The sequence below is a fragment of the Cheilinus undulatus genome, linkage group 5 (genome assembly GCF_018320785.1).
Source record: "Cheilinus undulatus linkage group 5, ASM1832078v1, whole genome shotgun sequence".
Taxonomy (NCBI): domain Eukaryota; kingdom Metazoa; phylum Chordata; class Actinopteri; order Labriformes; family Labridae; genus Cheilinus; species Cheilinus undulatus.
In genome coordinates this window covers 51,702,285-51,833,365 of record NC_054869.1, presented here as the reverse complement: position 1 = coordinate 51,833,365, position 131,081 = coordinate 51,702,285, and the positions used below count along the sequence as shown (strand labels likewise).

General features: G+C 39.0%; 2 protein-coding genes across 2 annotated transcripts in view; one reads left to right on the top strand and one right to left on the bottom strand.

Annotated features, from left to right (window-relative positions):
• Positions 1-4,768, bottom strand: part of LOC121509790 (formin-like protein 7) — a 21,655-nt gene extending 16,887 nt beyond the window's left edge. The window contains exon 1 of the mRNA XM_041787452.1: positions 4,691-4,768. Within this exon, the coding sequence (XP_041643386.1) occupies positions 4,691-4,768 (78 nt within the window). The remainder of the gene's footprint in view (positions 1-4,690) is intronic.
• Positions 4,769-32,974: 28,206 nt separating this feature from the next.
• On the top strand, positions 32,975-91,614 carry olfml2a (olfactomedin-like 2A). Its single transcript, XM_041787608.1, has 8 exons — positions 32,975-33,242; positions 66,287-66,550; positions 70,640-70,747; positions 70,858-71,034; positions 73,445-73,691; positions 80,734-81,024; positions 81,700-81,885; positions 86,394-91,614. Exons 1-8 carry the CDS (start codon positions 33,174-33,176, stop codon positions 86,996-86,998), a joined length of 1,947 nt encoding a protein of 648 aa, XP_041643542.1. The 5' UTR covers positions 32,975-33,173; the 3' UTR covers positions 86,999-91,614.
• The last annotated feature ends 39,467 nt before the right edge of the window (positions 91,615-131,081 follow it).

Genomic DNA, 131,081 nt, shown 5'->3' with positions numbered 1-131,081 from the left:
AAGGAGGCCTGAAAATTGAAATGCCAGGATTTAAAGAACACACGTGATCAGTTTGAAATTCAATGGCATCAGCAGCACAAGAAAATTGACCACGTAAAATTCCTTACAGACAGGAAATAATAGATGTTGCTAAATAGAATTTGGCATCCATTCAAGAGAAGCACGATGCCTCTTTGGCCATGAGAGAGGAGGCTGAATGGGCAAAGAAACAGGCTGAACAGAGGGCAGTAGAGGCAGTGTAACAAAAAGAAGAGGAGAAGAGGAAGGCTCAACTGATGAATTGTTGTTTTGCCAACAGGGAGTCAAAGATAGTCAGAAGAGAGCAGGAGATAAAGGCAGAGAAGGAGAGCGATCTGGCCTGGAAAATACACAGTTTATATGGAATGAAAATATATAGTTCTTTTAGGAAGAAAATATGAAGTTCTTATGGAATGAAAACACCCAATTCTGATGGGACGAAAATATATAGTTTTTATGGGATGAAAATATAAAGTTCTTATTGGACGAAAATCGGAATTTGTGCCGGTAGCCGTGCTGTTGTGTGTGTGTCTCTGTGGTGGGGGAGGGTTCACTCGGACTGCTCAGAGCAGATTCCATTCCTCCACCGTCCACCATCCACCGTGGATGAACTCATTCGTGATGATGGCTCAGTGTATTTAAGTATTGTTTATTAGGCTGTAAAATAGCAACAGATTTATACGATGAATATGCAGTTCTTATGGGACGAAAATCCACAGTTCTTATGATACAAAAGTATACTGTTCTTTTGGGGTCAAAAACACACACTTCTACAGTTCTTGTGGGACGAAGATATGACATTTGTATGAGATGCAAATACACATACTTATGGGACAAAAATATACAGATCTTATGGGACAAAAAAACACAGTTCTTATGGGACGAAAATATACAGTTTTTATTAGACGAAAATATACAGTTCCTATGGGACGAAAAAATACAGTTCATATTAAGGGAAAATATACAGTTCTTTTGGTACGAAAATACACATTTCTGATGAGGCGACAATATACGGTTCTTAGGGGACGCAATATACAGTTGTTATGGGACAAAAAAATATACTGTTCTTACGGGATGAAAATATATGGTTCTTATGGGACAAAAATATACAGCTCTTATGGGACAAAAATATACTCTTCTTATGGGACAAAAATGTACAATTCTTATGGGATGAAAATATACATTTCTTATGGGATGAAAATACACAGTTCTTTTGGTACGAAAATATACAGTTCTTATGGGACGAAAACATAAAATTCTTATGGGAAGAAACTCAGGATTTGTGCCGGTAGCTGTGCTGTCGTGTTTGTGTCTGTGGTGAAGGAGGGGGAGGGTTCACTCAGACTACTCAGAGGAGATTCCAGTCTTCTTTGGATAAGCCCATGGCAAAAGAATTTCTACATCATCCACCATAGATGGCTCAGTATATTTAAGTTCTTTTATTTAGACTGTAAAATAGCAACAGATTTATATGATAAATACACAGTTCTGATGGGACGAAAATACAGTTTTATGGGAAGAAAATACAGTTCTTATGGTACGAAAATACCCACTTCTAATGGGATGAAAATACAAAGTTCTTATGGGACGAAAATCGGAATTTGCGCTGTTAGCCGTGCTGCTGTGTGTGTGTCTCCACCGTGGATGAACTTATTCGTGATGATGGCTCAGTGTATTTAAGTATTGTTTATTAGGCTGTAAAATAGCAACAGATTTATACAATGAATATGCAGTTCTTATGGGACGAAAATCTACAGTTCTTATGATACAAAAATATACTGTTCTTTTTAGGACAAAAATGCACACTTCTACAGATCTTGTGGGACGAAGATATGACATTTTTTTAGGATGCAAATACACATACTTATGGGACGAAAATATACAGTTCTTATGGGATGAAAATATACAATTCTTATGGGACAAAAATATACACTTAATATAGGACACAAGTGTACAGTTCTTTTGAAATGAAAACACAGTTCTACAGTTCTTCTGGGACGAAAATATGACATTCCTATGGGATGCAGATAAACATTTCTAATTTGGACGAAAATATGCAGTTTTTATGGGTTGGGACGTTGCGTGTGTAGTATTGGTGGGTGACTCAAAAATAGGTGTGAATGATTTGAGAAAATCATATAGTTGTGATTTTCTTTCCCCAATATTGTCATTGTGATTTTATATGCTGTTACTCCTTAAGTTCCTCATCTTATGTATTTTCCAACAAACAAAAGCAATAAATCGTTATACTATTAACACAATATTACATTAACCAAAGACCAGACCATTTTGAAAAAAACATCTAATGAGATCATTTTGGCTCATATTGGAAATTGGATTGGAATTATTATTTTATTGAAGGGAATGATAATATTTTAAAATTTCAATTTAATCAGAAAAATGTACAAAAATAAAAAAAGGATTTTTTTTACTGCTGTCAAGTGATTAAAAAAAATAATCAAGTTAATCACAGCACTATGCTGTGATTAATATATGTGAAAAGCCCTTTTTTTTCTCAAAAATTATCCCCCTGCAGAAATAGCCCTCTGGTAGTGGAACAGTGCTAGTCTGTCACACAGTTGCCTCTGGGGGACACCAAAAGTGAGACAGGGCCCTGGGTAAGACCTACAGTGCTTAACAAATTTATTAGACCACCTGTCATATTTGTCTCAGAGACCATCCAGCATCATGAAGTGCTTTGGAAAAAAACAAGCTGCAATTAACTTATACAGAACACAAGGACTGTCTGCAGCGACCGCGTCCTCCACCCATTAGCACCAAACAAACACCTGAAGGTGCTGTTTGTCCCCCTTCTGAGATGGATTTAATGCAGACTCTTTCATTTTCAGTGAGTTCTCCATGTTTTACCATTTTGAACAGGAATGAGGGATTTCAAACTGGATTCACCTTTTAATACCCAAATTTGAGGATTCACTGGGACTGCTCAGTGCAGATTCCAGTGCTCTTTGGATAAGCCCATGGCAAAAGAATTTCCAAATCATCCACCGTAGATGAACTTACACGATGATGGCTCAGTATATGCAAGTTTTGTTGATTAGGCTGTAAAATACAACAAATTTATACGATGAATTTGCAGCTCTTATGGGACGAAAATACAGTTTTTTGGGGGGAAAAAATATACAGTTCTTATGGTATGAAAATATACAGTTTTTATGGTACGAAAATATACTATTCTTTTTGGGACGAAAACACACTTCTACAGTTCTTCTGGGATGAAAATATGACATTTTTAAGGAATGCAAATAAACATTTCTTACGGGAATAAAATATACAGTTTTTATGGGTTGAAAATATACAGTTCTTACGGGACGAAAATATACAGTGCAGATTCCAGTGCTCTTTGGATAAGCCCATGGCCAAAAAATTTCCAAATCATCCCCGTAGATGAACTTATACGTGATGCTGGCTCAGCACATTTAAGTTTTATTAGGCTGTAAAATAGCAACAGATACATACAATGAATTTGCAGTTCTTTTGGGATGAATATATAGAGCTCTTCTGGTACGAAAATATACTGTTCTTTTTGGGACAAAAATATACAGTTCTTTATAAACGAAAATATACATTTTTTATGTGACGAAAATATACAGTTCTTATGCGAGGAACATATACAGTTCTTAATAGACGAAAATATACAGTTCTTATGGGCTGAAAATGTAAAGTTCTTATGGCATGAAGATCAGGATTTGTGCCTGTAGCTGTGCTGTTGTGTGTGCGTCTCTGTGGTGAAAGAGAGCAGCAAAATTCTCACCTCCAGAAGCAGCAAGTCCTCAAGTATGTTAAAGCTAATGAAGATAGAGTGAAGGACAATAAAGAGAAGAGACTGAAAGAGATGCAGGCTGGAAAACAAGAGGGAGCCAAAATAAAACATCTTGATGATATTCATGCTCAGGAGCAAAAACACCAGGCCCTGAGAGCAGCACAGTTCCAGAGACCTAATCATAAAAACAGGCTGGATGATATCTCTGAGCAAAACCTGCACAGGGAAAAGGAAGACCAAAAATTGAAATGCCAGGATGTAAAAACCACACGCGATCAGGTTGAAATTCAATGGTATCAGCAGCAGAAGAAAACTGACCACGTAAAAAAACTTAAAGACAGGAAATAAAAGATGCTGCTACAGAAAATTTGGCATCCATTCAAGAGAAGCAGGCCACCTCTTTGGCCATGAGAGAGGAGGCTGACCGGGCTAAGAAACAGGCCGAACAGAGGGCAGTAGAGGCAGTAAAACAAAAAGAAGAGGAGCAGAGGAAGGCTCAACTGATGAAGTTTTGTTTTGCCAACAGGGAGACAAAGATAGTCAGAAAAAAGCAGGAGAAAAAGGCTTAGAAGGAGAGCGATCTGGCCTGGATTCAGGCCCAGCAAAGGGCAGATAAGAAGTTTCATGAGGAGGAGAAACAAAGGGCTCAGATAATTAGGGAAAAAAACATTAGGTATACAGATGAGAATACTAAATTAATAGCTGGGAGACAGGCCCTTCGAGAAAGACAGAGAAAGGAGGAACAGAAAGCTGATTGGAAGATTGCAAAACGTTTAGCTGAGCAGGACAGAGAATATGAGAATTATGTCCAGTTTGAACTTGATAAAGCTGCAGGCACTCAGAGGTTTGCGCTGCTAAATGCCAAACATGCTCAGTCTGACCTGCGCCCACCCTGCCTCCTACGTATTTCCAGTCTGCAGCCACCTGTAGCAAATCTTCGTCCTCTTCCGCGAGCAGAGTGTTCCCCATACTGCTCCACAGATGTTAGGAGCCCTCTGCTGAGATGTTCCACCAAGAAAACCGGCGCCACAAAACAACATTTGGAACAAAACAAGCTGCAATTAACTTATACAGAACACAAGGACTGTCTGCAACGACCTCCTCTTCCGACCATCAGCACCAAACAAACACCTGCGGGTGCTGTTTGTCCCCCTTTTCGGATGGTGGGCTCTTCGTTCTGCAGCAAAGACAAACTGGAGCGTTCGTCTTTGTAACATAACAAGCCAGCATTGACTGTTATAAAAGACGGTCATGTTGAGCTGCAGAAGACCTCTTTTTCATCCATTAGCACCAAACAAACACCTGCAGGTGCAGTTTGTCCCCCTTCTTGGGTGGCTGGCTCTTCGTTCTGCAGCAAAGACAAATGGGAGGGTTCGCCTTTGTTACAGAACAAGCTTGTTCCACTTATTGCTAAAAGAAACACACCTGTAGGAACCTCGGACACGGAAGGCCAGAAGAAGCCCTGCCTTCCTCCCTCAGGCCTTAAGAAAACACCTGAACGTAGACGCTCCTACCTGTAGGTGTGGATGACCACTCCAGGCTCTGACACAGCAAGTGACAGCTGTGTTAGAGCCTGGAGGGCCAATCCATTTAGGGGTTTTCTCCTGGTGCTCAGGTTTATACCTGTATCAAAGATAATAAAAAATAAACATAAATAACACAAAAATCCCATAGTGTGTTGTGTTCATCTTCCATCTAGATCTAAATTGCAATTTCAGCTGAAATTGCGTGGGGATGCTGAGAGCTGACTTGTGGAAGAACTGCTGAAAATAGCCAAAAAGCACAGAAATAGCTAAAAATAGCATAAAATGGCATTTAGTAGTTGAAAAGGATAAAAAAAAGTAGCTGAAAGTAGCCTTAAAATAGCAGATGAAAAAAAGAGTACATTTCTCTTCTTATGGGTCAATAGTTATCAACGTTTTTAGTTACTTCCTCTTATTTACGACAACACCATCCTCAGAGACCCCAGAAAGTCAGCCCAGTTACGGGCTCACTAGAAAATGTTCTGTTGGAGCTACAAATGAATGGAGGACATAATCAGAAAGGCACAACGGAGAGCTTTCAGATTAAAAAAAAAAACAATTGTCTACAATTTACAGTTCAAACGTTACCAAGTGGTTTATAAAGGGTTGTGCTTGCTTGTAGTGTGACATCATAGATCACCAGCTGTGATGATGTCATCAGTTTACAGCAGCTGCAGGAAATGTGATTGGCTCGTGGCATTCAGGGCTGGGACTTCAGGATTACTCAGAGCAGACTCCAGAGGCCTGTACTACAAAGCTAGATTTTCTCTTATCGAGATAACATCAGGATTAACCCTGGATCTTCTGTACGATGAAACTGGCTCACTTCTTACTGGGATAAATCACCGCGGTAACTTACACTGAACAGCTAACCTGCTCCGGAGCAGGTTATGTTCTAGATAAGAGGGTGAGTGATGATTCAAAACAGTGTCCACTGCTTCCTCCTCACTTGCTCACCCTCATCGGACCCCTCCTCCCTCTCTCCCTGAAACATCACTTAAAACACCAAAGTTTGCCCATTTATTATGTGGATATAAACCATGGAAATATAACTGATAGATGGGTGATAGGTAATTCAGATCAGCGCCCGTTGCTTTCTCTCTCGCTCACTTACCCCTGTCCAACTCCTCCCTCTCTCCCACTCCCGAAACCTCACTTAAAACCCCGTAGTTTGCAGGTGTGTCATGGATATCAGCTATGGAAATATAACAGATAAAGGCAAAGGCTACATTTGTAGCCTACTCACAGCTCATAACAGAGGTTGAATTAAAAGTTGCCTTCCATCTATCCAACTTGTCTCAGCACTATGACGAATGAATGGGTGCTGAATGAAGCTCTGTGTCAGGATGGATCCAGCTGGATTTTAAAGGAGTGACAGAGACGCAGACTCGCAGTACGAAACTGTTTACCACCTTTTACGGATTTTTGCAGTGAAGGCAAATAAAAACGTATCAGACCCAGTGTGTAAAGACCTTTACTGCTTATATGACGGAGACAGTGTTGCTTCTGGCCTGGATGATTGATTTAAATTCCTCATATTTTTTTAAGAATGGTTGTCTGTTCCTCCATTGAGAAATGCAGGGTTTCTCCACGTTTGCAATTGGTCAGACGCTGCATACACCACCCCTTTTATGTGAGCGTGCACTGATCCAGATTGGAAAACCCTGGCTGCATTTATCGAGTTGATAACCAGCTTCGTTGTACTGCTGATCCTGATTGTGAATGTCTTGATATATCAATCCAGCTAACGTAGAGATATCCTGCACTTGTTAAGCCAGCTTTGTCGTACAGGCCTCAGTTCTCTTTGGATAAACCCATGGCAAAAGAATTTCTAAAGCAGGAAGTTGAGCAGGCATCCAAAGTCTTCAAAAAGGAAGACTGAACTGGACGATGCCAATGAGCAGAGCATGGAGACCAGGCAAGAACTTAAGAAGCAAGAAAGAGAGGACTTTTAAAACAAGCTTGCTGCAATGAAGATGAACAGAAGAAAATTGATGCCAACCAGGTCCTTGATACAGCCAGTTATTAGATTCATCTGTCCAGAGATCGTGTCGGAAAATTCAACTCTGATTTGATCTCCACTTACGTGAGCCAGGAAAATGAGGCTTAAGAGAGAGTGACAGAGAAATGCAGAGGACAAGGAAAAACAGCTTGGGGTGAATATTACGGTGGCCCTGAAGGCCAATACGAAATAAATATTTCAAAAGCGCAAAATATATTTCAGAAAACACAAAAACATTTCACAATACACAAAAACATTTCACAAAACACAAAAACATTTCACCGATCGCAAAATACATTTCACATAACACAAAAACATTTCACGAAACCGGAAAGGGTAGGACCATGGTACTTGTTTGTGATTGGCTAAACCCAAGTCTGTCCGGCATCAGTCATTTATCATTTCCTGTTTACACTTCTTACCGCAATAGCCGAGCGAGCACGGAATTTCAAGTGTCTACCGGCATGGAAGAGGAACTTGAGTTGATAGCGGAATACTTCAACAAGGAAAATACATATAGTGTGATTCTTGATATGCTCTCCTCGTATCATGACATACACATTTCAATTGGAACCCTAAAATCGCGCTTAAAGTGTCGTGCCAAAGAAGTACCCCCGGTAGGATTTGGGTCTGGGTCCACGCTGCTGTACATGAGTAACAGACCCAGATTTGATGACCAACACGCCGCCAAAATACAATGACAGGACGCAGGAGGAAAAAGATGCGTTCTCAGTTCAGCGTAATGAGTGTGCACCAAGCTGCAGTATCAAAACGTTTACTTAAAAGATCTTATTTTAAAAGATATTACCGACAAAAACACGATAATGATGAATAAAACAGATGATCAAAACTAATCTTCTGCTTTATACATTCTTTTATTGTCATTTTTATTCACTGAGGCGAAATCTACGCCTGATAGTCGATAGTCAGCTCCGTCGGCAAAGGCGGCAGGGGGATACAAATTGAAAATACAAAATGTATTTTGCGATCGGTGAAATGTTTTTGTGTTTTGTGAAATGTTTTTGTGTATTGTGAAATGTTTTTGTGTTTTGTAAAATGTTTGTGTATTGTGAAATGTTTTTGTGTTTTGTGAAATGTATTTGTGTATTGTGAAATGTTTTTGTGTTTTGTGAAATGTATTTGTGTATTATGAAATGTTTTTGTGTTTTGTGAAATGTTTTTGTGTTTTGTGAAATGTATTTTGCGATCGGTGAAATGTTTTTGTGTATTGTGAAATGTTTTCGTGTTTTGTGAAATGTTTTCGTGTATTGTGAAATGTTTTTGTGTATTGTGAAATGTTTTTGTGTTTTGTGAAATGTTTTTGTGTTTTCTGAAATATATTTTGCGCTTTTGAAATATTTATTTCGTATTGGCCTTCAGGGCCACCGTAGAATATGAAGCTAGAGGCAGAAGAGTCTCTGAGAAAAGAGCAGCAAAAATCTCACCTCCAGAAACAGCAAGTCCTCAAGCATGTTAAAGCTAATGAAGAGAGAATGGAGGACAAGAAACAGAAGAAATTGAAAGCGATGCAGGCTGAAAAAGAAGAGGGAGCCAGACTAAAACGTCTTGAATATATTTATGCTCAGGAGCAAAAGCAACAGGCTGTGAAAGCAGCACAGTTACAGAGATGTAATCATAAACACAGGCTGGATGATATCACTGAGAAAAACAAAAATTGAAATGCCAGGATTTAAAAACCACACGTGATCAGGTTGAAATTCAATGGTATCAGCAGCAGAAGAAAATTGACTACGTAAAATTACTTAGAGACAGGAAATAATAGACGTTGCTAAAGAAAATTTGGCATCCATTCAAGAGAAGCAGGCCACCTCTATGGCCATGAGAGAGGAGGCTGACTGGGCTAAGAAACAGGCTGAACAGCGCCTGTTGCTTTATTTTCTCTCATTCACTCAGTCCTGCCAATCCCCTCCCTCTCTCGCACCGAAACTTCACTTATCCATTAAATATATGGAAGTAAATCAGTGCCATCTGAGTTTGAATTTGAATTTCTAAAACTGTTTTTTTTTCATCAAAATTGGATTTTGAATTTGACAAATCCATCAATTTAGCACTGAATTTTTTTTTGCCACTGAATTTTTTTCAAATGCGAAAACAAATTCAGTGTAAAAAATTTTAATGTCTCAAAAAAATCAGTTTTTAAAAATTCAACATCTAAAAAAATTCAGTTTTTAAAAATTCAACATCTCAAAAAAAATTTGGTGTCAAAAAATGCAACAGCAAAAAATTCAACTTCAGCATCAAAAGAGACGGAGTAAACCAGGGAAAAGTAATCGATCCATGTCTCAATTGATCTAACGTCAAGCCAATCAGGTTACGCTCCCTCGGTCATGTGACAGAGACCCTCAAAGCTTCATCAGCAATGTCAGCCAACGGAGGAGACTGTGCCTCGGTAAGTGTGTCTACTTTCTTGAGAGGGGTCCAGATGCAGACCTCCACTCTCATTCGTCTTTACGGCTCCTCCAACATGAAGTGGGAGCCACCTCCATCGTAGGACAGAAGTGAGGTTAATCTAATCCTCCTTTGCGGTCTGAGCTGTCTGATAGGCTCCTCCACCTCCAGCTCCATCTCCTCTATTGTAGTACGGAAGTGGCGTGCATATTGTGCATTTAAGTTTTTGCCGGGCAGCTGTCCCTGTCTTCAAATCTTCAGTGCTCCATTTCTCCATGGTGCCTGCTCTGATCTGTGCCCCGTTAGTGGCCATTATTAGCTGGACCATTACGGACTATGTTTTAGTGCACCTGGTTACAGCGCAACACCGCAACTTAACTTTTATGTCCAAATAACGGCCACCATGACACCTGTGGAGACCGCTATTACCTGCCCGTGGATCTCCTGTGTTTTCCTTGGGTCATATTGTTTCCCTTTCATGTCCACCCTCAGATTCAGTCCCCTCTGTTATTCTGACCACAGTGAATGTGTTTGATCCTTCCTGCTGTAACATCAGCTGGCTTTAAATTCCGTTCTCTGACGCTGCAGACGCCATGTTAATACACGTGAATAGCCACGCTATTAATATCCTGCAGCGTCAATTTGTACTTTCTCTCCAAACTAACTTATTAGCCCCACACTGCTGTGTTGCGCTCTGACAGCATGGGATCATCTGATTATGCCCTCTGATCGCTGTTTTTGGGGACAATTGCAGAGTTTGAATGGTTTAAAGATTTGCTACTGTTAGCCTAACAGCAGCAGTCCGCTAGCGGCGCCTGTCACGTTTTTGCCCATGTGCTTCTGATTCTCACTATATGGCCACACTCCCCCAGATCCTTGGTTTAGTTAGCTGGATGTGGGTGTTATCTTACTAATGAGCCGTTCTGATCAATCTGCTTTGTCTTTGATTCTTTATTAGATGAGATCGTGTGGGCTCCCTATTAACCCCTTTTTTTGTTGCCACATGCTAACTCTTCATCAACGTGTGCTCCCATTGGCTACGGCACTATTTTTATGATAAGAGAATGCATAAAACATTAACTCAAATTGCACATGATAAAATATGTCTGCCTAAGGTAAATTGTCTTGAATGTTTAGATATCGTAGCATAAGACAATAAGCTTTGGACTGTTGGAATCACTTTAATCACCATCATATAAAAAATAACTAGCACTCAAAATTGTTATCATGAAACTGACTTGGCAATGCTCTCGATTTTATTTTGTTTTTTTTTTTTTACTTCATATCCTGATGTCACTTCCTTCTGACGGTGGAGGGGATCTCAGAGTGGAGCCAAATGAGAGTGGAGGTCTGCATCTGGACCCCTCTCAAGAAAGTAGACACACTTACCGAGGCACAATCTCCTCCATTGGCTGACATTGCTGATGAAGCTTCAAGGGTCTCTGCCACATGACCGAGGGAGCGTAACCTGATTGGCTGGACGATAGATCAATTGAGACATGGATCGATTGCTTCTCCCTGGTTTACTCAGTCTCTTTTGATGCTGAAGTTGAATTTTTTGCTGTTGCATTTTTTTGAGACGTTTAATTTTTTAACACTGAATTTTTTTAGATTTAATTTTTAACACTGAATTTCTTTTTAGATTCAATTGTTTTACACTGATTTTTTTTCAGATTGATTTTCTTAACACTGAATTTTGTTTGAGATTGAATTTTTTTACACTGAATTTTTTTTTAGATTGATTTTTTTTAATACTGAATTTTTTTTAGTGGATTTTTTTTAACACTGGACTGGCACTGATTTACTTCCATACTGATGAACAACAACAGAAGGATAACAAGAGGAAAAAAGATTTCAGATAAAAAGACTTCAGCACTGTGGACAGTGCAGTGTGCTGACAGGCAGACAGTGACAGCTGACTGACAGGTGCTGAACAGGTGAACAGGCCAGGTGTGCTGTCCGGTCAGCACCACAGCTATCTCACATAGAATAATATAAAGACGCCAAACTTGTCTTTAAAAACAAAATAGACACGGTGGTCTGTAAGAAATATTTATGTAAATTCAGCCTAGGTCTAAAACAGCGCAGGCAGTGTTACAGATACAGGCTAACATGTTTGAAACATGTAATCATGAAACTGACATTCTGAGCAGCGTTTTGAAATCGAAGATAGAAAGGAAGATATAAAACAAAGGTATAATAAAGGGTAATTATGGTTCACTCATGAGTCGTTGTCCCCGCTCAGTCTGCTGTGTTTACTGTAGTCCACGTGTGTCCACGATCCTCCACTGAACTTAATAATCCAAGCTAGTTAACTAACTTTGAACTTGTACATGTCCCGGTTCATCCTCCTCTCCATCATGATGGCTAAGCTGCTAACCTCTTAGTCCCTGTCAGTGTTTATGCCCCTCACTAGACACAACACAGCGAGGTGTGACAGTCTGACCTCTTCCATGCACAAACACCAACAGCTCTTAATTAGCCTCAGACAAAGGAAACTGTTCAGCTGACGGGGGAGGCGGGTATCGCTGCAGCCTGGAGCTCTCGTCTCAAGCCCTCTCGTCTCATGCACTCTCGTCTTATGCATGGGCTTGTACAACAGCAAGTTGACGGGGTCAAAAACACGAATTCACAATTTTTTTAAAAATGGATTTGTGGGTAAGTTCACGAGTTTTTGTTATAATCCACTCTAAAACTTTTTGCTATACATTGAAGAAATCTCTCACTGAACATTGAACAATAAATATTTCATTTAATTGTGTCTTTTAAGACTCATTTTACATATATACTCTATATTCTTCTTACACTTCACAGGAATAATTGCTCCATCTGCAATTGCTTATCTTGTGGGGTGTGTGTGTGTGTGTATGTGCACTATCACTTATACACAAGATAAGCCACAGTGCATTCTCAGAGCCTGCGAGCTGAGGCACAATAATTACAGAGTAATGCTCAGAGAGATAAAACATTATTCTTCTTCTTCTCTCGGGTTTAATGGCAGTTGGCATCCAAAGTGTTGCGTTACTGCCATCTATTGTATCATGAAAACTCTGATAGCTATAAACAATGTCCACTGATACAACAGTCTGTAACAACAGTGGACAGAAATACTCCGAGCAGGATTCGATTCAATACAATGTTTAAAGCAACTTTTCGCCCAGGATTTCTGTAATATGATGAAAAAAATATAATAATGAATACAGCATGGATTTTCAGTCTGTCTATATTCTGTATTTATCTCGAATATTGTAAATATTTTACTCATGAGCTTGTCAAAAACACACAAGACATTCAAGCTTATATTTTGAAACAATGGAAGCTCAGAGTTGTACCAGGTGAGAAGGCACAAGGCGAGAGTGTATGAGATGAGAGGCTCCAAGCTGCAGCCATACAGTCTTGGAGGATGGGGGTAATTGGTGGACAGGAATCCTCCACCTCATCACTTCTCATAGATGGGTCTCCCAGGTGCTGGTGGTAGAATTCCTCCTCCCTTGGTGTGCCTTTCTCGGCTTCATAGCTGCTAAACTCACCGTTAGCCACAGTCAGTGCTAGCAGTAATTTAGAACAGTTACCGTTGTCTTCACCCGTTTTTATCCTTACTGTTGTTTGAGGATGAGCTACATGAGCAGTAAGATGTATGAGGAGCACATGGCGCTTTTTAATGTTTCCTGCTCTCTTGCTTCTTAGGTTTTAAAGCCCAATGCGTATTTTCTCTCCATTTTTGCACAAACAGGATCAACAGGAAGCTGACCACGGCACATCACATAGTGACCATTCATTCACTTAAAAGTATATAAACGTTTTTTTTTTTTTTCCCAAAATGCAAAAATTCCTCATTGATTTTTGTTGTTCGTGGGGTTTTTGTTCAGAACATTACGATTTATGTTGATGGTGGTCATTTTTGTTCCATTTATGTTTGACACCATGAGTGAGAAGGCTGTTGTTACAATTCATATCATCTTAAACTAGGTTCATCCAGGTTCTGCACCTGTAACATGAAATCCATGCAAGGGCATAAAAAACCAAGAAGAGGACTTTTGTAACTCGCTTGCTGCTAAGGAGATGGAACAGAAGTATACTGATGCCAACCAGCTCCTTGACAAAGCCAGGTATCAGTTTCATCTGTCCAGAGACCTTGTCAGAAAATTCAACTCTGTCTTAATCGTCACTGATGTGGCTGAGGAGGATGAGGCACTGATTAAACTGAAGCGAGAGCGACAGAGGAGTGCAGAGGACAAGGACAGATAGCTTGGGGAGAATATCAAGCTGGAGGTAGAAGAGGCTCTGAGAAAAGAGCAGCAAAAATCTCCCCTCCAGAAACAGCAAGTCCTCAAGTATGTTAAAGCTAACAAAGAGAGAATGCAGGACAAGAAACAGAAGAGATTGAAAGAGATGCAGGCTGAAGAAGAAGAGGGAGCCACAGCCAGGGAGACCTGGACAGGAGTTAACCTTTCAAATCCAACCAATGTCTTTAAGTTTTCAAGATTGAGATGTGCAACACAAAATGTGAAAATGGTCTTCAGCAGCAAAGACCATCACTCGTGGAGATGTGCAACTCTAGTATGAAAATGGACTTTAGCAGCAAAGATTATCACTCATGGAGATGCGCAACTCAAGATGTCAATATGATCTCCAGCAGCAAAGATTGTCGATCGTAGCGATGTTCTACTCTAGTATGAAAATGGTCTTCAGCAGCAAAGATTATCACTCATGGGGTTGTGCAACTCTCGAATGAAAATGGTCTTCAGCAGCAAAGATTATCACTCATGGAGATGTGCAAGTGAAGATGTGAAAATGTCTCCAGCAGCAAAAATTGTTGATGGTGGAGAAGTTCTACTCAAGTATGAACATGGTCTTTAGCAGCAAAGACCATCACTCGTGGAGATGTGCAACTCTAGTATGAAAATGGACTTCAGCAGCAAAGATGATCACTCATGGAGATGTACAACTCTAGTATGAAAATGGTCTCCAGCAGCAAAGATTGTGGATCATAGAGATGTTCCTTCCAGATTTGAAATCTCAGAGAAAGTGCAGTTACATTGAGCCTGTGTGTTAGCTCAGTTGGACAGGTAACTGCTCTGGAGTCATGAGGTTGTTGGTTCAAATCTTCTGTGGACTTTTAAAGCTGCTGGTGTAAATCGCTGACTCAGGAGTAAAGAGGACTGTCATGGACTGGGAAGGTTGTGGGTTTTATTCTTGGTGCATTTTTAAGTCCAGTCCCCAAAAGCAGAGATCAGATCCTCTGAAAAACACAAACAGGTGTGTGTCTTAGTGGATTAATGGAAAAGCCAACTGACTGTATATCAGGAGTTCAGAGGTTCACCTCTTACCATGGGTTCATCTATTTTCTAAGTCCAAATATAGACTTCAGGAGACCTGGACAGGAGCTGGCCTTTCAAATCTAACCAATGTCTTAAAGTTTTCAAGATTGAGATGTGCAACACAAAATGTGAAAATGGTCTCCAGCAGCAAAGATTGTCAATCGTAGAGATGTGCAACTCAAGATGTGAAAATGGTCTTCAGCAGCAAAGAATGTGGATTGAGATGTTCTACTCCAGATGTGAAGTCTCAGAGAAACTGTGGCTAGGTTCAGCCTGTGTGTTAGCTCAGTTGGACAGTTAACTGCTCTGGAGTCATGAGGTTGTTGGTTCAAATCTTCTGTGGACTTTTAAAGCTGCTGGTGTAAATCGCTGACTCAGGAGTAAAGAGGACTGCCATAGTGTTGAAAGGTTGTGGGTTTGATTCTTGGTGCATTTTTAAGTCCAGTCCCCAAAAGCAGAGATCAGATCCTCTGAGAAACATGAACAGGTGTGTGTCTTAGTGGATTAGTGGAAAAGCCAACTGCCTGTGAATCAGGAGTTTACAGGTTCAATTCTTACCATGGGTTTCTCTATTTTCTAAGTCCAAGTCTAGAGTTCAGGAGACCTGGACAGGAGTTGGCCTTTCAAATATAACCAGTGTCTTTAAATTTTCAAGATCTGAGTCCAAATAAAGAAGGAAAAGCTCCTCTGAGGCTCTGCTGCATGTCTGGCTCTGTAGCCTAAAGAGATAGTGGACTGACTCAGAGTCTGGAGGTTCCAGGTTCAAATCCCTTCTTGGTCTCAGTGAATTTTAAAGCCACATCCTGAACAAAGAGGATAAATGCGCCAGGAGAAGAGATGGTAGTGTGAAAGGTATGGCGGCGGTGGCACAGAGGACTGGACTAGACCAGTTCTGCAGGGAATGCTGGGGTTCAAACCCCACTGTGGCCGGTACCTGGATCAAGGCATGCCTGATGGAGAAGGGGGGACGCGGTGCGGTGTCCCCCTGGGGATCCATCAGAGATGCAAGTAGGGGGTTATGCAACAAAAACACAGACACAGCTGGAGTTTTGCAGGATGGAGTCTTTATTTGCATGCATGGATGATCACTGAGCCCCTCATGGGGACTTCATCTCCTCCACTGTACAAACAGGAAATACTTACCGTGGCCTCCTTCAGGGTCAGGGTACCAAAGTATCATTTATTTTGAAAGGGCATTTGAACGTACGGAAATCAAGAAAACGGACTACTTCGCTTGTTTTTCCATTCTGGACACAAATTGAAAAACGAGTGAAGTTGTCCGTTTTCTTGATTTCCGTATTTTCAAATGCCTTGTCAAAATAAATGATACTTTGGTACCCTGACTCTCCAGGTCCTCAGGTCCTCTCTGGTCTGCTCCCTCTGCTCATTCAGCAGCCTGCAGACAAAAACCACATGAACTCACATTCCACATAAATAAACGTACGGATGAGTCCTTTACTCACATGAGTTTCTGCAGCTTAGCGTCCTTCTCCTGCTCTTCAGTCTTCAGTGTGTCCTGGTCTGACATCAGCCTCTCCAGCTCCAGCAGCAGACCCTGGTTCAGACTGAGAGGAGACGCTAGCTAAGCTCTGATTGGGTGTCTTTTAACGGCAGAGTAAATGGATGAAATGTCAACAAACCACATCAACATAGATTCATTTTGTTCATCTGGTTTCTGAAAATTTCTCCAAACAGTTATTTGGCTTCAAAAATGGTAGAAGGCAGAACATTTCTGAAATGATAGACCTTTACATCAGTGGGTCCTAACCTTTTTTCTTTAGGGGTCCCTCTACTCTAAACACTCTAAAGCCCCCCAGGACAATCTCTGAAAAATTAAACATTTTTTATTGTTTTATTGACTAAATCCCAGCATAACAGGCCTGCATAAATGAGTTCTTCATAAATATCTGCATATAAACTATCCATTATTACAACGGCATTAAGAGCCACCATAAGAATACCAAAATGAGAAGGTTCAGTCAATTTTTAAGTAAAATCTCTAACATTTCTAATTTAACAAGTCATAAATTTACCAGAAAAAGAAAACTGGAAATTTATGTCAACTAAAAGGTAGAATTTTTTGTCATTTTAAAATCCAAAAGAGCCGTGGAAAAAGAAAATTACAACAGAGGAAGCTGTTTTCCTGCCATAAGTCCTACAGTTGATCTAATCAGGAGATTTTTCTTAGTAGGATTGATCAGTGAGGAAATGATCCAAGAATGATCACATTATCATTATTCCCCAGACTCTGAAGAGACATTTCTATTCACTGTTTTCAGTTTGGATCCTTGTAAATTCACTAGTTTAGAATGTTAAATTCTGACATTTTAAAGTGCATGATGAAATAATTTAGGACTTTTGAACTAGAAAATTCTGAGTTCAGGTTCTTGAAAAAAATACGGATTTATCATCTCAACAGTGTACTTTTAAATGTCACCTTTTTCCAAGAAATGTACAGATCCTCTTTATTTTATTGGACCTTTTAGCGGGCTCTAATACTTTCTCTTACATCATAATTTTAATCATGACTCTATAAATTAAAGTTCATTATAGCCCCTCCCCCCCCCCACCCCCCCACCAGGGGTGCCCGGACCCCAGGTAGGGAACCTTCACATGACAACAATATAACAGGTGTGTGTAGACTTTTAGAGCCAGTGTAAAGCCAGACTACAGTCTTATGCAGCTAAAAGTTCCTGGCTCAGTAAAGAGGAGTGGTACGAGGATTTTACATCCTTCCTCATGAGGATCACACACAGTAGACAGTCGTAATGACTGTCACTACTTTGGTTTGAAAAAAACAATAAAAACAAACTTTAGGATCATTTAAACCAGCTTAAAGTGGTTCAGTGAGAACCAATCAAATCTGTGGAAATATCCGAGATCTAAAAAACCTCAAACATGAATAGGTTTGTTGATTTTTCTACTGCTTCATTCGTCTCTGTGGACTTGAAGTCAAAATTCTAGGCCTGGTTTAGACAGTTTTAGACTAAATTCCTGATCCAGTTCAAGTCTTGTCACAAACAGTTATTAGTCTAAATGAGTAAAACTCAGCGTGTGGCTTCATTGGGATGGTCTTTTATGTCTTCATTTCAAATATTTTTCCCCAGGGAACGTTAAAAAACTTTCACCTCAGGAATTATCCATATCACGTCACATTAACCAGTTTGTATCCACTCTTATACAGGAGGCTTTAATTGTCAACCTTTATTTTTTCTTTTAGTTTTTTTATTACCCTTATTTCTAATTATTCTCCTTTTTTTCCTTTTGTTGACACTTTTAAACCATTTTTGCTGCTTTAAGCCCATTTGTGCCACTTCTTCTTGCCAGTTTTGTAGTTTTTGCCACTTTCATCCTGCTTTTTGCTATTTGCAATTCTTTCCCCTTTTTGGCAATTTTTTTGGTCATTTTTCACCCAATTTAAGCTGCTTTTTGACATTAAATGACACTTTTTATGTTTTTTTTCACTCTTTGCAGCAGTTTTGTCGCTTTTTACAATATAAGTCACTCTTCACATCATTTTTTAGTCCATTTTGCCACTTTTTGCCCCTTTCAGTCACTTTTCACCATTATTTTACCACATTTTTGCCACTTTCTGACCATTTTTGTCATCTGTTACTCCTGTTTAATGTCGCTTCTCACCCATTGTTGCTACTGTTCACATAGTTTTTGCCATTTAATGCCTATTTTTTGCCTATTCACCAATTTTCTGCTGCTTTTAGCCGTTTTAGTCACTTTTCCTTCATTTTTGCATCTTTTTGCCCATTTTAGTCCCTTTTCACTATTTTTATCACATTTTTGCAGCTTTTTGACCAATTTACTTACTTTTATCTATTTTTTAACCACGTGTTTGCTGCTTTCTGACCATTTTTGTCATCTGTAACTCCTTTTTTATGTCGCTTCTCACCCATTTTTTGCCATTTTATTCCAATTTTGCACCTTCTCACCAATATTTTTGCTGCTTTTTACCTTTTTAGTCACTTCTCACTATTTTTTACCACATTTTTGCTGCTTTTTGACCATTTCAATCTCTTTTTATTAATTTTTACTACATTTTTGCTACTTTCTGACCATTTTTAACATCTGTAACTCCTTTTTTAATGTCAATTTACGCCATTTTATTCCAATTTTGCACCTTTTCACAATTTTTGCTGCTTTTGGTTGTTTTAATCACTATTCATTCATTTTTATCATATGTCTGCATATTTTTTTCATCTTGTTGTCATTTTGGTCATTTTTCACTATTTTATACCACATTTTTGCAGCTTTTTGACCGTTTTAGTCACTTTTCATTAATTTTTACCAAATTTTTTGCTGGTTTTTGCCTGTTTTAGTCACTTGTTACCTTTTTTTTTTTTACTACATTTTTGCAGCTTCTGCCTATTTTTATCATCTATAACTCCTTTTTTATATCACTTTTTCCCTATTTTTGCTACTTGTCACCTAGTTATTGCCTTCAATGCCTATTTTTTTTGCCTTTGCACTAATTCTGTTTCTGCTGTTGCATTTTTATTTTTATTTTTTTTGCATTTTAGTCACTTTTCACAATTTGTAGCACATTTTTTGCTGCTTTCTGACCATTTTTGTTATCTGTAACTCCTTTTTTGACACTTTTCACCCAGTTTTTGCCATTTTATTCCAATTTTGAACTTTTATACCATTATTTTTCTGCTTTTTGACCATTTATGTCTCTTTTAATCCATTTATGCCACTTTTAACCACTTTAATTGTGGCTATTGCAAAGGAATTTTTCAACGATTTGGCTCTTTTGTTGAGCAGTTTTCAGTAACACTGGTCTAAATACTTAGTATACTTATTTTACTGCAGACTTTGATTTAAATATCTTGTGCCTTGTGTTTCTTCTTATGTCTGTGCGCTCTGAAGTCTTTAAAAATGTAGTTGGATTTAAAACAGTCAGACTTACTCTGTGAGCTCGTCCAGCATCCTCTGCTCGTCTTGATCTGGTCTCTCAGTGGGCTAAGCTGTTTGTGGTGAGCCTCTCTGTGGTTCTCCAGCTGCTCCTCCAGAGTTTTCTGTGCCACACAGACACAAAAACATTCAGCTATTTCACATTTCTGTAACAGAGATTCTCAGTGACGTGTTTCCTCCACACCTTTATGTCCCCGTCCCTATCGTGTCTGCCGATGTCCTCCTTCTCCTTCTCCTCTCCTGACATCTCGTGTCTTTTCTCTGATGAAAAACAAAGAGGAAAAATCCATCAAGTTAACCTGTTTTTACTTGAGCTAAGATGTTTTAATGGTTAACATAAATGTGAGAACCATGAGCCTGCAGCTTAGCGAGCTCCTCGGTCAGAGGGTCCTGGCTGTCCTCCAGCTGTCTCTTCTGCTGCTCCATGTTCTGCATGTAGTCCTTCAGAGACTTGATCTTGGCCTGGTGCTGCACAGACCACACAAAAATGTGCTGTTTGTTTGAGCTGCTCACTTCCTGCCAATGTTTATGTTCCCATTTTTTAAATATGTATTTATTTTGTGGTTGACTGTCACTAGGAAGCAACCCGACTTCATCTGTCCACACAAACATTTGTGTGTCAGCCATGTTTGTCTGTTGACACCACCAGGAGGAAGGAAAGGTGTGCATGCATGTGTTTCATTGTCAGTCACACTGCCAACTACCGGCCTGGCATGCATACTACAGCAGTTTCAGGCACATTAGTGGATCTGACTGACATTTAAACACTTAATCTAAAAAAGAGGATAGTTTTTGTTTAAAAATGGCTGTAGTGATAATTATGCTAAATGTGCTGTTTCTTTACCACAAAAATAAAAATGACAGACTTCCTGTTTGTTTTACGGCATGTGTCCGAAGGCATTTTTGTAGAACTTAAAATGATGTATAAGCTCAAGAATTTTCAAAATCCTCAGATAATCCTGCTGGAGGGGCTGAATTTTCAAATTACTGTAGGAGGCATTACTGAGCCAAAAAGCCATGTCTTACAACCGTTTGAAAAATCTACTTCCTGTTTCATGGCAAGCCAAAAATCTCCATGGCCACGCCTTTTAACATAGACATTTGACCATTGTATATATGTAAGGCCAACTCCTTGTGAACAGCCTGAGTGAATTTCAGAATGATTTGTCCAACCATGTAGGTACTGCGATGTGAAATTCAGGAGTTGTGATTTTCTGTTGCCAGAGGGTGGCACTACATAATTTTTTTAAAATTTCAAATATGGATGTGTTCTGGCCTGGACTGCTATCAAGCACATGAAATCTGTCTCAGATATGACCATGTATACTAGAGTTATGACTGTTTAAAAATTTTTGGCGAGACAAAATGGCGACTCTTGACTTTGTCACCCCGCCAAGTTCACGTCCTCTGACAAAAAGTCAATTTTATTTTTCACAAAGCTAAATCCACTTCTTTAGTTCTTCCTGACACAAATTTGAAGTGGATATCTTGGATATTTTTTAAACTGTAGCTTGCACCATAAACCATGACATTTCCTGTCACCACTAGGTGGCGCTTTGATCTGTAAAAAAATTGACCATATGAATGGATGCAGGCCATGATGGTCAATATTCCTGAGCAATATGAGTCTAATCGGACAATGCACAGCTGAGTTATAAACTGCTTCCTGTTTACCAAAGAAATATGCAAATTTGAGGGCTTGCCATGGCCACACCTTTTGACTAATGAGAAAACCCTGAATAACTTTTTATCATCCATGTCTCATGTAGCTCTGTGCTGAGATACAAGTCGATCAGATGAAATCCCTCAGCGAGTTAATCCAGATAGGACCCCTGGAAAAGGCCAAAAACAGCCCCTTTTTTGCATATTTATTCAAAATGGCAGATTTCCTGTTGGAGATAGAGTGTAGGCCCAAGAGGCTTTTTTGTAGATCCCCAATCCGCAACTGCAAACAAAATTTGATGAATCTACGACAAAGTCAAAGGAGGGGGCTTTAACTTTGAAAACTGTTAGGGGGCGCTATTTTTGCAATTTTGAATTTTCATGTTGGAGACCTAAAACATATCAAAATTTTCACTAGACCAGATGTACATACAAAGTTCATAAATGTTTATGGCCTCAAAAGTCCACGCAATGATGGCAAATGCGTAAGTAAAATAATCCTAGCAACTACAATTAGGTCCTCGCACCACTCGGTGCTTGGGCCCTAATTAATGATCCCCATCCCTACCTGTTACACATCTGATGCTTTAAAATTGTTGGTGTGGCAGCTATAAAGGAACTGAGCACAGATAACCCTCCCTCACCTGTTTGAAACAGAGTTGACCCCCACCTTGACCTTCAGCACACACGCGCGCGTGCTCACTGGAGTCGCTTGCTACCTGCAGACTTCAAATAAATCAACTCTGAAATTAATCTGCTACAGAGAAATATGTATGTGCAGTCAAAATTAGCATAGTGTTTAATTGGTGCTTAAATACACGCAGATTCTCACAGACTGATTGCAGTGACAATATTCTTTACTTCCTTATTCTCCACTCTGCTCCTCGCTGTGTCAACTCTCCTCAGTTTTTCTCACCACCTCTGTGTCACACATATCAGCTGTTGGCTGTTTATCAAATCAATCAGAAACTTGGCTTGAGTAACATAACTGCCCATTTTTACCAAGCGGCAACCTCTGTTCCTAAATCATGATGACAATGCAGTAGTGCCAAAAATTGCAATACTGCAAGTGTCCACTTGAGGGTGTCTTCAGAAACACCAGAAGTCCCGTCTGAACACCTGTTAAAAAGCCGTTTTGGAAACTAGAATTAAACTGGTTTACAGCCTGGTTCAAAAAACCAAACATGTCTCATTAGCTAATGCAGTGATACCCAACCTGCACCTTTTGAGCTGCATGTGGCTCTTAAGTGACCAGTTGCAGCTCTTTTAAGGTTTACTTGAAAAAAACAAAACAAAACAAAACTTAAAGACCCTGTAAAGTAAAATAAATCTGTATTTAGGCTTGTTGTATGAAAGATCACTGTGTTATTTATTTATTTATTTAACCTTTATTTAACCAGATAAAAAACCCATTGAGACCGAAATCTCTTTCACAAGGGTGACCTGGCCAAGAGGTCAGCAGCACACGTCATAAGTTATGAACCCCCAGGTCACATTTCAGTCACATAGAGCATCTTGAAGTTTATAAAATGAAGCTTCAAATCATGAAAAATCATCATGACATCGTGAGCCCACATATTGGCCCCTCCCACATGAAACCAAGCCAGGAAAGAGATGAAATGGCCTAAATCCAGAATTCAGTCACATGTAGATCTCAGAGTTTTCACATGTTTACAGCAACCATATTCCAACATTTCTAGAGTGTTAAGACAAAAACTTTGGATTCCACTTTACAGGGTCTTTAAAACCTTTATGAAGGTAAACACTGTCGTCAGTAAAGATTCATGGTTGGTCACATCAATAAATCTGTTACCCACACGAAGACAGGCTTAAACTCCACCCTTGAGTAATAGCATAACCTGTCGGCCCTGGAATCAAACTTCTGGCAGCAGGAACATAGTGAGTAGTCTCTGCATTTGAAGCTGACCAGACTTTTTGTAGCTCACGCTGTTGTAGAGTCCATGAAGTCTACTCCACTCTCAGTGCAAAAGTCAGAAGAGGCAAAAGAGGAGGCAGAATGTTCTGATTCCACCATGAAGTCAATATTAGACTCTCCCTGCGAGGATGAGGATGTTTCAGTGTCCTGGTTCTCACTTGGAGTTACAGGCCGAAAGATTTTGTCCAGACCCTTTTCTGTAGTCAAGTGCCTCTTCATCTTGCTTGTTGGTGTAGAAGGAGTGAAATGACCAGATAGCCAAGCCACACACAGTTTCTGATAGGAATCCAAGCAGGTGCATAAACTCACTAAGCATTGTTTTGGTTTTCTCCTAAGTAAACTCTTTGAAGTGCAAGTGTGACCTGGTTAAGTCTGAGGTCAAGCTGTCAATCTGTCTAATTCAAAGACACATGAAAGGGCACACACATACACACGTGCACACACACATGTACTCACACAGACATACGTGCACACATACAAACACTATCTAAAATTAGCCTAATAAGCTCAATAACACAAGCACTAATGAAATGACAGGATTTTCATGCTTAGGCTTATAATGGGGAAATGGCTGATTTTAGTGATGAACATTAAAAATGACAAATTTTACTATTTTCCTCAATAATGAAACCATAACATTACAGAATGCATGTTTATATCATGCAATGGCAAGGAGATCAAAAAATGTGGTTTGAATGGGAGTCAATGGGACGTTTTTGTCCAACAGCTACTCGAAAGGGTCAAAAATTTTAAATCAGATGCTACACAAAAACTAATGATGCATCAAAGTCAATATTTTGGCTATTGTTGGACATACACAGGACTGATTTAAAAAACACCCTCCCAACATTAGTTTTCTGGAAAATAATAAATGTTTTGTGGGTTTTTTAGAAAAAATATTACCATCCTGTAATCAACCTGCCATTTAAAGGGTTAAAATCCTGAAAATTATTCAATAACTGATTGTTTTGATCAGAACTGAAGTTGATTAAAAGATTTGACCCAAAAAAGCAGAAAAAAATATTAATGTATACTATTTTTATTGCCATTTTTGGAAGTGGAAGTTTTTGTCCTTAATGGCTTTAAACGGTCGTAAATTTTAAATCGGATGCTAAAACTTATAATGCAACAAAATCAATATTTTGGATAATCATTTACATGTCCACGCTGGATTTAGAAATAATGCCCCAGCCCTCCCACATTTGGTTTGAGGAAGATATCACACTTTTTCACTTTTTTCATAAAAAGACACATTGACTTTATGTAATCAAACTGGCATTTAAAGGGTTAAAATCCTCAAAATGATCGAATGTTTGGTAGTTCTGAGCACAGCTTAAGTTGTTTAAGAGATTAATCCAAAAAATCAGAAAAAAAAACATTAATCTGTTAAGTTTTTATAGCAGTTTTTTTTGGAAGTGGACATTTTGTCCTTAATGACTTTAAAGGGTCATAAATTAAAGTGATGCCTGAGGGTTAAGTGTACCTGGATCACAGAGCAGGTATTCTGTCCTTCTACAGCATATCTGAAACCAGGACTCTCCTCCACAGAGTCCACACCGCATTCACTCAGCCTCTACATGCAGGACTTTTGGTTTGCTCCACTGCTGAGCTGTGTAAGCTGAAGTAGACAGAAGTCATTTAAAGGAAAAGTGGGTTAACTTCTGTGTTTGAATCCTTCAGCTTGATTTTTCTTCATGTTTGTTGCTGAGAGCTGATTGGACCTCATTCACCAACCAAACAGATTTAGAAAATAACACATCTTTGATGGCTCTCATGGAATTTTGCAGAGGATAACATCAGACACTTCACACAGAATCTGCTGCATGAATCTGACACAGTAGGTCATCAATTATTAATAATAAAACTTCAGAAATATGGAATAAGAGGAGTAGCACTCACTTGGCTGGTTGCTTACTTAGACCATAATTCAATATGTTCATGTCAATCAAGTTCATTCAGAACTACTACAGGATCAGTGCTGGGGCCATTGTGCTTCATTTTGTAAATTAATATATGTGAATGATATATTTGAATGTTCTTTATACTGACAGTGTTTCTATTTGTTTATGATACAGATTTACTTTATTACAGTGACAAAATGATAAAAACCTTTTGATATCATTGGAGATGAATTCAAGAAACTCAAGAGTTGGCTTATTCAAATAAACTATCACTGAACCTATGCAAGAATCAATTTATGATTTAGGGGAACCAATCAACAAGAAACATTTGACTTTTTGTATTTTAAAAAGTTATTGTAACTATTTTTGCTTGATTGTCATTTTGTATATTTCAAATTTCTTCAAAATGTTTAAAATAAATAAATCTAAATGTGACAATCCTACTGGTTGCCTGTTTACTGTCTCTGCTGTGTTTTTTTGTTTTCAGGAAACAGTGGGTGTGGTCTGGTGGGCAATTGGGGATCGGAATGCAGATTGAGAACACCTGGGCCTCAGTGACTCTGGTGGGAGCTAGGAGTGAGAGGCTGTCCTCATTGACCCCCCGATCCCCACATTAGTTGTACTTTGTTGGTTATACTTTTTGTTAGGTTTCTGTCACTGGTGTTAATGTCACTGGTGTAACTGTCACTGGTGTTACCGTCACTGGTGTAACTGTCACTGGTGTTACCGTTATTGGTGTAACTGTAACTGGTGTTACCCTCACTGGTTAACCGTCACTGGTGTTACTGTTAGTGGTGTAACTGTCACTGGTGTTACCGTCACTGGTGTAACTGTCACTGGTGTTACCGTTATTGGTGTAACTGTAACTGGTGTTACCCTCACTGGTTAACCGTCACTGGTGTCTCTGTCACTGGTGTCATTGTCACTGATGTTACTGTCACTGGTGTCATTGTCACTGATGTTACTGTCACTGTTGTTATTGTCACTTAGATATGTCAGAAAGACTAGAACCAATTAACCAGTGGTATTTCAGCTCAGGTCTGATCATAATGTGATGAATCATTAATTTGATTTGTGAGTCTGTCTTAGTTCTTCAGCTGCATTTCTCATCTCCACACCCTCATTACCAGTGGGGTTCAAAATAGGCCTCATAAATATCCAGCAGATGGCAGCAAAAGCCCATCATATTGTGTCTGCTGTCCTCGAGAAGGGTGTCTGCTCATTATTACCATTTTGAAACTATTGTCTTAGATCTCATCTCAGTGTAGAGTGTGCTGTGTTACTGGAGGTCAAAAGTTTAAGATAACTTGTGTAAATGAAAGATCAGTGACTTATTTTCAAATTGAAAGCTCAATTTTCAGTTTTGTCTCAAAAAGCCTGAGGGGTTTAAATGCATGTCTGTCATGGAGAAGAAGAGTCACATGGGATCAGTAATTCACAGAACGAGGGAGGAATATCAATTCTCCCATGTAGACCGAGGATTTTAAACAGTTTTAAATAACTGAATGCAAAAAAGTTAAAACAAAAAACAGGCTCCTTTTTCGTCCTTAGTTTATCACGATAAAAGTGCATACAGCTATTTAGTTGATTGTAAATGTGATGATATATATTCAACAGTTGGCTAAGAATAAATACATTGATCTGTCTAAGTCTATATCTCTCTTTAAACTTACTGCTTGAAGTGATAAGAATCGAATGAGGGTTATTGAGTTCAAGTGAACAAGTTGTAACTCAAGTTAACTTCATGCAACTTCAGTTGAATAGACTTTATTTAATGCTTTTTGCCACTTGAAGAAATGTTTTAACTAGGTACACAGTTTTCTTAGTGGGGCTGCTACTTCACATTTAGAAGGTTCTTGGTTGAGTTTCTGGTCATACGGGGCCATTCTGTGAAGTTTGCATCTTCCTGTGCATGTGTGGGTTTTATCTGTGCGTCAGCTCTGCGCCTGACTGGTGACCAGTCCAGCATGTTGATCAATGACAGCCACCTGCAACTCCAAACAGGATGGGAAGAGTAGATGATGGATGCATGGTTTTCTTTTTAAATGCAAAGTCTGTTTTGTGTACAAAATCATTAAATGACTGAAGAAAACCAAAGTCAAATTAGACCATATTTGGCAAATTAATATAATTATAATTAATGAAATGTTAAAATTCCAGTGAGATTGACTACCCTAGAAATACATAACCTGCCAACATAAGTAGACACCTCATGTTTAACCCTCCATAGAAATATGAACACAGTAGGCCAGATGGTGGCGCTGTAACTAAGGAAAGAAAATACAATATTTGAAAGGCCATGCCCCTCATAGCTGGAGTTAGATTGTCTTGAATTTCATTGAACAAGTCTATCTTAGTATACCCTTTAAAATCCTCTTGGACCATCAACCATTTCTAATTTTTGACGATCACATTTTTGTCTCCTCCATCTTAAACTGTAGGTTGGATTGATACCAAATGTGCTGTGGATACTCTTAAAACAAAGCTCATCCTGGAGCAGTAGTCATGGGTGTAGCACAGGGGGGAAAAGGGTTCTGATTCCCTGGGCCCACAGCAGGGAGGAGCCCTTCAGATGCCTGTATGGAAGCCCAACTGAGTCAAATGAAAAAGAAAAAAAAAAAGTGAAAGTACCGCAATTCTTGAAAAAAAGTTGAAGTCATGATTGTGAAATAAAAGTCAGAATCATGATATAAAAAGCCAGAATTAAGAGTAAAAAACTCATAATTCTGACTTAAAAAGTCAGAATTATGAGTTAGTCATAATGATGAGTTTAATAGTCATAATTATGACATAAAAGGTCTTAATTACAAGATAAAAAAGTCATGATTATGAGATAAATAGTCATAATTTTGATATAAAATGTCATAAATATGAGTTTAAAAGTCAGAATTGTGAGTTAAAAAGTCAGAATTATGATATAAAATATCATAAATATGAGCTGAAAAGTCAGAATTGCGAGTTTAAAAGTCAGAATTGTGAGTTTAAAAGTCAGAATTATGAGTTGAAAGTCAGAATTATGAGTTAAAATGTCAGAATTATGAGTTTAAAAGTCAAAATTGTGAGTTTAAAAGTCAGAATTATGAGTTAAAAAGTCAGAACTGTGAGTTAAAATGCCAGAATTATGAGTTTAAAAGTCAGAATTGTGAGTTTAAAAGTCAGAATTATGAGTTTAAAAGTCAGAATTGCAAGTTTATAAGTCAGAATTGTGAGTTTAAAAGTCAGAATTATGAGTTAAAAGTCAGAATTATGAGTTAAAAGTCAGAATTATGAGTTTAAAAGTCAGAATTGCAAGTTTAAAAGTCAGAATTGTGAGTTTAAAAGTCAGAATTATGAGTTAAAAGTCAGAATTATGAGTTAAAAGTCAGAATTATGAGTTAAAATGTCAGAATTATGAGTTTAAAAGTCAAAATTGTGAATTTAAAAGTCAGAATTGTGAGTTTAAAAATCAGAATTATGATATAAAATGTCAGAAATATGAGTTTAAATGTCAGAATTATGAGTTGAAAGTCAGAATTATGAGTTAAAAGTCAGAATTGTGTGTTTAAAAGTCAGAATTATGATATAAAATGTCAGAATATGAGTTTAAATGTCAGAATTATGAGTTGAAAGTCAGAATTATGAGTTAAAAAGTCAGAACTGTGAGTTAAAATGCAAGAATTATGAGTTTTAAAGTCAGAATTGTGAGTTTAAAAGTCAGAATTAGGAGTTCAAAAGTCAGAATTATGAGTTAAAATGCCAAAATTATGAGTTTAAAAGTCAGAATTATGAGTTAAAATGCCGGAATTATGAGTTTAAAAGTCAAAATTGTGAGTTTAAAAGTCAGAATTATGAGTTAAAAAGTCAGAACTGTGAGTTAGAATGCCAGAATTATGAGTTTAAAATCAGAATTATGAGTTAAAATGCCAAAATTATGAGTTTAAAAGTCAGAATTATGAGTTAAAATGCCGGAATTATGAGTTTAAAAGTCCGAATTGCGAGTTTAAAAGTCAGAATTGTGAGTTTAAAAGTCAGAATTATGAGTTAAAATGCCGGAATTATGAGTTTAAAAGTCAGAATTATGAGTTAAAAGTCAGAATTATGATTTTAAAAGTCAAAATTGTGAGTTTAAAAGTCAGAATTATGAGTTAAAAAGTCAGAATTATGAGTTTAAAGTCAGAATTATGAGTTAAAAAGTCAAAATTGTGAGTTTAAAAGTCAGAATTATGAGTTTTAAAGTCAGAATTGTGAGTTTAAAAGTCAGAATTATGAGTTTAAAAGTCAGAATAATGAGTTAAAAGTCAGAATTATGAGTTTAAAGTCAGAATTATGAGTTAAAAAGTCAAAATTGTGAGTTTAAAAGTCAGAATTATGAGTTTTAAAGTCAGAATTGTGAGTTTAAAAGTCAGAATTATGAGTTTAAAAGTCAGAATAATGAGTTAAAAGTCAGAATTATGAGTTTAAAGTCAGAATTATGAGTTAAAAAGTCAAAATTGTGAGTTTAAAAGTCAAAATTGTGAGTTTAAAAGTCAGAATTATGAATTGAAAGTCAGAATTATGAGTTTAAAAGTCAGAATTATGAGTTTTAAAAGTCAGAATTGTGAGTTTTAAAGTCAGAATTGTGAGTTTAAAAGTCAGAATTGTGAGTTTAAAAGTCAGAATTACGAATTGAAAGTCAGAATTATGAGTTTAAAAGTCAGAACTGTGAGTTTAAAAGTCAGAATTATGAGTTTAAAAGTCAGAATTGTGAGTTTAAAAGTCAGAATTACGAATTGAAAGTCAGAATTATGAGTTTAAAAGTCAGAACTGTGAGTTTGAAAGTCAGAATTATGAGTTTTAAGGTCAGAATTGTGAGTTTAAAAGTCAGAATTATGAATTGAAAGTCAGAATTATGAGTTTAAAAGTCAGAACTGTGAGTTTAAAAGTCAGAATTATGAGTTTAAAAGTCAGAATTGTGAGTTTAAAAGTCAGAATTATGAGTTAAAATGCCGGAATTATGAGTTTAAAAGTCAAAATTGTGAGTTTAAAAGTCAGAATTATGAGTTAAAAAGTCAGAACTGTGAGTTAGAATGCCAGAATTATGAGTTTAAAATCAGAATTATGAGTTAAAATGCCAAAATTATGAGTTTAAAAGTCAGAATTATGAGTTAAAATGCCGGAATTATGAGTTTAAAAGTCCGAATTGCGAGTTTAAAAGTCAGAATTGTGAGTTTAAAAGTCAGAATTATGAGTTAAAATGCCGGAATTATGAGTTTAAAAGTCAGAATTATGAGTTAAAAGTCAGAATTATGATTTTAAAAGTCAAAATTGTGAGTTTAAAAGTCAGAATTATGAGTTAAAAAGTCAGAATTATGAGTTTAAAGTCAGAATTATGAGTTAAAAAGTCAAAATTGTGAGTTTAAAAGTCAGAATTATGAGTTTTAAAGTCAGAATTGTGAGTTTAAAAGTCAGAATTATGAGTTTAAAAGTCAGAATAATGAGTTAAAAGTCAGAATTATGAGTTTAAAGTCAGAATTATGAGTTAAAAAGTCAAAATTGTGAGTTTAAAAGTCAGAATTATGAGTTTTAAAGTCAGAATTGTGAGTTTAAAAGTCAGAATTATGAGTTTAAAAGTCAGAATAATGAGTTAAAAGTCAGAATTATGAGTTTAAAGTCAGAATTATGAGTTAAAAAGTCAAAATTGTGAGTTTAAAAGTCAAAATTGTGAGTTTAAAAGTCAGAATTATGAATTGAAAGTCAGAATTATGAGTTTAAAAGTCAGAATTATGAGTTTTAAAAGTCAGAATTGTGAGTTTTAAAGTCAGAATTGTGAGTTTAAAAGTCAGAATTGTGAGTTTAAAAGTCAGAATTACGAATTGAAAGTCAGAATTATGAGTTTAAAAGTCAGAACTGTGAGTTTAAAAGTCAGAATTATGAGTTTAAAAGTCAGAATTGTGAGTTTAAAAGTCAGAATTACGAATTGAAAGTCAGAATTATGAGTTTAAAAGTCAGAACTGTGAGTTTGAAAGTCAGAATTATGAGTTTTAAGGTCAGAATTGTGAGTTTAAAAGTCAGAATTATGAATTGAAAGTCAGAATTATGAGTTTAAAAGTCAGAACTGTGAGTTTAAAAGTCAGAATTATGAGTTTAAAAGTCAGAATTGTGAGTTTAAAAGTCAGAATTACGAATTGAAAGTCAGAATTATGAGTTTAAAAGTCAGAACTGTGAGTTTGAAAGTCAGAATTATGAGTTTTAAGGTCAGAATTGTGAGTTTAAAAGTCAGAATTATGAATTGAAAGTCAGAATTATGAGTTTAAAAGTCAGAATTATGAGTTTTAAAAGTCAGAATTGTTAGTTTAAAAGTCAGAATTATGACATAAAAGGTCTTAATTAAAAGATAAAGAAGTCATGATTGTGAGATAAAAAGTCAGAATTAGAGGAAAAAAGTCATAATAATGAAATCCAAAGTCAAGATTATGAATTAAAAAGTCAAAATTATTAGATAAAAATTATAATTGACTAAATGACTTTTTATCTCATAATTTCGACTTTATACCTTTTAATTGTGATTTTTTTTAATCTCATAATTCTACATTTTAATCTTATAATTATGACTTTGGATTTATTATTTTTTTTTATTTCCTTTCTTCCACATTTTTTTTTTTTTTTTTAAGTGGCGGAAATGGGCTTCCATATGCCTGCATTGAAAAGTCTGTTTTTATTTAACTTTTCTTAATAATTAGTGTCGTTATTGAATCAATAGTGACTAAATGAATCTTTCAACAGGCTGGAATTTTTATCAAAAATGTCCAAATCGTGTGGTCCAGCACTACAAAATAATGCAAATAAATTTAATGTAGCCATAGTAAAAAGAAAAAATAAATGCTCATAAATTGGGAAATTATGGTTAAAAATGCATCAAAATGCATGTATTTGTAAAATTGATGCATCATTTGTTGCTTGGCTAGCCAGTTTAGGGGAGCCATGTATAATAGTCTTATTAGGGGCCCTAAACCCCTAGCTACGCCCCTGGCAGCACAACTCTTGTTCATATTCAAGTGGATTTATTAACCAATAAGCTTTGAGTGCTGAGGTGCTTCATAATAAACAGCCAAAATTCGAACAAATTGTTTCCGGTCATTAAAGATCTTTCTTCTGATCACCCATAGGGGCTCTAAAAATACCTGCTATGTGTACTTTATACTGGGAAATGATTCATTAAAATCTGAAGTAGCATCTTGATTGGTGAAAGTGGGCGCAGACGATCACATCAGTCAAGACGCCTTTGATGAATACTGATGACACTAAAGAGATCCTAAACCATCTAAACATGCAAACCAGATTTGGTCTGATGGAGGGCATGATTACAAGAATGTTTGTCCTATTATTATCATCGTTATCAGGCAGTGGTATCGTGTGTAATTCACGCACACCCAGGCTGGCTCCGTGTCCGTAGTTAAACCCCTCCCATCAGTGGAGGACAGCGGATGACAGATGATGCGCGCTGAGCGTGCACCGGGCTGAAGACAGAGCGCGCGGTGAAGGAAGGGCGCACACATCGGCAGCGCACTGACATCCACACACAGAGAGAGACTGACTGACATATAACGGAACCCTCCTCTTTACGTAGGAAGATAATGGGGCTGAAATAATCGGACTAATTTTACCTCATGGACCAAACCCTGTGACTGCCTTCTTGGATTTCTTTGAACTTTACGCGCAGCCACTCAAGAGAGAAAATGTGGAGATACACGAACTTGTTCGCCTGTCTGCTGGTTTTGTTCCAGGATGTGTCTTCACAGAGCAAGGTAAGCGCGTGCAAACAAGTCCTTTTACTTTATTTCGCCATGCACTGAGTCGTTGCGCTGCGCTGAAACAAGGGTTGGTCACACTCATTAATGATAGATGTACATCACAGCCTGGTGACCTCCGCTCCTGCTGTGCCCAACCTGCTGCACGAGCTGTGCTATGGTGCCTGTGCCTCAGACAAATTGGTGACCTGACCAATACCCACCATTTTCCCCCTGCCACACCTGGGCATTTTCTGTCTAACGCCAGCAGACGGTTCAGGTTACGTGTCATTTTTGATACTTTGAGGTAATCTTCCCAATGAGGGCTTTTGTGTGACACCAGTAACAATAGGTTCATGTAATGATAGCTCCAGCGAGTGCAGGCTTGATGCCAGCAGAGTGTGGGAGAGATGGCACTCACTGTAATATCTGGCTGCTCTTGTTTGTACAGCTGCTGGACTCCAGTAACCCCTCACTCTCCCTCAGCCTAATCCTGCTCTACAATCACTCACACAGGCACACTCTAAGGCGCACACACACCAGAAGACTAAACACATGTACAGTATGCATTATGTATGAGGACCAGAGGCTCTGTCGTACACGTATGACCAAGTATGGTGTTTGATTGTGGAAGGTTCTGGAAACAATCAGGGGTGAAATAAGGAACAATGAGCAGGTATCTCATAGTTGACCCAGACGTGATAGTAGGTGGTATTTATGGCAGTGTCTGTGGTACAACTGTTAAAGAATCAGCACATGGTTAGTGACCATAAAAGATCTTTGTAGTAGCCTTTAATGTGAGCTCACACTGACTGTTTGAATGATGGGAAACCTTACTGCCAGAGACATTCTGGACTCAAGTGCCAAGAAAACTGTGTTTGTTTGTTTGTTTGTTTCAACACGGCCATGCTACAGTGAACAAAGCTTGTTACAGGAATGATTTTAGCTAATGAGAACTTGACCGACACAACCTCATCCAAAGCCTTGGGGATAAACTGCATCCAGACTGTATCACAAACATTGTGTTTGACCTCATTAATGCTTCTGTGTCTGAAAGGGAGCAAGTCTCCACAGCCAGTCTCCAAGTTTCAGTGGGATGTCTGGAACAAGCAGAGGCTGGTTTTGTTTCTGTAGTTGGGATGGTAAAGCTTAATGCTGGTAATTGACTTTTAAAAATAATGTTTATCACATAAATCTGCTGTAATTAATCATGATTCATCATGCATTTAAAATATACCCTTTACTTGCATTACAAGTATGGTAAACTATAGTTTTCAAATTTTAATAAAAATCTCAGCTTTGTTGCTCTGGTGTGTAAATCTCTAAATTCTCAGAGCGATAATATCCAGAAACTTCAAACTTAATAAGCAGACAAACACATCAAGCACAAAACCTCTGCTGTAATGGGAATGTAAACTTCTGCCTGAAGCCCCTCATCTTAAGGCTTTGCAGTCTTTGGAGACCCATTTAGCGATTGCATTAGTTTGCTAAGTTGTTTTGTTGACAAATGTGAGTCTGCTGCACTCCACTAGAGCTTTGGTTCCCAACCTGGGGTCTGAGACCCCCTTGGGTGTCATGCTAAAACACATAGATGGTTCATATGAGTCTTTAATAGGTAAAAGTTTGGTAATAGCACTTGTGTTTTTGTTTGTTTGGCTTTAAATGATGAAAACAATTCAAATTGTTGTGTATATTTAACAGCAATATATCACTTTTTTAAAGTCCATTACTTTTTTAAATCATCATTAAGAGCATGCTTTATCATCCCTTTCAGCACACTTTGGTTAAGCCCCTGCAGCATCTCCTTGCAGCCACAGCGATGTAAAATAAGTCCACCACTGTTCTTAGTGTCTCATTTCACTTTAAAAAATTCAGACACAGCTTAGTGGACAAGTACCATGCTCCATGTGTTATCAAACATTTATCTTGCTTTGTTCCTTATTTCCTTTTCAATCCATAATGAGCTCCTTTTTCTGTGGTTAAAGACCTTGTTAAAATCTTTGGTCTACCTATGAAAGCAGGTCTGTATCCAAACAGGAAGTCAATTACCCTTAGTCTAAAATAGAAAATTCCAAAATGATACAAAAAAAAAAAAAAATTAAATGCAGAAAAAGTGAAAATATTAAAATTTCATTGAAATGATGTGATTAATCACAATAAAACAAAGAAATTCAGATGTTAATTGCAATTAGGAATTGTAATGATTTGGCAGCCCTGTTTTTATCCTTCTCTAAACATTGCTATATTCATTAACTACTAGTAATCCAGTAATGCTTCAAGTTTGATGACTGTCACTTCAAGAGCCGAACCATAACGGAAAAGAAACTTGCATTGTGATATCCTTTCTTTCCACCATAAATACAGCAATATGAAAAAAACCAATAAAAACAGGAAGTCAGTCAAATAGATAGTGAGGCTATGTTGGCTTAAATATGGACATTTTTACCATAATTTTTACCATATCATCATGATTTAACTAGGAGCATGAAAGTTCACAGAGGTCACGGTTTAGTTCATACCTCGGTTTTGGGGTCAATTCAACTTTATTTTACTTTATGGCATTTTACATATGTAAAACATGCAGTATTGCATGTGTGCATACGTCATGTGTTATGTAGTTATGTTTTGTTATGTTATGTTATGTTATGTTATGTTGTGTAATGCTATGTTGTGTTTTGTTAAATTATGTTGTGTTTTGTTCAGGGCTGGGACTTTATCACATTAATTAAGAATAATTGATTACAGAAAAAAACGCCACAAAAGAAATAACGCATTTAATCACAATTGATTTTTGCACTCCAAACAACGTTTCTCATTGCTCGAGTTCCCCGTATACCCCGAATACTGATGCACAGGACACAACAGGAGAAACACCACGGAAACCAATGAGAAGTCGTTGCTGGTGGGCGGAAAATTAAGTTTTAAAAAACTACAGGATGGACACCTAGATAAAAGCACAGTTGTGTGCAAGTTGTGCAAGAAAGAATTTGCCTATCACCAGAGCTCTTCTAGTCTCCGCTACCACCTCAGTGCCAAACATGCTGCAGCTAGACCAAGACAGCGTTCCTAGTTCGAGCAGGCAGTGTCGCCAATCCACACTCGACAAGATGACTGGGTTCAGAGCCAAAATAAGTAAGTCCACGACTGACAAATTAACAAACTCACTGGCGAAATGGATTGCAGTGAACTGTCGACCACTCTCCATGGTAGAAAATAAGGGGCTACAAGCGGTGCTACAGATAGCTTCATCTGACCCAAATTATGAACTGCCATGCAGAAAGAACATTTCAAACAATGCAATCATAATATTCCTTATTCATATTGCACTTTATGTTAACACTCAGTGATGAAAGTAAACACCATTTTTTTGTTTAAGCTCATTAATGTGTCTATTAATTGATTCAGTCATATACCAAAATCCATTTCGATTGAAAAATGCTGCTTCTATGTTCTGTTGTGTTGTGTAATGTTAGTTTTGTTGTGTAATGTTACATTGGGTCATGTAACGTCATGTTATGTTATGTAATGCTAGTTTTGGTATGTTGTTATGTTTTGTTCTGTTGTGCTCCTTCATGTAATGTTATGTTGTGTAATGTTACGTTGTGTCATGTAATGTTCTGTTCTGTGATGCTGTGTAATTTTACATTGTGTCATGTAATGTTATGTTGTGTTGTGTCATATAATGTTATGTTATGTTTTGCTAGTTTTGTCATGTTGTAAAGTTGTGTTCTCTTGTGTACCATGGTGTAATGTTATTCCAGTTTTGTGAAGTTGTGATGTTATGTTATGTTCTGTTGTGTAATGTTATGTTATGCTAGTTTTGTTATGTTGTTATGTTATGTTGTGTTCTGTTGTGCAATGTTTTATTATGCTAGTGTTAGGTTATGCTATGTTATCTTGTGTTGTGTAATGTTATGTTTTGCTGCCATGTAACAGGGCCTCACTGATTAGACTAAAATACTTCCCAAATGTTATACTGGTTTTGTTATATTATGTTATGTTATGTTATGTCATGTTGTGTAATGTTACATTGTGTCATGTTATGTTATGTTGTCATGTTGTGTAATGTTACTTTGTATCATGTTATGTTTTGTTATGTTTTGCTAGTTTTGTTATGTTGTTATGTTATGCAATTTTTGTTATGTTGTAATGTTCTGTTGTGTAATGTTATGTTATATTATGCTAGTTGTGTTATGTTGTTATGTTATGTTGTGTTCTGCTGTGTTATGTTAAGTTATGATAGTTGGTTTATGTTGTTATGTTGTATTGTGTTCTGTTGTGTGATGTTATGTTATGCTAGTTGTGTGATGTTATGTTTTGTGTCGTGTTATGTTATGTTATGTTATGTTATGTTGTGTCGTGTTATGTTATGTTATGTTATGTTATGTTATGTAATGTAATGTAATGTTATGTGCTGCTGCCATGTAACCGGGCCTCACTGATTCGACTAAAATACTTCCCAAAAGTCCCGCAGACCAACTGTTCCCAGCCTTTCCTCCTGATTCCCAGCCCTACTGTTTCTAGGAAGAGCTTAGCCCTCCATGGACCCCCGACCAGAAAGGTCATACACCACTGCCAAAAATACATTTGGATTGTTTTGATTAGAGCCTGAATTAGAGTGTAGCTGACTAAGATGAATGGTATTTCTAAGTGTGTGTGTGTTTGTAGTTTTTTCTTCAGACTTTTTATCATTCTTTTAGTCAAAAATATTTTGTCATAGATGCTTTAGATGAGAGCAAAAGAAGCAAATCACAAACAAAGGCAACAAATATTAAAAAGGGGAAACATTATTCATTATTTAACATCATTTCACCTTACACTGAGTTGAACAGAAGTTTTTTGAAAGTATTATTGTAGATTTCTCCTGAGAGAGTTCCAGAGGGTTCCATGATGGTGCAGTGGAGTTTGCATGTTCTCCCTGTGCATACATGACTGCTTGTTTGTCTCTGTATGTAAGCTCTGTGACTGACTGTCAACCAGTCAAGGGTGTACCCCACCTCTGCCCAGTGACCCTGAATGAGATAAATGGTAGAGATAATGGAGGGACGGAGGTCTAGAGGCCAGGGGCCACCACACTGAAGGCCCTGCCCCCTGACAAGTCCACAGGTTCATGTGAGGAGGAGTGGAAAGCAGATTAATGTAGGGGTGTTGGGGATCTGAGAGGAAGTGAGGGCAGAGGCTGTGTTGTGATTTTCTAAGAATGAGTGCAAATCTGATTTTGACAACCTGAGAGTAGACAGCCTCATGCTTTCTAGAGGGGGCCTGGACCTCATGTTAAAAAAATATATACTACCAAGTCTAGTTCACAGTTTTGTAAACTTGTTCCCCTCAAAAATTAGTAAGAGATTCTTTTTAAGAAGGGCTGTTAGGAGTAATTGCATTAATCACAATTAATTAGGTCCACAACCAGTGTACAATTTTTTTAATCACAATTAATTGCATGATTTATTGTTCTTTTCAACAGACCTTGGCTAATCCACATCGGCATCTCCCTGCAGCCTAAGTCCACTTCAGCTCCTTAATGTCTCATTTTACTTTGAAAACTCAGAGTTATCAATTATTTATCATCAATTATTTCCTTAAAAACAATAACAAGTTTCTTTTTTCCTGGTTCAGTTCATGTTAAAATCTTTTGCTGTTTCTCAAAACTGAGGAAGGATCCTAGAACAGCTGTTTTTTAAGGATACATCATAGAAGGCCATCAGAGGGCTGCTCAAAAAGGCAAAATCCTCAAAATTCTTCCGAGGACTGATTCATTCAAACAGAGAATTTTCAAGCATGCACATATCCTCTGCCTGCAGGAATTACCCATGATTCTATGTGCACAGTTTTCATTCTCTTTAAATAAAACAGAGACTCACTACACTTGAGTGTAAATACAGGCTGTTTGCAATTATGTGATCCATAATGAAATTCTGAAAAAAAAAAAAAAAAGAAATTGGGGTTCAGATAGTGGGGGGTAGCCATAAGGAAGGAATAGGAATTAAGGAAAGTCAGCATTTTACAGCTCTAAATGGACCTGAGTGCTGCAATTATCATCAGAACATTTCCATATATATTGAGTGTGATCCCTACACTTTACAAAAAAGGGATTTTTACCACAGTTTAACTGATTTACCTGATGTGGAGGCATTTAATATCAGAAATTATCAGTCCTGCAGACCTCCTAGTGTCTAGTGTCGTCTGTCCAAGTCTTGAAGTGTGTAGCACTGAGCTAAGAGGCTAGCTGAGTCCCTTTAACATATAAAAAACAACAAATTTTCCACATATATGCTTTAAATTAAAACAGTGACATACTTCAACATAAAAACCTTGTGGGTTGAGCAATCCAATAATGATGTGCCGCTCATGAACAAGCCTATGCTACTAAACGTCTTTTTAACGTGAACCGCGGTAGCTAGCTTCCGTCTGAGTTCCAGTTTCCTTTCCTCTATCCTTTGTCATAACTTAATCCACATTTAAAAAGTCAAATTGGTACCAAATTTAAAGCCATTTACGAGCCAAGCCAGCTCCAGTGAGCTGAGCCAAACAATCTGGATCTCTAAAAAGAGACAGATTTCCCATTACAGCGAGTGAGGCTGGAGTCTGGTGAGACAAGGATCTGAGTTTACTGAGCTAAACTTTGACCAAACTGTACTTCAGATGGAGGCTTTCTGTACTTTCCTGCCTGCTGACATTTCTTTGTGCCTTTTTTAAACCTTTTTTAAATTTTTACCTTAATATTTCAATACTTTTGGGAAACAAAAGTAGCTCAAGAATAAAGAATGTTTTTATTCTCACACTTCGAATGCTTTTCATAGTCATAAACAGCTCAAAACACAGCCTTTTTGGTCACATTTCTCCATGCAGAAATCACTTCTTGCCCTCTGCTGCTGTGTGATGTCATCTGCAAAGAACCTAATATCCTGTAAATGTGTTATCATGATGATTTTATGATATCAAAGTTAAGCTGAGCAGGCCAAAGCAGCGCCAACAAATAAAAATACAACATCATTATATATTAATGAATATAAATGGGATTACGCTATTAAATATTGTGTATGATACTATTATATTTTAGCATGTTAGCGTTGGGTAAAGGTTGTACATTGCTGTTAATAGTACGGTCTCCATATATGGGCGTGACTATTCCAATAATGTAAACACATACACTTGCTTACCTGTTATAAATGTGAGTGAAAATGAAGACAGGGAGATCTCACCTCCTGTCCGGACTTTGAGAAACAGCCTCTGATCTACCTGAAGTTCCTTATTTACCTTCAAAATAAAAGCAGGTCTGAATCCAAACAGCAAGTTAGTAGATAGTAGAAAAGTACAAAGTGAAGCCAAAACAGTTTTGAATGCAAAATGTGATTTAAAAAAAATGGATTTGGATAATTCTGATTAACTACAGAAATTCGGAGATTATTCATGATTAAAAATTCTGACTAATGACAGCCCTGATTCTAAATAAATGGAACTTATCTGAGCTTTAACATCAAAACAAAGATGGTTTTATTACTTTTTTGGGACATTTACTCTTTAAAGTTAAAAATAATTAGAAATAGATGTGATTGTGACAGTAAAGTCTAAAGCACGCTGGGTTTTTATGTTGGATTGATCATGTTTGGTCCGTAACGCTGTAAATTTCACCCGTCATTTGTTTCCGTTCAAGTCATTTAAATGGTTCATCCGCTATTCAGAGCTGTGGTTGATTCTCTCTTTATCTTTTTCCCTCACCCTTGCTCTAAAACTTTATTTTAAACACCATGCTTTGCCCATATGTGGATATCAACCAGAAGACATCATTGTTAAACAAACTGCCTTTATTGATGAGACATGCTTATCAAGATTTTTCCCATTATCAACAGGACTTTTACTTGCATGCATCAGGGAAATTGCAAAAAGCTGGCAGGTGAATAAAAGTTGGCTGAATATCAAGGAGTTAAAATGTGATTGTACAACATGGATTAAAACAGGAAACATCCATAATTTATGTACAAGACTCCACAAAAATACATATACAAATGCACATTGCAGATTGCATAAAACACACTCATACTGTACAAATAAAAAGAGTAAATGAGGTACTCTTATTCTGTAAGTAAATACTTAATGCTGTTTATTCACTCATTCGGAGTGATGGGGTGTTTAATGGGGCGGTGAGCTGCCACTCCAAATGAATGGAAGGGAAGCACAGAGTTTGTTGAATGCTTTCAATTCTGCACTGTTTGCAGCTGTAAACCCAAATGAATATTTGAAACCAGTTCAATGATTTACTTAAATATCAAGCTTCCAGAGCGTCTGCCTTTGCTTTGGAAACAGTAACCAAAACTGTATAAAATGACCCGATCCATCATGTCCTGCACACTGGCAGAAAAATACATTTCAAAATTCTCTGAGAAAAGATGACTTCAAATCAGAAGCTAGTCCCAATGAAGTACATAAACATCCCTGCATAAACACTTAAATAGAACTTATCTGCAACTCCATAAAAAATCGATTCATATTAGAATCACATATATTAATATCTACAGTTCTGAATCTATTCAAAATGTCCAAGTATGGATATTCTCAAACATGCTTTACTACATCCTGAGTGTTTTTTCAACCACAGACCAGCTGCAAGTATTTTTCTCTCATTAGAGGTGGCTTGTTAGCTACGCTGTTAGCATTAGCAGCACTAGCTCTTAGTATCTGTAATGTTGCTGTGTTGTAGCCTGGCACACTTACACACTGCCTACACCGGCTATGGAGACCTTAGTTACTCAGTCAGTCCTGTTTAACAAAAAGAGAAAAATTTTAGGACTTAGCCTACTTCAGATTCTAAAATCCCAGCTATGAGAAAGTCTGACCCAACGTATCCGCTCACTGTGCTAAACTAAAGAAATGTAGCCCTCGTCTGGACTGGTTCATTCATGAATATCAGCCAACAACTGCTGACAGGCACAAACAAAAAAAATAAGTGTATCTATTGTCTACTCTCATGCCAAGGACCAGTGTTAAGGTTTAACAAGTGACCGGTGACTATACGAATGCATCTGAATTAATAAAGCACAAGGAAAGGTTAAGAAGCCTCTTTGTTTAGTTTTAATAAATTCATTAGAATATAAACATAAGAGAAAAGTCAAGTGTTTAAAAAATGTTGTTACTAGAACTTCTGACACTATAAGCTGAGAAGTCATCAGTTAACACAGCTACATGTTAAAACATAACACCTGCTCTCCTATGGCATGATCAAAGGCTTGAGATTTTCAAAATTGTATTTTTTCCCCCCTGACGAATTTCTGATAAATACCTTTCCTGCTTAAGCTCACCACTTTTATTCATATTGAAATATTTCACAGTTTAAGCACAAATTACTATTTTCTTTGCTATAAGTGGAATAATGTGATTACAAAAATGCTACAAATATGCTTACAATTTATTAAGATTTTAAATGCAAAATAGTAACATACTGTCCCCTAATGCACAACAGACTGGAGCAGATGCTTAAATGATCACCTCTTTATAAGAAATAAGGAATGTGTTGTGAATGGGGAATTGGTTTGAATTGAAAATCAGTCTGAATTGAATGTTGAATCGATTGTTTTTAGGATGTCCAACTTCTTGTGCATACTTGTGAACATGATATCTTAAACACAATTTTAGGGATCGTCCACTTTGACTCAAATGAACTGATAACATTTCAGAGGACTAGGTCTAAAACCACCCCAGCCCTTCTTGACCAACCGATGTGTTTCTGTCCATTGTAACCTCGTGGAGGCATATAACCACCACACAGTATTTCTGAGTCTGTTTGCAGAGGTGATCGAGCACAGTTCATGTTTTTCTTGCATGGTATCTTGAGGATGTGAACATTACTGTGCCAGAGTACTGTGAACTTGCTAGCAAGTAAACAAAACCATTTCATCCTCTGAGCTGGATGGTATATGTGGAAGTAGGAATAGGGTCATTGCCAGAATTTCTAAAAATGCTTAAAACATCCATAGTATCCTGCAGGATGCCCTCCATTGTCTGCACAGAGCATCAGCAAAGTTCGACCTGAGTGGTTGCCATGGCTGCCTCTTCTTCTTTCTTCTTCTTCTTGGCAGATTTGCAAAACCAGCTACATGCAAACTGCTGCCTATTGTGTCAGACTGTTGACATATGTATGTGAACTCAGGCATGGAACAATTTTATTAATGTGAAAGCAGACTAAGAGGGGGAGGAGCAATCGCACTCTGGCACAGCACAAAACAATTGTTCCTGATGTGAAAACCTCCTGAGTTTAAATCATTATGTCCTTAAGTTTGTAATTCTGGCCTTTTAAGAGTTCAGTCTTTGTAGAGTTAACTTCCCTGTAAGTAAATCCTGTTTTTGAAACATCCATGTGTGTTACACACCTCTTCTGTAACCCCACTGCACATCCCTCGGCTGCCTCCCAGCTCCAGCCTCATGGCGACTGGAGACACCCAGTCATAGTCTCTGTAGCCAGACTGGTTGCACTGGCATTGATGGGAGACAAAGAAAGCTTGGAGAGAGGGCATGGAGGGCACCAGAGGGTGGCGTGGGAACCAGCATGTGCACCTGCTTCATGTTTTGGTTGTAAACAAACCAGAGGACAATCAGCACAAGGTCAACTGGGGGCTAGGGAGAAGCAGACTGCAGACTGGGATGCTTAGGACAACAGCCAACAGTTGAGAGAAGGGGCTCCATGATAAATAGTCACTTAGAGCTCTGAATTGTGCTTTGTATGCATGGATGAATGCCGCAATGAGCATGAAATAACATTTTTCTATGCTGTGTTATGCCAACATGACTTCATTTAATTAGGGAGGTTTGATGAGTGTGTAAACATTATCAGACTGCAGACAGTCAGATCTCCCTGTTTATGGTTAAAACAAAGCTGCTAGCTGTTAGAAATGAGAGCGACCAACACCTCATTTAAAGTGAGGCACTAACGGCCGTGAAAATAAAAGATTTTGAAGGGAATGGGTTAACGTTTGCTGTCTGACCTAGATGCAAAGCCTGCACATGACCAGGGTTTTACAAAGTCTGACATTGTTTGGCATGCATTTAAAATGCATGCATGGGATGCATTTTGTATTTTTAGCTTTTAGCTCAAGTTATATTTGGTGGTGTGCTGACGTCAGGTCATCCCTAGTTTAGATACGATTAAAACCTCCTGAAAGTCTTGAATGTCAGCATCTAAATTGGCTTTAAGTCTGGACTTTGGCTTGGCAACTCCATAACCCAAGAGCGCTTGAGCTTGAGGTCATGAACTGATGGCCGGACGTTGGCCTTCAGGATTTTCTGGTAGACAGCATAATTCATTGATTCCATCAATCACAGCAAGTGGTCCAGGTCCTGAAGCAGCAAAGCAGCCCCAGATCATCACACTGCCACCACCATGTTTGACTGTTGGCATGATGTTCTTTTTATCAAATGCTGTGTTATTTTTACTCCAGATGTAACAGGCCGCACACCTTCCAGAAAGTTCAACTGTTGTCTCGCCAGTCCACAGAATATTTCTCCAAATGTCTTGGGGATCATCAGGATGTTTGTTGGCAAATGTCAGACGAGCCTTTGTGTTCTGGTTTTGGCCTTGGGACTCTCCCATGATGTCATTTTTGCCCAGTGTCTTTCTTATGGTTGAGTCATGAACTCCGACCTTAGCTGAGGCCAGTGAGGCCTCAGGTCTTTGGATGTGGTTCTGGGTTCTTCTGTGACCTCCTAGATGAGTCGTTGTTGCACTCTTGGAGTCATTTTGGTTGGCCGGCCACTCCTGGGAAGGGTCACCACTGTTCCCATTTTTCTCCATTTGTGGATAATGGCTCTGACCGTGGTTCATTGGAGTCCAAAGCCTTGGAAACGGCTCTGTAAACAAAATAAAGACAGAAAGGAGGCAAATACCTTTTCACGGCACTGTATCATTGCATCGAATGTCATAAATCACATTAGCCTCACAAATGGATGAAAATATCTAGTGTCTCTTCCAGTTATCCAAACATCTGTATATCAGGAGAACAGATAAACATATCAAATTCCTTTTTCATGTGTGCATCTTCAGTGATGGTCTGAAATTATTTGTGATGTTGGCTCTGATCCCTGGAGGAAACAAAAATAGCAGAGCTGTTCAATACGAGACATTTTTTTAGGCTTGGAGATAAACACTGCTGTGAATTTGTTGCATAAAAGGACAAAAGATGATGTTACACTCTAAACTGTGCCCTGGCTGGAAATAGCTCTCCACTGCTGGGAACTTGTCACAGTCAAAGTTGTGTAATATACAGTGCTTAAAAAATTTAGTAGACCACCTGTCATATTTGTCTCAGAGACCATCCAGCATCATGAAGTGCTTTAATGCGGACTCTGTCATTTTCAGTGAGCTCTCCACGTTTTACCATTTTGAACACGAATGAGGAATTTCAAACTAAATGGGTTAAAGAGCTTCTACATATTGGTGTATTAACCATTGCAGAAACATAGATAATGATTTTGGTAATTACCACTGCTGTTAATTTAGGGCAGCTGTGGCATAAACCTTACTTTGGGTGGTGGTCCCATAAATTTGTTAAGCACTGTACCTTTAAGACATACTGTGTTGCTAAGTTCCTAGAGGACACTTTGCGGTTCCTTGAAGTCAGTTTGAGTACCACTTCTTAGTGTTGTAGTACTTGAGGCCAGTCTCAAGACCACATTTTGAATGTCTTGGTCTTGTCTCGGTATCAAACTGGACGGACTCTGGATTTTCCATCATGAGCGGACTAGACCAGCACTGATCTGCTATTCTTTGAATTCATTAATGTGATAATAAGGAGAAGCATTTGCTAAAACAACAAATAGCTACGCCTGCAAAAAACTAAGACATTAGTCCATGTTAATTCTAGTCAGAAATACCTCTGAACAGTTACTTTAGGCCTCCTTCACCTGACAGATCTAGATAAACATCTCATTTTCAGATATTTAAAATAACTCCAGACTTGTCAGTGGCTTTATAATACATACAAGGATTTATTTTTTACAAGAAGTTAGTTGAACAAATTTGTTAAGATTTGAGATTTTTGCATGCTGTACTTTGAAAGAGTTGCAGACTCCTTGTTTTTATCTGTCAAATTTATTAAAGAGAAAACTAAAATTAAAGAGAGAATGCTCTTTAACTGTTCAACCTTGTCATGTTTTTTTTTAATGAATTTTTTATGGTCTTGGTCTTGTCTACATTTTGGTGCACTCTGGTCTTGGGCAAGTCTTGGTCTCGGATAGTGTGGTCTTGAGTACAACACTACCACTCCTGTCATGACTACTGTTGCTGCCTGTGAGTGAGCACTTGTTCCTTTTTAACTCTCAAGAGTAACCTCAGGGTGTATGTGGCTACTGTTGGCTTTATGTAAGATAAACTGTTGGTTATAGAACCAGGACCTGGACAAGTGTAGCAGTGGATTTCTGACTAACTTCACAGCCTCAAAATGCCATTAACCAAGAGACACTACCCAAACTCTTACTTACTCTGCATTAGTCTGCAGTAATTGATTCTTTCTGTGATCAAGTATTCTGACATGCCACCAGTTATAGTAGTAAGATAATAATTTACCGTATTATCCAACATGCACGCTCAGAAGGGAAAGAGAGACAGAGACGGACAGAAAGCATCAAAACAGGACCTAATTGTTTTTAATCTGAAAGCTCTCCGTTGTGCCTTTCTGATTATGTCCTCCATGCATTCTTTCAGAACATTTTCTAGTGAGCCCTGAACTTGACTGACTTTCTGGGGCCTCTGAGGACGGTATTGTTGTAAATAACAAGAACTGACCAGTTTATAAAACCATTAATAGCTTTTGAACCATGAGTCATAGACACTCTTTCTTCCTCTGAAAGCTGACCTTCTTGTTGTTCGTTTGCTACCCTCGATGCCATTCTAGTGAGCCCGGAACTTCAGTGACTTTTTGAGGTCTTTACAGATTGAATTCACATTGTTAAATCTGATAATAAGCATCTTTTTATCCATTTTTAATTCATTTTCCATCACTTACTTCAGCTTTTTGCCCAAGGCAATGCTATGTTGTTTACCACAATGCATTGTGGGAAGGGCAGTCGACCAGTTACGTCTCTGCTTTGAGGAATGGCACAAATGAATCTCACTGTAAAAAAGCGCATGGACTTTTTCTTTGTTTATATGTAGATATTTTGTAAACTGTTAGTCACAAAATTAAAAAAAATCTCTGAGTTTCAATATCTGATTTGTTTATTTCTTTTGTCTTTAGAGTCCTATAACTTTTTCAAAATTCAAGTGACATTACTAGATATATTCTTAAAGCTCAGGTTGTCCTAAAAAAAAGGATATATAGAGATTGACTGTGCACCACAGGGTTGATGTTTTAGAAGCTTTTTAGGACAAAAAGTCCAGACGAGACATGATGGTGAAAGCATAGCCGTGAGCTCTAAGGGTTAACAACCCCAACACTGGTAACAGATTTCATTCAGATGAAATCTGTTTCTCACAAAAAAAATTGGTTTTATCTTGATCCATCTTTTATGGTATTTTGGTGATGTTACATCTGACTCACCTGAGATTAGGAGGATGTGAAGAAGACATGCACAGTGCATTCAGAAAATATTCAGACCCCCTTCACTTTTTCAGTTTTGTTGATTTGGCAATTTTAAGCTAAAGTTAAATAATACATCTATTTTTTCTCATTAATCTACACTCGGTACCTTTCATGTGGAGTTTCCTGCTAACTGTAAGCAGCTTTCATGTGTTTTACACTCAGGAGAAGCTTCCATCTATCCACTCTGCCATAAAGCCCAGATCAGTGGAGGGCTGCAGTGATGTTTGTCCTTCTGGAACTCTGTCCCATCTCCACACATCTCTGGAGCTCAGTCAGAGTGACCATTTGGTCCCTGGTCTCCTTTCTTACTGAGACCCTTCTCCCCCGATTGCTCAGTTTGGCTGACCAGGTCTTGGAGGAGCCCTGGTTGTGCCAAACTTCTTCCATTTGAGAATTCTGGAGGCCACTGTGTTCTTGAGAACCTTCAGTGCAGCAGAAACATGTGTAGCCTTCCCCAAATCTGTGCCTGTCAACAATCCTGTCTCTGAGCTCTGCAGCAGCTCCTTTGACCTGAGAGGTGCGTGCCTTTCCCAAATTATTTCCAATCAGTTTAATTTAGCACAGGTGGGCTCCAGTCAAGGTGTAGAAACATCTCAGCAAAGATTCAGAGAAATGGGAAAAACCTGAGAAAAATGTACAGAGTGTATGCAAAGGGTCTGAATACTCAAGTCAATGTTTTTCTTATTTTTTATTCAGTTTGCAAAAATGTTTGTCATGATGGTGTATGGAGTGTAGATTAATGATAATAAAAATCCTAATTTTTAATTTAGCTTAAAGTTGCAGCATAACAAAATAGAAAAAATTGAAGGGGGCCTGAATACTTTCTGAACGTCCTGTATGCTCAAACAATTAGCCGTTTTTAAAAATCTTTTTAGGTTAAAATTTGTAAAAGTTTAATTAATGATAATATTTTACTACATAAAAGTGTAGGAGGTTAAAAAAAGAAGAAGAATTTAATAGCGATTAGAAAAATAAACATGAATTTATTCATTATCTATAACACTCATCCTAAAAATCTACATCAAGTAGGGAAATGAGGTAGATCAGCATTTGTTCACTTTCCTGCTGTGACTAAACAGAGACGACTGACGGCACGCTCTTGTTTACACAGTTAATATGAACCGTCTGCCAGTAGATTAACATTAACAGTGAAAACAAAAGAAACAGCTAGAACAACAAAAACACAGAGCACAAACAAAAGTCTGTGGTTAAAGAGGGGTTATGAGCTGGAACATGTCTCGTCCTAGCAGAGAAACCAGCACAACAACTACAGAATGCCATTTCCATATTCATGTTTAGTTCATGATAAAAGATCAGGACATAATGATTTAGACTGAATTAGAGCTGTCAGCATTCATGTGTTCTTAGCCATGCAATTTAGGTCCAAAATCAATGCTTTTATTTTAAAAATGAGAATGGATCATGGGCTATTATTCCCTTTTGGTGACCTTTATTTGAGATTTTTTAGTGAGACAGCATCTGTAGACTCATGGTGGACTAATATTGTTTTCTTTGGGGGGCTAAAATCAGTACCCATTATTAGTAACCCATGGGATTGATAGCAGTTACCTAATCAATATGCATTTGTTATGACAAACAAAAAGTCTAACTGCAAGTTATGAAAAGTTTAAAGAAAGTAATCAATTTATCCTGAGCCACTATCTATAGCTAGTTCTTATTTTTTCATGGCTAAGCTGATGCTGGTACTTTCAATCTTCCACACGATCAATGTTCACTTTCAAAATAAAAAAATGATTTTCATTCATATAGCAAGTGTACTCCTAGCTTAAGGCAGTGCAGATTTCAAAGTAAAGGCAAAACAGTTGGGAGAAAGCGATCAAACATGACTATCAAAAAAGTGCCACTTCAAGCAGCCATCATTGGAGTCATTTTGCACATGCGCTCCTGCAGATTTCTGGTGGTCAAACAGTGTCTCTGACAGAAAAAGTACTTTAAAACTGTCATATTTCAGGCCACACTGGTGTAACACTGTGAGAAACATGGCTCCCAAGCCATTTATGTTAGCATATTTCTCCCACTGTAACATGCTAGCTTTGCTAACCCTACTATGTGATTTAAACAACACAACAGTGACTCCACATGAAAACCAAAAGCTACCGGCGCTAATCTTACCATGAGAAGGTGGTATGCAGGCTAGCTACCATCATCCTAATATAACCTTATTGGCCAACACAAAAACATACATGTTTTCAGATACAACCCCATTTCCAAAAGAAGTTGGGACGCTGTGTAAAATGTTAATAAAAATAGAATGCATTATTTGCAAATCTCATAAATAGAACATAAACAACATCCAATGTTGAGCTGAGACATTTTACCATTTCATGAAAATATTAGCTCATTTTGAAGTTGTTTGCAGATAGAAATCTCAAAAAAGTAGGGATGGGACAGCAAAAGGCTGGAAAAGTAAGTGGTAATTCAAAACGAGCAAAGATTTTTCATGAAATGCTAAACTGTCTCATCATCTGACATGTTGTTTATGTTCTATTGTGAATACAGTAGGGGTTCATGGGAATTTTAGATCATTGCATTCTGTTTTATTAGCATTTACAAAATGCCCCAACTTTTTTGGAAATGTGGTTGTAGATTGACGGACGGATTTTGTGGTTTCATGCATAGTCAGACAACAAACAAAGGACTCGATCTGCTTATTTTGGGGTCATTACATACTCCAGAAACCAAAATAAATGTGCAAAAAGGCTTTTTAACAAGTTTTTTCATAGTTCTTCCCCATTAAAAAGAGCACTAAACAAAATGAACATTATTCTCACATAGATGGAAACGAAACCCCAGTTCCCTAGATCAGTGGTTCTCCACCTTTTCAGCTCGTGACCCCCAAAATAAAGGTGCCAGAGACCGGGGACTCCCACTGTACCTGAAGGTGGTTGAACACAGCCATTCACGTTCTAGAATAGTCATGTGGAGACAAGGCTGCCCATTAGGGGTGAAAATGGCCCAGCCAAACTGGGGGCCAGCAAAATCATGGTCCATTGTAAAGTTAAGCTGTGGTATTTTATATTTAACCTGAATAATAACCACTCTTATCAAAGAAAAACACCTTTTAATTTTTTGTGCAGTAAGTTGCCCTCTTAGAAATGTTAATCCGTTTGTTTAAAATAGAATCAAAATACTTTAAAAATAGCTAAAGCTATTAGCTATAAAAATAGCTAAAATGGGTTAGTTTAAAAGTAGCAGAAATGGGTTAGAAATGCCAAAAATTGGATTAAAGTGGAATAATTTCACCAAAAATGGCAAAAATTGGTTCATGTGGTTAAAAAAAAAAAAAACAAAAAAAAAACAGGCATATTAAGTAGTAAAAGGGGATTCAAAATGGCTGAAATGGTGTTAAAGTAGCAAAAATAGGTGTACATTTGGTGAAATGGGATGAAAAATTGGTATAAACTGGCAAAAATGGTTAGCTGAGGTAGAAATAGGTGTAAATGGGTTAAACTGGCAAAAATGGGCATATTAAATCGTGAAATGTGGCATAAAAAGTGGTAAAGAGGGGTTAACAGTGGCAATAATGTGTCAACAGAGCCAACAGTAGGCAGAGAGTGGCAAGATTTGTTTTAGAAGTGGCAAAAACAGGCAGAAAAAGTGGCGGAAAATGGGGTTTGAGTGGCAAAAACTTGTTAAAGGTGGCAAAATTGGTGGGAAAAGTGATGAAAATAGGTTGAAATCTCGCAAAATTGGTGTAAATTGAAAAATATTTCTAGCTTTTTTAAGGCATCTGGAGACCCCCTCTCAATGTCTCACAACCCCCAATGGGGTCCCGACCCCAACGTTGAGAACCACTGCCCTAGATAAAAGTCCCACTTTTTAAATTCCTTTATTCAGATTAACCAATAGTTGGCTATGAGAGGCCCTTTGCTGACAGCCTAACCAGTTTATTACTTTTTTCACTGTCTTGTTTGAAATGAGTCCTCTCTGTCAGGACTGAGTGAAGGAGGATTTTAATAGGAGTGAGGAAATTCTCAGTAAATCTGACTCTGCCAACTCACCAGCTCCACCTGAACATTTCATCAGCTAAACAGTAAATCTGTCTTAGTGGGTGAATTCTTGTGTAAAGCTATCTCTAAAGGAGGTCAGTCTATCTCACTGAGCTCTGATAACCTCTGCAGCTTTTTAACACCTCCCATAAACGTCTGGAGTGAGGAACCATCTGGAGGAAAGACACTGGCAACTCCCGTCATTCCTCTCGTAGCTGAGGTTACCAGACAGACACACATAATCAGAAACAATCAGAAAGCTCCACACATGATTTATTTTAATATAAGAGTTTTATTATGTGAGCAATCCACCTTATTCCTGGGGGAATGAATGTGTGAAACTTCATGTTGTTTAGCAAGAACAAAAATGATGTTTCTCCCAGTGGCTAATTATAGCAGCTGACCACCATAAATGGTTGTTTAAAAGAAAAACTCCCTCACATTACCGAAGGCTGATTCCAGTGACGCAGCACTGCTGGAACACAGACTCCTGCCCTGGGCTTATTATCTTCAGGATAGAGTCTAAGACATTAAAGTATGTCTTGTCTTGTATTATCTTGTCTTGTCTCGTCTTATTTCTTAATCCTTCATATTATCCTCCCGTCCCTTGCTAATTGAAAGCAAAGGAATAATAAGGTTATCCTGAAGAGTAACAGACAGTGTTCATACATTTTAATCTCTGAATCAGTTTAATAATCGGGATAATAATAATATGGGTTAATGACAAAAAAACGCCAAAAAGTGTTGGAATCACTCAGTCACAGCAGGCAGCGTCTTAAACTGCATCTAACCTGTCCTTCACTATGGCTGTAAATGTGTGATTTTTTAAATTCATTTTGTTATAGGAGGTATAGCTTTTAAATAATGAGATCTGCTCATGAGGATAAAACCACATGGTTCACAGTCACACTGAGTGTTATACATAAAAGGTTGGGTTTTCACTCACAGCTGTAGTGAGTTTCCAATAAGTGACATCTTAAGTTCACTGCTAGCCACTGATCGAAGTGCACGTGTTTTTGCTAAAGCATCAGAAAACGATTAGCTTAAAAGTTGAGTGATGCATTGACTTGAAGTTTTTGGTGACTTGAACAAAACAACAGCAGAATCTTTAAGTTCATTAACTGAGGTGTATGGGGAACACTGCATGTCACGTTCATGTGGGTTTGAATGGAATAAAAGATTTAGTGAAGGCAGAGAGGATGAACGTTCTGGGAGCCCATTACCATCAAAAGCTTCTGAAAACATTCAACACATGAACAAATCTTTGGAAATGATCAACGACTCAGTCAAACCTGCAATTTCCACATAGGACAACTGCGCCGCACACTGAAGTGCCGCATTTGCTCCAACTGAAGGCGAGCGACCATGCCCACTGGAAGTGAGTCTAGAGCGCTGCGCTGCGGTGCGCAACCCTGATCAGCGGGCAGAGGTCACGAGAGAACTGCAAGTTCACGCAGGAATAGCATGTCAACAGCGGACTATTTTACCTTTGGGGGGTAAATTATGATTTTCTCCAGTATAAGTCCATGATATTATTGCTTCCTCCATTGGGTGAGTGCATTAGGAAGTTAAAAGGTTAATGTTTGATTAAAGGATCTGTGGTTTTATATAAAATTCTTTGGCTAAATGTCCTCAAAAGTAAACTTTTCCTCGTCAATGGCCGTTGTACCTCTGTGACCCACTGACCTCCTGGTGACCCTTTGCTCTCACTGCAGGATTAGACGTAATGTTGATATAGTGATGATTTGCGACGAGTAGTCGGTGCATTGTGTTGTATTTTGATTTATTTTGTTGTATATTTTACGATGGTGACTTCCTGTTTGGACCTTTCTGGTCAATTAGGTATTGACGTGGATTGGCAGTGTCCGGTGCTGAAAATAGACCTGCAGCGTATGTCGAACGAAGGGGAGTGAAGTGGTGCTCAAGGCCACCGCTGCGGGTCTGAAGCCCCGGCTGTGGAAATGCTTTGATAGACTAGAGAGGGGGCAACAGTATGATTTGCCAGCAGATCACGGCGTGGTTGCTGTATGTGGGAATTGGAGTTAAGAATGATCGCAGAACTGTTTGCCAAATTTTGCGTGAAAATTTGTACATAACGTGCCATAGTTGTCCCAAAACATCTTATTTCTTCCCGATCAAAATGAAACACAAGCAAATTTGTGGAGACATTTTCGAACAGAATGAAGGAAACCCAACTTTATCAGAGGGAGTGATTACAATAAAATCTGGATCTTCTAAGACAATCCTGAGACAAAGTGGCAGTCAATGCATTGGAAAACACCATCGTCACCAAGGGTGAAGAAAGCGCCACAAAGCAAGTCCAAATTCAAGACCATGTTGATTGTTTTCTTTGACGTTAAGGGGATCATTTTGGAGGAGCGGGATCCAGAGGGGTCAAAGGTGAATAAGCACTATTACAAACAGGCTCTAGAAAAACTGAGAGAAAAAGTCTGGAGAAAGAGAAAAATGGTTTTATTCTTCATCAAGACAACACTCCAGCTCACACTGAGCTCTCAGTAAAACAGTTTCTGGATTTAAAACAAATCACAGTGCTTGATCACCAGGAGTCAGAAGTTCAGAAGAGAACCACGGAGGTTCTGAAACAGAAGAAGGCCTACTGCACTGCTTTGATCAGAGAAGAGCTGAATGCAGCGCTGTGTCGATGCAGAAGGAGAGGAGACTGAAGGAGGAAGACAGTGGCAAATGTTTATGCTGAATAAAATTGTATGATAGCATCAGACATTTTTTTTTTTTTTTTTTTTTTTTTTAATAGCCCTATTTTAGTTTTTGGTAAAGATAACCCTACTGATCTGGAACCAATCATGGCTGGTTTTCATGGAAAAGTGTAATTGGTAGATTTGAAGTGCTGCTAGTTATTTTGAGTGTGGTTAGGTGGTATAAAATCAAATATTCAACCAATGAGTATTATCAGCATTGTCAATCAAATTAAACCAAAACGTAGTGCTCCAAATTCAGCTGGGAAAAAATCTGTCACCTCATCTGCTGCTGTTGGCCAGCCATCATCCTCAGCTAGACAGCCATGGTAAAATCCCCAGACTTTAGAGTAAATAAGCAGGTTTGAAAATATTGATCTGATGCTGAAACCATGGAGGGGGGGTGCACGGCAGTGCAGGGGTTAGCGACTCACATCAGAGGGTCCCTAGTTCACTTCCCGGTCAGAGCCTTTCTGTACGGAGTTTGCATGTTCTCCCTGTGCACACGTAACCTTGCAAAGCAGATAGATACGCCCGTTTCTGTGTTTTTCACTGGTGAATCCATCTTGCAAAGCTCCCATCTGAACCGTTTGGGCCTGGTTAGAAAGTGACAGGACCAATCAGGGATGAGGGGGAGTACTTTCGGGTGAGGCAGAGTTGTGACGGAAGCAAGCAGAGGCCGGTGCCGTTATGGTGCAAGGCCTTATTGTGGATGCTGCTAAAGCAGCAGTTTTAGCAGAACTTGACAACATTTCTTTGTTAAAAGAAGAACAAAGAACAGCAGTGAGTTGTTTTCTTTTCAAAAACAACAAAAGTCGTGTACTGACATGTCTACAGTCGCCATGGTTTGCATTATTCCTCAGTAGCTGTGCACCTCAGTCACGGCTACGTCACGTGTTTTCTTGCTCCGTATAGATGTGACAGACAGAAAGTTCATCCAATCACCCCCTTTTTTTTCAAAGGCTCTGCCCTTTCCCAAACGCTGTATATCGAAGGTTTTCCACACGGATGTGTGAAACAAATCCATCTGGCGTGTCAGGTTGGTGCACATGTGGGTTCTCTCCGGGTACTCCGGCTTTTTCCCACCACCAAAGATATGCTCTTTGATTGGTTGACTGGTGACTCTAGATTTGGCCGCAGGTCTGAGTGTGAGCATGCCTGGTTGTCTGTCTCTATATGTCAGCCATTCAGTTGACCAGTGACCAGTCCAGGGTGTACAACGCCTCTCAGGCCGGATAGGCTCCAGCACCCCCAGGCCCATATTTGGGATCCCTCTGTGAGAATTTGGGAACCCTCACAGTTACTGTGAATCCTTTGATGCTATAAATCAAATGAAATGTGGAATAAATATCATAAGTTAAGGAGTTTCTTTGCATTAACATGACACAAAATATGATTTCCTGTTTTTTTTTTTTTTTTTTTTTTTTTGCAGTGCTGTGCAGGGCAATGGCAACACAAGGCAGAATGAAAAGTGCAGCAACATTTTGCATCATATAAAAAAATACACCAAAATGAAATTACCTTTAATGCCCCCATATATCTGTAGTAGAATGTCAACTGGCAGGTTAATGAGACTCTTTGGCACAAATTGTCAAATATTCAATTGTTTGAGCACCCATAAGAACTTTCTATTCCTCCTACTCTCTCAGACCTTTCAGTGTGTACAAGTTTAGCTGTGTTAATAAACAATAACAATAGCCTTGAATTTTTTACTGGCCTATAAGAGGATAAAGGGAATGCATGAAACGTTTGTGTGATTTTGTACTGATTTGACTGAAGGGAGCGTTTCTGTGCACATAAACAGACCCAGCAGGAATGTAGATGTGTACCCCCAAAAGCAGCGAGTGCTTGATACACTTTGTGTTGGGCTAATTAGCGTCCCGGCGCTAATGCCCATGTTTTTGTTTATAGTCTGAGCCCCCGACCTCTTGTTTCATCTCCACACCAAAGGAGAACTCTCCCTTTGTACCAAGTTAATCTTTACAGTGGCCAAGTAAGACTGTTTATCATAAGCACCACTAATTAGATTAAAAATCAGGCGCACTCTTTGGACTGGAATGTGGACCGGGCTTTTGGTCTTGAGTACCCTTGACAGGAGATGATGTGGATTTTAAAGGGATAGACCATCCTCAGAGCCACAAGCCTGATGGGCTTAAGACTGATTAGAAGTGGTTTTCATTGAGCCTTTTTTCATTTAGTTGTGGGAAAATACTTCAAAAAGCAAAGCATGGGGGTTGGATTAGCTGCAGGACATAGCAGCATTAATGTTTGTGTTAGACGGCTGGAGCAGACGGATAAATGTTTGCCACAGGATACCTGCCCCACCGGCCCTTTTCACCACACAGCTGTCCCGGGACGGCCAGCTGGCAGAGCTCTAAAAGCAGAGGATATCCTTGTTTATGTGAGCAAGGCTGCAGATGTAACAGGCCGGTGCTACTGAAAGAGACTCTGAGAGTGTTTGAATAGTCGTTTTTGGTTAGGAAGTTTCCTGAATGAGTGAAATGACCCGGAAGTAGAATCAGTCATGTTTGTTTGAATTCTCTAAAATAAAGCAAAGGAGCTTCATTGCTTCTTTCATTATCTCCTTTAGCAGAGAACAGACTGGACCGGCCTTTATGAAAGTGGAAAAGAAAGTTACTCCCACAATTCCTTGCTTCAGCATGCACTTTTGCATCTTTCATGAGACAAGAAATTTCTCATGTATTAACCATAAATGTTACTGCCCCCAACTCAAGTAAAAGCAGCAAAACCAAAGCATAAAAATATCCAAATACAAGTTTAGGTCAAATCAGACGTCAGTGAGAGTAAACAAAATATTCTCAATGTGATTAAAGCAAAACAGCATGTAATAATAATAATTTTCGATCCTCCAGCCTGCTCGTATTACACTTTGGGCTGTTGTGTTGATTGGCTGAAATTCATGTGACATCTTAGCCAATCAGAGTGAAGTGGGCGGGACATTAGAAGTGAGTCAATGTAAGGGAGTCCTGAGTCAGATGGGCAGAAACACAAGCATCAGAGCCAAAGTAGAAGACCTTTAAGTTAATTAATCATATCTGTGATTGGTGGAATAAAACACCAATACGATGATCAACAAAATGCCAAATATCAGCCCTGATAATCGGCCAGACCGATAACGGCTGACCCTTAATAAATATGAGTGCTGTCAAAAGATTAAAGTTTTAACTTCGATTAATCTCAGGGTTTTTGTAGTTCATAACAATTAATCACACCACTTATCCCATTCAGGGTTGTGGGGGACTTGAGCCTATCCCAGCTGCCACTGGCCTGAGGGAGGGTACCCTAGACCTGGGGTTCTAAACTGGTGGGTCAGGACTTTGTCTAGGTGTCTATTAATTTTTTTTTCTCTCCATTGTTTAAGCTTTTAACTGCAACGGATATAATTACATTTGTTTATATCTGCTCTGAATTAATAAGGAATTCTCAGTGTGAATTAACCCAAACCCATAGTATTTTTTCTCCTTGATTTTAAGGAAACTTGAAGTTATTTTACCAAAAAGGTTAAGGAGTTTTCCTACATTTTTTAGTGAGTTTTCTTTGGGCATTTCCCCTGAACTTTTGCTACTCTCTGGGACTTTCTCAAGGAATAAGAAGCTGTCAGGACTTTTCCCAGAAATTTTCAGCAATCTTCTCCAGTAGTATTTCAGGAATTTTCAAATTAAGAATTAGGGAATTTTAGATTTATGGGATTTATGTGATTTTTCCCAGGAATCTTCTATAATACTTTCAAGGATTCTTTATTCTGTATACGTCTTGTTTTCCTCATTGTCATGGTTCCGTCTCATTTCTATATAAGGTTCAAATGGCATCTTTTATTAAACAAATCCAAATGATTGAAGATTTATCAGAAATGTGGGACACTATTTGTAATATGAAACATTTGGTGGGTCCCAAGGCTAGACCAGTTGAGAACCACTGCCCTAGACCCCAGACTAGACACCAGTCTATTGCAGACACTTTTTATCACAACTGTTGTGTCATTTTTTGTTTCTTCTTCTGTCTTCTGTCATACATTTACTATTTACTATTTACTTTTGTTTGAACAAAAGCCTGCATTTATGGGTAGATTGATGGGAAAAAAGTAACTCGTTTGGGGGGGCTTGTTTTTATAGCACATCTCACACAACCTGTGTTAATCAAAGTGCTCATGTCTGTTGAACTCAGGGTTCAAGGTTCAAGGTTTCCTGATTATCCCCATTGAGGGCACTTTGTTTAGCAGTCATCAGTAAAACAAATCATCCAACAAACACATGCATCCGTCCAACAAAAAATACAGAGAAAAACTCAACAAGGCAATACGGAGTACAAACTACAGTCGAAACCATAAAACAAGGTCACAGTTATTCATTTAAAAAGCCATTGGCAGCAGGAATGAGTTTATAAGTCTATTTGTTCTGCAAACTGGCGTACTGAATCTGCAGCTGTGACCGAAAGGTGAGCGACTTCGCCCACTGGAAGCAAGTCTAGAGCGCAGCGCTGCAGCAAGCAGCCGTGATCAGCAGGAAGAGATCACAGGAGAACTGCAAGTTCACGCAGGAATAGTATGTCAACAGTGGACTATTTACCTTTTTAATTTTTCATTTATTCCAGTATAATTCCATGATATTATTGCTCCTGCCATTGAGTGAGTACATTAGGAAGTTAAAAGGTTAATGTTTGCTCAAAGGATCTGTGGTTTTATGTGAAATTCTTTGGCTAAATATCTCCAAAAGTTAACATTTCCTCCTCAATGATGCCATTGTAGCTCTGTGACCCACTGACCTCTTGGTGACCCTTTGCTCTCGCTGCAGGATGAGACGTAATGTTGATATAGTGATGATTTACGATAGGGAGTCCGTGCATTGTGTTGTATTTTGAAAGAACTGGATGTTCTATGCTTGTGACTTCCATGGTTGGTGCTTTCTGAACAACAGTGAATTTACAAGGTTTGGCAGCGGCCAGCGCTGAAAGTAGACCTGCAGCATATCTGAAACGAAGCGGGGCGAAGTCCCGCTCCAGGCACGCGCCGCTGCCGGTCTGGAGCACCAGCTATGGAAATGCTCTGATAGACTAGAGAGGGAGTGAAGTCCTCCGCAGTATGATTCGCCAGTGTTCCACAGTGCGCACGCTGTATATGGAAATTGGGGGTAAAACTGTGACTAAAAATGTTGCTCGACAGCCTTTTTCCATGACAACAACTAGACTGAGACTACCAAAAATAGATCTGTGATGACTAACACTGACAAAAACTGAGTTTAGACTAAAATGTAATGTAGTTTTCGTCAGACATTCAAAATCCCTGATATTTCTCCACCGTGAGTAAATCTGTCAACAAACAATGCAGCTTTAGCTTTTCTGCCTCTCAGCTGTAGAAAGCAGGGACCCCAGGTTTGGCAGGGTGTATAGAACACACTACCATAATTTGGTACCAGATTTAGGCAAGAAAATAAATGCTTGGACTAAAAGTAAAGACTAAAATGTGAGGACTTTTTATGGACTAAAACTAGACTAAAATGTTATGAGTTTTCATCAACTAAAACTAGAATAGAAATGACTAAAATGTGAATAAAACTAAGACTAAAATTAAAAATAGCTGCCAAAATTAACACTGGTCTGCCATAATGGAAGGAGCTTAAACTCTGAGAACAGAGGATGGCTGTGATCAGTCAGGACTGACTGGGTCCTCTCTCTGTGCAGGTGCGTCAAATCCTTCAACACTGAACCTTCAACTTTCCCACAGACTTTGGCGATGCAGTTTAAAGCTCTGTGTGTGACTCAGTGAAGCACACAGAGCTTCAAACTAAATGACTAACATGTTCTTGTGTTAACAGGCCATACATTAACAATCACAGGGACAAGGAGCTGCTTGAGCCTGATTTATGCTTCTGTGTTGCGTTGATGGCATAGCTATGCATAGCCCTCTGCATCGACGTGGACCCCTATGCCATAGCCTGACGCGCACCTCCAAAAAGTCCTAACTACATGTCACGGTGACGTGGACCGCAATGGCTGTGATTGGTCCGCTCAAAACGTAATCCAGGTCCCTCAGTGGGAAAGCCAGTGTGGTAAATTCCCTGTCGCCTGCACTTCAGCATTTGCGACAAAAGAATTTGTTAGTCGATATCGATGAGCTCCAACTCCAAACAAACCCGCTCTGACTCGGTCGCCATTCTGTGACCAGAAGATAAACAATGATTCGGATGTGACCCCTTTGAAAACACACACACACTGCCACACCCCCCTAGTGGCATGGCAGTGAATTGCAGAGCGATGTGTTCCCTCGATGCAGAACTTTGAATGGTCAACAATGGCGTCGCGTCAACAGCATGACGCAGAAGCATGAATCAGGCTTTGTAGTGGGAATCCACCTCCTGGGCTTCATCCTGAGATGGTCATAACCTGTAAAAACCTTCACGAACTCATAATTACTACAAGGTTTTTCATGTTTATGGCAGCAGGGAGAACACACTGAGTAACAGATGCACATTTTGTAGCCCATCATCGGTAAACTGGGGGTTTTTACACAGTGGAGACATGCAGCATAGTTAACATCTGTGTAGTGTAAGCGCAGCCTGATTCTCATCGCCACAGTTATCTTCCTGATCCTCTCATTCACAGCTTTCAACGACCTTGTGACGTTTTCACCAAGGTCAAAGGACAGGAAAGGATTTATGGTGTAATTCTGGGGTATTTTCAAACAGACCCATCCTCTGAGGCTTATGAACGCAGCAGCCATTGTGTAACACATCTTGTGTTTTTAGCAATCTGGAGCACAACTGGGGTTTCACTTCATCACTGTCAGGGTGTGTTAGCTGTTAAAGGCTGCAGCCGTTGATCTAATAGAGCTCTCTGCGGCACGCAAGCTCTTTTCCTCCCTTTGTGCAGACATGAGTTCATGTTTGAGCCGTGTTCTTCTTGACCCCAAACTTGACTGCACTTGATAGGTCAAAGCCAAAGACTCAAAGCTCAAAGCATGCGTTAAATAGTTCGAACTCTTCGTTATTAGCACTCTTAATTGTGTTGCCTCTTCTCATGCTGGTAGGTCAGCTTGGCATGAGATGCTGGACGGTCAGTTGGACATACCGGCGCATATGATTTGACAGGAAGAGGAAGAAGCTGCTTGGAATCGCAGGGTGGTTCAGATTCTCTTCATAAGCTGCAGCTAAGTCTTCCCCCTGCAGAAAGGCCTGCTAGGTAATGCTTTTGTCCTTCTTGACTAGACAAAACAAGGACCAAAGTCAATCTGGAGGGAACTTTGTGACTTCTCCAACTCAAAGCAACTTAAGCTGATGTTGCTATGCAGCAGTCAGAGTTTGACTGGGGTTGAACAATGCAGCTCAGCATGGCCGTAGGCATAGTCTCTGCTAAAGAAGTTTAATCTGCTAATCCACTCTGTTTTCATGTGGCTGTAGGATTTGTCAACCTGCTGCCTTTTCGCTTGACATGGGTCAGGATTGGCCCGACTGTGCACACAGGAGTCCTGCCCCACATCAGACCCCCTCCCAGTGTGTCTGCAGTAATGGAAGGGGAAGCACAAACCCCCTTCACATCTTCCCCCATCAGTCAGCCTGCATTCTTTCACTAATGAGCCCCCCCACCCCAACATCTCCACCTCCACTTCCACCTCCCCATTACCTTCCTCCTGCTGCTGCCCTGCTGAAAGATTTCTTTCATTGTTCAAATTTAAGTAATGTAACACCAACATGACCAAATCACAACACTACACTTCTACTCCATTTACACCCACCTGGCTCTGAAGCATGACAGTCCGAAGCTTCAAGTAATTCTTTATATAAATAAAATTAAGAGGAGGACAAGGTTTGCTGGCACTCTTCTGCTCTTGTGTGAATTACTCATGAACCTATGGTGGTCAGTCCTCAATTAGTCTGAAGCTTAAAGCCAGAGATATACTAGCTGTTTCATGTCTGAGTCCACCTGCTTCACGAGCATTCTTGTGATTATACAACTCCAATTCCAAAATAGTTAATGTCTGCAGGACTCGGCATCCATGGCTTTGAAACAGGATACCATATTTCAAATCATCTGACCACGGAACAGTTTTCCATATTGCCTTAGCATATATTAAATGAGTTTTAGCCCAGAGACAACAGCTGCATTCCTGGATCAATGATTTCTGAGTGTTCCTGAGTCCATGCAGAATCAGGCCTGTTCCAAGGACCCAATACTGACCTTTGGCCTTGTCTCTTGCACACAGAGATTTCTCCAGATTCTCTGAATCTTTTACGTGAGGTTATGTACTGTAGGTGGAGGGTTATTCAGTCTTTCAATTTAATGTTGACGGACCCATCCACCCATCTTCTTCCACTTATCCGAGGTCGGGTCGCAGCCTAAGCAGGGAAGCCCAGACTTCCCTCTCCCTGGCCACTTCGTCCAGCTCTTTCCCGGGGGAACCCAAGGCATTCACCCCTGCCCTACATGGAAGTTTAACAGCTCTATCATTAGATCATGAGAGTAAGAATGAAATGTGAAAATTCATGTGGGAGGTGAAAGCCAGATATTCAGACCAAATGTTTTTTCTTTGCAAAAAGAAAGAAAATTTCATAATAAATCTTGCACAAAAAAGGAAATAAAGTGTAAGGCAAGGGTGTCAAACTCAATCACAGCAGGGACCAAAATCTGAATTTAGGTCTAACCTGAGGATCCGACACGGTCGACATTTAACCATAAACTGTAAACCTCATTTTCACTGGTAATTCATTAAGGGGGAGAAAAACTGATGATAAATTGTTTTGAGATTTAAAGTGATAGGTTTAAAGGCTCAAAATCTGATATAAAAAGTCAAAATAGTAGTTAAAAAGGTCAGAACACAAAATCAAAAGTCAAAATAATGTTTTCAAAAGGCAAATATATGAGATTGAAAGTAAAAATAATGAGTTTAAAGGTCATGATATGAGATAAAATACAAAATCATGAGTTTAAAAGGTCGAAATATGGAATTTCAAATCAAATTAGGAATTAAAAAGATCACAATTTGAGATTAAAAACCCCCTAAAAGGCTGAGACATAACTTCAAATTTAAGATTGTGAAGCTAAAAGGTCAAAATATGAGATAAACTAAATTGTGTGTTTAAAAAGTCAAAATATGGGATTAAAAGTCAAAGTTAGGATGTTAAAAGGGCAAAATATGAGATTAGAATTTGAAATCATGATCTTTAATTTCAAAATATGATTTAAAATTTAAAATAGGAATCTAAAAGTTCACAATATGAGATAAAAAACCAAAATGCTAAGTTTGAGTCAGAATTTTCTGATGCAAATTTAAATTATATGAAAACACAAATTAATTTATCTCCTTCATTTCTTACTTTTTGTCTCATTATTTTTACTCTTTACTTTTTCAAATTTTTACAGCTTAAAGGATATTTTAGATCTTCAAGGTTAAATTCTCATTTCTATACTGGAGGAAATCTGCAGACCTCAGACCTGCGGGCCAGGTAAATCTGCACCCCGGGCCCTAATTTTGACACCCCAGCTGTAAGGCATCAATATTTTCTGGGGATCTGAGATTTTTGTCTGAAAGGTTTGAAAACAGGACTGTCTAGTTCAGCTGGGACGTCCTAACTTAAACCAGTTATCAGCGACCCTCAGGTATCAGTTATGACTATATTGCACATATGCTCTGTATTTTCCTGATTTTGTTCAGAGTGTGTCCTCACATAAATCTATGAATGTTCTTTAGCTTAGACTCTTATGTTATGTAACTTTAAAAGAACACCAACCCCCAACCTCTTTATTTAAAGGCCCAAGAATCCCAGTTAGTGTTCCGCTATGGTGGAACCAGTTACTGTAAATCTGAAATGGTTTCCAGTGCAGTCAAAGAAGATGGATTTTAATAGAAAGAGTGAAGAGCTTTCAGCACATCTCAAGCTGCCAACTCACCATCCCCACCTGAGCATTTCATCAACCAGACAGTAAATCTCTGCAGGTGAACTCTTCTGTAAAAGCTCTCTCTACTGCCAGCTTGCTCTGCTCTCTCATAGGAAGAGAGGGGGATGTCGGCTCAGGCTGCCATGCATTGCTTCCTGTTTGTTGAGTAAGTCATGACCACGGCCCTGCCAAGGCTCTGTCATCATACATGGCAGCCAAAGGCCAGCTGGAGTTGCAGAAGTCTCTGAGGCTTTCCTCTGAGTCACACCAGCTAACATTTAAAAGAGGGGAAGCATGCGGTTGTTCTTCAGGATCACTTTCCTGCCCTTGTTTTGGTTTCCTACAATAAAAATGGATTTATTATTCATGGAAGGGTGAGACAAATGGAAAATATGACTGAAAGAAGTCAGCATTCACTGGTGTAAGAAGGAACAGCTCACCTCAGCGTGTAACTATAAAACACTTCAAAAACAATCTTCTGGGTTTGGATGATTACAGAGAGACAAAACAGACAAATCTGAGGTGTTCAGCCCTGAAACTTTGGTCTAACAAAGCAGCCATGTTTACAAAAGGGTTTCTCTTTGCATGTGTAAAGATGACAGGAGGAGAAAGGGACTTAGATAACTGTGATTGGACACACAGGTTAAACTAAGTCTATGGTGGCCCTGAAGGTCAACTGCAAAAACATCACACCAAATCCAAAAATGTTGTTCTTGTGTTTAATTAGATGTGTTTGCAATTCATTTGTTTAAATTTCTTTGAATAATTTTTCATTTTGAATTTCATAAAAAAGTTAAATCCTTTTCTTTTGTCTCTCACAAATTAGTGTGTTTCTTTTAAGCATTTTACAGTTTTTTCCTAAACTTTTTCTGTATTTCATGAATAATTTTATTTAATTTTTGTTGCTGTGTTTTAAGAATTTCTGTGTGCTGTTGTGCCTTTCTTAAAATGTTTTTGCATTCTAACATTTTTGTTTTTCTGTTTTCTTTTTGTGTTTCAAAGATTTTGTCTTTCTTATTTTGTATTTTATGAATTGTTTCTTTTTTTTTTTTCTGAGATGTCTCTGCGTTTGTTTTGTGTTTCACATCGTGTGGCTGCATTTTTGAGATTTTGGCATGTGTTCTGTTCAAATTTCCAGCTCCTTTTTTCTATTTGCATGTCATTGATCAGTTTGAATTTCACAAAGAAAGTGCAAAACTTTTGAATTTTGTTTGCATGTTTCCTAATATCTTTTTGTTGGCTTTTTTATGTACTTCAGAATTTTTATTGTGTTGTTTGTGATGCTTTTGCATCTCAAAAATTGTTTTTCTTGAAATGTTTTTATGTTGCTACACTGCATTGTCAGTCAATCCCAATTGATATTAAAAACTTTATTTGTCCCCAGGAGGAGTATTACAAAAAGCAAAAAGCAGAAGCCTATCAAAATAAAAAATAAAAAAACTACAATTGCAAATATGTAAACAAAATGGTTGTAGTGTTATAAAATAAACTAACTATATGGATGAACATATAAAAAGAGGTAAATGGAGTGGAATGGGTAGAGAAAAGTGTATTAGGGCAAAAAGGACAAACAGAAATAACTATTGAGTGTCACCAAGGTAATGTTGCACTTTTTGAATTATTCATGAGATTCATTAAATATTTTTGCATTCTGTGCATGTTTTTTTGCATCACCACAAATGTTTATGAAGTTGACCATCAGGCCCACCATACAAGCATCAGTAATTAAGGTTCTCTGTGTATAGAGGCTTTGTTACCATGGTTGCAGGTTTGATTTCCAGCCTGTAGCTGTTATGTATATTATCGTCCCTCATGCTCTCTCCTTATATCTCTACCAAAAAACCTTTAACTGACCACTGATGGATGTCCATCCTTTCTTTCAGATCTTTGGGGAGACCGAGCCGGTCCGGATGACCTCAGAGGGCTCAGACTGCCGCTGTAAGTGCATCATGCGTCCTCTGAGTAAGGATGCCTGCCTGCGCCTGCGGAGCGGCAGTGTACGCGTTGAGGATTTCTACACAGTGGAGACGGTCAGTTCTGGATCTGACTGTAAGTGCTCGTGCACGGCACCGCCGTCCTCTCTCAACCCGTGTGAGAATGAGTGGAAGATGGAGAAGCTGAAGAAGCAGGCTCCAGAGTTACTGAAGGTGGGTGAAGATTGATTCTAACGCCACAAACTGAGAAAACTAATGTGATGACAGCATCTCTCGAAGTGATCTGATGATTTTTAATAATTTAGTCCTCAGACACTTTAGAACCACTCATGATGATTTAAAAAAAGGCATAATTATGAATGTTTAGCACGCACGCCAGACTCAGCGCTGAGTTACTCATGGTTGCAGCTCTTTGAATCAAGTAAAAATAACAGTATGGCTGTTTTTTTACCTGAGGATTTTTCTGCAAGAACATTTATGAAAAAGGTAGTAGAGCTGTCCATCGATTAGTTTCTTTATATCGTGGTTTATCGATGAGTTTCAGTATTTACAATCATGGACAAAAGTATTGCTGCCCCTGGGATTTTTCCAGAAAATACACCATTTCTCCCAGAAATTGTTGCAAATACAAATGTTTTTGGTTTACACATGTTTATTTCCTTTATGTGCATCACAAAAAATCCAAAGAAAAAGGACAAAAATGACATAATTTTACACAAAACTCAAAAAATTGGCCAGACAAAATGGTTGACACCAAGCATGGAGAAGAGAAAGAAGAGCCCAGAATTGTCTGAGGACTTAAGAAGCAAAACTGTAGAAAAATATTTACAATCTCAAGGTTTCAAAACCATCTCCAGAGATCTAGAAATTCCTTTGTCCGCTGTGTGTAATATAATCAAGAAGTTTATAACCCATGGAACTGTGGGTAATCTCCCTGGACATGGACAGAAGAGAAAAATTGACAAAAGAATGCAACACAGGATAGTTGGAATGGTGGATAAACATCCTCAGTCAACTTCCACACAAATTCAGGTTGTCCTGCAGACTCAGGGTGCAAAAGTTTCAGCTTGGACCATACGTGGTCATCTGAATGAGATGAAGCGCTATGGCAGGAGACCAAGGAGAACCCCACTGCTGACAAAGAGACATAAAAAAGCCAGACTGGAGTTTGCCAAAATGTACCTGAGTAAGCCTCAATCCTTCTGAGAGAACATTTTGTGGACAGATGAGACTAAGGTAGAGCTTTTTGGAAAAGCACATCATTCTACTGTTTACAGAAAACACAATGAGGCCTACAAAGCAAAGAACACAGCACCTACAGTCAAACATGGTGGAGCTTCAAGGATGTTTTGAGGTTATTTTTGCTGCCTCTGGCACTGGGTGCCTTGACTGTGTGCAGGGAATCATGAAATCTGGAGACTGTCAAAAAATTTGTAGGGCCTAGTGTCAGAAAGCTGGGTCTGCGTCAGAGGTCATGGGTGTTCCAGCAGGACAATGACCTGAAACATACCTCCAAAAGCACCAAGAAATGGTTGGAGACAAAGCTGGAGAGTTCTGAAGTGGCCAACAATGAGTCCGGATCTAAATCCCATTGAACACCTATGGAGAGATCTCAAAACTGCTGTTGCAAGAAGCACCCTTCAAATCTGAGAGACCTGGAGCAGTTTGCAAAAGAAGAGTGGTCCAAAATTCCATTTGAGGTGTAAGAAGCTTGTTGATGGTTATAAGAAGAGATTGGTTTCAGTTATTTTTTCCCAAGGGTGTGCAACCAAATATTAAGGTGAGGGTGCCAATAATTTTGTCTGGTCCATTTTTGGAGTTTTGTGTAAAATTATGTCAATTTGTCTTTTTTCTTCTGATTTTTTTTGTGTTGTTCCAATGTACATAAAGGCAATAAACACATATATACCAAAAACATTTGTAATTGCAACAATTTCTAGGAGAAATTGAGTATTTTCTGGAAAAAATCCATACTTTTGTCCATGACTATAATCATGATTAACGAAATTTTAAATCACAAGTTTAAATGCAGATATTTTCCTGTCAAATCTAACTATTTGGTTTATTTTCACCAATGTGAGGTTATTTTCCCCAGTGTGTTGATTTTTGACTTAAATGTAGTCACAGATGTATTTATGATGCTGATTATAGATTTAAAATTAAAATGAGAGCTGCACTGCTGCACCTGTGTCATCTGAAACCATGACCTAGAGCTTAGAGACGGATTCAAAGTGTTTATTTTGTAAAATACACTGTTTTACTAACCTGACACGCCAGATGGATTTGTTTAACACAGAGACCAGCAATCTCAAAACTATCTAAACCCTTAGTCCCAGGGCAGAAAGTCATCATTCAGTACATCTACAGCCTGATGCATCATCCTGCAATTCTAAATCTAAAAAAAGATGTTAGAACAAAATACTGAGCGTACTGCAGCAGAGTCCAGGCTGCAGGAACAGTCCTTTGTCTCCAGGATGACTTTGGGCACAGATAGAAAAAGTCTTATGACAGTCACAGAGTGAAGACTGTAGCTTCCAGCACTTTTCACATGAATAAAATCATACAAGCAGATTTAATGTGGCCAGAACATGCTGTCCCTACTTTTCTGAGATGTGTTGCTGAAATTCTAAATGAGCTAATATTATCATGAAATGTTAAAATGTCTCGGTTCTACATCTGATATGTTGTTTATGTTCAATTGTGAATAAAATATGGGTTTATGAGATTTGCAAGTCACTGCATTCTGTTTTTATTTATATTTTACATGGCATCCCAGCTTTTCTGGAGATGAGGCTGTAAATTATATTCACATAAAGAAATCAGGTTTAAAACTGGAAATGCATTAAAGCCGTTTATGATGCTAGAAAGAGACAAAATGGAAGAATAAAAAAGGAATGCTGCAGGATAATGACCAAGGACAGGGGTCATCAAGTACACACACAAGGGCCAGATTTAGTCTGGACAGAAACTCTGGGGGCCGGACTTTCAAATACACAAAACTTCAATAAATATTCTGGTCTGGGTAACATATTATTATAGTAGTATTTATATCTTCTTGCAAAACACAAGAAATTTTAGTCATTACCAGTGAGATCTATCCCTGTTATCTATAATGCAGCAGGCCACTATGGAGACAGGGGTGACAACAGAACTGGCTGGGCCCCTGAACATCACAGAGAATGGGCCCTCCACAACTGTGATTAAGTACCAGTATAAACTCATTGTAACCCTTTTTGGTCTCTTTAACCCAATTTTTGTGATTCTTTAACCCTTTAAACCACTTTTCCTGCTTGTTTTATTCCCTTTGTGCCACTCTTATCCATTTTTGCCACTTTACTTCTATTTTTGCCTTTTTTAACTTCTTTTAATTACATCTTTTCAACAATAATTACAATAATTTGCCACTCTTTAACCCCCTTTTGCAAATTTCCTGCCAATTGTTTCCCTTGTGTGCCACTCTTGAACACCTTTTGGTTAATTTGCCAGGCTATTTTTGATGTATTTTGCAATTTTTAACCCATTTTGAACTATTTCTGTCATTTGTAATCAATTTATGATACTTTTACCTAGTCATTTTTGCTGCACTTCTGCCGACCTTAACCCTATTTTTAAATATCTACTAATTATGACAGTAAATTTCTGTAAAACAGATCAAATGTTTAGTCATTCTCAAACTATTTCAATGTTAATTGTTTGTGGGAAGGATTTAACAGCTGCAGACATTTAAAGCCGAAGGATACTCTTAAAACCACAACATGTTCTTTTCCTCCTTTTCTGAATTTAATGATCTTTCGGGGGCCGGACAGAAAGCTTTGGGGGGCCTGATGTGGCCCCTGGGCCGCCAGTTGATGATCAGTGACATAGGATATGCAGCAGATTTGTTAATCAGATGGTCTGGGCAGTTTTAACCATCCTTCTCCACCTCTCCATGAACTGAACCTCCATGTCACTGACGTCTGACACGTCAGCACATCTTTGCACAGACTTAAAGCTCACTTTCATTTCTTACAGACACGAGAAGCACGCTATGCTCCATGTGAAACAAAAGGCAGATGTGTGATCTGACTCCACTTTAAACTATGGATTAACCCAATAATTCTTTGAGGGAAATGATTTTACAGAAAAGGAAACCCATCGATGTATTAAGACCCAGAGCCAAAGCACTCAAGCTTCTTCAGATGTCAATATTGGAAATGTCAGCTAATTTTTCAAAGGGCACTTAAGTTTATTACTGCAGCCAACAGAGGCACATAAAACTGTCAATAACACAGATTCTTCTCCTTTTATTGTTTTTATGATCAGCTCCAATCTATGGTGGACCTCCTGGAGGGAACACTTTACAGCATGGATCTAATGAAGGTCCACTCCTACATCAACAAGGTGGTGTCTCAGATGAACACGCTGGAGGAGGTAGGAGACAGCGTTTCTCTGTAATCAGAGGATTGGTTCTGGTTGTTCTAATTAGCATTCCAGCTTTTGATGGAGCGTGATAACGACTATGACATGATGTTATCTTGCAGACAATTAAGACCAACCTCACACGGGAGAACGAATTTGTCCGGGACAGCATGATGAGCCTGACCAACCAGTTTAAGAGATACGAGAACTACTCCAACGTCATGATGAGCATCAAGAAGGAGATCTCCAGCCTCAGCCTGCAGCTGCTGCAGAAAGACTCAGCCGAGAGCAAAGCTCAGGTTAGAAGCAATGCCCTCTGTAGCATGTAGAGCTTCGCGCTGTGGTATTTAGCAGATGTTTCCTACTCTCAGATCGCAGTATTTTCCTCACTGATATTTCTGTATAGAAGCACCAGAGAAGATTGGTTGATTGGTTCCCAACCTTTTTTCCTCCCCACACACCCAACCCCACACACTCATAGCAAAGACAAACTAACCCTTGTTCATTATTCAATTAATACCTTGTTTGTCACATTGAGATAACCTCAATAAAAATTAAAAAAAAAAAAAAAAGAAAAGCTAACCCACTTTGAAAAATTAAACATAAATTTTATTAGTTTTCATTGACAAAATCCCAACATAGGCAACATGTTCTTGACTAAACATCTATGACAGTATGGAAGAGTATTAAGGCAATTGAAATAAAACATTTTTGAGATTAAATTTTTTTTCACTTGTGAGAAAAAAGTCCGAATTCTGACTTTTTTCCCACAAGTGAAAAAAATCGCCTCAATTTTTTTTTTTTTTTTTTTTTTTTTTTGGCCCTCATACTCTTCCGTAATGACATCAATCCATTATTATGACGGTATATTTGGGTTACTCAAGAAGAAAAAAAATAAAGAAGATCTTTTGATTTTCAAAACAAAAACCCTTAAAATTCTCAGGTTAAAAAAAGTTGTGAATATACAATTTTTTATTTTTTATTTTCTTTCATTTTAATTTTTTAAGATTTTTGAGATTATATATTCTCCAATATCCAACCACTGTTTTCTGGTTGGATTCTTGTAATTTTTTATTTTTTTATATATTTTTTAATTTTCACTTTCATAAATGAACAATTTTAAAAACTTGACATTTTTGGATTTCTAAAATGAAAATTAAGAATTAAGAAATTCTGAGTTTTCCTTCTGGTAAATATACAACTCTATATTTTATTTATTGATTGATTGATTTATTTATTTGTAATTGTGACTTTTTGCAAAAAAAAAAAAAAAAAAAAAAAAAATTGCTTCATTCTTTCAGGTTGGCACTAGTACATTATGTTCCAAATAACAATTTTAATAATTTAAAAACATACACTTGACTAAAGATCTATTTATAAATGAACTATTACGACAGCATATTAAGGCCACTCAAGACAAAAATAATATTAAGAATATCTGTTAATTTTCAAGGACAAACATTAAATTTCTCAAGTTCAAAAGTTCAGGACTAAACAAGAAAAAATTGTTTGTTTGTTTTTTCACTTTAAAAGTTGTAAATGCTTAAACTACGTGAACCAAATCTTTACATATTTAAGATGATATAGTCTTAAAAATGTAACCGCTGTTTCATGTAAATGTTTCTTTACACTGCTGTAAATGAATGATTTTAAACATTTTTAAGTTTCTAGACACTCAAAATTATGAGATAAAGTTATAATTGTAAGTTAAAAGGTCAGAAGTATGATATTAAATTCAGAATTATGAGATGAAAAGTCAGAATTATAAAATAAAAAGACAGAATTATGATATAAAAGTCTGAATTGTGTAATAAAAGTCAGAATTATGAGTTAAAAAGTCAAAATTATGATAATGTCAGAATTGTGATATAAAAAGTCATAATTATGAGATAAAAAGTCAAAATTATGACAAAAAAGTCAGAATTATGGGATAAAAAGTCATAATTGTGGTATAAAAAGTTAGAATTAGATGAAAAAAGTAATAATAATAATGAGATACAAAGTCAAGATTATGATTTAAAAAGTCAAAATTATGACATAAAAAATTATAATTGACTAAATGACTTTTTACCTCATTATTTCGACTTTGTATCTTTTGATTATGATTTTTTTTTATCTCATAATTAAAATTTTAATCTTATAATTATGACTTTGGATTTCGTTTTTTATTTCCTTACTTCCACATTTTTCTTTTTTAAGTGGCAGAGATAGGCTTCCATATGCCTGCAATGAAAAGACTGTTTTTATTAAATAAATAAGGTTTTAAATTAAATAAGGTAAAGAATAAAGAACAACTCAGCAGTCATAGGAGGTTGTTTTGCTTTAATATGTAGATGTCCTGATAGTACAGGATGTATTTTTGAAAGTTTGGGTCCCAGGGAGAGAAAAAATCTTCTCATTTGGGTTTTAAACTAAAAACGTCTGAACACACCGGCTTTACAGTTTGGGATTTTTATGGTTTTTAAAGAAAGTAAGCCCATAACAGCTTGATCTTATTATGCATTAAAAGCAAAAGTGTGAACAAAGAGCCCCTTTGTTTTGTTTTACTAATTCTCCTTCATGAACACAGAGAATCAGGATCTAAGGGGAACTTGTGTGACTAACCTGGATGGTAGAAAACCTAATCTCTCAGAAACAACATGATCAACTTATAAAACCACTCGGCTAGTGTAATATGTCTTGAACTTACCTAAATGTCTTTGTTTACAGGACACTAATGATGAGAAAACCAAGGAGGCTGTAAAAATACCCAACAAAAAGAACCCTGCAGCCAAACCCCCACCCAAGCCGCCCAAAGAAAAGACCGTAAAGCCCAAGAAAGAGGCCGTTAAACCTGGGAAACCAATCAAGCCTGACCCTACGGCCAAAGCCAAGGTGGTTGGCCACCAGCCTGGCGTAGTGAGGGGCATCACGTACTACAAGGCGGCGAAGACCGATGAAGACGAGCACAGAGGAGGTGAGAGCTTAGCAGGGACACTCTTCCAGCGTCTGCACGGCGCTCATAGGAAGTCACCGTTCCTGTGAACTTTAGCTGAGGGTGAGCTCCATCTGTGTGCGATCATCTGTGCGTGATCCACCGTGGGTGTTGAAAATGATCCAAATTAGTTTTTCAGCAATCCAAGCCCACATGGCACTTAACTGGATCAGCTGTTAAAGAGTTGTACAGCCACAGTTAAAGCTCTTTTAGCTGGGTTTAGCTTCCAGGAGGGCTTTACGGGACAGTGTTGTTTCACACAAGTGTGAGATAAGGCTGCAAACTTAACACTGGAGCGCAAAGCCATAGAAAGAGAATCAGTCAATGTGGGGCACACAAGATCCTCTCAATACAAGATTTATTCCAGTGTTGTTTTAGACACAGCTGGTCTAGTCAGTGCAGGATTGAGCTGCTGCTCATTCAGCACGCAGGAAATCCAAATCTTTTATGACAAAATACATGGAGCTGATGGAATGCTGTCCTGGTGCAGCGCTGCCATGTCCATGACATGCCTCAGCTTCACTCCTCACAACAATGCATGGGGACCCTCACCAATGCAGAGAAAACATTTCCTGACTCCTTCCAATCCTCTTTAAGTCTAGTTGAGTGAATAGGTATGCTGCGTTTGCACAGGGCACACGCACAATGCTGTCAGACCGTGTGTTCTGCAACGTATGTGACCTTTGGTGAGCCCGGCCACCCTTGTCAAATAAACGAATCCAGTCAGCTGCATTTCCATAATCACAGGCAAAGAAAAGGATGCTGGAACCTTCATTCATCCACTGAGGGATGGTTCAGCTCCTGAGCCTTTCTTCAAATGTAGCTACAGTGACAGATTAAACAGGAAGCTGCTCAGTTTAACCACAGCTCTGTCCTTTTGGTTGAGAAAACGTTAGCAAGCCCTCTGAGATTCAAGAGGAAGAAACTGCTTTAAGTGTCACCTAAGGCAGTGGTTCTCAACATGGGGGTCGGGACCCTGGGGGTTGCAAGACACTGAGAGGGGGTCCACAAATGCCTTTAAAAATATATATATATTTTAAAATGATTTCAAATTGTATATTTTGCTCATTTTTACAAAAATATGTTTATAAAATAGTTAAGTGTAGAAAAAGAACATGGTCAAGTGGTAAGAGTATTGCTGTAGCATTGGCGTTAGCATCCTGGCTAACAGTTCCCTCATTTTTGAGGTGAAAGTGAAAGTTGAAAGTTTTTATTTGTGCCACTTTTAAAACACTTTCCCACAATATTTTGCCACTGTTATTTGCCAAGTTTAGCAATTTGAATGCATTTTCTGCCTCTTTTTTGCCAATTTTTGCCTCATTTTAACATGTTTGCATCACTTTTTCCAACCATTTTTTGCCATTTCAAGACATTTTTGCAACTTTAAACAAGGGCTGAATGATTTACAAAAATAAATTAATTGCGTTTTTTTTCCCAAATATTGCAATTGAATATGGGATTAATATGGGATTATTCTTTGGTTAATCTTCTGTATTTTTTGACAAGTTCAAGCAATAAGTAATTCCATAAATAAGACCATGTGTATTAAAACAATGAAATTACTTCCGACACCATTAATCCATATAGCATGAATCTGAATATGGGGGTGCAACACACTTTAAGCTATAAAGGAGGTGGCTGGGGTGGGGGAGGTGAGGCTGGCTATCATCTGATTGCAGCTGGAGTATGACTTTAGTGAAGAAATGCTAGGCTTCATAAGTTTTAGATAGAATGAGCTAATTTTTTTGGCTCATATTCCAATGTGATGTCATTTGCTCTGTTTAAGGGCATTATCTTTATGTCACTCATTTCCATTAAGAAAAATATACATAAAACACAAAAAGGAGGATTTTTGTAAACCATTAGAAAAACTGACACTTGAATGTTTGTATAATGTGCAAAAAATTGATTTATTTAACTGGTATTTTGGCACATTTCAAGTTAAAGAAATATTGCAACTTCTGCAATTTGAAAATTGCAGCAGGCCATATTGCAATTTAATCTAATTTGCGATTAATTGCCCAGCCCTACTTTAAATCTATTTCAGCACTTTAAAGTGCAATTTCACCACATTTTCCATGTTCATGCTATTTTTGCAACTTTTAAATCTTATCCACCACTTTTCTGCCGTTTTTCGGTTCTTCTAAAGCCGTTTGTGCCACTTTCTGCCTAACGTTGCCTTCGTTGACCCATTATTTCCACAGATAAGCCATTTTCACCCCTTTTTAATGCCCATTTTTGCCAGTTTAAACCATTTTTTCCTATTCTGTAATACCATTTCACCACCTTTTCAGTCAATCTCTGCCACCTTTAAGCCAAAATTATGCTTGTATTGCCAATTCAACCCTTTATTGCCAATGTATCTAATTTTTGCAGATTTCAACCCGTTTCTGCTACTTTAAAATCCGATTTTATCACATTTTCCATCAATATTTGCCATTTTATACCCGTTTTTTCTATTTTTAACCTATTTTTAATCTGGTTTTAAGAAAGGGGATTTACATTTTCCAGAAGGCTGTATACACTACTGAATAAAAAATAGATTTATTGCTTTGATAAGAGTGGTTATGATTAAAACAGTGGACCCTGATTTTTGCTGACCTCTTTGGGCCCCCGGTTTGGCCTGGCCCCAGAAAGGTCCCCCCTTATGGATGGCCTTGTCTCCACATGACTATTCCTGAATGTGCATGGTTGTGTTGAACCACCTTCAGGTACAGTGGGGGTCCCCAGTCTCTGGTACCTTTATTTTGGGGGTCGTGGGCTGAAAAGGTTGAGAACCCCTGACCTAAGGGACGTGCCACTGGAGAACTAGAAGTACTGCCGTGGCTCTGACAGGTACCCTTTTGCCTGAAAGAACAGTGATGGGCCAAAAACAAAACCTGACATAGAAGATAGTGTGTCTAACATCACATATCACTGAGCAAGCAGCCATTTAAAGTGTTTGAGAACCTTTAACCTTCTGAGAACTGAGCTTTTGTTGGAATTCATTTTTTTTACTCCCACTTATTTGTAATAATTTGGACCTCATAAGTTTCAAAACTCAGCCTTGAATATGAACAGGAATTAATTATGAACAAAAACTGAAGTCCACTATCAACAAAAATTCCCTAAAATTTCAGAGAAACTAACCAAATTATCTGCTAAAAGTTCCAATTTTTATTTCATAAAAACGCTCCTTAATTTCTTAAAATAATCCTGAAATGTTTCAAAGGAACTTTATCATAGAGTCTAAATTTTAATGAACATTTCCCCCAAAATTCTATTTATATTCCTGAAAAATTCTCAGAGCAAATTCACCAAAATGTACAAATTATTTTCCCAAAATCTCATGAAAAAAAATGATAGAAAATTTCCCCAAATATGCCAACAAATTCCCTGAAAATTCCATAGGAGACCCCGCTTCCCAATTACCAGTCAACTTCCCAAAATTACAAAATAAATGTCCAAAGTTTCCATGAGCATGCCTAACAAATTTGGAGCAAATTTTCCCCAAATGAGTCAAATAAAGTTTCAAATTTAATTGCCTAAATTAACACAAAATGACTGAAAATTCACAAAACAATCCTCCAAACATCCAAAAACAAATCCAAATTTTTTAATGCAAATATTAAAAAATTTGAACCCAAAAACACTTCCAAACATGCTCTCAAAATATTTTTAAAAAATCCTCAAAATTTTCCACGAAAATTCTGGAAAATTTCCAAGATGTATTCCCAAAATTATCAGTGAAAATTCCTCAAAATTTGATTGCAAATTCGCCCAGTATTTCAAATGAATAACTTAAACTTCGATGGACAGTATGGATGATTTTCTAGAAATTGTTATAGCAGAAATTACGATTATGTTGTCAGAAGGCCAGGATGTAACGTCCTCTTATGTGCATGCAGGGTCTTCGGAGGTTAACATAATCTCAGAAGGTGATTGGACAAATGTTCTGCCAGTCTATTTTACTACGGGCTAATCAGAGTGATGAAGCATATGACGTATGGGCAGCTCCAGAGTAAACTTTCACAGAAGCTGTTGTGGTTGTGAACTATTACTGGAGCCAGATGGTGAATCAAACTCTGCCACAGCCAGCTGGAGGAAAAGCAACAACATCTTTTCTGCCAAGCAAAGGTTTCAGCCTGATTCTTTTTGCTTTTCCTTTCATAAATAAATTTCCAGTTCTAATAAAACTCTGCTGTTGCTACACCATAGCTAACTGCACCAGCAGCAGCATTGTGTACCGGCTTACAGCACAACTAAACCCCACCAGCTGCTACCGCCTTTTACTCAAATGATGTTGATTGATCAGGTCTGTTCTCAGACTTGCACAGTGCCACCAATCTGTCTGCCTTGCAAGGCCTGGGTGGTTTATGTGGTAGTGTGATTTGTAGAAATATATATTATAAATAAGGAAAAAGCATAGAGCAGATTGAAAACTTTGGTATACGATCTCTGACATCTAATCAGAGGACATTTGTGCAAACTTCTTAAGATATTTCTTTCACAAGAGATGCCCAGATGGACAGTATGATAGCATAATGCCTCCTGGCCTCAGCTGTTGCTGGTGCAGAGGCATGAAGCTTTTTAGAAAGTGTCCTCTAAGGCACTCAAAGTCTGGGTCAGGACCCACAGTTGGTTTGCAGGAGATGTTTTGTAGGTAGCCAAATGAGTTTTCAGAATTTCTTTGCTTCAGGATTTGATATGACTTTTCTGTCTGCATTTCACGTCATAGACAAAGGAAGGGATACACCCTATTTTCACCCTCTCCAACATTATTTACACAAAAACAAGACTCTACCTGCAGCTGGATAGCAAAAGAGCTACAGTCACAGTTATTATGCCTGGCAAATAAAAAAGAAACAACAGTGAGTCACTGAAGCCCCAAAGAGGTTGAGCATGGGAAAAAGCCTATGGAACAGCTTGTAAAACTAAAACCCCAGGTCAGAACCAGATTGACTGTGGATTTAATACAGTTCAAACTAGCAACATCAGGGGAAGACAGATTTTTTTGGCCCCGATGGCTTGTACGCTGTAAAAAGCGGGTAGAGTTTGCATGGCCAGATGCCTTCATATCACCAGATCGGATCATCAGCACGCACCAAACACACACTAAGACTTAAAAAGGCATGAGGCAAAATTTTCAGCTGTCAAAGGCTCATCAATACAAAGCACCACACTCCCCTGAAGCCCCCTGAAACTGATGAGAACTGGGCCGAGTATAAAATATTGAACAGACACAGGAGTGGACAGCGAGCATCCAGTGCTGCACAAGGCACGGATACCTGATGCTCATGTGAGAGGGAAGAGAAGAAGACCTGTGCACACTTTGGAAAAATGTGACCATGAATCTCGAATGGTGGCATTCCAGTAGAAAAAATGTTTTGTGATTTCCATCCATCCATTTTCTATATAACTTATCCCCTTGGGGGTCGTGGGGGGGCTGCAGCCTATCCCAGCTGTCAGTGGGCGATAGAGACAGCTAGGCATGCTTATATTCACACCAATTAACCTACCCAGCATGTCTTTGGGGGTGGGAGGAAGCCAAAGGACCTGGAGAGAACCCATGCATGCACGGGGAGAACATGCAAACTCCACACAGAAAGGCCCTGACCGGGAAGGGAACCAGGAACCTTCTTGCTGTGAGGCAACAGCGCTAACCCCTGCTCCACCATGCAGCCCTGTTTTGTGACTTGCCAATGGAAATAAAAAACAACATAAAAGCTTCTTAAGGCTGCCCTGTATGCCAGAAAAGCATCCGTCCGCTGATGCTTTATTATTTGGTCTCAGACTACATCCACTGTTGACGTAAGGACTATAGCACACAAAAGTGGAGCCTGCCTGTCCCTTAAGAACTACTTTAATTCTCATTTTAATATCAGCATGATTTAGCCGGGACTTTGATCCGTATTAAAGTTTTGCAGCTAAATTGGAACAATGTGCCTTCCAGCTGCTTTCCTGAACAAACATGTCCTTAGAAACTTTATCAGTATCAGAGTATAGAAACAAAATCAGCCCAATGTGCTCTGCAGCTGCTTTTCCAAACAAAGATGTCCTTCAACAATTAGCTGGTTTCCTCTTTTATCTTCACTGCAGTTGGAAACATTAGCACTCTCAACCAGAAATATCATTTTCACTGATTGAACATTTATGATAGACTTTCATTCTAACTCTCAACCTGCTTAAATAACCTAAGTGCTTTAAATACCATGCTGTTAAAAAACGTGGTTATTTTGCTTGTCCAGCCCTCATCTGGTCCATATGCTGAGAATCTGTGTGGCAGGAAGATGCAGAGCTTTGAACCGCTGATGTAATATCTCCACATCTGTCTGGCAGCACAGGACGTCGGAGTATGAGGACCAGAAGGAGAACAGACTCCTGTGTTTGAGCGAGCCTGCAGTCTGTTTGAAACACACTACTGAAGCATGAAACCAGAAAACAAGAAGCAAACCAACGTGGATGATTGATTATGAATGAATGGCAGTACATTTATATACAGTTAGAAAAACTTGATTTATTGCATTGATGCAACTAAATCTGTGCTTTTAAACAGACATAGATGTGCTAGGCTAACTTAAAATGTATTAATTTTATTTTGCAGAGTCAGACTAACGGACCTACAACTGAAACATGGTTTGATCTTGCACGTTCACACCTTAATCAGATGCAAACAAGATGAGGAGTTGTGTGCACGCCCCCAAGTCTCTACGTGTTGCTTTTACCTGCAAGTCCATGAGCAGCTAGGAGGGACAAACTGCAAAGAATTTATGCCAAAAGTAAAGACATGCTGCTTGCTAACTTGTTTGCAATGTCGGCTGTATCTAGGTCCAGCAGTGACTAGCTGAAAGGAGGCTTATTGCTGAGTTGGCATACTTCTATAATCGATTTCCCCTAGATGCTCATTATGACGGGACATCATAAGAAAAGGATGAAATTTACTCTCCACCCATCACTGTCTGGCCTTTCTCTCCCATCTGCTGTGCTTTAAATAAAACCATCTCAGTAGATTTATATGTTTTCCTTATCTCTTGTCTCCCCCCAGACCAGCCTGCAAAAACGTACACTCTCCATCACGTCACAGAGAAGCAGGCGGAGGATGGAGGAGCTGAAATGGTCCTGGAGGCCCTGGATGCCACTGTGGCTGAGCCTGTCATCACCACTGAAGTTCCCCCCACCACCACGACCACCACTACCACCACCACAACCACCACCACCACTGCTCCTGCAACTATCACCACACAAAGCACAGCGGCACCCGAGAGACCGGCTCCAACCATCGTGCTGATGCTCGACAACTCCAACAACAACAGTCGGCCGTCTCTGCACAGAGCAGGTATGTTATACTTTAACATAAATGTGTCTGCATATTGGCAAACATATGGATGAGGAAGTGCCTTTCTCCATGGATGTAGTATAAAGTTGAGGACAAGATTAATGTGTGATGTTAGTTTAATGTCACAATAATTTCTAGTTTTAGAGTTATGAAGATTTATTACATATTGCACAGTGATTGGATGAATGTTCTGTCTGTCATCTTTACGGGCCAATCAGAGCAACAAAACTTGTGATATAGCCATTACCAAGGTGTGCCGCTAGCAAGCAGTGAGGTTCTCTCCGGGTCCTCCAGCTTCCTCCCACCACCAAAAACATGCTCATTAGGTTGATTGGTAATTCTAGATTGACCATAGGTGTGAGTGTGAGCATGCCTGGTAGTCTGTCTCTATATGTCAGCCCTGTGATTGGCTGGTGACCAGTCCAGGGTGTACCCTGCCTCTTGCCCAATGACAGCTGGGATAGGCTTAAGCCCCCCCCCCCCCCCCCGACACCGAACAGGATAAGCAGTATAGAAAATGGATGGATGGATGGTATTTGGATACATGGTCTCCGTATCAGAAGCATAGTTAGCAGCAGAAAGGCTCATAGACTCTGCCAATAAAGCAATTTGAGCTGATGATGATGTGAGTCTCTCTCAGGCATTAACAGTAAACTTTTGTCTTGTGTCTTCCAGGGAAGATCCTTAACTGTGAGGGGACCCTGGCATCCATCGAGCAGCCAGAGAAGCAGCACAGTTATGGACGCAACGAAGGAGCCTGGATGAAGGATCCTTTGGCCAAAGACTCCAAGATCTACGTCACCAACTACTACTACGGCAACAACTTAGTGGAGTTCCGAAACCTCGATAACTTCAAGCAAGGTGGGCCTTACCTGTGTTTTTCTTTTTTATTGCCCCTGAGAGCACAGCATGAACAAATGCTGTGCTCTGCGAGCTACAAACATACACCGCCCTTTAAGACATTTCAGGTAAACACTTTTCCTGTACTTGTTGCTCTCCAGTGTCCATGTGGTATCCTCATTTCCCCTCTACAAGTGTGTATGCACATGCTGTCTCCTGTGCACATGGGTTAGGTAGTGCATTGATATATACTGTAATTAATATTTCAGTAATACTGCAGTTCTAAATAGCAAAACTTCATTACAAAGATTAAGCCTTAGTGGGTCCCAGTTTAGCTCAGTTGGTAGAGTAGGTGCCCATATACAGAGGCTGTGGTCCTCGATTCACTGGGAACTGGACTGAATCCCGGTCTCTGCCGTATCGTGCATGCCCCCCCCACCCCCCACCCCACCCCTTTCTGTCCTTGTTTCATGTCTCTCTTCAGAGACATCTTTATGAAACATAATTTTGAAAATAGGTTTAGCTTCAATCAGGAAATATAGATCAGTATAAACAAAACATGATGAAAATCTCTTTCTCTAATAAGGAGGGACGCAAAGAGTGACAATAATGACCATTTATTTGATTTATTTCTCTCTAGAATGTGAGTAAAAACAAAATTAAATCAAAGAATATTCCAGAGATAATTTAGTACATTCTTTTGTTGCATCAGATGTTGGAATAATACAGGAAATGATGGGTGTGACACATTTTCCTGGCAAAGATCAGTTTGAGACTAAATGAGAGCTGGTTATGTGGGGAATATTTCTCTAGTATTTAATTAAAAAATGATAGAGAGTCAATATTTTATTTCAAAACCAAACATCCGTATAAAAGAGGGAAACCATCTTTTGACAATAAAAGTTTAATACGAAAAAACAGAATCCGTATCATCGAATGTCTTTAATAGGACGTCAGATCAGGAATAGATAAACCTCTGATTTAAATAAAACAAGAGCACATATTCGTTTAAAAGAGAGCAGAATTTTTCATAGATTTTGCTTTGTAATTTTGCTCTCCAAGTGCACAAGATTGATGCATCTAAGGTTGCTTTCATACTAGGGGCTTGGTCCCTGATCCCAGTGCACTTGAGCATGAAGTCCAGTTTATTTTGGTTAGTGTAAATGCAAATGAACCATGCCCTGCACCAGAGGAAGTGGTCTCAGGTGCGATTCAAGTGGACTCTGGCACGGTTCGGATGAGATGTGAATGCAACCGCGCCCGGGACAGAGCGCCATATCAGCTTTATGGCATCATTGTAAAAACTAAATTTCTTTTCAGGCTGTGGTAGTTTGTTCACATTTCTCCTCAATGAAAGGCTGAAATCATCAGAATCCTGTCAATAAACGGTCTGTTTTGACTCACCCTAAGGAAGAACACGAGTTGTAGTCAGTGACATGAGATGCAAAGACAATAACAGCCTCCTCAAAAACCGCTGTATCTGTGCAGCGCGAGCTCATTTAATCCTCTAAGCTGCATGTAGATGTGCAGATGCATGCAGCGACGTTGCTGGCGTCTTAATAAGTGATTTTAAATCATCCATGGCTGCAGGATGAACTTTTTTGGCCAGGTTAAAACAAAAACAATCTTCGCTCAGGTCATGGCCCGAGTGGTTGCTATGGTAGCTTCTTCTTCTTTCTCCTCCTTGGCAGGTTTGTAAACCAGCTATCTGCATACCGCCACCTGCTGTTTCAGACTGAGTACGTACGCAAGTGGGCCAGGGCACGGATCGATGTTGCTAGTGTGAAAGCAAGCCAGCGGGGGGAGGCAGAGGAATCACGCCGCGCTGCGGTTTCGTAACAACTGGGCCTAATGTGAAAGCAGCTTGAGTTTAAAATTTACTTATTTTTCTCTTTCCAAAGTTCCAAATCCTCCAACCATAGTCTCCTAAAATCCCCTGGGAAACAAGCATCCAACTTGATGTGTAAGGTTTGTGTGCATGATGTTGGATTAAAGAACCAAAAACGCGTCAGAATATAACGGACTTAGTGCAGCAATAAAACAGGACTGCCTAAATTCAAAATGTTTTATTAACATGACAACATCAGTATGAAGCCTGGTGTCCCTTAATTTCCAGGAGAAAAGGCCACTGATGATCAGACTTTTGTGTTAGCACTGAAGCACATATCCTCTCTTTAACCTGTTGCTCTCTTCCACATTTGAACTCTTGAGTCATGCACCTCACTGGTCCAGCTCTGTTATCACCCTGACTTAGTGATAAAGCTGGGTGTTTTCTCTTATAACATCACTGACATTGATTCATGTTGATTATCCCATGAGCTCCGTGAGACTGATGAGATCTGAGGAATGTAGGTTTTGGTTGTTTCACGGCTCCAGTGGGTGGGAAAATCAACTCCTTCCTCATCCAGATCAACTGAGGAATAGGATTACACTCTCTAAGAGAGCTAAGATGATCTCCCCTCACAGGACCGGGCTTGTTGATCTAGATGTGTTTGGACAATCGCCTTTCTAAATGCACTTACATGTGAGGCATCCTGCGGTGTGGTGAGCTCACAGCTGTGTGCGGATGACTAGCTATTTGGAGTTGCAGCGGTGCCCGCTGTGCCCTGACATGTGCTCTGGCCTTTCCTTTGAACTGGGCACAGCAGAGAGGGATTAAGAGTGTGGGCTGGACTTGGGGACGGGGGTGGAGAGGGGGTGTCCTACAGCCCGTTGTTTTTGTCCTTCACCGGGCTTTCCTTTTATTTTCATTCTCTAAATGGCACTTCCTGAGGTTGGAGGTTAGGATAGCAGATAGGATGTGATTAGAAAGTGACACCTACAGTACACAACGTGTTTGCTCAGGAGTGAACTGCTGAAAAAACTGTGTCACTCTCACATGAAGCCGGTGTGTACACAGTCTGGCTCTGTGAAAACATTGTCATTGGCTCTTTGAAGGCCACAATAGCAGCAAAGCACACACTCTGCTGGAAGTATCCAACTCATGATAATGGAGAGATACGAAATACCCAAATACAATAAAATATACTTCAAATAAAAGTCCATCCTCATATCAGACCTGCTCCTTTTTACTAGCCTGGCGGTGCTGCCCATTCAGACAATAAAAGCAAGCCTCTATTAGAGGCCCCCTTTTGTGTTCAGTGTAGAAATAGTGCTATTATTTGTACAAGCCTTATGACAGGTCAGAACACTATCATACAAAGGAACATCCATTATGGAATTGAATCTTTTTTCCTAAGAAAATCCCAATCCCAGTTCTGTTTGGTGTAAATGTACGGTTTTACTGCCTTCTTTGTACATCATATACATATTTGTGTGTCATTCCAGGAAGTGTAAACTCCTCAGCGATGGGCATGTTATTCTCAGGATGCTTTTCTGAGCACAACACCTGCACCATGTTATGCAAATCAATATTGATATCATACTAACTAATTACGCCTGTTTTTTCATTTTACAATCTCTGATCCCAACATTAATAGTAAAAGTAAAAAAGTCATTTCTTGTTTATTTGATTTCATTTCAGGAACGCAAACAAGAAAATGAACAATTTTTTCATTATTTGTTATTCAATTATCAATCAAATATTAAATGAACGAATGATACATGGATTCACTTCAAGATTTCATTTTAAGTTAAACACGAAAAAAATGAAAATCGGGCTTGTTTTTCTATGTTTTCCATTTTTGGTCAAAATCAACAACAACAACAACAACAACAAAAAATTGAATAACGAGAGTTTCTCCCGATTTTTGATTCTATTTTTAAGCAGGAAATTAATCTGCCAGAAAATACACTGACCATACAGCATCAGGTTTGTGCAATTTTTAGAGCTCATGGAACTCTTCTTCTGGGAGTGTTGCATTTTTTCTAATGTGCAGCATGCAGAGCTTGGTGCACACATTTCAGAATTTGATTCACTCCCTGCGATGGCCGTGCCTGTTCATTAGCATCAGAGCACTGGGCCTGAGACGGAAAACAATATAAGGCACATTTACATGCTAGATTTATGCTGTAGACCCAGTTATGATCAAATCTGTAGTCTGATTCTGGAGACAGAAAAATACAGTCATACTCTTCTCAAATAAAAAGAGTGCACATCAAAACTTTATTATTAAACTACTGAGGCTTTATTTTGGAGGGGAGGAAGGTTGCATGAATGCCAAATGAATCATAAGGAAAAAAACTGATTGTTTGATTTGGAAAAAGTGGAATTTTTTAATCAATATCCTGGAAAGTTGTAAAGACTATGCAGACTGTGCAGTGGAATTTGTCTGCTACTGCATAAAGGTGGAGGGGGATAAGTGTGTGACAGGAAAATTGAAGGTAAATCATAAACACAAGAGGAGTGAAGCCCTAGACTTACTGAAGGGGACAAAGGCATGCTGTAAGAGCATACAGTACACAGTTATGTACCAAGGGTAAAAGGCCAGTTCTGAAGAAGTGCATGGAGAAATCCTCATTGGCCGGTGAGAACAGGATATTGTTTACTGCAAATGTCAGTAACATGATATTATCCTTGTTTCCTGTAGGCCGATGGAGCAACCTCTTCAAACTGCCCTACAACTGGATCGGCACAGGACATGTGGTTTATAACGGAGCCTTCTACTACAACAGAGCCTTCACCAAGAACATCATCAAGTATGATCTGAGGATGCGATACGTGGCCGCCTGGACTCTGCTGCATGACGTCGTTTACGAGGATACCACCCCCTGGAAATGGCGTGGTCACTCAGACATTGACTTTGCGGTGGATGAAAGCGGCCTGTGGGTAATCTACCCCTCTGTCGACTATGATTACAACCAGCAAGAGGTGATAGTCATCAGTAAACTGGACCCTGGAGACCTGTCCCTGAAAAAGGACACAACCTGGAGGACAGGTCTCAAGAGGAACTCCTACGGGAACTGCTTCATCATCTGTGGTGTCTTGTACGCTGTTGATGTGTACAACCAAAAGGAGGGTGAGGTGAACTATGCTTACGACACCCACACCAACACTGAAGCCATCCCACGCCTGCCCTTCACCAATGAGTACTCCTTCACCACCCAGATTGACTACAATCCCAAGGAGAAGGTTTTGTACGCCTGGGACAATGGCCATCAGCTCACCTATCAGGTGAACTTTCTTGAACAGTGAGGTTCAGACAATCTTAAGCTAAGCTCACAGTACAGTAGGTCTGCCAGTATGGCACCTCAATCAAAAGAAGATACTCAGACTACAGCAGCCATATTGGACTCACCAGGACAAAGGATGGACCTACACCAGCCTTCTGTTACCAATGCATGCTATTTAAACAACTGACCTCACACGGAATCAACTACACATAACTTTATTTGTCTTTGGGGATATGACTGTACAATTTGTCTATAAAATGATGGCAGACAGTGAAAACAATGTCAAAGGTTGAGTTAAAGCTATGGGGGGAAATCTAAAAGCATGCCATGTAAATTCTAATGACATCACTCCCAATTTAATATTAAGCCATTAAGTACAGCAGTGCTTTGAATTGCATTTTTGCATATCACTATCTTACATGCATTACACATCACTTTAATTGGGCCTGTTTGTGGTCCTGTGCAACCATGCATTTAGACGAGGAAACTCAAAGTTAATAAATATTCAATCCAGAGCCTGAAACCTGCATCAGCAAAGTGCAAAGTCCTTCAACATGGAAGGTTAACGTTTGCACTAAAATAGAAGAAAAATAGGAAACTGTGCAGAGTTTAAATCAGGCTCAGTGCAGCTGTGTCTGCTCCTTGCATGTGTGAGTGTACGGCTGCAGCCCCGAGACCTCTTGCCCCCCACCAACTGTTGAGATAAGAGGAACCAAATGGCACTCAAAACACTTTTTCCTTGTGCTGTTAAATAAATTCACTCCCTGTGCAGATTATCAGTGAAATAAAAAGCAGAAATAATCGAGTGTGCACGAGTGTGAACATGCAAAATGTAGATCCACTAAAAATAGGCTATTTCTGCATTTATTCAACAGACAACAATCAGTAGCAAAGCTGTTAAAGCTGCAGATGTAGTCCTTCAAAACATCATTATTTGTTGAACAAAGCATGCAATGAAGGGGCAGCCATGTAAATATGCATTTGATCAATTGATTTAAAGGAATATTTCATATTTTTAAGTTGGGTTATGTTAGGTACTTGTAGAGGCATTAGCCTCCAAAGATTTCAGCATGATGAGCTTGATGAAGCTAAGATACACAGCCCATCAGATGGGTGCAGTTTCTGTGTGTAATTTAGTGAGTTGTTGGAAAAAATGGGCAAAAAAAAGAATGTTGGTTTAATTTTACACTGTATCAAAAATTTTGAAAAGGATGTAAGTTTTTGCCCCAAGAGCCTCTGTGTTTGGCACTATTTTGCAGTGCGAGCTTTGGCTACCAGCTATGTGCTCTTCTACCTCAGTGCATCTAATTAGCTGTGTGGGTCTGCAGCCTTCATAGGAGACACAACAAACAACTAAGCTAAAAAAAAAAAAAACACTAAAAATGAGTGATTTTGACTCAACTGGTGGTGACTGTGGATATGATGGGATATTTTTTTGACCAGGGAAAGTAATGCCAAACACGGAGGCTTTCTGGGTAGAAAAATAAAATGTTAAAAAAGAATTTGATGTAGCGTGCAATTCAGCCAACATTGTTTTAATGTTGGAAGTCCGTACGTCCAATGTTAGGCTTAGGCATTAAAACCCGAGTGGTTAGGTTCAGGGTAAGGCAGTGGGGAAGGTGATATATTTGAGGTCCAGCACCAAGGGCTAGGCTTAGGCGCGAAAAAGACTGACAAACACTGGCAGCTGAGTCCAACACGAAGAAGAAACTTGTGCTTGGGACTTCCTGCATGGATTGGATGTATAGCGACGCCCATGTCGGCCATCTTGACTGCAGTTGGGTCCCTCTCATTAATGCTGCAAAATACCCAAGAAGCCTTCTGGGATCCCTGTTTCTATGGTAACATGGTCGGCAAATTAGCACACAGATTTTTAGCAGGTAAATTGTTTAAAATGTAGAAGGATTGTTGATCTCTGCCAGAGCAATTTGAAGCATGCATTTTGAAGATTTTAGTAGTTGACTATCTGAAAAAATACTCAAATCGAACAAGAAACGAAACGATTCTTGTTCCTCTGATGCTACAGTTTGTGTTGGAGGGTGCAATGATAGTTTCACATGTTATTTATGTTAGATTTTTGATTGTTTGTTGTCTGTAAATGAAGATTTTTGCAAACGATTTCATTGCATTCCTTTCCTCTGATCACAAGAATGATATTATCTGATGATCCAGAGAAATTTGTCACAGTTCATGTTTAAAAGCGTATTTATTTACTCCTTAGCTACCATCAGATCAAAGCTAGCGTAGCATTCAGACATTTGCTCGCATGAATTCGATCATCACAGGATAGAAAAGGCTTAAAGTAAAAGATATTTACATTAATTTTACATTTTAACCCAAAGGTAGATCTAATGTTGAATTGTATCATTGATATAGTTTAGAGCCCAGATTACAGCCAAAAGGTCGGCCAATGAATCTGTCTGTTTCTGTCTGCACTCATACATGAACTCAAGTCAGTGTTGGAGTTAAGACCACCGTCCTGTAGGAATGGGCAGTTTTTAGTTCATTGCATTCACAGTGAGTAGAGCGTGGGCCTCTGCCTGCGTTTCATTTAATCCTTTATCAAAATGCTGTGGGTCTAAAAATAAAAATGTTTATAAGGCATGGTTTCCAGGAGCGTTAAATTGATTTATAGTTGAAGAATTATTCTTTCACATGAACAATAACTGAGCTACATCAGAGGAGCAGATAAAGTTCCCCTCTCTCTCCTCTTGTCTATGGCTCATTCGTGCCCTTTTTTCCTTTGTCTTCCCTGATTCAGTGTGACAAATGTTAATCAAATATAATTCTGTATCAGAAAATTTAAAACCTTTTAAACAGATGAAAACTTGCCTGCATCGTTATTTATTTCTGTGTTTTGCTCGATTGGCGAGCTCCGTCCAGCTGCAGTTTCACTTCACAGGAAGTTTATGAAAAGTTACAGACTACTACTCTCTCTACATTTCACATCAAAATGAATAAAGAAAAGTTTAACCTTATTAAAAACCTTCCATGGTTGTTAATATGTCTGGTTGCTGCTGCTGGACATAGGATTATTAATAAACTTCATCATTTCCATTTTTGACCCTTAACTCCTGAGTTTCTGGACTCGTTTTAACCGTAAAAGACCCACAAAGTGTCTTCTAATATATGGCAGTTATTTACATTTTACTGCACGTTAAGAGTGTTTTAACAGTTGGAAATTAAAATATACATAAAAGGGGGGGACTTTATGCTTCAACTAATGGTGCCATCATGTTCAGAAAATATGTTTTGGACTAAGAACACAATGAAAAGTGTCATGTAAAAGGACATTTTACAGCTTTATTTTCTCTGAGAGACCCCCAAACAGATGGCATCATAGATACCAGCTTAATTCAATATTCAAGACTTTGTGGTAAACCTCCATCAGCTGTTAAAATCTGTTCACAGTTTATGATGAGAGTCAAAAATATAACTGAGCATGTTGTCCTTTTAGTGACAAACTGCCTAAATATGGTGTTAAACATCAAAATGTTACCAAAACCTGCTCTATTTTAAGTTAAGAATGTTCTGGAAGTTATTGCCCAGGAGGAGAAAGTGCATCATTTTTACTTTCAGCCATGCTCTGCCATCCGGTTTCAATTAGAATAAGAAAAGACGAGAAAACTAGCCAGGATATATATGATTAGGCTTTTAAAGTTCAGGCTCCATCCTTTTTACTTTTGCTATTGAAATAGACAGTTTGTGATATTTGGCCACGCCCCCTTCGTTTAACTCAACCAGTGAGGTTCTTTCCTGCCTGCAGAGTGATTCTCCTGTCGAGAAATATCTGTAAACTGAAGTATCAGCTTTTGTTTCCTTGCTCATCTAAACTCCATCCTGTCACCAAGCACTTTGATCATGAATCTGCCTTCATTCATATTCCGGCCTCATGCCTGCCTGTCTCTGTATCATTGATGTTTTTGGAGTGATTCATTAAGGGATGTAAAATTAAATCCAAAATAACAATGAACACATGTTTCTAAGTTCAATATTTTATATTTACCAGAGTTCATCAACCATATCATACTCTTTTTTTCTACTTTCCATGCCTCCTGTAAAGTTTCTTTGTTGTTGTATAAAGTATGCAGCTTTTTTTTTTATTGTTAATAACATTTACATAACCACTATGTTTGTTGTAATTCTTCAGTATTTGAACTCTTTATCTTCTACACCAGGGAAGGTTGTTTTAACACTAAAAGGTGCCTTGTTCCATTAGTGATGATTGTTATAAATAATAATGTCTGTATTTTGACACTTACTGAGTGTTTTTTTTTTTTTTTTTTAATTAGGGCCTTAACCAAGACCAAGTCAGGACCAAGACTCAGACAGATTAAAGCCAAGGTCAGATTACACGATCTTTATATCCGCTCAAATGGTCACTGTGACAGATTAGGAGATCATATACGACCTGTATTTCTGCTGCGGCTCCACACAGTAATACCCAACCAATCATTACGATGATACTGGAAGGAAGCAGGAGTGGGGTAGATGGAGACCTTAAAGAAGAGTGTATACCACAGGTGTCAAACTCAAGGCCCAGGGTCCAAATCCAGCCCATGGAACGATTTTATCCAGCCCGCAAGATCATATCATGTTTGTATTATTACTGACCCACCAGTATGAGGTCTGCAGAGTTCCCCCAGTATAATAATAATTATCTAAAATATCTGTGTTAAGCCATAAAAATCTGAAAATGTAAAGAGTAAGAAAAATCAAATAAAAAGTCAAAAATGTGGGGGAAAAAATTTAATTTGAGTTTTTATTTCATATTTTCAATTTAACATCTCAAGATTACAACTCAAGCTTATGATTTTGACTTTTCATTTCATGCTTTTACCTTTTCAACTCAGTATTTGGAGTTAATATGTCACATTTTTTTCTTTTAGATTCCCAATTTTAAATTTTAAGTCATATTTTGACCTTTTCAACTCTTAAGTTTGGGTTTTTAATCCCATATTTTGACTTTTAAACACATGATTTCTATTATTTTCTCATATTTTGACATTCTAAATTAATAATTTTTACCTTTTATATCATATTTTGAGACACTCCCAATTATGAATTTGAATCATATTTTTAACTTTTTAACTCATCATTTTGAATTCTAGCCCAAACTTTGAATTTTTCAACTCTTAATTTTGGCTTTTTAATACCACAGTTTGAGCTATCAGAGTCAAAATTTAAAATTTTAAAACACTTTTTAAGACATTTTTGACTTTAAAATACATGATTTCAAATTTGATTTTCTCCTAGTATATTTGCTTTCTTTTCTTTGCTGTAGGGCTGAGCATTATCAAAAAAAAAAAAAAAAAAGAAATATTTAACTTATATTGCAGTTCTTTTAATAAAGGAAATTGGCTTTGATAAAAGCACTGCCTTTTAATCAGCATTAATGCCTTTTATCTCAATCAGCTGTTTTTTTCTATTTAGGTCTTTAAGTTGTTTTGGTATTTCAAATATCACAATTTGTGTGGATGGAGTTGTAAACAAAGAGGGAGAAAAAAGGTGAAACTTCACATAAATTTGCAAATAAACTTGTTTTTGTTGTAATATTTAAACATCATCACCTAAAACTAACAACTTTTAGTGTATGATCAGCCCTGTGAGCCTAAATCCTAATTAAATGAAGGCTCACCGTTTTGAGTTTGAACACTTTTGCAGCACACACCCAGAGTTTTAACAGAAATTAACAGTACTTTTTCTCTGGATGTGTATTAAAGTGCCCCGAGAGTTGCTACACTAATTTTCCCCCACTCCTGCCTCCAGAGTCATGCTGGTGTATCTGTGATGACAGCTGTAACACCTAAGCACACATACTCTGCATGCACAGTGATCAGTTTTCTGACTATTTCATATTGCATATTTAGCCCTGATGTACTATATTTGTTTGACAGTCCAGACCATAAGGTGAATGACATGCTAGCATGATGCTAATGCTAATGCTATGGTAGTTGCTGAGGTCCCTGCTCAACACATCAGAAAGGCAGAGATGTTCCTCTATCTCATAGTTTCATCTCTAAGCACCGACTCCATCATTCTTCTTTGCCATTTAGTTTGTTTACATTTGTGACTTCTGGATGAGCTCTGTGCTCTGATTGGTCAACCTCACCGACATGACAGAACAAATCATAGAAAGCAGTAAAAACAAGTCAGACATTCTGAGGCATCTCAGACGGGACCTGGATTGACATCACAATAACACACTACCCAAGGAAAAGCGTGTGGTCTGGCCTTGGCTTTGGGTTGAGTCATCACCAACACCTGTATGAGTCTAACATTGTCTGAAACATTAGTGGTAAAATGTTAAACATTAAAACATGACTGCAATTAATGTAAATGAAATGAATTAACCTTCCTCTACATGCACCTCTTTTACTGCCATTTATAACCGTCTACAGTGTGTTTGTTTGTATGAGTGCACCAGTAGAAATGTCTTGGTCTGTGGGGATTTTCTTTTGTTCTCTATGAGCAAAAAAATTAAAACAAACACTTGCGGAAAACAGCCTCACTGTCTTTAATCAGCTAATGTATACATCACACGTCAGCTACATGGCTGCGTGTTCTGTCTCGTCATTGTTTATCACAGGAAAGTTTCTGGTTCCTTTTAAAGTGGGACATGTGCATCTATTCACAGAAACAAAGGCCTAAATCAGACACAAAGATCATGTGATCTAATCATGCCCAGCATGTTTGATTTTAATGATCAGTAACATGGGTAAGTTAGTTTCAGTTTGAGTCTTTGTATATGATAAAGTCACACTGAGTTCTGCACCAAAAATGTTCTTGATTAATGTAAATGTTATTGCACACATACCGCTTTTTCATGCAGAGAAATCACACAATTGTTTTTGAACCTGCAGCATTCAAAGCAAGCTTCCACACCAGCACTGCTTTTAGTTTTTCCTGGCTAAGGTTATTTTCTAAAGTTTCTATTTTGATTTGCACATCTGACCTATCAGGATGCTTGATGCTGCTCATGGTAATAGAGCTTTGAAGCAAACAACAAAGAGGAGAAAAAACATTCTACTCTCCACAACACAAGTGCAATGTAAAGTTTTCCTTTATGATAATTTGTCTGTAGACAGTGCTTATTCCTTTTGCCTTTATTAGGATAAACTAACCAAGTGTGCTATGTGCACAGGGGAAGCTTTAAACAACCAAACAGCACTGAAATACAACATTTATCAACAAATACTAACACTACTGCTGGTTATTGTCCATCCATACATCCATTTTCTAAACCACTTATCCCTTTGGGGCTCGCGGGGGGCTTGAGCCCATCCCAGCTATCACTGGGCAGGAGGCAGGGTACACCCTGGACTGGTCGCCAGTCAATCACAGGGCTGATATTCACGCCTACAGCCAATTTAGAGCCACCAATTAGCCTAACAAGCATGTCTTTGTACCCAGAGAGAACCCACACATGCACAGGGAGCTGGTTATTATTTTTATTATTATTATTACTGTTATTATTATCATTATTATTATTTTTATTATTATTATTATCATCATCATCAGTATTATTATAGTTAATATTACTATTATTATAGATCATATTCATGTCAAATGACTAATATCTAATGACTCACTGTCCAATATTGTATTCATAGAATGAATGAAGAGTCCGTCCTCTTGCTCAGCCAGTCTAGCTGAAGAAGGGGAGCGGTCATAACACAGAGAAATTTAACAACCCTTAGCACCCTTTTACACCTGGGCCAGAAGGACAAAGGGATGAAAATTAAATATGATCTGTTCTAAAGCAGTGAATAGTAGAAGCAAAACTGCAGACTGACAAAATAGGATTCATTTTTTTAAATAATGTACTGTAAAATTGTGTTGCTAGTGGTGAGAATCAAAAGGTGCATCAAAATTCAATCCAAATTATTCACTGTTTTGTGCTGTTGATTCAGGTTGACCTTGTTGTGCAAAAGCCTTTAGATTTTTCCATATTTGTTAGCAGCAGCTCATAATAATGTTCCAGGCGATGGCTCAGTAAGAATATTCAACTGGACCACTGTCCTGGTCTTAGTGTCAGAGCACCAGAATAAAACGGATTCATTGATGGAAGTACTCATGAATAGGCTAAGATAGGTGGGGACATGCCCCCTTTCAGCAAGGTACAAGTTAGCAAGCTGCTGACTGAATGTAAGGGGAAAGGCAACAAAATGAACTAGTTCACAGCTCTGTACACTTCCTGCAATACCGATGTCAACACCACTTCTGTCATACTTAGCTAGGGTTATTGCCAGCTGGCCCCTAATTGCTGAAGTCCTGAATTTTCAGCTAAATTTGTTTCTCCAAAATGGGGAAAGTTAGGGCTGGGCAGTTAAAAATATGATTAAATCCCAGCATGACCTGCTGTAATTTACAAAGTGCAGAAGTTGCAATTTTTCTTTATCTTGAAATGTTGCAAAATAACAGTTTAATACATCCATTTTCTGCAGCAGCAGAGATTTTATGTACATTTTGCAAACATTCAATTGTCAGTTTTTAGAATGGTTTTGAAAATTTTATTTTTAATAATAAAAACAAGTGACATAAAAAATGACAACCTCCTTTAATAGAACAACTGATGACAAATTTGCAATATTGGGAAAAATAATTGCAATTAGATTTTTTAATCATTCTGCCCCATTCTATCTAATATTGATAAAGCTTAGTTCATAGAAATCCTACGCCCAGCTGCCATCAGCTGATAGCCATACTAGTTATCACCTCCCAGTTCCTACAGCCAATCACAGCTCTTTCTCTCAACACAGGTGTCTATTTGAATATGATGTATATTTTCATTCATCCTTGCTTCCATTAATGCTGCTTCTGCTGGTAACACTTAACCTCCTCCACCCCAACCTCCTCCTTTATAGCTTTAAGCTTGTTACACCCTGATATTCAGATTCATGCTGCTATGGATTAATTGCTTCTGAAATAATTTCATTGTTTTCAGTACACACTGTCATAAATGTGTAATCTTACTGGGGGTTTCTAGGTCTGGAAAGTTAAAGCATGCTGCTTGACTAACCCTGGGAGCTTCTTTTGAGCAGATCCTTCTCCACCAAGGAAAACTGTAGATCCATTTTGCATAAAGAAAAATGGTTAAATGCATGATGTGAGTGTTCCTGGCTGAATGTTGGTGACAATGTGGAATGATTTATTGCTTGAACTTGCTGAAAAATGCATAAAATGAGGAACCGAATAATAATCATATATTAAATTGCAATTACAATATTGGGAGAAAAAAATCGCAATTAGTTTTTTTTTTTTTTTTTTGTGAATTGTCCATCCATAAGGACAACCCTTATCCTGTATTATGGCATGACTTCTCTGTAGTCACTAGACAACACTTTCCTGGTCTTGATTCAGATCATCTGACACAACAAGTACCCGTCATGTACCGGCCATGCCAATCAAGAGCCTCCTGCCAACCAATCACAGCCATCCCACTCACATCAGCAGTACCTTTAGCATTAAAAGCCACAGTTCCCTCTGAGATAAGTTTTGCTTCTGGACGGCTTTGTGTACAAATGTGGATTAAAAACACGGAAAAACTCATACAAAGAAGCAGCTTAACAGCTACAACAAGGAATAGGAAGCAACAAACATATGGCTCAACTCGGTCACTGACGACTTAATTAAAGCTCTGCACTTTATGCCTGCTGGAGTTTGAAAAGACTACAGAGGTGAGATGGCTGACAGCATGCTGCTACAGTGGTAGCAAAAGGTGCCAGCAGTATTGGTGCAGTTATTGTGACATAAACAACAGAAGATTAAGAATTGCATCAAGAGAGAATCGTCATGTGTGCTCTACACACACCTGGAGCAGGTACAGCACAGGTCTGAACTTTACATGCTGAATGTGACTCGTCCTGTAAGGACTTTTCTCTAGTGTGATAAAGGACTAAAGATTTCTCAAAGCTGTTAAGAGAAGCAAGAAATATCCATGAAAAGTGAACTTGGTGAGTCATGCCTCTCTTCAGGGATTTAAAATATTTCTTATTTTAAGGCTCTAGGCTATCTTACTGTTTATTTGAGCAGCTCTAAAAGTGGAGTCCAGGGACTGCCAGAGGTCAATAAGGGACTAACATAGGGTCCCAAGATAATAATAATAATCTTTAAAAGAAAGAGTGTAAATAATTTGTGATGGTTTTCTTTATTTTCAATAATTATTATATAAAACTAGAAAAGCACTCAGAGAGTGCAGACCTCCGCCATTAGCCCTATCTCCCAATAGTGAAGAAACCTTTAAAAACATTCCTGGATTCAGACGGTGATCTGAATCCCTCCCAAGATCTAATTCTCCAATTACTCCCTCCCCGGTGGGGTGGAGACATGGTGAGGCAAAGCATTGGCTTTGCTATGTGTGAACTGTCATGGTGGAAGCACCCATGGTCATGGTAAAGGGTGAATATTCCTCTATTCCTCCCAGCATTGTGAGTATTCTTGCTACAGTTCGCTTTCTCTCTCTCTGTTATGCTCCGACTCATCTCCTCAACCAGGCATGCGTCTTTCATACTCTATAAACTACAAAACTTTGAACAGAAACACACCAAAAACATGCTGCTGGGATTGAAGTTACTCATGTTCACCATCTCCTGGTATAAAGTGGTAACAGCGCAGACCTCCGCCATTAGCCCTTTCTCCCAATAGTACAAAATCCTTTTAAAAATTCCTGGATCCAAATGGTGATCCGGATCACTCCCAAAATCTAATCAGTTCTTCCTTATGCCATTTCTGACATTTCCTGAAAATTTCATCAAAATCCGTTCATAACTTTTTGAGTTATGTTGCTAACAAACAAATGAACGAACCCACCGGATCACATAACCTCCTTGGCAGAGGTAATTATAACACTGAGCCCTGTGGTACAGTTTTTATGTGTAGAGGATATTTTGGAGGAAGAGGAAGGTTTTTTATGAATTCCAATTGAGTATTCATTAAACTACCGATCAAATACACTGATCTCAAACAAAGTATTGTGTCCCTTATTTGGCACCGTAGAAGTAACCTCCCTCCTGATTGGGGCGTCTCATTTGATTGAGAGATAGTTTGGCAGGCAGAGGCTCTGTTTCAGTCAACTGGAATGCTAGCTAGCAGGCTGACAGGAAGTTGTGCTTACTTGGTGGGTATCAGGTTGATCCAAAGTTCAGTTGAGACCAGGTTGAGACCGCCATTTCAATATGGAAGCCTCCACGGATTGGCTTCAAGAGGCGTTTGAGTCCGCCTATTGTAAGCAGACAACTGACGTCACATGGGGTTTATCCAATTCTTTCTACAGTCTATGATTGCAGCACGTTTGCTTTGTGTGGAAATTGGAGGTAAAAAGTCTGCATGTGAATCCTTGTCTTGAGTCATCCCTTGTGTCACTGTGTGGTTGCAGTGCCAGTCAGGCTAGCGGCATCTTTAGCAACTTTCCTACTTCATTTTCTAAAAACATCAGCAACATTTGAAGAAAATGGTGATATGTAGTGCATTTTTGCAAAAATGCTTCATAATGTGAGTAAAGTGTGTGAGTGGCAGAGCGGTGCATCAGGAAAGCTGGTTGGTCTGCACCATCACAAGTGTTTTTCCAAATAATTGCAAGAATAAAAGACTAAAACTCCAAAATCTAGGGTTACATGAAGTCATAGTGCTCTCTCTGAAGTCTTTGATCACTCTGATTATTTTGAAATTGTTCCAAAACCTCTTAATTTGTGCACAGACACAAAAAGCTGGACTTGCTTTAGGATGCATCACTCTTTAGAAGGTCTTTTATACAGAGTACTACAGTAAACATGTACTAGTAGGTTAAATATGGTGGTTTACATACCTTATAACAAGTGGTGCAACAAAGTTTAATCATTCCTATAAAATGGATTCAGTATGTCATACTAGGCTAGAAAATTTGAGCATGATTCTGGGCCCAGTTTCCTTTCCAATGACTGAGGCAGCACACCCAGATTCAAGGCTTATCGCACCAGATTACAGGTCCAAATGATGCTGAGTAGTGTGGTGTGAATATGATTATTTTATTGCTCCAAGTCTCAAGATCATAATGCTAAAAATTGGTTTAAATCATCAGCCTAAGATCATGGTTTTTAATTGGGCTTGATTTAAAGGGGTGCTGCAGCACCCTGAGCACCCCTTCACCCATGTTCCTGCCTAAAATCCCATGTTATGTCATCAAGACAATCAAGAAATAAGATCTACTCTGTTTATTTGCTGCTCAGGCTTGATTCACACTCTTACAATTATGCTTGTTCTCAAATTTACAGCAGTGTTTTGCGTCTTTCTGATTCCAATAAAAGTAATCTGTTAAGTCTAAATAATCCATTCATGAAACACTTAAAACCAGCTGTGTCTGTGCTGTGAAATATAATTTCCATTGTAAGTCTGCTGTGAGCTTTCTCAGTCAGTCCCTTGTGTCCTCATAAATGCCATGGGACAGCAGAGCTCGCCTTTTCCTCCTCATGTTGGAGAGAGAATGAACAGTGACTCACATCTTCTGGATAACAAAGCTCTCATGAGCTGCATTTAGTTCTGGTGCAAAGGTCACCATGCTCTGCTTCATTTCAGTCTCCAAGTGCACCAAAAGGAGCAGCCGGGGTCATGGTAACAAGGGCACGGCGGCCTGATTTCTTGGCTGTGGGTTTAAAATGTTGGACTCAACATCCAACTCATGCAATCTGGGGGAGATGTTGAAAGAGCAGAACGGTGGGTGTGGTAGGTCCTCGCATGTGGTCCTCATTTAGAAGAATCAACTCCTCACTTCTATTTAAAGAGGACTTTGTTCCTTTTTACACCCAGATTGTGATGTTCATTAATGAGCCCAAGGCGAGGCTGTAAGTCTTAGGAGCGCTGCACTAATGGTGTGTCCAATCCTGAACTCTGTCACGAAATGTTGACATGTTGTTGTAATGGAACAATGATGTCTACGCTAGCTTTGGTGATGAACACTGACAATTCACATGACCTATGCTGCTTCAGTCTCAGGGCCTCACGGTGAACACAAAGGCTGTCCTGTTGCTAAATCAGCGCTCAACTTGATCCTGTCCACATCAGCAGGGCCTCTTCTTTATCACCATCATCGTGTACCGTCATGTTCTCACAGGGCCCAGGATGTAAAGCCTTTGTCCATACGATGTATGCCACCACGAAGCTAAAACTACACTGTAGAGCTATATCATTAATGTCTGAGGGGTAATTAGTTTAATATAGGAGGAGGCTCCTTCCCACTCTGCAGAAAGAATGAGAATGCATTGTTAGTGATCTCCTCTGCCTTGTCTAAATGAGTTAGAACTTCATTGTAGCTCATGTTGATTGAGCTTGCTGGAATAGCTCCATCATTTATAAATGAAAACAAAAAATCTGGTTTCAATGTTACATCTTCTTAGAGACATCTAAGATATCCCTCCTCCAGTTTAGGAGGGAAATCCTAAAGATTTAGTTCGACTTACTTTAATTCTACAAACTGTTATATTTCCATTGACAGCAATGGTTTTCAGATTGTGAATCCATCATGGAACAGAGGTCACTAATGAGTGGACCTCGGTCCTGATCCAGACCCAAGTGCTGTCCTTTCCAGACCAGTGCCTGTAATCTCCCAGCTGGTGAGCGCTCCTCTCTCAACCTGTGTAGCTTTTTAACACTTTGCAGCTTCTCTCATTCTAACAGGAACGACATGTGACGCTACTGAAACCTAAATAAACTACAGCACTTCACTTTCACTTAGAAGAGCATCAAACTCACCACATCTACGTTTTTAACCTGTCTCTGTCGCAGAAGTGTCAAGTAACAAAGTAAAAATACTTTGTTACCTTACTTAAGTAGAAATTTTGAGTATCTATACTTTACTGGAGTAATTATTTTTCAGCGGACTTTTTAATTCTACTCCTTACATTTTAAAAATAGCCTCGTTACTCTGATTTCATTTCAGCTTGTTTTCATTCTGTCTTGTCATCGTTCAAAAAATGAATAAAAAAAAAAAAAACTATCCACATAAATCGCACCATTCGGATAGAGTGAATTTGATTGTGGTTGGATGAGAAGTATAAACATAATACCATTCTGACACCCTATTGGTTTGTACGCGATCCATCTCACCTGCGCACGACACAAATCATGTCACACTCCAGCAAGGAAATAGCGGACGTATAGTGCATCCCAAATTTTTCAACATTAAAGTCATTATGGCCTTTAGAAAAATAATTTTTTTGGGGGGTGGGGTAGTGTGCTATAGGCCCCTGTGGCGTGGCTTAAGCTTTTGTCCTTAGAGGCATTTTTTCTCCCTTACATTACTTTTACTTATTTACTTTAATAGTTTTGAAACCAGGACTTTTACACTTTTACTTGAGTAAAAAACTTAAGTTGTTACTTCAGCTTCTACAGAAGTCATTTTAAACTCTAGTATCTACACTTCTACCCAAGTAATGAATAATAATAATAATAATAGTTTTGACACCTCGGAACTTAGAACAATTAATAAATATGTGCTCACTATTGGGAAACACCTTCCTCTGCAATAACTCATAAACAGTATTTATTGCATGCCATTTTACTGCACAATAACCCAATGAATCTTTGTTTTAATATGTCTATAGGGATCTACTTCAATATAATGTGCTTTTTATGAAGACATCAGTGGGTTTTTAGGGGTTTGAACCTTGCTGTTGGGGCCAGGATTCGGCGTGGCGGGGGGTATAATAAAATGTATTTCGATTTTTTTCTTAATTTTTGGCCTAATGTTTACTTCATAGTACATGTCTTTATCTATGAAAGTCTATTTAGACATACAAGGTATGGTTATTAAATAATGAGACTGCTTATGAGGATAAAACCAGGTGGTTCACAGTCACACTCAGCGGTGTATATTAGAGGTTAGGTAGTCACACACCAAAAATGATGGGTTTAAAAGTTGAGCAATTTCTAAAATAATTGGGTTTCCTTCAGTTTGCTCTAAAATGTCTCCACAAATGTGCTCGTGTTTTTCCTTTTGATGAGGAGTCAGGGGTTTTGGGTTAACTTTGGCTGACACTTTTGTCATGTTCAAATTTCCATGCAAACTTTTCTGAACTGTCTCTTTATCAATGGAGACAGTTTCTACTATCATTCTTATTCTGAGTCGTTGATCATTTTGAAATATCTGTTCAGTTTGTTTGTATCTGAAGTTTTGATTTCCATGGGTGCCAGGAAAGTTCATGGTCTTGGACATCCTCTCACTAAATCTTGTAGAGGGCTGCAGACCTCTATGGTGGGGCGTTTTGGGATCATCTGTTGCATTACAATGGGGCTGTGGGGCAGAACATAATGTATCAGCCCTTGTTGTTGTTTTTCTCTTAGTTTGTGCTTTGTTATTTCTTATTTTATCCCACTTAACCTACCCTCGAGGGTTCAGATGCCTAACTCTAACCCTCTTTGGGTTTTCCTTAGTTTCTGGTGTGTTCAATTTTCCATTTTTTAAACACAATTGTGCTGTTGTGAAAAACAGCTAGTAACAGTAACCTCTGACAGCGAGCTGAAAATATGACGTAGTTACCATTTTTCTGTGAGCTAAATAGTGACTGATCTCGCACTCTTGTTTGCACCCAAGTAGTGGTCAGAGAAAGGTGGCATGTTCCTAACATTACGACCCATAAAATGACTGCAACTTAGACAAACTAAAACCTGGTCTAAAGTCAAAGTCTGATGTTTTAGGGATGCATTTTAAAGGTTGACATATAATAGTGAGTTTATCCTGAATTATGGAGCTTGTTTGACTCCGGATAAAAAACAGCAAACCTTCAACCCCAGGTCAGCATTGGTGTATTTTCTAATCCAGTTTTTAATGGGATGGAGAAAGTGGAAGCTTTTGCTTCATTTCATTTGCAAGTGTGTTCTATCTAAAACATGCAGGTTAACATTCAAATCTTACACACCTGCATGCTTTCATGCAAAAAATAAAAAATGCAAGTTTTGTATGCATGCAACTGATGGAGTACCGTCAAGGATCCCAGCGTGGTACAATTGCACTTAAACATCTTCAGCACTAGCGGGACCTAATTTGGTCTTGCTCGCCTTGATCCAAACAAACTTACTCTGTGCACTCTATTTTTGCACAAAAATAGTCATGTTACACATCAAATTAAACAGAAGAAGCTCAACTACAAGCCAAAATAAACCATTTCTACCTACACCACATCCAGCTCAAAAAGGAATCAAATCCGTGACCACATATCAAAGTGGCCGTTGTGCTACGTAGCCAGACACTTCCGCCCCCTATGGGATGGTGCCTGCTACTACAAACAGACATGGTCTCATGTAAAAGCCCAGCTTCGACTGAAAATTCTAGTCATGTTTGTGCAGTTTCCATTTGTTTCAACAGTTTCTTTTAGTTTTTTGCGCTTTATTTTTTGTTGTTTTTTGTGCCATTGAAAATAAATCTGCTCATCTTGGTGTCAAACTTTAGTTCCTTTGTAAGACTTCCTTTGAAAGGGGAACTATATGGAGGTCTGGGTGATCTGGGGGGTGGGGGGGATTCCATGATGCAGTGACCACCTATAATTGCATTTAAGAAAAAAGTTTGATACCTGAGATTTTTCAAATGGCAGAGACAGTGCCAAATTGTGCCCAAATGGCACAAAAGGGGATTTTGCCTGGATATATTTTACTAAAATCTCTCTTTTTTTGTCCTAATAACCCTCTACTGGCATAAAAGTTGAAACAGCTACTGTCAAAATGTGTTGCTTTGGCCTACTGAAGTTTTTTGGACTTCAATGGCATTATTTCTATGGGATATCTAGCTAAAATTGCAAAAAAAAATAATTGATGAAAATGAAATATTTTATTTATTATGTGTGGTGATTCACTCTGAAATCCAGTTACATTTATACACATATTTACACTTCTGAACAAATTTTACAAGTGCCCCCTTCATTATTGTGCCTTGATCATTTAAATAGAACTTGTAGTTACAGAGTTATACTCATTTAAAGATGGGCTGGAAATTTCCAGTCATACCCTAATGAAAGAGGATAGGGCTTAATAGGTTAAACTGACTGGACTGAACTGGACTATGGGCTCAAGTGTGCTCAGATCCAGGCCCAGTCCCCTAAAGTGAAAGGATTCTAAGACAGCACACCTTACCTTTTCAAATTATATATCCTGAACAAAGGGCTTTGTTGCCCGTTGGTGAAACCACCTCTGAGGGAAGCCAAGCTCCTCGTGACTTGCCATAGTTGTCACTGAACCTCCAGAGGCCTGTTTGGACCTTTAAACAAAAAGTTTAGGTCTCAATTCCAGCACTTCTCAGCCCTGATTCTGGAGCCCAGACATACCCGTGGTTAGAAGACACTGACGTTGCCCCTCCTTTGCCAGAATCATGAAGGTTTGATCAAATCACAACAAATACTAAGATGATATTCTTGGCATCAGGTTTGCTGAAGCTCTGAGCCACAAATGCCTTTCGTCAGGTTGATTAAAAACGAACAGCTCTCTGAAAAACAGTCATCAGCACTCTGCAGAGCGACACATTCCTCATGTGGATCTCGTAAAGATAAGCGGGCCGCTGTGAGAGTAACATTTGAACTCCTCACTGACAGATTGCAAACACATTCATCCTCACAATGAAGTATGTGTAAAAGGAAACGGGACAAGTGACAGCTTCAGTTCTTTGCTGAACAGAATGTGACTTTAATTAAGAGCCTTTAGGCTATTTCCTGAAACGGTGAAAGAGAAAGAGCTGGCTGAACAGGAAGTAAGAGCAGAGACGGTGAGCATGCAGCACAATTCTTTTCAAGGCTGCATGGAAACTTATGCTTGGTCAGCCGTCTGTCAGTCTCCTGAGCTTTATGAAATCTCAAGTGTAAAATAAAGCCTGAGGGTCTGATAGTCAGTAACAATCCCATCATGAAGTGCTTTTTTCCTAGCTCGCCTATGGGAGTTGGCACGCGCTCAGTAATGTCCCATGCTCTTTGCAGAGGGGGCTTTCCTGAGGTCGAGGCCAGTGACCGAGGAGCACACCAAAGAAGGCCATTGTACGAGATACAATGGCTGCTTTTGGAATGATGGAGGAGGAGTGGATGTGTCAGGACCTCACATCAACATTTTGTTGTGAAGGCGCAGACAAAGACGGCCCAAAACACCCACAGAGTACGACTGCAGGGCATAAACAAATCTCAACATGGATCAGCCGGAATAAGGTGAACAATTCTTCCAAATACATCCATAAATCACTGTGATGAAGTGGTGAACTCTTGCCCCCTGCTTCATGTTGATCTGAATACAATAGAGGAGATAAGCGATCGTCAGGCCCTGAATAATATCATAAATGGAATTTAATAGATCATTCCAGAACAGATAAAAGATACATCTTAATGTTTTGGCACGGATCAGAGCTCCATCTGTTCACCATGGTGACAGGCAAATAAATCAGTCAACAAGCAGGAACAATAGAGCCACTGCATCTGGATGATTCATCCATACTGCTGTAACTTATAAAGAGAAAATGAATAGATACAAAAATAGGAAGGTAAACGGAGATTGAAGCAATATCTTTCTACTCAGTGCCATGCAGTCTTCTTCTTCTGCCAAGTCCTGGTTTAAGTGGACTGGAGGACGGGGCATCTGTACACCAGACGCTCCCCAGCAGACTCAGAGTGGAACTTTCAACATCCAGGCTTTGTCTCACATGCTTTGTTTATCGTTAATGTATTTTTTTATGTTAGTCTACATAGCTTTCACGTGTTAAGTTGCTAATGCAGCTGAAATAGGGTTGGCGTCTCTTGCTGTCTACGCTCCAGCCAGTAGAGAAGCTGCACCTCATACGAAGGTGGTAGGGCACAGCTCTGGTGCTAGCCTTGGGCGTCCCTGATAGAAAGAATAAGGCCTCTCAATGAGCTTTTACTGCCAGTCTGACTCAATTGTTGGGCTCGGACCAGCCTGCTGCAGTCTTTGCTCCGCTAAGAGTGAAGCTGAGGTCAAGCACGGACTTGGCCTTGGTGTGGCGCTCATGGTATTCTAGCAAAAATAAGTCTTTCAGTTCTTGGTCCTCCCCGTCTTACTTCACTCTTGTGAGGTGTGGACACTGACTGATGACCAGAGACGCCGGCTGGGCTTCTTTTTGACAATTTCCTTTTGGCCTTTTTTTTGGGAATCATTAGAAAGACTGTAGCTGCATTTCCATCACCCTTAGAGATGCACAAAATCCAAGTAGCACAAAAAAAAAAAATGGTAATGGAAGAACCCTCAGATATTGCTAATAGGTTTATACGCTCTATAGAAGAGGATCACAAAAGTGCACGGAAACACTACTTCTGTAAGCAAGTCACAGGACATAACGTACAGTGTCACATGACCAGTTCATTCAGAGACAACATGGCGGGGTACATGTGGACACAAGAGGAGGCCAAGACTTTTCATAACATCATACTTACACCGTTATACGTGGCTTTCGCCATACATACGGACTTTGCCTCTGAACTATCATCCGCTGTCTTCGTGTTTTGTTCAATGTGCAGACTCTAATGCTAATGTACAGCCAAATTTACAGCCCATAATCTCTATCTCTGCAGCCTGAGAACACCACTAACAGAGGAAAACCTTTACAGCTCATTAACATGCTTACAATCTGACAACCAGCTGAGCAGAGGCAGACAGAACCACTCCAACTCTGTGCATAATAACAGCGCATAATTGGAACAGCTGCACAGCTGATTCAATGAAAGCACACAGAGCTTTTTCGCTTAAGTTTCTCCAGGATGCTGTTCTTGTCCCTTTTTTTTTTTAAGATTTCTTTTTGGGCCATTTTATGCTTTTATTTGATAGTGAAGGACAGTGGATAGACTCAGAAACAAGGAAGAGAGTGGGGTGAGACATGCAGTGAAGGGCCACAGGCCGGATTCGAACCCAGGCCGCCCACATAAATGGTGCACGCCTTAAACCACTCTACCATCTGCACACCTGTTCTTGTCCCTTTTATCCAAAAATCCAACATAATGGGGATAATTCCACAGCCTCGTGCTGTCATCTCTGTCATCTGTCATCTCGTTGGTTCAACAAGCTAACAATGCGTGCGTAATGGCACAGAATGTTTACCTTCTGCTGGCATGACGCTAGGGACCAACGTGACTACAGGAAGAAAGAAGGACAAATAGAGCAGATGCCTCAAGGAGCTTCCTTTTTTTCTTTCTCTCTTTTTGAAGCCACGGAAGAGAGAGGACATTTGGGATTTTTTTTTCAGTAATGGATTACTTTTATGAAAATGTAACTGATAACAGGATTACTTGAATTGTAAAACTAACGTGTTACGTTACTCGTTACAACAAAAAAGTAATCTGAGTACTCTAACAGATTACTTTGCAACGCGTTACCCCCAACACTGCTCACTGAGGTACCTACCAAGGCTGGAATCCACCCGCATTTAGTGGGTTCAATATTAAGTCCTGCTATAATCAGTGTGTGGGATGTTGCATTATGTGTTACACTGTCACTTTCCATCTCTCACATATGAGGCCTCCCTGGAACATAGAGGCCCTAGACTGCAGTCCCTGCAAGTCTACATTAATGCGCCTATGCTTCTAGTAAACAGTACAGTAACATTAAAGACATAACCCTGCCTTCTAATGCTGCGTTAACTTGAGCTGAATATAACTGCCTTTTAACTGATTTTACAGCAACAAAAAAACTGACTGAGAGCTGACAGTGAAGTAACATGAACATGAACTAGCTTGCAGCTGTGGTAACGACCCAGAATCACTGAAAATGAATAAAATGGTCCATACTTTGTGTACTTCTATATCATATCATCTGATTTCTTCAGTGTCTGTAAGTCATGCATGTCCTCATGTTTACCTAAACCTCTTTCTAAGGTTCCTCATGTATTTCTTTATGTGGGTTGTGGAACATGAAATATCCCCCATGTGCTTTTGTTATTCCTGTTATGTTTTTGTTCTACCCCAGCAACCCCAGAGCAAGGGTTCGTGTTTCACTCCACATTTCTCATCTTAAATTGAAGGCCACTGCAGAGCTTTATCAGTGAGGAGGTCATTGGTATGTACAGTATGTCTTAGTCATTGTCTAAAACACACGCACACATGTGGATGGAGTGAATTAAACCTTCTCCATGCGAGTACAGTCATCACGTCATCCAGAACTTTCTCCAAAAGAACTGAAGATCTGTGATGACTCTTTAACAAGCCAGACCCACAGAAACACAAACATGGAGCTAACCAGAGAAATCCCCTTGAAAAAAAAAACCTACAAATTACTTCCAGACCACATTTATACAGGCAACACCTTTTATTCTTGGTTGTGCAAAACAAAATAAATAAGAGAAAGAAATCGAAAGAAGACAATACATTTCTGTCTGGGCTCAGCTTTAGGGTTAAGACAGAGGTGAAATGTAAAAGGGTGGGACTCCTGAAGGTGGTGCTCAGTGGTGGGACAGTCTCCTGGTCATCCTTTGAACTGACACCAGAGTACCACAGGGTTCACAGACGTACCGCCCTACAGGGTCTAATGTAATCCACAGTCCGTCCTAGCAGCTGCCCTTGGCTGGCAGTAGAGTGACTTCAGCCTCAGCGAGCTCTGCCATCCGTCACGCGGCCCCGCCCGGCACCAGCAGCCAAACATCAACACCACTCTGCAGCTGTTTGGGGGGTAGAGGAGGATGGATTTGCACGAAAAGTCTGAAAAATCTTTCCAGCTGTCAAAAAACATTTCTGATGAGAAGGCAGTTTCTGGCATAACAGATTTGTTGAAAGCCAAGGACAGATTAGAGGACAACCCAATTCCAAAAAAGCTGGGACACTAAATAAAAATAGAATGCTTGCTTTGCAAATCTCATACACTCATATTTATTTACAAAACAACATAAACAACATATCAGATGTGAAAATTGAGATATTTTACCATTTCATAAAAAATACTAGTTCATACTGAATTTGACGGCAGCAACAAATCCCAAAAAAAGTGTGGACAGGACAACAAAAGGCTGAAAAAGTAAATGGTACTAATGAAAAACTCTAACATGACTGGGTATAAAAGGAGCATTCAGGAAGTTTTCAGACCTCCTTTACTTTTTCTATTTTGTTATGTTGCAGCCTGATGAAACGATTGCTAGATTAACTTTTTTTTCCCAATAATCTACACTCAGTACCCCATAACGGAAAAAAATATTCAGATCCTTCGCAACAACACCATAAATTTATCCCAGGTTCCTCCTATTTCTCTGGATCTTTGCTGAGATGTTTCTACGCCTTGTTTGGAGTCCACCTGTGTTAAATCAAATTTGTTGGACTTGATTTTAGAAGGCCCACACCTCTCTATAGAAGGCCTCACAGCTGACACTGATATCAGAGCAAAAACCAAGCCAAAGGAACTGCAGAGCATAGAGACAAGATTGTTGACAGGCACAGTTCTGGGGAAGGATACATGAAAAGATTCTGCTGCTCTGAAGGTTCCCAAGGGCACCGCAGCCTCCAGTATTCTAAAATGGAAGTTTGGCACATCCAGGACTCTTCCAAAGAAATGGTCTTTCAGCCAGACTGTGCAATTGGGAGAAGGGCCTTATTTTAGTTTAGTTTAGATTATTTCGGTCACTTAAACATGAAGACTCAGTTGCACAACATAAAGTGAAAATTTACAAGTGAACAAACGTTGGGTTAATGCTATTTCTGCATTAACACCAAACAATCAGAAACAAAAAAATAAAACCAACAAAACAAATAAGAAAACAGGACCAAAAAGGTGTAGGCTGAAGCCTTTGCTTGAGAGAAGTGACCAAAAACCCGAGGGTCACCCTGACTGAGCTCCAGAGATCCTGCGTGGAGATGGGACAAAGCCCGCTCAGCTTTCATGTGGAGTTTTGCAAACTGCAAGAAGGCAAGTCCAGTGTGAATTATTGCGCTTGACATTAGCGACAGAGATAACCTTTGGGCTTCATTTCATTTTTACCTAAAATTTTTTAACCTTAATTACGCTGAGAAACTGAAGAAGACAGAAGACATATTTTATTAATCCCTGTAGGGATTAATAAACAGTCTACACTCTCATTGAAGTACTGCTGCTGCTGTTGGGGGTTCAGTCCCTTGCTCATGGGCACTTCGACAGTAAAAGGACAGTACTAGTAGAGCATTTTGGCCTATCATAATACTGTCAAATTCAATGGATGGCTCTTGTTTTGACATGGTGGCTTTTATTTTGAAAAACTTTCTTTTCCCACTGGTTCATATGATTTCCTGCTCCTCAAGTATTTCATTAAATGAAGAAAACAAAATAATGTAATTTAAAAAAAACAACAAAAACAACGACTCAGGCAAACGACAAAGTGTATTGTGCTTTAAGCCTGGAATACACTGTGCTATTTGGGCTGTTACAAATGAAAGATGATCAATCGTGACGATATTTTTGGTTGTCGCTTTAAAACGGTGGTCCTTTGATGACATCTCACAATGTGACTGCTGCTACGACTCAAGTCAACTAACAAACCAATAGGAGTGCAGCAAGAAATGACATAACTATAAATGCCACACTGGGGCTAACAAACAAACAAGTTAGTATTAGAATGGAGACGATGCCAAAATGCAGAGGTTTCTTAACCTGGCACGCCAGGTGGATTTGTTTCACACATCCATCTAGGAAAGGGCAAAGCCTTTGAAAAAACTCGGAGGGTGACTGGATGAACGTTCTGCCACATCTTTATGGGCCAATAAGAGCAACAAAACACATGACATCGTGGCCTCTACCAAGTTGCACCACTATTAAGGAGTAAACACCATAGAGAGCTAGGCTACATCATGTGAACCATGGCGACTATAGACATGTCAGTACGACTCACTGCTGTTCTTTTTTCTTCTTTTAATGAGGAAATGTTGTCAAGTCCTGATAAAACTGGCACTTTAGCCGCATCCACGCTAGTGTCTTCCGCCATTATTGCACCAGCCTCTTGTTGCTGCTTGCTTATGTCACAACTCTGCCACACCTGGAAGTACTGCCCCTCACACTGACTGGTCCTGTCACTTTCCGGGCCCAAACGGTTAAGATGGGAGCTTTGCAAGATGGATTCACCAGTGAAAACTTGGAAACAGGCAAATCCATCTGCTTTGCAAGGTTAGAGGTTTCTGGGAGGAAGGAGGAAAATGCTGATCTCTGAAGTTTTTTAATAGTTACAATGGCTTTGTTGTTGCTTTGCTCCATTTTTTACCATGACACTGGCGCCATAGATGAATGATACACACTAATTGAATGATGACATTCATTTCTTGCATATTGGGGTACATCTTACCTGTTATTCAGTGGCGTTTAGTGGGAGTTGTCATCTTATAATCTGCACACATCAAGCTTGATGTGGTATAAGATTCATGTGGTACAGTGTAGCACGCCAGAAACTTGTAAGACTGCTAAAAAGGCGTAGTCTGTAGGAGGCTTAAAAGAATGCTTACTGAGATTTCTGCAGACTGATGCCACTACTGCTAAAAATACTGAAACATCCTCCTAAGTGTCTTGCTCTAGGAATGTGTGACTGCAGGAGCTGAGGTTTTGAAACTGCCGCCTCATCAACTGAGCTGCAGTTGTCCTTAAAGAGCGCTAACTCAAACATAGAAAGCAATAGATGTGGGCAGAGCTGAGGGGTCTGTCTACACAGCTCTGATGATTCAGTATGGCTGCTGCTAAGACTTAAATACTTGAGGTGGTTTAATGCATTAGAAATGCATTTTTGATTCTACATGCTGTTTAATTCCTCAGTGCTTATCTTTCACTGTGGTTTAATGTTCTCAAATATCTTATTACTCCATACTTTCTCATGACTCTCTGGTAATCCTTGGGGCAATTTTTCTACTCATTGGAAACTATGTCTTCTATTAAACCATAGCGAACTGATTCCATGTCCATATCTAGTAATGCTAATTTGACTATTATTAGGTTTTCTCTGCTTGTGTTCCTTCTTCTCTACTCAAACTCTCCCACCTCAGCCCTTCTCCTCACACTCAGACACTCTTTTAGATTTGCTTTGCTTGAGCCACGGGATGCTCACGCTTAAGGCCGGCTCAGACTACACAACTTTTTTGGTCGTTCACGACAGAACCATGTCAGACTAAAAAAACAAAAATCTCTCCCCGTCTTGGCCAACAACCTGGCCACACTACAAGAGTGATCCTGACCGCTCGCCGTATGCTGACGTCAACATCGTCCCCGCGACTGAGTTCGAGTTCAAAGGTTGTCGGGGGCGAGTCAAAGAGTGTTTTTCACTCTACAACAGAAGCGCTCTGTGTGATTGTAGCAGTCTTTTGGTCATAAAAAAGGAAAATAATAAACCAGTATGGATTGGATTATGGATAATAAGTATGGATGTCTCAAGAGGAGGACAATATGGACTGGTTGTCTTCCAGATAGGACTTAAGGTATGCATGTGCATAACTAAAATAAAATAAAATAAAATTTACACATCAGTTTTAGGGAATAAAAGGGGATATAAAGTGGTAAATCTTGTAAATAATGATGCAAAGATAAGGAACAAATGTTCTCCTGTTATTAGACTTTAGGATTCATGTCGTTGATGTCAGGTCAGGCTGTCAAACCAGACGACGATGTAAAAAAAATTCTGACATGCTAGTCTTGGTAAATCATGGTCGTGGGGTGTCTTGGACATGTTGTTAATTATGTCACACTATGAGACCATTTGTCATTACCGTCGCTCTAAATGGGGCTGGAGTTTTGACGATGAGCTGTAACTTTGCAATCAACTAAGATCTGGCTGAATTCGTGTAGTCTGACCCAGCCGTTACATATAAATGCTGCTTGCACAAATTTCCTACCACCACAGGGACAGCATGTTGCAGACTGACAATAAGACACACGTCAGCAGAAACATCAGAGGGCGCTCATGTTGCACAAAGTCCCAGTCCCAGTAAATTCTCATAAGAATGTGTTATAAACCACTCAAATTAGTAAAATAAGGGGAAGTTGCGTGTAAAATGCTTGCCTGCACTCTGAAAAACTGATGCTCATGCATAGATTTCCGCCAACAATTTTCTTTGAACTTGACGACACCCCGCCTGTTCTCAGATTTCTTCTGATCATGCTCTAATTGTTGCTGCCTGCATGGAGAAGAAGTTTTCTGGATAGATTTTCTGTTGTACAGTTTCAGCCCCTTTCATTGCACGAAAGCTGCCCCCATCTCTGCTATGCCTTTTGAAATTTTACATAACAACATGGTCAAAATCCCCCAACAAATGGAGTGAATAAATGGAATCATGATGTAAATATTTCTGTACCTTTACAGGCACATTTGTTTTACTTCGACAGCACTGAAAAGTCCCAGAAATTCAGTCTACAGAAGATCTGATGGCTGTTTTCAGGCGCACACGCTCGCTTACATGCAGTTCTAAAAACCTCAAATTACTGTGTCAACATGCAGAAATGCTGAGCATAGAAGGAGCTGCATCATCATCTGCCTTTTGGATATCACAATGACCTGGAGAGATAGAGTGCATTGCATTTATTCTAAAAGTGAAGCATAGAATATGTACAAAATAAACCGATATAAACTGTTCGCCAGCTTTTCATCATTCAGCTTACAATCTGTTTGCAAGGTCAACTGGAAGAAGGTCCACAGTAACTTGCTGAAAGGAAGCAGATCCCCACTTACAATAGGGGCGGCAGACGTGCAACCAACAATAAGCTTATTCTCTCCAGTGCTTAAAGGACGACAAGGACGGAAGTCTGGTAAAACTGACTCAGCAAGCTCTCAACCAAGCTCAGCCTTACTGTGGATATGTCTCAGTCTATCAGCATCATTCACAAACCATTCTTCAGAAGGAATTTTTTTCTTAAAACCCACTTGTGCAGTTTTTAAGAGATTTGCATGTATTGCAACCAAGCAATGTGTGATCTAGATAATTAAATGTGAGATCATTTAGGGGATATATTATGTAAAAATCACTTTATCAGGCTTTTCTCACAAAAATACGTGCCGCTGGTCTGCCCACAACCCCCTAAAGTACGAGAAGAACCACTCGACCATCTGCCCTTCCAATTAGAGCTACCTTTTGCCATAATACAATACGTGTTTCCTATTTTTTGCCCATTATTGCCACTTCTTTTTGACACTTTTTTGCCTATTTTTGCCACTTTTTGCCCATTTAAGCTACCTTTTGCCATTAAATACCACTTGTTTCTGATTTTTTTTTTCATTTTTGCCATTTTTCACCACTTTTCACCTATTTAAGCTGCCTTTTGCCATGAAATGGCACTTGTTTCCAATTTTTTTGCCGTTTATTTACCACTTCTTTTTGCCAATTCTGGACCATTTTTGCCTTTCTTTTCACATTTTTTTGCCCATTTAAGGTACCTTTTGCCATTAAATACCACTTATTTGCTATTTTTTGCCCATTTTTGCCACTCTTGACTGCTTTTTGCCCATTGTACTCAATTTCCACTCATTTTTTGCTGGGTTTTTGCCACTTTTTGACTATTTTTGCCATCTCTAACTCATTTTTTGTCACCATCCATTTTTGCTGTTTTCTAACCCTTCTTCCAGTTTTCTCCCCATTTTTGCCCCTTTTGACACATTTTTGCTGCTTTTTGACCTTTTTTGCCACCTTTATTTTTAATGCTACTTCAGCCATTTTTGCCACTTTTCACCACTTAGATTGTGGCTCTTGCAAAGGTATTTTTACCTCCGCCAAGGAGGTTATGTGATCGGGTGGGTTTGTTCGTTTGTTAGCAACATAACTCAAAAAGTTGAGGATGGATTTTGATGAAATTTTCAGGAAATTTCAGAAATGGCATAAGGAAGAACTGATTAGATTTTGGGACTGATCCAGATCACCGTCTGGATCCAGGAATTTTTTAAAGGATTCTGTACTATTGGGAGATAGGGATAATGGCGGAGGTCTGCACTGTTACCACTTTACACCAGGAGATGGCAGACATGAGTAACTTTAATTCCAGCAGCATTTTTGGATGTGTTTCTATTCAAAGTTTTGGAGTTTATAAAGTTTGAAAGACGCACACCCGGCCGAGGAGACGAGACGGAGCGTAACAGAGAGAAAGACAGCGAACTGTAGCGAGAACACTCACAATGCTGGGAGGAATAGAGGAATATTCACCCTCTGCCATGACTTCCAGTCATCCAGTGAGACCATGGCTGAGACTGTCAGTGCATCTGTTGGTACCAGCAAGCAATGCTTCCACCATGAGAGTCCAGCCACAGTGAAGCCAATGCTTTACCTCACTATGTTTCCACCCCTATGAGGGAGGGAGTAGTTGGCAAAAGCTGTGATGGGGGGCACATAGGGGTGGATCCAGGAATTATTTAAAGGATTCTTCTCTAGTGGCAGTTGGGGCTGATGGCAGAGGTTTGCGCCCAGCGATTGCTCTAAGGAAAGGGAAAATGTAAGAAAAACCTTTTGAAGATATTATTGAATGAGACTCGTGTTTGAGCTCAAATGGTTGGGTATGATGTGCGGTCATGATACCAATAAGTCTGTAAGCTATTTATTAAGGATAAAAGAATTCAGAGTATTTTTAGCACTGCTTTGGTGAAACCGTCCTCGCAGATGCGTATTTATTTGTCATAAGAAAGTGAGCGTCTGTTTGGCAAGGTCTTTGATGAGGGCTGTTGGTGGTGGTGGTGGTGGTGGTTTCGTGCAATCGCAGACATACTTGACATTTTGCTCAGAGCCAGCTTCTCCCCTGGCTCCGAGGAATGCTGGCTGGGTGACAGCAGTCTGAATCTGGGCTAATAAAGAATGTGATCATTGTAGTGACGGTCAGATCTTCTCTTTCTGTCCAGCCCGGACTCGGCACTAACCACAGGCAGCTGTTGTCTGGAGGCTAAAGGCTGTGACACATATTTGTCCTACATTCACACTCTCACACAAGCTGTATTCATGAAGGGGTTTCTGGAAGTGATTTCAATCATTAATGGAGATGTCTAGAAAACAGATAAAAGAGAATTCCCTCAAAGTGTTAACTCTGTCTGCATCCACAGCCCCTTCCTGAAAAAGGCACCCCAGAGCAGAAGACCCCTCATACTCTCATCTATCAGGGCTCCTTCCACGTGCCCTTTGACCCCTGCCTGCTGTGCTCTGGCATCAGCCCAGGCTGGTGATCTAGTTCCTCATTTGCACATTTTAAGAGGAGAATGAAGCTATTATCATGTCTGCCATCAGAGAGAGAGCAGCATGACTGGAGTCATGTGTCTGCTTCAAACCCAGCAGCAGAAACAAAACACAACTTTTTAATACAACAAAAATCAGGATCTGTGTTTCTAAAATATTATCATTTTCCATTTTCCGTCTTCTGTTGGAAAGAATACAAACTCCAGTCCTCTTTATTAAGTCCATGCCTTTTATGAATAACTATTCACAGCCCAGCAGAGGCTCCTATGGTGGTCTTTCATAGCCCACAGTCACGCTCTTGTCCGCTTCCTGTCCTCTCTTCCTCCAACTGCCTCTCTCTTCTTCTACATCTACATCTTCTACCTCCTTTTGCTTTTTCCTCTGCTCAAACACAGCCTCAGCAGATAGCTGTCCAACATCAGTCTGGTTCTGCTCAAGGTTTCTGCCTGTTAAAATGATTTTTTTCCTTCCCACTGAAACTTTGCCAAATGTTCCTTAGTGCTGAGCTCACAGTGGATTACACTGCATTCCAAATTATTATGCAGATGATATTTTTCTCTGATTTTCCTAAATAGTCCATGTAAATTACAGTCAGTATATTTTTCAAGTCATCAACCATTTCAATTTTTTTTAAACAAACCTCCCAATGATAACTATTTTTATTCTAAAATTTAAAAAAATGCACAACAGTGTTTTAAAACATTTTATTGGTTGTAAAGAACTGAAAATGGTCATTTGTTGAATTTGCAGCATTAGGAGGTCATATTTACTGAAATCAAAGCTATTTCAATCAATCTTAACAGGCAAAGTTCCATGTTAACATAGGAGCCCTTCTTTGATATCACCTTCACTATTCTTGCATCCATTGAACTTGTGAGTTTTTGGAGAGTTTCTGCTTGAATTTCTTTGCAGGATGTCAGAATATCCTCCCAGAGCTGCTGTTTGGATGTGAACTGCCTCCCACCCTCATAGATCTTTAGCTTGAGGATGCTCCAGAGCACAGGTGTCAAACTCAAGGCCCGGGGGCCAATCCGGCCCGTGAAATGATTATACCCAGCCTGCAAGATCACATCATATTTGTATTATAACTGGCCCACCAGTATGAGGTCTGCAGATTTCCTCCAGTATAACAATGTCAGCTTCAACTTGATTATTTAAAATATCCTTGTTAAGCCATAAAAATCTGAAAAAGTAAAGAGATTTCACAAAAACTCAGAATGTGGGGAAAGAAAAAAATTTGTGTTTTATTTCACATTTTCAATTTTGCATCTCAAGATTACAACTCAAACTTACAATTTTGACTTTTCATTTCATACTTTGACCTTTTCAACTTAGAATTTGAACTTTATATGTCACATTTTTATCTTTTAGATTCCCAATTCTATATTTTAAGTCATATTTTGACTTTTCAACTCCTTATTTTGGCTTTTTAATCCCATATTTTGACTTTTAAAAACATGATTTCAAATTTTCTTTCTCATATTTTAACAATTTGAATGAATAATTTGTATTTTTAATATCACATTTTGACCTGTTACATTCCCAATTTTGAATTTAAGTCATATTTTTACATTTTTAAGTCATCATTTTAAATTCTAGCTCATATTTTGGCATTTCAAACTCTTAATTTTTGGATTTTTAATCAAATATTTTGACCAATCAGACTCACAATTTCAAATTTTAAGTGTATTTGACTATTAAACTCATCATTTCAAATTTGATCTCATATTTTCAAATGCATGATTTCAACTTTCTTCTCATGTATTTGCTTTTTTTTTTTTTAATTGTTTTCTATTTTTAATATCGTGTTCTGATCTTTTGAACTAATAAGTTGGGATTTTTATCTCAGATTTGAGCCTTTAAACGTATCATTTTTACTTTTTATAAATTTCCAAATGATTTATCATCAGTGCTGGGTTTTTCATATTTTATTACTGGTGAAAATGAGGTGGAGGTCTTTGCAGCATGAGATGGTGCATTGTCATACATGAAGATAATTTTTCTACAGAAGGCATGGTTCTTCTTTTTGTACCATGGAAGAAAGTGGTCAGTCAGAAACTCTATATGCTTTGCTGAGGTCATTTTCACTGATTCAGGGACTCTAAAGGGGCCTACCAGCTCTCTCCCTATGATTCCAGCCCAAAACATGACTCTGCCCCCTCTCTGTTGGCGTCACAGCCTTGTTGGCACATGGTGGCCATCCACCAACCACCCACTGCTCCTCCATCTGGACTATCCAGGGTTGCATGGCACTCATCAGTCAACAAGACTGTTTGAAAATGAGTCTTCGTGTATTTCTGGGCAATGTTAATTTCGTCAGTTAAACTGACTAAAAATGTTCGTCGACAGCCTTTTTTCCATGACAAAAACTAGACTAAGACTAGCCAAAGGTAGACCTTTGATGACTAAAACTGACTCAAACTAAGTTTAGTTTTCTTCTGACATTCAAAATCCATGATATTTCTCCACTGTGGGTAAATCTGTCAAAAAACAGTGCATCTGTAGCTATTCTGTGTGAAATGTGACTTAAACTAAAAGACATGCAATCAGAAGACTAAAACTAAGACTAAAATTAAAGATAGTTGTCAAAATTTTTTGGTATGTGAATTTGATGCATGTTTAGAGCATGCATCAAATCCCAAAGTGTGTTTATTTCCAAGAAATATACAGTGCTTAACAAATTTATTAGACCACCACCCAAAGTAAGGTTTATGCCACAGCCGCCCTAAATTAACAGCATTGGTAATTACCAAAATCATTTTTTATGTTTCTGCAATGGTTAATACACCAAAATGTAGAAGCTCTTTAACCCAAATGATATTTTTAATGCTAAAATAGAATTATTATTGTTATCCATGAGTTTTCAAATTTGCTGATTTACAAAAAAACTGAAAAAAAGTAAAGCACATTATTATTTATTGATTAATATGTCAAATTATAGTTATTTACTTGCATTCCTGAACAGAAAAATGAGTTTTAGTGGTTGAATGTTGTGCTTGATTCATTTCTGACTTCTCAAAGAAGCCCAGTGAACCGGCTCAAATTTGGGTATAAACATGGAGAGCTCACTGAAAATGAAAGACTCCGCATTAAAGCACTTTATGATGCTGGATGGTCTCTGAGACAAATATGACTGGTGCTCTAATAAATTTGTTAAGCACTGTATTTATATGTATGTTATATATATGTTTAAAGTAAAGTGGAACATTTGCTGCATTTTTGAGCACATACATGTACACATAGTTATCATAAAGTAACTAAGAAAACAAAAGAGAAGGAACACACTTTCCAAACACTTTCCAGTTTTGCATTCAAATTGTAAACTTTAAGGGTAAAGACTGAAACGTGTCGGGTTTTGACAACCAAGCGATTCCATTTTGCATTTTCCAGAAGCTTCTGGTAAACCTACTGTTGCCCATCTTTGCACTGACAGGGTTCTTATGGAGCCATGGAGAAAACATGCATAAACAGAGCGCTTCCAGCCAGACATGTAGTCACCGTGTCCGCCTTAACATGCTGAAAATGACCCACATTTGAAGAGTGCCACTTCTCCGTAATGAGCACGGTCACACTCTTGACAGCAAACTTGATGCATGGAGGCCAACTGCTGCTTAAATCAATTCCACCCCAGTGTCAGACGGGAAAAACCCTGGCCGCTGTAATCCCCTCTGGCTGCTTCACACCGACACCCATCCAGCGGTACAGATCACTTTCACCACTGGATGTGTTCACATTTGGCATTTCTAATGCTCCTAATGTCTGCAGATCCACGGGGACGTGTCAAATACTCAACACCTATTCTGCCTCTCACACATGTCAGATTACCAGCACTCAGACTGTGGAGCTGACAGAAGACAGCTTGGGGAAGGGACCGTGTTGTGAAACATGAGGTGAGGTTCATTCCAGCCTTACAGTGACTCATGCTTTGTTTAACAGATAATGTAAGCTGATGTATCTCACAGCCATCTTGTCCCATGTTTATATTTGTCTTCATCTGTGCTCAAGATGTGGTTAATCCAATTAGACAGGAATGTTTTGTGTGACACCCTTAACACATATGGAGTAAGAAAAACAAAAAGGAATCAAATGTCTGCCATTTTACAGGTGGCCTGGTGCCCTGACCTAGGAGAACAAGCATCTAGAACAAAAGAGATCAGCCTATGGTCATCATAACATGCAGGCCTTGAAGCATACTCAGCAGACATTCCCGCTGTCAGCTCCTGCACAGAGCTCCACTTCTTTGGATTAAAGTAAGCAGTAATTCTTCCTCTCGAGACGAGGGACGGGAACAAAGACGTCCGGCGTGGCAGCGATTTCACCCATGCAGATGCCCGTGCCAAGCATATCAACCAAAGGATTCCAGTTTCTGCATCCTGTCGTCCTCAGGGACAGAGATCATGCAGCGGATCCCAGCATGCTGAATGATAAAGAGTCAAATATGAAAGTAGATTTACTGCCAGATGTTGGCAGAGCGTGCTTCATTTCACTTGTAAAACAGAGGGGAAAGCAGAGTGAGCATGAAAGCATGAATAATTCCAGGACATTCTTTCTGGGGAATTGTCTAAGCTGTCTGATGGAGGAAATGGCAGCAGAAGCAGATCCTGAGGTGTCTGCAGAGGACAGAAAACTTAAAGATGCAGTTATTTAAAGGTGCACATATACGCAGTCTTTTCTTTATGTTGTCTTTTAATAACATCATGAACCAAATCATATCATACTGTACAGGCAGGCAATTCAGTTGGAGGCACTTGGGCTGGGCCAGGCCCCTGAGGTCATTTTTAGTGGTTCTTTGAGTAAAGTGCTAATGTTTTTAAAATGATGCACACAAGTTTCTTTTAAAGTAACGTATGTGTATTATTTGCATTATTGTCTGTCACATTAAATTCCAATTAATTCCCAATTTATTAGCGCCTCACAGTGTCACGACATTATTCCTTTTCATACAGACACTCTCATTACTGCCTTACATGCATTGCTGTCCACTCCAGACAAGACACAATGTCTCTTTTTTCTTAAAAACGTTGCTGCAGAAAGCACACAGTTCAACAACAAATGGGCAGAGAAGTATACAGCATGTCCATTGACACCAGTTTTTTCTCCAGGCTTTGAGGTTTGCTGTGAGAAGATTTTGGGGCAACCTCACACTATAAGCAAAGATAATGCACCATTTTTCAGGCTTCAACAGAACAAGAGACTGCGAAATCAGCATCACAAGGGGTGGTGTGGATTTTAGACAAAAAGAAAAAGCAATTTTCAAATGCAGAGATTATTCTAGTGTCAACTAAGGAACAGAAATCCCCAAAAAGTTGTTTGAAGTGAAAAAATATATACACTACATTGCCAAAAGTATTGACTCAGCCATCCAAAAAAGGTAAATCAGGTGTTCCAATCACTTCCATGGCCACAGGTGTATAAAATCAAGCACCTAGGCATGCAGACTGTTTCTACAAACATTTGTGAAAGAATGGCTCACTCTCAGGAGTTCAGAGAATTCCAGCGTGGTACTGTGATGGGATGCCACCTGTGCATCAAGTCCAGTGGTGAAATTTCCTTGCTCCTAAATACTCCACAGTCAACTGTCAGTAGTATTATAACAAAGTGGAAGCGACTGGGAATGACAGCAACTCAGCCACGAAGTGGTAAGCCACGTAAAATGATGGAGCGGGGTCAGCTGATGCTGAGGCACATAGTGCTCAGAGGTTGCCAATTTTCTGCAGAGTCAATCGCTACAGACCTCCAAACTTCATGTGGCCTTCAGATTAGCTCAAGAACAATGCATAGAGAGCTTCATTGAATGGGTTTCCATGGCCGAGCAGCTGCATCCAAGCCATACATCACCAAGTGCAATGCAAAGTGTCAGATGCAGTGGTGTAAAGCACGCCGCCACTGGACTCTAGAGCAGTGGAGACGCATTCTCTGGAGTGACGAATCGCGCTCCTCCCTCTGTCAATCTGATGGATTGATTGATGAGTCTGGGTTTGGTGGTTGCCAGGAGAACGGTACTTGTCTGACTGCATTGTGCCAAGTGCAAAGTTTGGGGGAGGGGGGATTATGGTGTGGGCTTGTTTTTCAGGAGCTGGGCTTGGCCCCTTAGTTCCAGTGAAAGGAACTCTGAATGTTTCCGCATACCAAGAGATTTTGGACAATTCCATGCTCCCAACTTTGTGGGAACAGTTTGGGGATGGCCCCTTCCTGTTCCAACATGACTGTGTACCAGTGCACAAAGCAAGGTCCATAAAGACATGGATGAGAGAGTTCAGTGTGAATGAACTTGACTGGCCTGCACAGAGTCCTGACCTCAACCTGATAGAACACCTTTGGGATGAATTAGAGTGGAGACTGAGAGCCAGGCCTTCTCGTCCAACATCAGTGCGTGACCTCACAAATGCACTTCTGGAAGAATGGTCAAAAATTCCCATAAACACACTCCTAAACCTTGTGGAAAGCCTTCCCAGAAGAGTTGAAGCTGTTATAGCTGCAAAGGGTGGACCAACATCATATTAAACCCTATGGATTAAAAATGGGATGTCACTGAAGTTCATATGCGAGTCAAGGCAGGTGAGCGAATACTTTTGGTCATATAGTGTATATTATGCTTATGTCGTGATATTTCTCTAGCCCTTTATCTGGAATCCTTTTTCAGGAACTGATTCATTCCAAACTAACTGAACAGCTCTGCCATTTAGTATTGTTTGGTATGATTATATATGTTACCATATCCTATTGAACCGCATCGTATCATTACCATATCATAACAACCCTTACCATATTGTACTGCACCATATTGTATTGTTTTGTATCATATTATATGGTACCCTGCCTAACTGAACTATATTGTCTCATACCGTACTTTATCGTACCTCATTATAAAGTACCATATAGTACTGTAACATATCATATTGAATTGTACAGTGGTACAATATCCGACATGAATCGTTAACCGATCTCAATGTCAGAGGATCGAGTGCATTGATCTGCAGAGCCCTGGATCAGTAAAAAAGAGGCATGAATCAGTCTTCGGACCAGTTTTAATATTAGAGATTGGTTCACTGAGGCTCTGCTGCTTCATAGCCCGTTCCACCATGCTTTGGTTTAGCATCTGTAATTAGGTGACCTTTTACCTTTAAATGAGATTTTCATTTGTTGTAGGTGCTTGCTAGGTAGCTGGATGTCAGAAATCAAGTCATGTGGACTTTATATGAAGGAGGGCTAACTTTCAAACTGTCTGACCGTCTGCAAGCTTTGGAGAAAAGCAATTGAGAACTACGGCATCTCATAAATCTCACCTGTTGAGACGGAAGAGCTGATGTTTAGCTAAGATGCTAACGCTAAATGCAGCACAAACAACCCAAACACTTCTCCTGAGTGAAAACTCAGGTGAGTCTTCAGTTACTACCACAAAACAGCACGTTTTATTACAACCAAAATGTGTTAACCAGAGTGATTGATTCGCTGACATAATCAATACATCTGAGCCCACTGATATGATATTAAACAGAGAGGACTTCACTGAGCTAGAGATCAGCTGATCTCCAGTGAATTAATTCAAGAATGAAAACAACTAAGAACGGCCAGGTACACAGAGAAAGGATTTAACCATGTTTTTGCATCATTTAGACTAAATACTCACATTAAGATGAATTATGAGAGGAGAAGATTTAACGCATTGAAAGATGTTTTTATTTTACTGTTTTTGATGTATTCCCTTGTTCTCCTGTACCAGCAGACACACAGAGCTCAGCTCTGTCTATCCAAATCTCCTTATGATTTTAGTTTTAATTTGTGCTTCTTGGGAAATTTTGATATTCATTTTTTTACTGTAATTGGGATTAATATTGACAAGGAAGTTACAAGTTTATAAGGACCAACATGTACCAGTAAAACTCATTTTAATATTAATCTCCAAACTTACTGTCAAAGTTAGACACCTGGGCATATGTATGATGAAATCTCTCTTAAACATAATTTCATAATGTCTGCACAGGAGGCTGACAATAAGTTTCTTTTATAAATAAGCTCAAAACAATCTTAGATTACTATGAAATTATTTTGTTTTCCCCTTTTTTAAAATTTTGTTAAAGCAAAAAGTCGTTTTGATGCCATTATGAGTTTGTACCAGATAGAATCGGACTGAATCGTTCTGTATTTTAATAAATCTTCAGTGAATTAATTTGTAGCCTGTGAATCGAGATTTGAATCAAATTGTCTTGAGAAGGACAGATTCATACCCCTAGTAATCCTATCATGTTATATGGTATCATCACATATCAATTCCTACTGTATCCCATAATTTCATATCATATCAGGTGGTACTATTTCTTACTGAATGATGTTGTATTGTACAGTACCTTATTGTACCTTATGGTATCCTCTGGTATTGTACCATAGTGTAGTATGGCCATATCATATCATATGGAACCACACCTTATCAAACCATATTGTATTGTACATTATCCTGTCTTATCATATATGGTCTATCCCAGCTGTCATTGGGCGAGAGGTGGGGTACACCCTGGACTGGTCACCACTCAGTCGCAGGGCTGACATATAGACAACTGCTCACACTCACACCTACAGCCAATTTACAGTCACCAAATAACCTAACAAGTATGTCTTTGGTGGTGGGAGGAAGCCAGAATACCCAGAGAGAACCCACGTGTGCAGAACATGCAAACTCCGCACAGAAAGGTCCTGACCTGGAGGTGAACCAGGGACCTTCTTGCTGCGAGGCAACAGTGCTAACCCCAGCGCCACAGGGCGGCCCATATCCTAACATATTAAACCCCACTGTGCTTGGGTGGTAGGGTGTAATGCTCCTCAAAGTTGGTCATTCACATTGTTTAAAAAATAATCATGTGTTCCCCAGTTTCACCCAGACAGTAGAGCAGACAGACACATTCAGAGGCTACAGTCCTCCATGCTCTGGTCGTTGTGTTTACTGTTGAAAATCAGTGGAAACTATCCTCATGTCTTCAGTCAATGTTTTCAGGTTTTTCCGTCCTGCCCATTCTAGAGAACGAGATATCTCAGAAAGGCTTTTAGGGGTTTTCTTCAAACTCTGCATGAATGTCCACTCAGGCTCAAGGATTTACTGAATATATTACAAGGTCAAAAACCAGCCCAGACCTTCTTGACCCTCCTCTTTCACCATTGGGTCACATGACAGGCAGTAGTTGTCTTTAAGATGAAAAACTGGGCAGATTTCTCCTTCATTTTTTCCAGTTAAACTCAGTTTTGCTTCTGTCTTTATTCTTAGGCTGACTGATGCTGATTTATTTTATTTAGTGCATGTATTTATGAGTGGAAGAACAGACCATTTAGACGATCTGCTGTCAGTCTGCCCAGAGGATTCAGAGCCAAAATAAGGACACGTGCAACCAAGATGTCCCTGTTCTCTTTTAATTATGGCTACACCAACAGGATTATTCCCTTAGAAATGTCACACAGCCTGTGCTGCTTCAGATTACTGGTCTTTAACAACAGAAATGTATGAGCCATGTTTAGACAGTCTTAATTCACTGTGCTCCCTTTTATCACACTTCCTGTCTTTTCTGCTCTGCATTGTCAAAATTAGAAGAAAATCGTAAGATGTTTTACTAATGTATGATAAGAGCCATCCTGCAGGATGAGGGGTTCCTAACAGAGATGACTTTAAAGCTTCCAGACAAATGCCATTTATCAGTCTTGAACAGATAAATTATACTTATTATGAGACACTTTACAGGCTTCTAACTTTTAAAACTGTCACAGTATAAAGACGCCAAGTTTCGCATTTCAAACTGAATATGCTCAGTTAAAAATGACAAAGACAGAAAAACTCTTTTAGAATCACACTTCAAAATAAAGCTGAAAAAATGGATATTCTCTTGTTTGTTTGAGCTCAGTCAATATTAATGCATCATTCATCAATCAAATTATGCACGAGTTTGTCCTTTAAGGAGCACCATAGTTAGGTTAATTTAAGCATCGTCCTGTCCCATAGTGGTGGAGATTTTAGAAACTTCTGCTGCTTTGAATGTCTTGTTTCATTAAAAGAAATAATCAAACATTTCTGTAGCATTATTTCCATGTGTTTTTTACTTAAATCCATCTGGTGTTCCTTGTTTTGCTCATTAGGTTAACTGGTGACTCTAAAGGTGTGAACCTGAGCGTGCTTGGTTGTCTGTCTCTATATGTTAGCTCTGCGATTGACTGGCGACCAGTCCAGGGTGTACCCCGCTTCTCACCCGATGACAGCTGGGATAGGCTCCAGCAAAATTTTAAGCATTTTTAGTCATAACACCATTTAGGCCCTACCACCAGGCCTAGTACGCAGCTATTAATCACAATCAGTGAATTAATCTGTGACTGTAGTTTATGCATGATTTCTGGATGTTGTTAAAGGAGGTTTTCGTATTTGTTGGGGTTCAGTGATCTGAAGAGAGTGTCATTAAGAATGAGAGCGCAGCAGTGATTTCTAATATAGCTGTTAACATGCATGTTTGTGATTTGTTTCAGTGGAAATGAAGAAGTGAAGGCTGTATTTGTTTGTTTTGTCATATTCTGTGGAAGCCTTTCTTCTCATGGTGCTGAAACAGTCTTGATTACTGAAGTGTGTGCTTCAACAGACACAACACTCTCACACACATCCACTGAGCTTTTCCAGTGAACTTCAGACTGAATTAGATTACATTAATGGGATTCTAATGTCAGCCGAGGACGTGCTCAACCTTTTTTAGTGGTGTGACGTTTTTATCAAGAAACTCTTAATGTTGTGTGAATAACCAAACACATGAGTCAACAATGAGATGGGAGCCGTCCAGAGTCATCTGGTTTGCATGCATATGCCCTGCACACAGCCACCCAGAGCTCTTTGATCAACTGGATAACACGTTAAAATCCACTAAACTCATTTTTCCATTTTACGTGTGAAAGACAGTACATGCTCTAAAAGTTTAAAACAGCCTGTTAGTTTAACTTGACACATTAGCACGTCATTCAATTCTACAACAATCCCTCTGTGAGTAATCACCACTTATGTTTGTGTATACGACACGCCATGCAACACAAAGCTGCTGTCAGTGTGTTTACACACACAGTCATGTCAAACTACAGTTACAGCTCCGTTATATTTAACTGGACTACTGTCCTTGTACGGTTTTGAACTAATAAATTTACTTTTCTCAGATTGTGAGCCTTCAAACTTATCTTTTTAACTTTTTTAAATGTTAAAATCGTTTATCATCAGTGCTAAGATTTTTTTTCATATTTTACCGGTGAAGCAAGGTTGACAGTATCTGGTTAAAAAGGGAACCTGTTAAGCCCTCAGGTTTGTCCTGAATCCAGAATCCGGCCCCTGCTGTGATTGAGTTTGACACCCCTGATGTAGAGAATCTGGAGAAATCTCTGCAAGTAAGGGCAGGGGTTGGAAACCAGTATTGAATGATATTTGATCCCTCAGATGGTGTTTCATCAATAACCATCATCATGCTGTGATGGATATTAAAACATGGGCTCGGGAACACTTCAGAAAACTACTGTAAGTTAAGACTCTACCATGCAAAGCCAAAAAAAACTTGCGTCAACAACATCCAGAAGGACCATCAGCTCCTCTGAGCCTGAGCTCCTCACAGGTGGACTGACCTAAAGTGGAAAACTGTGCTGTGGTCTGAGGAGTCTACATCTGAAATTGATGTTGGAGTGAATGGCCGTCAAGTCCTTCAGGCTGAAGAGGAAAAGGACCATCCAGATCGTCATCAATGTGGCGTTCAAAAGCCAGCATCTATGATGGTGTGGGTGTTTCAGTGCCCATGCAGGAGTAACTTGCACATCTGTGAAGGCACCATTAATACTCAGATGTACATACAGGTTTTGGAGCAACATGTGCTTCCATTCAGGCATCATTTTTTTACAGGGAGTGTGACAAGCCACATTCTGCACAAGTTACAACACCATGGCTTCACAGGAAAAGAGGATGGACACTATAGACTGGCCTACATGCAATCCAGACCTGTCTCCTATTGAAAATGTATGGCAAAATATGAAGTGCAAAATACATCAGTGGAAACTCCACATTGTAGAGCAGTGGTTCTCAAAGGGTGTGCCTTAAGGCAAGTCTAGGTGTGCCAAAAAGTTGTACCATACATTATTACTACAACTTTATGGCAAGTACTGTAACAAGGCCCGCCCACAGATCTGGCTGGACCCCTGAAAAACCCCAGAGAGTGGGCTCTCCCCAGTTGGGATTTATTGATGATATCAGTGTATGTGTGTTGGATCAGTAGCATTGGTGCTAGCATCCAGGCTAACAGTTACCTCATTAAGAGCTTAAATCATGGCAAGCTATTACTGGGTTGAAATTGGTCTTGAAATTAATAATTCATTTTTCTACCCCTTTTTTGCCACTTCTTTTGACAACTTATAATATTTTGCTGCATTTTAGAATTTTTTGCCACTTATTTTTACTACTTTGACCCATTTTTGGAACTTTTTGCCAGATTTAACCCATTTTTTGCCACCTTTTTCCCACTTTTCACTCACTTTTGCTATTGTTTTGCCATCTTTTCATCACATTTAACCCCTCTTTAACCACCTTTTAGCAATTTTAACCCTTTTTTGGCCACTTTTCTGCCACTGGTGATCTATTTTGCCACCTTTTTTACTCTTAGAACCAATTTTTGCCACCTTTTTGCCAATGTTTGCCCACTTTTGCCTTTGTTCAACCACTTTTTTATCATATCAGGTGGTACTATTTCTCACTGAATGATATTGTATCGTACAGTATCTTATTGTACCTTATGGTATCCTCTGGTATTGTACCATAGTGTAGTATGGCATCCCAGACCATATCATATCATATGGAACCACACCTTATCAAACCATATTGTATTGTACATTATCCTGTCTTATCATATATGGTCTATCCCAGCTGTCATTGGGCGAGAGGTGGGGTACACCCTGGACTGGTCACCACTCAATCGCAGGGCTGACATATAGACAGACAACCGCTCACACTCACACCTACAGCCAATTTACAGTCACCAAATAACCTAACAAGTATGTCTTTGGTGGTGGGAAGAAGCCAGAATATCCAGAGAGAACCCACGTGTGCAGAACATGCAAACTCCGCACAGAAAGGTCCTGACCTGGAAGTGAACCAGGGACCTTCTTGCTGCGAGGCAACAGTGCTAACCCCAGCGCCACAGGGCGGCCCATATCCTAACATATTAAACCCCATTGTGCTTGTGTGGTAGGGTGTAATGCTCCTCAAAGTTGGTCATTCACATTGTTTAAAAAATAATCATGTGTTCCCCAGTTTCATCCAGACAGTAGAGCAGACAGACACATTCAGAGGCTACAGTCCTCCATGCTCTGGTCGTCTGTGTTTACTGTTGAAAATCAGTGGAAGCTATCCTCATGTCTTCAGTCAATGTTTTCAGGTTTTTCCGTCCTGCCCATTCTAGAGAACGAGATATCTCAGAAAGGCTTTTAGGGGTTTTCTTCAAACTCTGCATGAATGTCCACTCAGGCTCAAGGATTTACTGAATATATTACAAGGTCAAAAACCAGCCCAGACCTTCTTGACCCTCCTCTTTCACCATTGGGTCACATGACAGGCAGTAGTTGTCTTTAAGATGAAAAATTGGGCAGATTTCTCCTTCATTTTTTCCAGTTAAACTCAGTTTTGCTTCTGTCTTTATTCTTAGGCTGACTGATGCTGATTTATTTTATTTAGTGCATGTATTTATGAGTGGAAGAACAGACCAGTTAGACGATCTGCTGTCAGTCTGCCCAGAGGATTCAGAGCCAAAATAAGGACACGTGCAACCAAGATGTCCCTGTTCTCTTTTAATTATGGCTACACCAACAGGATTATTCCCTTAGAAATGTCACACAGCCTGTGCTGCTTCAGATTACTGGTCTTTAACAACAGAAATGTATGAGCCATGTTTACACAGTCTTAATTCACTGTGCTCCCTTTTATCACACTTCCTGTCTTTTCTGCTCTGCATTGTCAAAATTAGAAGAAAATCGTAAGATGTTTTACTAATGTATGATAAGAGCCATCCTGCAGGATGAGGGGTTCCTAACAGAGATGACTTTAAAGCTTCCAGACAAATGCCATTTATCAGTCTTGAACAGATAAATTATACTTATTATGAGACACTTTACAGGCTTCTAACTTTTAAAACTGTCACAGTATAAAGACGCCAAGTTTCGCATTTCAAACTGAATATGCTCAGTTAAAAATGACAAAGACAGAAAAACTCTTTTAGAATCACACTTCAAAATAAAGCTGAAAAAATGGATATTCTCTTGTTTGTTTGAGCTCAGTCAATATTAATGCATCATTCATCAATCAAATTATGCACGAGTTTGTCCTTTAAGGAGCACCATAGTTAGGTTAATTTAAGCATCGTCCTGTCCCATAGTGGTGGAGATTTTAGAAACTTCTGCTGCTTTGAATGTCTTGTTTCATTAAAAGAAATAATCAAACATTTCTGTAGCATTATTTCCATGTGTTTTTTACTTAAGTCCATCTGGTGTTCCTTGTTTTCTTCCAAAATAAAAGCAGTTTTATCCAAACAGCAAATAGAGTGCCCTTGACTTAACATAGAGCAAATTACACAATAAAAGAACAACAAACACCATCATAATTTTAAAAATCTCAGATTAATTGCAGAGATGGAAAAAGTACAAGACTTTAAGACTACAGTGACTTTGATTAAAATTAACGTAAGTAAAAGTAAAAGTACTTGTCTATAAATATACTAGAGTAAAAAGTAATTATTTTCAAGTTTTCATAAAGTATTGAGTAGTTTTAATACCTAATAGGGGTTGTGCAGTAAAATTTTATCGGTGCAAAAGCAGCAGGAGGATTTGACACTCAACTGGGTTTGTTTTAGTTTAAGTCACTCCATGAATCTAAAATGCAGCAGCTGCTTTTAAATGTAAACTTTGCTCCCCCTTTAATGCTCTAAAGTCTGAGCTGTCATCAAACACAACATAATTATAGAGTATGCCAATCATGTTTAGCTCAATAATCAGCGT

What these genes read in the sequence shown, in the direction of transcription:
- olfml2a (XM_041787608.1), top strand. Translation starts at nt 33,174, where the DNA reads ATGTGGAGATACACGAACTTGTTCGCCTGTCTGCTGGTTTTGTTCCAG. An exon ending in ATGTGTCTTCACAGAGCAAG is followed by an intron (nt 33,243 to 66,286) that starts GTAAGCGCGTGC and finishes CCTTTCTTTCAG; the next exon opens with ATCTTTGGGGAGACCGAGCC. An exon ending in TGAAGACGAGCACAGAGGAG is followed by an intron (nt 73,692 to 80,733) that starts GTGAGAGCTTAG and finishes GTCTCCCCCCAG; the next exon opens with ACCAGCCTGCAAAAACGTAC.